The sequence below is a fragment of the Schistocerca serialis genome, chromosome 2 (assembly GCF_023864345.2).
Source record: "Schistocerca serialis cubense isolate TAMUIC-IGC-003099 chromosome 2, iqSchSeri2.2, whole genome shotgun sequence".
NCBI classification, from domain to species: Eukaryota; Metazoa; Arthropoda; class Insecta; order Orthoptera; family Acrididae; genus Schistocerca; species Schistocerca serialis.
The window spans coordinates 1,086,565,949-1,086,710,127 of record NC_064639.1 but is presented as its reverse complement, the minus strand read 5'-3'; the positions used below and the strand labels follow the sequence as shown (position 1 = coordinate 1,086,710,127).

At 42.4% G+C, this 144,179-nt stretch overlaps 1 protein-coding gene across 1 annotated transcript; it reads right to left on the bottom strand.

Annotated features, from left to right (window-relative positions):
• Positions 1-23,989: 23,989 nt before the first annotated feature.
• Positions 23,990-142,178, bottom strand: LOC126456703 (serpin B8-like). The gene is made up of 8 exons (XM_050092439.1): positions 142,077-142,178; positions 108,514-108,603; positions 91,370-91,549; positions 86,448-86,655; positions 55,365-55,579; positions 38,258-38,443; positions 28,485-28,623; positions 23,990-24,550 (listed from the first exon to the last, which is right to left on the bottom strand). The coding sequence occupies exons 2-8, from the start codon at positions 108,589-108,591 to the stop codon at positions 24,405-24,407; spliced, it is 1,152 nt and encodes a 383-aa protein (XP_049948396.1). The 5' UTR covers positions 108,592-108,603; positions 142,077-142,178; the 3' UTR covers positions 23,990-24,404.
• Positions 142,179-144,179: the final 2,001 nt, after the last annotated feature.

The following is a 144,179-nucleotide window of genomic DNA, read 5'->3' as shown; positions in this document are numbered from 1 at the left end:
CTTCTCTTCAAATCACATCAATCATGAAATGGAAACACACAGCAACAGAGCGTACCAGCGTGACTTCAAACACTTTGTTACAGGAAATGTTCAAAATGTCCTCCGTTGGCGAGGATACATGCATCCACCCTCCGTCGCATGGAATCCCTGATGCGCTGATACAGCCCTGGAGAATGGCGTGTTGTATCACAGCCGTCCACAATACGAGCACGAAGAGTCTCTACATTTGGTACAGGGGTTGCGTAGACAAGAGCTTACAAATGCCCCCATAAATGAAAGTCAAGAGGGTTGAGGTCAGGAGAGCGTGGAGGCCATGGAATTGGTCCGCCTCTACCAATCCATCGATCACCGAATCTGAAATGTGCAGGAGCTCCATCGTGCATGAACCACATGTTGTGTCGTACTTGTAAAGGCACATGTTCTAGCAGCACAGGTAGAGTATCCCGTATGAAATCATGGCGGTGAATCGAGGAAGTACAGTACATACTGACGAAACTAAAATGAGCTCTAACATGGAAATTAAGCGTTTCCGCACACACAACATCTTTTCTTTGTTTGTGTGTGAGGAATGTTTCTTGAAAGTTTGGCAGTACCTTTTTGTAACACCCTGTATATTCTTTGGTAACCATGGAAGCTCCGTAATAACGTTTCAGTAATGTAAGACTGTCAGATCCCTATTTCCTCACAAATTCTATTTATTCATCATCAAAGTGCGATGTGTTGATAACCTATACGTTACTGATTGATGTTCTTTAGGTTCAATCGTAAGAATAATAATTCTGTCACAGAGTTGTTCAAAGTAAGTCACTCTTATGCATTCGTTTCTATTCATAAAAATGCCAATACCCATAACACCTTCACTGGTACTGTCGCTATCCCTCAATAAGAAGAGTAATTCGATCACAGAGTTGCTCAAAGTAAGGCAGTCTCATACCATTCATTTCTAATCATAACGATGCCAGTACCTGCAACACAATTCATTGATACTGTCACTATTCCTCATCTGACTAAAAATCTCTACGTTCTTTCCATTTCACTTCATTAATTCCTAACAAGTATAGCTTAAGCCTACTCATCTCAGTGCCTACAGTTTCCTAATAATATTGAGATTTCCGACACACCACGCTGAAACTCGTAGAACGTTAGCCTTCACTAACTCGTGAGTGTCCCGACTTTAGCTGCAGATTCTCACAATAGCAAGAAGATTCTTCTTGCGTATTTCGTTATATTATAGCCCACAAAATGCTGGAAACCAGCGAAAGAGACCGACGTTAGTCATAATAATATGCAGTTTTGTACCTTTATTATTTTACAATGAATGACTGCATTATGTATTCGATCCGGTACCTTACTTTACAAGTAAATGTGCTGTTTTCTTTACTTGGAATTTTTCACTGATTGAGTATTTCCTGATAAATGTGAACAAAGAACAGGCTAACGTCTCGCTGTGATCAGCGAGAAACCTGTAGGAATTCAGTCTGGACCTGGTACGTTGTGCGTTATCGACAGCCTCGTTTACTTCTCATCAGTAGTGTCTGCCTGTTTACCACTTCACGCCAGCTCTTATCGACGGGTGTTATTGTGATGTCATTAAATGGTGAGTAAGACCTTTCCCCGTGTCTGGTACTCTAATGAGCTCCTGACGTTAGAAGTTTGACATGTGGGGCAACTAGAGAATCTGTAGTAATAGAGGAAGCTAAACCGTAATACTAGAAACTGTAGGGGTCCATTTTTTCCTTTTGCGCGATAATATTTGAATGAGAAATTTACTACGAATGCTCTATCTAGGAGTCGATTAAATACTTTTACTTAATCCTCGAAGTGTCAAGACAAAAATCAGAAATTTAACGTTAACTTACATCCGTGCATGACATGAGAAGACAATAAAAACCAAAAACAAAAAACAAGAAAAAGTTTGTAGAAGGGCAAGAAAGTGTGTCTTGAATTTGCTTAATCAAACACTTAGTTTATATCAGTACACATGGCAGCTGAATTAAGGTAACCGATGTTTCTTGCCTTCGGTCTTAATACGAAAGCCCATCTTTTTTTCATCTTTCGGCATTGTAATGAGTTCGAGGCTCTCACCAAGACAGGCTGGATGGAGTTCCATACTTGTTGCACTTTTGTGGTCAATACAGGGTCGATTAATACTGTCTGTCAATGACGCTGGAGTTGTCGTTCGATGGTGTTCCATATGTGATCGAATGGAGACAGATGTGTCGATCGAACAGGCCAAGGCAACATCTCGACACTCTGATGTGCATTTTAGGTTACGACAGCTCATCATTGATTGGTAGGGTTGTTGGATGTCCTCCTGAGGGTTGTAAAATACCCCCTGGAATGCTATTCATGAATGGAATCAGGTCGAATCACCAGAGTGAAACACAAATTCGCAGTCAGGGTGCGTGGTATAACCATAAGAGTGCTCCTTCTATCACACGAAATCGCACCCCAGACCACAGCTCCAGATGTAGGTCCGCTGTGTCCAACACGCAGACAGATTAGCTGCAGATCTTCAACTGGTCTCTTTCCAAGCAACACACGGCCATCACTGGCACCGAGCCAGAACCAGCTTTTATCAGAAAACACAACAGACGTCTATCCGGTCCTCCAATGAGCACTCAAGTCGCAAATGGCGGTGGTTTGGGGTCAGTGGATTGCATGCTACAGGGCTTCTACCTCGGAGCTCATCTTGAAGTAACCAATTCGGAACAGTTGGTTGTGTCACTGTGTAACGTCCTCTTAGAAAATTTATGAATGACTGTGCTGATAAACCCCTTACGTTATTTGATTTTCAAACAGCTGAGCAGAACTTAACGTACTTAGACATTTCGCTCTTTACTTATTCTGATCAACACTACACTGACACACAATATTTTTAGCGCAACGCAATCTGACTTTCAATAATCCCTACAAAAGAATGGCCCTGACTAACAAAAACCTATACCTTTCATGAATCACTTACCTCACAAAAATCTTCGTTACGCGAACTACTGCAATACAGCGAGCGCCAATACTGTCATCTAAATAAAGGATTCTAACTACTGAAGGCACTAACTACTGATAGGCATAGTAAGCAAATGAAAGATTTTGATAGAGAACAAACAATGTATTTACCTTAATAGTGTTCAAAAGTCATCATATATATATCAGTTCATGATATACAGTATTACAAATTTACTCTTTCTGATGGACACACGTCCAGATCGTCCGCTCTCAGACTTCTGCCATCTCTCTATCCCCACATCCACCACTGCTGGCGGCTCACCTCCAACTGAGCAAAGCGGCGCGCTCTTCACATCCAACAGCCCAACACTACAATAGTGAATATTCCAACAATCCAACCAGCAACAGACTGTACACAGCACAGTCAGTGATTTTCATACAGAGCGCTACGTGACGTTACCAACATAAAAACCTAAAAAGCCTACTTACACCTGTGGTGCCAACTGCTATTCAGATTGCTGTTGCAGATGCATTATTGGCTACATTTCTGCCAAGTCTTTCTGCAGTATCACAGAAGGAATATCCAGCTTGTCGTAGCTCTATGATACGATCTCGTTCAAACTCATTACGGGGTTGATAATGGCGACGTCGTCGCCTTAAAAGCATTCTTGACTAACATCATCTCACCACATCCAAACTCAAAGGTAACTAACGCTGACGGCCGTTACAGACTGTATTTAAAGCAAAGGTAAATTGCATATTCGTAGTGGCGCTACTGGCGCCAGTCTTATGCGACTGGCGCGAAATTTGAATAGACATCACCTTTCAGTTGTAGAAACACGCCTACCAACTTCCGTTTATGTTGCATAGCTTCTGTTGTTTCCGCCTGTGTACATTAGTTGTGAACAAGACGCGACACCTCAGTTATATTCTATAACATTTGATATTTAAGCAATCTCTTTTTCACTCTTACCGGTTTCAGGTACAAAGATAAGTATTATATAGTGCTCTTAATACACTCCTGGAAATGGAAAAAAGAACACATTGACACCGGTGTGTCAGACCCACCATACTTGCTCCGGACACTGCGAGAGGGCTGTACAAGCAATGAGCACACGCACGGCGCAGCGGACACACCAGGAACCGCGGTGTTGGCCGTCGAATGGCGCTAGCTGCGCAGCATTTGTGCACCGCCGCCGTCAGTGTCAGCCAGTTTGCCGTGGCATACGGAGCTCCATCGCAGTCTTTAACACTGGTAGCATGCCGCAACAGCGTGGACGTGAACCGTATGTGCAGTTGACGGACTTTGAGCGAGGGCGTATAGTGGGCATGCGGGAGGCCGGGTGGACGTACCGCCGCATTGCTCAACACGTGGGGCGTGAGGTCTCCACAGTACATCGATGTTCTCGCCAGTGGTCGGCGGAAGGTGCACGTGCCCGTCGACCTGGGACTGGACCGCAGCGACGCACGGATGCACGCCAAGACCGTAGGATCCTACGCAGTGCCGTAGGGGACCGCACCGCCACTTCCCAGCAAATTAGGGACACTGTTGCTCCTGGGGTATCGGCGAGGACCATTCACAACCGTCTCCATGAAGCTGGGCTACGGTCCCGCACACCGTTAGGCCGTCTTCCGCTCACGCCCCAACATCGTGCAGCCCGCCTCCAGTGGTGTCGCGACAGGCGTGAATGGAGGGACGAATGGAGACGTGTCGTCTTCAGCGATGAGAGTCGCTTCTGCCTTGGTGCCAATGATGGTCGTATGCGTGTTTGGCGCCGTGCAGGTGAGCGCCACAATCAGGACTGCATACGACCGAGGCACACAGGGCCAACACCCGGCATCATGGTGTGGGGAGCGATCTCTTACACTGGCCGTACACCACTGGTGATCGTCGAGGGGACACTGAATAGTGCACAGTACATCCAAACCGTCATCGAACCCATCGTTCTACCATTCCTAGACCGGCAATGGAACTTTCTGTTCCAACAGCATAATGCACGTCCGCATGTATCCCGTGCCACCCAACGTGCTCTAGAAGGTGTAAGTCAACTATCCTGGCCAGCAAGATCTCCGGATCTGTCCCCCATTGAGCATGTTTGGGACTGGATGAAGCGTCGTCTCACGCGGTCTGCACGTCCAGCACGAACGCTGGTCCAACTGAGGCGCCAGGTGGAAATGGCATGGCAAGCCGTTCCACAGGACTACATCCAGCATCTCTACGATCGTCTCCATGGGAGAATAGCAGCCTGCATTGCTGCGAAAGGTGGATATACACTGTACTAGTGCCGACATTGTGCATGCTCTGTTGCCTGTGTCTATGTGCCTGTGGTTCTGTCAGTGTGATCATGTGATGTATCTGACCCCAGGAATGTGTCAATAAAGTTTCCCCTTCCTGGGACAATGAATTCATGGTGTTCTTATTTCAATTTCCAGGAGTGTATTTGTGTGATCAAATATTTCAAACTACGTGTATCCAGAAAAATCTCTCATTTGAGTGTTGAGGACGGCAGTTATTAAAGATCGATGTAAGACTACAATGAGAAGAATTATTTCGTTGCAAAATTCTTAATGAAATTTAGTTTTATTTCGATCTTAAACAAGTGTCATTTTTGACAATCAACTGAAACACTTTCGATGCACCTACTCTAACTTTTTGAATTCACAAAAAAACTCGGTCACACATATTTATCTCTGTACTTGATATTGGCCTACTAGGTACAAATCGATTAGCTAAATGCCGGCCAGTGTGGCCGGGCGGTTCTAGGCGCTTCAGTCTGGAACCGCGCGACATCTACGGTCGCAGGTTCGAATCCTGCCTCGGGCATGGATGTGTGTGATGCCGTTAGGCTTGTTAGGTTTAAGTATTTCTAAGTTCCAAGTGCCTGATGACCTCAAATGTTAAGTCCCATAGTGCCTAGAGCCATTTGAACCATTTCTTTTTTGATTAGCTAAATAAAAAATGTTGTAAAATTTTACCCAAGTGTCATGTGTTTTCCATCTGAACTGGGTTTTCTCTACTGTTTAGCAGGATATTTCACTCAGTCTGTGAAACAGTACTGACATCATATAGGTCCTCTGAGAAAAATCTATTACAGAAGTTGGAAATCACGCTCAAGATACGATAAGTGGCTACCGAAATTATTCAATAGTTTTGGCAGCGAGAGACATATTTTTGAAAATGGTCCGTTGGGTGACGCATTTATTTCTCCATAGATTCTTCGTAGTGTGAATGTTGTCAGTTACTTCATCAAATTTCAGTAGCTTTCGTTGTATCAAAAGAGATATTTTTTTTAGAATAGACTACTGTTGCATTTTGTTAACCCAGTTATGTTCTAGCACCACTAAGCCATATTCAAATGCTTTCTCCAGACTGAAACACCGTATATGCAGCAGTACTGGCCTGACTAGATCGTTATAGAATTCATATGCTCCTCTCATGACAAGAGTAGATTCTTTTCGATAGTCATTATGTCTCAGAGTACGTTATATCTTTTGAGGTCGTTTGTTGGTACGAACCATAGATCTTTTGTGAAGTAAAGTATGTGAGCAAAACGTCACTACCTTGTGTATGTCTATTTTATGTTTCTTTAGAACACACTGATACTTTCTAAGCGTAGTCAGGAACTAAAGTCCAACATGTCATACTTTTATCTCTTATTGCTGATGTGTTTCTCTAAGTGTACATCGAGACAAAACGTCAAATGAGTGACTGACAAGCTGTTTGTATCGAGCCGACCAGAGTAACAACACCATCCACTTATGTTGGAGAAAAAAGAAATGAAACTGTAGAAGTGATCTATTAAATGGTAGTTATAATGACTGCCAGCTTGCAACAGCTTACTATGACTTACTTGTTCTCCTCTCCTCAAGACCCTTCGTTGCCCGTATGTATGGAATATTTCTAGCCATGTAACGATCTTTGTCAACTGTGACTTGTGAAATGGTCTCAATAGGCAACTGAAATCGATACATACAAACCGCCTAATACGTCCATATTTCCAGTTCCATCGTGCATCAATTCATGTGTCATAATTATCCAGTATTCTGAGTTGTTTGCTACGTAGACATATTGGTAAGAAATTAACATACCGGACCCAATGAGTTCTCATGTACAATATACAGGGTGGTCCATTGGTCGTGAGCGGGCAAAATATCTCACGAAATAAGCGTCAAACGAAAAAACTACGAAGAACGAAACTTGTCCAGCTTGAAGGGGGCATTTTGAGCATTTATTGCATTAATTTGGTATTTACAGGTAATCACGCTGTAACAGCATGCGTTCTGAGAAATGGTAAGTTCACAAAGGTACATGTTTCACATTGGAACAACCGAAATAAACTGTTCAAACGTACTTACGTTCTGTATTTTAATTTTAAAAACTTACCTGTTACCAACTGTTTGTCTAAAGTTACGAGCCATATGTTTCTGACTATTACAGCGCCATTTATCACAGAGCGAAAAAGAGTGGTCCAACTAATTCATATTTCTTTACGTACTACACGAATGTGTAATAAAAAATGTGGGTTCCTAATTTAAAAAAAAACGTAGTTGATATCCGTTTGACCTATAGCAGCGCCATCTAGCGGGCCAACCATAGCGCCATCTGGTTTCCCCCTTCAAGCTAGACGAGTTTCGTTTGATGCTTATTTCGTGAGATATTTGGTCCGGTCACTATCAGTGGACCACCCTGTATCGATTAGTTGGTTGGTTGGTTTGGGGGAGGGGACCAAACAGTGAGGTCATCCGTCCCATCGGACTCGGGAAGGATGTGGAAGGAAGTCGGCCATGCCCTTTGAAAGGAACTATCCCGGCATTTTCCTGAAGCGGTCTAGGGAAATCACTGAAAATCTAAATCAGGATGACCGGACGCGGGTTTGAACCGTCGTCCTCCTGTATAAGACAAATGTTATCTGGCCGCTTGCAAAAACGTATAGTGGTTGCACAGGAGAAGGCACTTTTGTTTGTCGGTATAATTGCGTACTGACTCTTTGCCAGTACTGATACATAATGTGATGTGTATAATGTAAATCCACATACCCATGAAGGTTTCTTAGTATGATGACTGTCACGAGGGCACCAGTGGCTGCATTAGAGTTTCACGCCTGAGGGCCGTTTTCCGCTATGGGCTGCCGCAGGTAAAAGTTATCGACAATGGCTGGATTGCAATGCAGTAACTCTGTGCAGCGCCTCGCGGCAAGCCCCGCTTCGCTGTTTGTACACGTCGAATCGCTGCAGCCGCTGTGTGCAGCACCAGAGTTTTGTGCAGTCAGTCACAGAATACCCTGACTGTGATGTCAGCTGTACCCACAGGAGCAGTGCATATTCATGCCAGAAAGCTGTAGTAGGTGTGCAATAAGACATCCGATTTTGTGAAAAGTATTCAGTGAAATAATTTGATTCTTTGCATCTTACAAAAAATTTTCAAATGTGTGTGAATTCCTAAGGAACCAAATTGCTGAGGTCATCGGTCCCTAGACTTCCACACTACTTAAACTAACTTACGCTAAGAACAACACACACACCCATGCCCGAAGGAGGACTCGAACCCCCGGCGGGTGGGGCCTCGCAATCCGTCACATAGCGCCTCAAATCGCGAGGCCACTCCGCGCGGCAAACATCTTACAGCGTGATATCTTCACTCAATACAGTACTGAATATCTTTTTGTCATTTGTCATAATTACTTCGCTGCATCATATTAAGTAACCTACTGCACAAAAATTTAAGAGTTTACTGTGGTAAAACACACTGGGTAGACTCTGTGTTTGCTTCACTTTAGGTCACACATTGCTGGTATCAAATGTACACAACATATCGAAATTGTACTTAACATTGTGAGCAGAACGATATCTTTTTTCCATTCTCGACATATTGAGTTGTATGTCTGGAACTTAGGTCACAAACAGTACATCGTTGTGCATCAGGAATCAGACTAATCGTCGTATTTAATAAATAGTTTAAGATATCGAAACGAGATTTTTTGCTAGTGGTAGTATGCAAAGAGGCATGTATTTCTTTATATGATTAATACTGAATACTCTTTATGCAGCATGATGTGGAACAAACTATAATTTTTTTTTTCATGGAACGATTTACTTTTCTTAACAGATTTTAATATCTCATCAAAGAAGAGTGCAGTAGCATGATACATTGTTGTTGTTGTGGTCTTCAGTCCTGAGACTGGTTTGATGCAGCTCTCCATGCTACTCTATCCTGTGCAAGCTTCTTCATCTCCCAGTACCTACTGCAACCTACATCCTTCTGAATCTGCTTAGTGTATTGATCTCTTGGTCTCCCTCTACGATTTTTACCCTCCACGCTGATCTCCAATGCTAAATTTGTGATCCCTTGATGCCTCAAAACATGTCCTACCAACCGATCCCTTCTTCTAGTCAAGTTGTGCCACAAACTTCTCTTCTCCCCAATCCTATTCAATACCTCCTCATTAGTTACGTGATCTACCCACCTTATCTTCAGCATTCTTCTGTAGCACCACATTTCGAAAGCTTCTATTCTCTTCTTGTCCAAACTGGTTATCGTCCATGTTTCACTTCCATACATGGCTACACTCCATACAAATACTTTCAGAAACGACTTCCTGACACTTAAATCTATACTCGATGTTAACAAATTTCTCTTCTTCAGAAACGATTTCCTTGCCATTGCCAGTCTACATTTTATATCCTCTCTGCTTCGACCATCATCAGTTATTTTACTCCCTAAATAGCAAAACTCCTTTACTACTTTAAGTGTCTCATTTACTAATCTAATACCCTCAGCATCACCCGATTTAATTTGACTACATTCCATTATCCTCGTTTTGCTTTTGTTGATGTTCAACTTATATCCTCCTTTCAAGACACTGTCCATTCCGTTCAATTGCTCTTCCAAGTCCTTTGCTGTCTCTGACAGAATTACAATGTCATCGGCGAACCTCAAAGTTTTTACTTCTTCTCCATGAATTTTAATACCTACTACACATTACTATTTACGATATTCTATGTGGGCTGCTGGGCTATAATTAAAACCTTTTTGTTGTAGTCTCACAAGAGTTTACGGCTCTTTAACCACATAGTTGTCATAATATGATCAGCGTGACGGACTGCCGTCCTCAGGAGCCCGGGTTCGATTCCGGGCTGGGTCAGGGATATTCTCCGCTCAGGGAGTGGGTCTTGTGTTGTCTTCATCATCATTTCATCCCCATCCGGCGCTCAGGTTCCCCAGTGTGGCTTCGAATGTAACAAGACCTGCACCAAGGCGGTCGGGCCTGCCCCGTAAGGTTCCTCTCGTCCAATGACGCCAAACGCTCATTTCCATTATAATTAGATTTACTGTTTCCATTCCAAATGTAATGTTACGACAGTAGATTTGTTGGTTGATTGCCAAAATGGCGAATGTGCTTTTGATTAAGCTACATGCCCAAAACAGATAATGTGGCGTCGACAGTTACGATTCCACAACGTAGGTGCACGCTCTCGTAAGTTGGCACTACGAGAGAAGACTAACTACGCCGACCACAGAGCCCTCTGGCCGACGCTGCGGAGCTCAGCGAGTGCCGTCTTGAATTCTGCCCATTTCATCAAAAGCGGACGGCCTGGAAACATCGCTTCGACTACGGAGTGGGCTAGCTTGCTATTGAGACTTTGATTAGACACGGACTACAGCTTCACACCTACGTGCTCAACCTAGCCAAAGTTATGTATGCATCTATTTACTTGTGTTTGTAACTCTAGTAAAAAGTGTTCGTTACATGCGGTACAGAAGTCCTTCACCTCACCTGCTCCTACTCGCTTCCTTCACTCTCGGCCTATATTACAGAAGCAGTTCACAGGAGCAGATCCACATGCTGCCTATCCAGGAGGGGTACAAAAGATAATAATTAAAATAGTTTCATATGGCGCCTTTAGGTCAGCCTGTGTTTGGCTGCCTGATATTTGTAATCAGCAGGAAAAGCCCGCCTGCACGAAATACAGATGACAGAATATGGTTCAAATGGCTCTGAGCACTATGGGACTTAACTTCTCAAGTCATCAGTCCCCTAGAACTTAGAACCATTTAAACCTAACTAACCTAAGGACATCACACACATCCATGCCCGAGGCAGGATTCGAACCTGCGACCGCAGCGGTCGCGAGGCTCCAGACTGTAGCGCCTAGAACCGCTCGGCCACTCCGGCCGGCATGACAGAATACTATTCAGATATTCTGCCATCGCTGAACCCTACACAGTTTGAGAACTGCCATTCTAAAGTCACCAGCAAAACGTAATTAGTCATTTGTTGATTCAGAAAGGAACCGCAGAGTTTAATGTTTCCTATGGATAATGCTACAGAGCGTAGAGTGGCCAACTCAATCATTTGGTGACAATAAGTAGACTACATTACAAGCCGACAATAGCAACCTTCGTACACTATCTAGTCATATATCTATGTAAAAAAGCTGATAAAAATGCTCTTAACGTGTCTTTAAGAGACAGTCTTCACTCCTTCCGATCTGATCATGTAAGCGTAGACAAGTTGTGCGATGATTTCAGAGAGATAGTATCGACAGCAATTGAGCGATATATACCACACAAATTAATAAGTGATTATACTGATCCCCGATGGTACACAAAACGGGTCAGGTCGCTGTTGCAGAAGCATCGAAAAAAGCATGCCAAATTTAAAAGAACGCAAAGTCCCAAAGACTGGCAAAGTTTTGCAGAAGTTCGAAATACATCGCATACTTCAATGCGAGATGCTTTTAATAATATCCACAGCGAAGTTCTGTCTCGAAATCTGGCAGAAAACCCAAAGAGATTTTGGTCATACACAAAGCACACCAGTGGCAAGACGCAATCGATACCTTGACTGTGCGATAACAACGGTGAAATCACTGATGACAGTGCCACTAAAGCAGAGTTATTAAACATGGTTTTCCGAAACTTCTTCACCAAAGAAGACGAAGTAAATATTCCTGAATTCTACTCAAGAACAACTGCCAAGATGAGAAACATAGTAGATATCCTCGCAGTAACAAAGCAGCTTAAATCACTTAATAAAGGCAGGGCCTCCGGTCCTGATTGTATACCAGTAAGACTCCTCTCAGAGTATGCTGATAACAATAGCTCCATACTTGGTAATTACATACAACCGCTCGCTTACAGAAAGATCCGAACGTAAAGACTGGAAAATTGCTCAACTCACACCAATACCCAAAAAGGGAAGTAGGAGAAACCAACTGAATTATAGGCCCATATCACTAACGTCGATTTCAGTAGGGTTTTGGAACATATAAGGCGTTCGAACATTATTAAGTAACTCGAAGAAAACGATTTATTGACACATAGTCAACACGGATTCAGAAAATATCGTTCTTGCGAGACACAACTAACTCTTTATACTCACGAAGCAATGAGTGCTAACAACAGGGGATGTCATTTGATTCCATATTTTTAGATTTCCAGAAGGCTTTCGACGCCGTTCCTCACAAGCGCCTTCTAAGCAAACTGTGTGCCTACGGAGTATCGCCTCAGTTGTGCGGCTGGATTCGTGATTTCATGTCAGAAAGGTTACAGTTCGTGGTAATAGACGGAAAGTCATCGAGTAAAACAGAAATAATATCCGGCGTTCCCCAAGGAAGTGTTGTAGGCCCTCTATTGTTCCTGATCTATATTAACGACATAGGAGACAATCTGAGTAGCCGTCCTAGATTGTTTGCAGACGATGCTGTCGTTTACTGTCTTGTAGAGTCATCAGATGAGCAAAACGAATTGCAAAATGATTTAGATAAGACATCTGTATCGTGCGAAAAATGGCATTTGGACCTGGATAAAGAAAAGTGTGAAGTTATTCACATGAGTACTAAAAGAAATCCACTAAATTTCGATTACGCGATAAGTCACACAAATCTGAAGGCTGTAAATTCAACTAAATACTTAGGGATTACAATTACAAATAACCTAAATCGGTACGATCACATAGATAATGTTGAGGTTAGAGCAAACCAAAGACTGCGATTCATTGGCAGAACACTTAGAAGGTGCAACAGGTCTACTGAAGAGACTGCTTACACCACACTTGTCCGCCCTATTCTGGAGTACTGGTGTGCGCTGTGGGATCGGCATCAGGGGGGACTGACGAATGACATCTAAAAAGTACAAAGAAGGGCAGCTCGTTCTGCACTATTGTGAAAGAGGGAAGATAGTGCCACAGACATGATACGTGAATTGGAGTGGCAATAATTAAAACAAAGGCGTTTTTCGTTGCGACGGGATCTTCTCACGAAATTTCAATCACCATTTTTCTCCACCGATTGCAAAGACATTCTGTTGGCACCCGACTACATTGTGAGAAATGATCATCACGATAAAATAAGAGAAATCAGGGCTCCCAAGGAAAAATTTAAGTGCTTGTTTTTCCCGCGTACGTTTCGAGAGTGGAACGGTAGAGAGACAGCTTGAAGGTGGTTCATTGAACCCTGTGTCAGGCACTTCATTGTGAAGAGCAGAGTAATTATGTAGATGCAGATTTGTAACTCCAACTCAAATTGCTATTAACATTGTCATAGCCAAGACAGGCATGAAACGAACACCCACCCATTGCGGTGGTAGAAGTTTATGTGCCTACTAAGACCACAGGTGATAAACAGATTGAAAAAATGTACGATGAGGTATAAGAAATTATTCAGGTGTAAAAATTTAAAATGCAATAAGAGAGAGAGAGAGAGGAATTCGGTAGCAGGAAAGGGAAGAAAAATAATAGTGGAATCTGGGCTCAGAGGACGGATTGAAAGTGTAAGCCACCTGGCAGACTTTTGCACAGATCAGAAGAATCGTCACTAACACTTCAAGAATCAAGAAAAAAGTATTCTAACCAGACTTCAAATTGTAAGACATTTTCAGGCGCAGATGCAGACTGAAGATAATTAATTGATTATGAACTGCAGATTACAGCTTAAGAGATAGCAAAAGCAGGACATGGAACCTGGGAATATTAAGATGATGATGTCGTCGATAACCTCAAAAGGCTCATTAGGCAACTATTGACAGAAGCAAAGAAAAGAATAAACTACAACACGAATGGGTGCCTTTGAGAGAAGAAGTAGTGAACGTAGTAGAGGATGAAAATGAGAAAAAGGTGCACTAGAAATCCTTGGATAAAACATAAGATACTGAGTTTAACTGATAACAGTGAATAACATAGAACTGCAGTAAATGAAGTAGGCAATAAGGAATACATATTTCTAAAAAATGGCATGACGGAAAGTTACAAATGGCAAAGCAAGAATGACTATGAGGAAATCTCAAGGCTGATGAAGCATGCATGGAAAAGATAGATTCTCCATATAGGAAAATTAAATTAAAAAATCTTTGGAACAAAGAGAAGCAACTGTGTGAATAACAAGAGCTCAGATGACAAGGCAGAACTAAGTAAAAAAGACAAGGCTGGAAGGTGACAAGAATATGTATAAAGGCTGGAGGGATATACAAACGAACTTGAGCACAATGTTAGATTACTGTGAAATGACTGAACACCTGAGGCACTACTGCTCTTACCACTTATCTTAGAAGATAGACTGAAGAAAGACAAACCTATGTTCATAGCATTTATAGATTTACAGAAAGCTTTTGACAATCTCAACTGGAATACATTCTGTGAAACTCTGAAGGTAGCGGGATTAAACACAGGTTATCTACAACTTGTGCAGAAACCAGACCGCGTTGTAGGAGTTCAAAGACTTGAAAAGGAGGCAGCGGTTCAGAAGGCAGAAGTTGAGACGATATAAAATGTAGGCACACAGCAGCAAGAAAAATATTTCTGAAAAACAGTAATTTGTTGATATCGAATATAAATTTAAATGTTGAGAAGTATTTCATGAAGGTTTTTGTGCGAAGTGTAACACTGTATGTAAGTGAAACGTAGATAATAAATAGTTTTGCCAAAAAGAAAATGAAATATTTTGAAATTTGATGCTAAAGAAGAATGCCGAAAATCAGACATGTAGACCGTATTACTAATGAAGAGATACTCAACCAAACTGGGAAGAAAAAGGAAATTATATCACAACTTAACTAAAAGAAGGGATTGGTTGTCTGGACATACTCTGCGGCATCTATCAACCGTCAGTTTCGTAACGGAGATAACTTTGTAGAAGGAGACCAAGGCGTGACAACAGCAAGCAGATTCAAATGCATGTAGGATGCATTAGTTATGTACAGACAGGCTAGAATGGAGCGCTGAATCAAACACAGTCTTCTGGCTGAAGACTACCAGCACTAACTAGCAATACCTTTGATTAGCTAGGTCAGTTGCGTATTTCTTGCCGAAATATATGCTTATATAGCCTCTTGTACGTATCACTTGTGATGTATTTGTGTATACATGTCTGTCACACAGTTCAGACAGACTTATTTTAACAAAAAGATAAAAATTGCAATGCAGTTTTCTTATGGCAACCGTTAGCAAATGAAAATGTTGAATTACCATGTTGTCTACTATGGAGTATGTGGCATTTTCCGTAGGGCATCATAAATTCCTTCATGAACTGACAATCAATGACTGGTTAGGTATTATCCACGACTTTCGAAAGCACTAGCAGTTCAAAACATGTTTAAAAGTCATTGCTGGGAAACATATCGAATGCTGTTCTGCAAATGCTGCCATATGTATTTGGTGCATGGGAGGCTTTTCTGCTGACTTTAAAGGTTATGTCGCCATTCTCAGGCCTGTTAAAGGCAACACTAAAATTTTATGAAACTATTTTTAGCTCCGTCGTCTTCGGGAAGCAGGTGAATCAAAAATAAATACGGTATTTTGGTAACCAAATATCGAATCTACCATTGCAGCATAGTAGTTAATTGCAGCGTCATCCCTTGTGAGCCCTTGTTTGCGAGTAATTGATGAAAAAAATATCTGAATTCCACGTGACACCATAGGGCCTTCAAAATAATGGTCTGATTGGTGGCGTAGCGTATTGGTTATGGCGTATTTGTAAAGTGCAGAAGGTTATGGGTTCGAATCTCGTCAAGGGATTCGATATTTCTATTTATAATTCGTTATCGACATGACTTTGATCATTATTTTTTGCAGTTAATATATTTTTTTTTTATTTTCACTTGTTTGTAACGACACGTTAGTGGTCGTAGTAATGTTTCGTTTGTCTTCTTTTCTTTCTTCCTATCACTGTTTTACGTATTGGAAACTTTGTGCAAGTGATTTGGAATATTTTTATTCGCATATCATAATACCGCAACGTTTGAAATTGGCGATCTATCAGTTAAAAATCAAAGTACGAAATAATATATTCATATTGACTGTGCCATGCTATCTAAAATGTGTTTTTCGTTACAAGATGTAAATGTTGTAGATGGTAAATCTGACTCAAACATTTGAAATATGAATTATTGTAGTACCGTGGAAAATATAACCCAGATGAGGTTGTAAGAAAAATAAGGGATTATAAGTAAAACCGAACTTCATAATGAACGTAGTAAGATGGACGAAAACAAAAGACGTTAAGACAGACGAAATGAAATCGTCGTGAATACTTACAAATAATCAAAGTCGGATGAACCAAGATGACAAATGAGAAAAGAATGATAGGAAGTAACAATGAGAGCAAATAAGAAAGTTCATACAATGATTGCAATGACAAGACATAGGAAGAGAAATAAAAAAAATACGTTTACGCCATGTAACCGAATAAACATGATGATCAAAGTAGTTTTGATAAAGATTTAAAAATAAAAAAATGTCAAAGTTCCCAACGAGATTAGAACCCACAACCTTTTAGATGCGAACCATTTGCCTTTACCACTATGTTACGCCACGAATCGATACAGTAATGCTATGTTTACGGCACAAGTGTAGCAAACAAGATTCCGATGGTTTCAAAACCAGAATTCCACCGCTTGAGTCCTCTTCATGTAAGTCAACAGCCGTGAAGGTAACGAAAACAAGGAAAAATAATTATAATGTTGAAGCTATAAACAGGAAGATCTCTCAAGTCGTTCATGTAACAAGAAAACAATCGAGAACGTAAAGAAAGAATCATTATTGACAACAACTGCTTAACATGTCCGCCTCCAATCTGAATGCACGTATTGCAATACTGCGGTTTGGAGTCAGCAAGTTTTCCAAAATCAAAGGTTTCTCTGATTTGATCAAAGGCTAAAACTATTCTCGGAAGAAGCGACGATATCTGCTAGGGCCGCGTAGACAGTTTTCATCACATCAAAATCTCAAGTGGTCACATCTGGCGAACGACCACCTCGGCCAATTCACTCCTGTGAATACAATGCTCCCATACCGCAACAGCGAAATGCTGCAGTGCGGCGGTGCAGCGTCATGTTGGTACCACATTACCTGACGTACCGCCAGAGGAACTTCTTCTGAATACAATGGAAGGACGTTTACATCGAACGCTGCATACGAATATCTTCCAAAGGGACAGGAAGAAGGACGGGATCCAATAAACATTCGCTTAATATACCCGCCAAAATGTCCACGCCAAACTTATGCTTATATGACTTCGCATAAGTGCCTCGCGTATTTTCGTCGTTACAAATGTAACTGTTTCGGGAGCTGAAAGGCCCTTCTTTGGTGAAACATGTCTCTTCTGCCCACAGCACACTTGTTTAGAAATTTGGAAACTGCAAATTTGTGGTAAGGTCTTACGGGATCAACGTACTGTGAGGTCATCGGTCCCTAAGATTAGATTTGATTTACTTTCATTCCAATTGATCCGTAGTGAGCAGGTCCTCCAGGATGTAGAACGTGTCAGAAAAACAATAATACATTACAACCTCTGACAGGGGAAGCCGCGCGGACCTTGACAAGGCGCCTCAGACGGCGCGGCTACCCCGCGAGGCTCGAAATTTGGAATTTCGATGCATTGATTTAAGTACCACAGGGAATAATGATTCCTAGAATGATAGTCCTCTTTCACGAATTCTGTACATTTTGTAGGTGGTATGTCAAATACCACAGCGCGCGAATCTTGCAAACAAACGGATACATTTTCCCATGTTTAGTTTCAGGCATAAATTACTCCCGATGAATTACCACTGCGATTTACTTGAGGACAATATTATGGAAATGGAAGAGGATGTAGATGAAGATGAAATGGGAGATATGATACTGCGTGAAGAGTTTGACAGAGCACTGAGAGACTTGAGTCGAAACAAGGCCCCAGGAGTAGACAACATTCCATTAGAGCTACTGACAGCCTTGGGAGAGCCAGTCCTGACAAAACTCTACCACCTGGTGAGAAAGATGTATGAGACAGGTGAAATACCCTCAGACTTCAAAAAGAATATAATAATTCCAATCCCAAAGAAAGCAGGTGTTGACAGATGTGAAAATTACCGAACTATCAGTTTAATAAGTCACGGCTGCAAAATACTAGCGCGAATTCTTTACAGACGAATGGATAGCTAGTAGAAGCCGACCTCGGGGAATATCAGTTTGGATTCCATAGAAATGTTGGAACACATGAGGCAATACTGACCCTACGACTTATCTTAGAAGCTAGATTAAGGAAAGGCAAACCTACGTTTCTAGCATCTGTAGACTTAGATAAAGCTTTTAACAATCTTGACTGGAATACTCTCTTTCAAATTGTGAAGGTGGCAGGGTTAAAATACAGAAACCAGATGGCAGTTATAAGAGTCGAGGGACATGAAAGGGAAGGAGTGGTTGGGAAGGGAGTGAGACAGGATCGTAGCCTCTCCTAGGCGTTATTCAATCTGTATATTGAGCAAGCAGTGAAGGAAACAAAAGAAAAATTCGGAGTAGGTATGAAAACCCATGGAGAAGATATAAAAACTTTGAGGTTCGCCGATGGTATTGTAGTTCTGTCAGAGACAGCAAAGGACTTGGAAGAGCAGTTGAACGGAATGGATAGTGTCTTGAAAGGAGGATATAAGATGAACATCAACAAAAACAAAACGAGGATAATGGAATGTAGTCGAATTAAGTCGGCTAATGCTGAGGGAATTAGATTAGGAAATGAGACACTTAAAGTAGTAAAGGAGCTTTGCTATTTGGGGAGCAAAATAACTGATGATGATCGAAGTAGAGAGGATATAAAATGTAGACTGGCAACACTTTCAGTGTTTCTGAAGAAGAGAAATTTGTTAACATCGAGTATAGATTTAAGTGTCAGGAAGTCGTTTCTGAAAGTATTTGTATGGAGTGTAGCCATGTATGGAAGTGAAACATGGACGATAAATAGTTTGGACATGAAGACAATAGAAGCTTTCGAAATGTGGTGCTGAAGATTAGATGGGTAGATCACATAACTAATCAGCAGGTATTGAACAGGATTGGGGAGAAGAGAAGTTTGTGGCAACAACTTGACTAGAAGAAGGGATCGGTTGGTAGGACACGTTCTGAGGCATCAAGGGATCACCAGTTTAGTATTGGATGGCAGCGTGGAGGATAAAAATCGTTGAGGGAAACAAAGAGGTAAATACACTAAGCAGATTCAGAAAGATGTAGGCTGCAGTAGGTACTGGGAGGTGAAGAAGCTTGCACATGATAGAGTAGCATGGAGAGCTGCATCAAACCAGTCTCAGGACTGAAGACCACAACAAGAACAACGAACTACCAATGGCGCTTGAGCTGGTAGTAGCATTTGCAACAGAGCGTTTACTTCAAACTAAACGATCCTCATGTAGCGTTGTAGTCCAGTGTCGTCTTAGTTCACAACAAAACTTCCGGGCTCCCTTAATCGTCTGTCAAGCGCGACAAACGTATTCGCACACGGAGTAGCACAGTTCGAAAATGTTGCGTTTGAAAATTATGCGGGCCTCCGGAGCATTTTGACCCCTATCACCGTATCCTAAATGCTTATCGTCATATTCGTCGAGGGAATACCGATTTCTCGCCTTGGTACCCCTACTTTCACTGTTGTGGAATTATGAGTCACACCTACCTCCATCGTCGTCCCATCGCACCTCTTTTCGTGTGTATTCACAGCCAGACGAACGCTTCCGACAACTATTGACTGGGTCAATACAACTTCCGAAGATTATCGAATGACTAGCAGATAAAAGTCTGCTACGCTAGCTGATACAAATAATGCCAGTTGTTCTCGTAACATAGGCGGTAGAGCACAAGATTCCTGAGCTGTTGGTGCAGGTTCGGTCCCCACCCCCTATCGAAAATTGTTTAATTTTTGTATTGCTCTGTTGTTCAGTTCGAAGAAACCAAACAAAGAACAAGTTTGGCAACACCACCTCCATCAGGCTGCTTGCATTTGTGCGCATGACAACCTTATTGGTTAACTTCAATGATAAATGACTCGGAAACAGCACAGCAAATCGAATTTTTTATTTAGCAATTAATTCTCATCACAGCCTTACTTGCAACACCCTTAGAAGTTTCTCACTCTTCGTCTGACCACCCTGTATGTAACAATACGTATATGACACCTGATAATGCTCATGGGCCGTGCGCTTTATCGGTTCCTCATCGATAGCGTGCGGCTACGTCTTTGGTGGTCGCTGAGCAACCTCCTTGATGAAACCTCGCGATAGCGAGCACACGTGACTGGCCACTGTCACGTAACACTGACAAGGGGAGGCCGCCAATTGTGAAATTCAGATTCGATTCATACTGCGCATAATAAAAGCTCATGGCCAGAGGTGTAATGTGGCAAAGCACCAAGATGCACTTCTCAGCCGTTGTCGAGAAAATCGACAGTTAAAAGAAACCGTTGCGGTGAAATACTCTCGACGATTAGTAATTTTCTACATCGTCGTGGCGCAGCGGTAAGCGCTCTGGTTCGTTATCCGAAGGTCGCCGGATGGAATCTCGCGCCATGCAACTTTTTTCGAATCTCGCGCCATGCAATTTTTTTCGAATCTCGCGCCATGCAATTTTTTTTATTATTAGTTTTTTGTAATTCATATATATATATATATATATATATATATATATATATATATATATATATAAAGTATTAATGAATTGCTTATGCATGTTGGTGAAGGCGGATCGCTCTCCAATTGTACCGCCTCCATTTTTCCGTTTTTTTTTAACAGGGTGTACCAAAGCTCTCCCGTCCGCACTGATTTTCGACAATGTTATAAGTTGCGCTAGGGACCGCATCTACCTTCTTTCGAAGTTAGATGGCAACTACGCTGTTATGCGGCGGCTCGTTTCGGCCCATTCAACATCTGTCATACAAGTGTAACGAGCGAGTAACGGAGTTTATATTTCATACCTGCCACAGGGAATTTGTGTTCGTGGGGTCTCTATTCTAATTCGAACGTTTGACTTACGCTATACGTATTCGTTTCGGAATATCGTTTCTACGTCTTCCGTTAACTATGCGTGGTTAACATTATGCAGACAATTAATAACATTTGTGAAATACAACTTTGTTTGCGGAAAACATAATGATGTTCGAAGTCGCCAGTTTTTCCACGACAAACGACTTTCAACAACTTATTATATGCATAATTGTTGCAACTCATTGCCGGGAAGTTATATATATATATATATATATATATATATATATATATGAATTATAAAAAGAAATACTAAAAAAAAGTTGCATAGCGCGAGATTCGATCCGGCGACCTTCGGATTACGAACCAGAGCGCTTACCGCTGCGCCACGACGCTGAAGAGAATTATTTATCGTAGAGAGTATTTCACCGCAACGGTTTCTTTTAACTGTCGATTTTCTCGACAACGGCTGAGAAGTGCATCTTGGTGCTTTGCCACATTACACCTCTGGCCATGAGCTTTTATTATGCGCAGTATGAATCGAATCTGAATTTCGCAATTGGCGGCCTCCCCTTGTGAGATGCTTTGGCTCTAGGTCAATTCCTTCCCCTAGCTGGAGGAGGAGGTTCCGGAGCACCAGCAAGTGCTCGTTCCCCGGGTCTGTAAACCGACGAGCGTTTCTCGGCGCTGTTCTTGGAGCTTGGATTGCTAAGCTCACTTGTCTGAGAAACACGACGCCTGAGTTCCAACACAGCCTTTGTTTGCCTTTGCTGTTTGTCCTGTGGGTATACAGACATAGTTGAGCAGCGTACACGTGTAGATTTGTTTGACGGGCGTCTTGCTTGGTGCCGTGGCGTGCTGCGCTCAGTGGTTAAGCGTATCCACTTACACGGAATGTGCAGCGGTAAGAGTGTTATTGGCGACGTGCAACTGCAGCACTTACCTTTTGGTGGGTATGTTTTTAACAAGTGTCTGCCACATGTGTGTAGTACACGGGCAAGTTCAGGTTTCGTAGTGTTGTGTTTTTGAGCCCACTGAACTAGTCTGCGTTGGCCATATTTAAGTGTGCTCGGCGAGGTGAAGAGGTTTTCTTAAGTATGAGCCAGCTGAATCTTTCCAGCTTTACATCACTGCTACCTCGTTTTTTAAATCTCTTGTTCATTTTTTTTAGGTATTGTTTAAACTGAAAATTCATTTTTGAGGGAATTTTACTTGCACAATATTATTACTGAAAAGATATTCTTGTATGTGTAGTGCGGGCTTTGTTGAAAGTTCAGTATTTTGAGCACACTTGTTCGTACAATACCTGGGGCCTCTTTTTCTTAATCGTACTTCCCACTTGTTCTTATAGTCATCGCTTATAATGCCTCACTGGTTGATCTGGGTTAATTTGTAAACCTTCTTGAATGCTGCTTTTCATCGATATGCATAACGTAAGTGTTTTCTATGGTTCAGTATTGTTTGTATGATACAGACTGAACCAGGGACAGCGCAGACAACAACTAACTAAAAAAAATGGCTTGAGCACTATGGGACTTAACATCTGAGGTCATCAGTCCCCTACAACTTAGAACCACTTAAACCTAACTAACCTAAGGACATCACACACATCCACGGCCGAGGCAGGATTCGAGCCTACGACAGTAGCAGCCGCGCGGTTCCCGACTGAAGCGCCTAGAACCGCTAGGCCACTCCGACCGGCACAACTAACATAAATTTCACCGTTATGTATCTCCTTTGATAAGGTAAGTAATATAGCAATGTTTTTACATTGTTACTCATTTGCTTCAATACTGTTTTAACAGCGAAGTCTTTTACTAAATTGTTATACTCACTGACTTACATTCTCAGTCTTTCAATTTTTTCTAAATTCTTTGAGCACTAAGAGCCATTCATTCAGCTGCCACAAGCAAACGTTTTGTAATAAAGAACAAAAGTGAATATCTGAATTTTTATGGTAATTAATGTTAACTAAGGTTTTCAGATAAATATCTTTTCTGGCGCAAATATTAATTTTTACTTCCCGCACCTTACCACTCCCAGCTCCCCGCTAGCTACCCCATTTCATTTCATGTGATCGACTTTAAGCTTTTTATTCAAATAAGTCAGCCTGGGTAGAACCATGACGTCTTTTAATCTATTACAGCCTTTACGGTGATAAATCCTGTATTTTCTTTCGTATTCAGCAAGCACCACGGTATAAGTGATGAGTAACCCAGATCCTTCCCAGTTGAAGTAAATTGTTGAAGTTGACTTAAAAGTAAAAGTGAAATCCGTCTGGCGCAACAAAAAGGGTTCAAATGGCTCTGAGCACTATGGGACTTAACATCCGATGTCATCAGTTCCCTAGAACTTAGAACCACTTAAACCGAACTAACCTAAAGACGTCACACGCATCCATGCCCGAGGCAGGATTCGAACCGGCGACCGTAACGGTCGCGCGGTTCCAGACTGAAGCGCTTAGAACCGCTCGGCCACACCGGCCGGCTGTGGCGCAACAGAACACGATTTTTCTACTTGGTATGAGAATGTACCCTTCCTGGGAGAATATTTTGTGGACGTTACGACTGTAAACTGGGCGGCATGTTATTCATACATATAAGAAATGGGCAACATAACTCTGCTGGAAATATTAGAAATTGAGGCGCAAATGTTACAAAATTCGTTTTTCTTGTAAGTTCCTCAGGAAACGTGTACGTATGTTGAAAAGGAGACAGTTCCTACTGTAGAATCATCTTTGCCGTTCTTTAAGTTAATCAATTTCTGTCTGAATAAGATCACTTTTCAAGATAAGCTTTATGTTTGGAAATACCTGTTATAACTCTGAAATACCTTTCTGTACTACATTTATTTCATCTCTGGTTGCGACAGTCAGTTAACTGCTGATGGCATAAGAAACCGCACATTCCTGTATAAACGAATCAAAAACTGTTTCAGTACATCGAGAATCAGCTTCCCTTCTACGGTCATACGTTTTTTCTTTAGTAAACATAGAAAAAGAAGGTACATAGTGCTTCAGTTAGCATAAAGAAAACAAATGAAATGTACTTCGTAACAGACTGTTATAGATAACCAGAGGCCTTCTCCTTTCTGTAACAGTTCGACACAGAGCCACACACAAAATCGGCACTGTGGGCAGCTGTTTTCTGGTCACTTTGGAGGAACCCTTCTCATCGCTCCTGAAGAAACAGATGACGCGTTTGCCTGCAAAGAAGCAACCAGAGAACAGGGCCACGATCCCTGTTTACGCTGGGGGAGTCTGCAGGCGGCCAGCGAAGAGCACGTCTCCTGAAACTTGGTCCACCAGGAAGAACGCGAACGGGTGATCGGCCTTGAAAGTCACCGGCCGATGAAAGCGTATTCCGCCAGACCTTGTAGATGTTACCACAGCTGCAACAAGATAAATAATGCATTTCCTACACAGTTCTCGTAAACATATACCACAAAATCGTACTAAATAAAATACTAATAAAAGGCCAGCTTTGCGTTTCTATTAACGACGGGATTTTCAGATAACCAGCTGTCTAAAACCAGTAACGCACTGGGAGATTCTTACACAAGTGATATGACAAAGTTTTAAATTAGCGTTAACGTGAAGATTGTGACTGACAACGCTGACAGTAAAATTACACAAATATTCACGAAGGCTACCTTTTGTAACATGACAAATGTCCCCTCTGGGTGCCTTTCTTTTTCTGTTTTTCGGGCTGTGTACATGAAAGCAACTGTCACGGTGCACACTGAGTTTAGCATAACAAATGGAGCATTAATTTAAAGCTAAAGACCAATGGATGACTTCATGTGTTTCTGCTGAAGTGTGTCAGGCATTTAGTGGTGCTATTCTCAGGCCAAATCTACTGACTGGAATGCCAAGGTCTTGAAATGAACTCATGGTTGAAATTCCTGGCAGATCAAAACTTTTTGGCTGACCGGAACTCCAACCCGGGACTTCGCCTTTAGCGTGCATTACTCTCATTGACACATATATTCTGGGACTAAATATTTCAAGTCTGATTGTATGTCCCCTATCATGTAATAGTGGCTGCAGTAGCCTGATTGTCGAGATCATATTTTTTAAATTTACTTTTTCTAGATGTTCTTATACACTAACAAAGGAAAACTCTTGAAATAAATCACAAACGTACGAAGTCTCTGTAGAATGCATCGCTGCCTCGTGGTGTTAATAAACAAAGAAAGCTTAGTATCAAAACAAAAGCTTTATTTCTGTGTTATGGATGATTTCATTGCTTGTCAGTTACTCTGTCTGCAGTGCGAATAATTGTTAAATTTATTTAATGAAACTATGTGGTTCCAGAGGCCTTTGCAAGTCTCAAAGACCTAAGATGTACACATACAGCCTAAAGCGACGAAAGAAAACTTGTACGAAGACTGGCATTCGAAACTGGGCCTGCTGCTCACTAGGCAGATGCACTAATCACTACGCCGTCCTGGCACACTGGCTTTGCATAACTGCATGGACTACCCTACCATGCCTCCCTACTGAGTCTAAATTATCATTCACGCCTCAGCCAACAAGGTATTCCCCCTAAACTCGAGTAGCATTGCAGAGGCTCTCCAACTGTATTGGAAGAGCTTTTCAGCATCAAACGAACACCATGCGGGTTGAGGCATGATTGGGAATTTGGATTGAGGAAGGAGGCTTGCTAGGGTAAACAATATAGTCGTGGGAAACTACTGTCCCACGATGGCGTAGTGGTTAGCGTACCTGCCTCGCGAGCCTGAGACCTGGGTTCAAATTTCATTCGTCGCTTCAGTCAATATGTCATCATCATCATCATCATCATTTAAGACTGATTATGCCTTTCAGCGTTCAGTCTGGAGCATAGCCCCCTTATACAGTTCCTCCATGATCCCCTATTCAGTGCTAACATTGGTGCCTCTTCTGATGTTAAACCTATTACTTCAAAATCATTCTTAACCGAATCCAGGTACCTTCTCCTCGGTCTGCCCCGACTCCTCTTACCCTCTACTGCTGAATCCGTGAGTCTCTTGGGTAGCCTTGCTTCTCCCATGCGTGTAACATGACCCCACCATGTAAGCCTGTTCGCCCTGACTGCTACATCTATACAGTTAATTCCCAGTTTTTCTTTGATTTCCTCATTGTGGACACCCTCCTGCCATTGTTCCCATCTACTAGTACCTGCAATCATCCTAGCTACTTTCATATCCGTAACCTCAACCTTGTTGATAAGGTAACCTGAATCCACCCAGCTTTCGCTCCCATACAACAAAGTTGGTCGAAAGATTGAACGGTGCACAGATAACTTAGTCTTGGTACTGACTTCCTTCTTGCAGAAGACCCCAGTTTTCCTATGATTTCCTCATTGTGGACACCCTCCTGCCATTGTTCCCATCTACTAGTACCTGCAATCATCCTAGCTACTTTCATATCCGTAACCTCAACCTTGTTGATAAGGTAACCTGAATCCACCCAGCTTTCGCTCCCATACAACAAAGTTGGTCGAAAGATTGAACGGTGCACAGATAACTTAGTCTTGGTACTGACTTCCTTCTTGCAGAAGATCCCAGTTTTTCTTTGATTTCCTCATTGTGGACACCCTCCTGCCATTGTTCCCATCTACTAGTACCTGCAATCATCCTAGCTACTTTCATATCCGTAACCTCAACCTTGTTGATAAGGTAACCTGAATCCACCCAGCTTTCGCTCCCATACAACAAAGTTGGTCGAAAGATTGAACGGTGCACAGATAACTTAGTCTTGGTACTGACTTCCTTCTTGCAGAAGAGAGTAGATCGTAGCTGAGCACTCACTGCATTAGCTTTGCTACACCTCGCTTCCAGTTCTTTCACTATGTTGCCATCCTGTGAGAATATGCATCCTAAGTACTTGAAACTGTACACCTGTTCTAACTTTGTTCCTCCTATTTGGCACTCAATCCGATTTCTTTCCCACTGACATTACTTTCGTTTTGGAGATGCTAATCTTCATACCATAGTCCTTACATTTCTGATCTAGCTCTGAAATATTACTTTGCAAACTTTCAATCGAATCTGCCATCACAACTAAGTCATCCGCATAGGCAAGACTGCTTATTTTGTGTTCACATATCTTAATCTCACCCAGCCAGTCTATTGTTTTCAACATATGATCCATAAATAATATGAACAACAGTGGAGACAGGTTGCAGCCTTGTCTTACCCCTGAAACTACTCTGAACCATGAACTCAATTTACCGTCAACTCTAACTGCTGCCTGACTATCCATGTAAAGACCTTTAATTGCTTGCAAAAGTTTGCCTCCTATTCCATAATCTTGTAGAAAAGACAATAACTTCCTCCTAGGAACCCGGTCATTCGCCTTTTCTAGATCTATAAAGCATAGATACAATTCCCTGTTCCACTCATAACACTTCTCCATTATTTGCCGTAAGCTAACGATCTGGTCCTGACAACCTCTAAGAGGCCTAAACCCACACTGATTTTCATCCAATTGGTCCTCAACTAATACTCGCACTTTCCTTTCAACAATACCTGAGAAGATTTTACCCACAACGCTGATTAAAGAGATACCTCTATAGTTGTTACAATCTTTTCTGTTTCCATGTTTAAAGATTGGTGTGATTACTGCTTTTGTCCAGTCTGATGGAACCTGTCCCGACTCCCAGGCCATTTCAATTATCCTGTGTAGCCATTTAAGACCTGACATTCCACTGTATTTGATGAGTTCCGACTTAATTTCATCCACCCCAGCCGCTTTATTGCACTGCAATCTATTGACCATTTTTTCCACTTCCTCAAATGTGATCCTATTTCCATCATCATTCCTATCCCATTCTACCTCGAAATCTGAAACATTACTGATCGCATTTTCACCTACATTGAGCAACTCTTCAAAATATTCCCTCCGTCTGCCCAAGGCATCCACAGGATTCACCAGCAGTTTTCCTGACCTGTCCAAAATACTTGTCATTTCCTTCTTACCTCCCTTTCGAAGACTGCTAATTACACTCCAGAATGGTTTTCCAGCAGCTTGACCCAAAGTCTCCAACCTGTTTCCAAAGTCTTCCCACGATTTCTTCTTGGATGCTGCAATTATCTGTTTGGCTTTGTTTCTTTCTCCAACATAACTTTCTCTGTCTACCTGGGTTCTGGTTTGTAGCCATTTTTGATACGCCTTCTTTTTCCAATATGTATACATATTAAATTTATTTTGAGAAAAACTGTAGTAACTGAAACTTTTGCGACATTTTTATAATTGTTACGTAAACAAAGGAAAAGTTAAAAGATTAGATGAGCCAGCTGAGTCGACATTCTATGAGAGCAGGAATTTACTTCCCCATACCTGTCGCTGCGGCTGCCTCCGTTCCCTCCTCGTTAACCTCTATGAAAGCCTTGTGCAGAACATGGGTCACTGTAAGTGACTCGTCACTGATGGCACTCAAGTTGGCCGATTTTTCATCAAACATGGATTTCATGCCGAGCTGAAATTTAAAACAGTAGAGCATTAAAAGCAAATATCTGAACTATTGATTATTCCTTTCTAACATCATACCTAACTTTATTCATTGAACACAGTTACAGGTAACTGACTTGCAACTGGAGGATACGCGCTAGCTGATGACCACAAAATCATTTAACACACAGAAAGCATCTCTAAAGTATGAGAAAAACAAATAATAAAGTGTAGTTCAGGGATAGAAACATTATGGTAACGATACAGGCAACGTGCCTCACCTTTATGTTCAACGGTCGTTTTCTAGAACAAAGTAAGTCCAAGGAAGTCTAGTAACGCACGGCAGTTTATCCCAGAATAATGGCGCAATGTCTCATTGCATTACGGACACACAACACCGTGATTCCAATACAACATTAATTTATTTCTCTCCAAGGAACGTACATCATGGAATATAAAACATTAATTCAAGGATAATCAATATTTCCAGAGTGTCTATAATTACAAATATCAACCCGCAACACCCTGGTCAACTTCTAGAGGAATGACCAGTTGAACGGGACGTGAGACTATGGATCCTTCTGAAGTTCATAAGGTTACAGTTCGTATTTTCCCATCTCTTCCTTCATGAAGATCTATCCGCGCCTTCCTCCACATGTGTCGTGGACCAACATCCTCTTGTAGAAGAACGACATCACCCAGCTGGAGTCTTCCTGAACCTGGCCTTGGTTGATGAGTTTCATGGAAGTTTTGAGCAGGAGCAGATATTCTTTCTTCCACCTGTTCCAGAAGTGTTCTACCATCTCCTCCAGCCGTTGAAATTCCTTGGACAAGTCCTTTCTAACTGGTGATTCTGGACCAGTAGGTAGTGTTGTGAGTCGATCACCTACAAGGAAATGTGCGGGAGTCAGTGACTCAGATTCCTCTCCCCCTTGTGTAATTTGTCTAGAGTTTAGTGCTGCTTCTATGCTGACCAGGATTGTGTTGAGACCTTCTTCGTCCAACTGTGACTGTCCTAAAACTTTTCTCAGGCAGCATTTGACAGATCCCACCATCCGTTCCCAGAACCCTCCCCACCAAGGCGCGTGTGGGGCGATGAATTTCCAAGTGATGGCTTGCTGGGCAAGGTACTTGTGCGTCTTGCTTGCCATGAGAACCTGCCAGAGCTCCTTCAGCTCTAAGTGCGTGGCATGGAAGGTAGTAGCATTATCAGTGTAAATTGTGGTGGGCACTCCTCGTCTTCCGACAAACCTTTGTAGGGCTTGAAGAAATCTGTCAGTTGACATCTCTGAGCGTATTTCCAGGCGTATGGTTCGTGTTGTTGCACATGTGAATAGAGCAATATACGCTTTCTTCGTAATATGTCCTTGTCTGACATATAATGGACGAGCAAAGTCAATACCTGTTACTGTAAATGGTTTCAGTGGTGAGACTCATTCAGCTGGTAATGGAGCCTCAGTTTGTTAAACAACGCGAGCTTTCACCATCTTACAAGGTAGGCAACGGTGTAGAACATGTTTAATTGCCTGTCGAGCTATAAGGATCCAGAATTCTGTTCTCAGTTCAGATAACACTATGTTTACTCCAAGGTGATGCAAACGAATGTGAGTCTGCTGGATCAGTAAACGTGTGAAATGATGACGAATAAGACCATTACCCAAGAATGGGTTGTAGCGAGCTACCTGAGAATTACATGGTAGAGGAATGTTGTTGTATAGTGCATGCAGCTCGAGCGCAAAATGTTGCTGTTGAACAACTTGAATCCAGTAAGTGCATGCGTCGCCCAAATCTGATGCTGTTAGTTCTCCAGATGTTCTGTTTTCTTTCAATAAGTGCCATTTAAAGCGAAGTACCCATCCTGTAACTCTTAACAGCTTGAAGTAGCTATTGTACCCTGTAGCTGTTAAAATAGGAATCGTTGTTTGTACCATAAAGACTTGGTCTGTTAATTTCTTCTTTTCTGGCAAGGAGTGCTCTTCCGTCTGTATAATTTGAGGCCACTGTGTTCTGTTCTTTGTTAACCAAGCAGGTCTGATGAGCTGGATTTTCGTCACCAGGGCAGTGCTTCCACTGTGACGGATTCGTTAGTCGTTGTATTTCCATACCACGGTTTGACACAAAGGTTTTCCATCGATTAGGGTCATGTTGTATCCATCCTAAGGCTACAGTTAAGTCAGTCCACAATGTTGCACGACTTCCATTATAGCTCGTGGCCTTACAGAAATAATGAAGTAGTCTTGATCCAAGAAGTGTCTCTAGAAGGTCCAGCCGTGGAAGAGTTATTTTTTTGATGGGAGCTAGTCGGGTTTTACTGCAAACTAAATGGACTGATACCATATTTGTTGTGGTGCACGGTACATAAAGGACTGCTCCGTAGGCCTTTTCTGATGCGCCGCAAAAGACATGGATTTTTGGCTCAGTGTTTTCAGATACACCAACCCATCGGGGCATTTTTATGTGTGAACATGATGGCAATGTTGATACCCACATTCGCCAGCTTTTGCTAAGATCAAGGGGTAAAAGCTCATCCCATTCTATTCCTCTTGAGCAAATTTCTTGAAAAATTATTTTTGCAATGAGGGACACAGGCGACAACAAACCCGGTTGGTCATAGAATCTAGCAGTGTTTCGTAGTACTTCTCGCTTTAGTGGCAGGACGATTTATAACATTGTCGGTAACATTGTTGTGAACAACACTGAGCGTATCAGTCTGTGTGTTCCAGTGGACTCCCAGTACCTCCGGATCTGTAGTGTTTATACGACACCTTCTGATTTCCATATTCCAATCAGTTGGCTTGAATTTGTGGCCCACTTTGCCACTGGTAGACTGATCTGTCCCATGAGTGATGTAAGCTCATAATATAAGTTAATTACGGCATTGTCATCTTTAGCACCTGCTACAAAATCATCCATGTACATATTATCTTCAACAAGTAAAGCAGCTTGCGGAAAATTCGTTTTGTGCATTACAGCAAGTTCTTTCCGCGTGGCTGCAAGAAGAAACGGACTGCAGGTAAGTCCGAAAGGTAGCCGGGTGAAGCGGTATGTAATCCTTTCGTCAGTTGTAATATAGTTTCCTTGTTGATCTAAGATTACTTTGTACCAAAAAAACCTTGTGAGATCTCTATGTTTCCTGTGAAGAACTAACTGTATAAATGCTTGTTTGATATCGGCAATTAAGGCTACTTGATGTAGACGATATCTCAGTAATATTGAAAGAGTGTCACGAAGTAAATTAGGACCTATTTCTAAAGAGTCATTCAATGAACGTGCATTCTGGTCGTGCAACGAACCATCAAATAAAATCCTCCATTTGATGACAACTAACTTTTCTTTCTTTACTGCATGATGTGGCAGATAAAATGTGTCACGCAATTTCTGTCCAGAAGGGGTGACTTCCACATGTTTCTTCTTGATGTGTTCTATCATTTGCGCCTCGTAAATTTGTTTCAGTTTCTTGTCCTTCGTAAATTTTTTCTCCAGTGATGCAAATCTCTTCTCTGCTTGCTGAAGATTATTAGATAACATAACGTTGGGTTTTCTGGGGAAAGACACCACTCTTCTTTTGTCTTCGATGCAGTAGGATTTTGAGAAATCTTGCAATAACGCCAATTCCTTCTGATTCAGAGTAGTTGTGTGGTGTCACCGCCAGAACTTCATGCGCCGTTTCCATGCATGCATTGAGACTGGCGGTTGTGACTTTGAACAATTATGAGCTACGATGTTATGTGGTGGATGTCCATAACTCAATAAATATGCATCCCCGACCATTGGCTCCCTATCTTAGTATACGTAATAGCTTGTGGACCCAATATCACCCGTTCCATTTGACCCAAAAGTTTTGTGCCCTACTGTATAGAGCCGTGATGAGTGCAATAAGCAAACAGATTAAAAACTAACGTAGGGCTTGTCAGTGCTTTGTGCGAGGCATTGTGAGACGAAAGAGAAACAGAAGTGGCCTTAATGACTATGACGCTGATCATGAGAAACCAATGAAGGGCTTCAGAGGCGTTTGCAGGCCATATAGAGACAGCACATCTAGCCCTCCACCCAGCCTCTGAAAACTTCTGAACGAGTGGGCATAACCAATGAAGTGATGAGAAGCCCTTTGAGATCATGTGATCCAACCTCAGGGACAGACGCAGGTGAGGGTAGAGCCCAACAAACGACAGGAGGCAAGGCCCTCACGAGCAGTGCAGTGGCTCAGGCAGTGAATCTCGGAGATATGCTATCAGTTAGCCTCGGGTAGGGTGGCAGACAGTAACCGTGTGCCGATCACACTTAGGCAGTGCATCGTTCCTGATTAGAAGCCTAGGGGTCGAGGCTAGGCAAGCTGAAGTGGGAGCAATTGGATTCTTGCTACTGCATTCCATACTAAGTGCTTAGGGTGGAGATTGTGATTCGGCGGGCCGACGAATCGGAAGAGAATGTCACTGTCTGCTGTGATCTGGCAGCTTTGCGGAAGTGACAGTCCGTGAAGGCAGATAATCACTTAATAATCTAGTGGATAATGCCGTAAGTTTTGTGATGCTGCTCACAGTTGTTGCGGTTGTCTATGGCCGGTATTACACTATCAAATTTCTTTATCAAAGATTTGATCAAAGATGTGATCCAATATTCCGTCCAATATATTTGGCAAAGATCTTTGACGTAGCGCTACAAGGGGTATTACATTGTCATCAAATTTTTCGTCAAAGTTCAAGATGGCTGACAACAACTTGTTAGTAACCGCAGCAGTTCTACGTACATTAATTGCATTGTGTGCACATGCGGAAAAGAAGTGGGGGGAGAAAATGGAACCATACATACGAGGTTGACAGCCTTAAAAGTCCTGGGATTACAACTTGATAATAAATTCAGTTGGGAGGAGCACACCACAGAACTGCAGAAAGGCCTTAACAAATCTGTATTTGCAAATCGAGTGTTAGCAGACATAGTCAACGTAAAAATAAAAAAGCTTGCATACTTTCATTCCATAATGTCATATGGGATAATATTTTGGGGTAAATCTTGAAGTCAAACAAAAGTTTTCAAGGTCCAAAAGCGTGTAATACGTATTATTTGTGGAGTAAATTCACGGACCTCCTGCAGAAACCTCTTCAAAGAACTGGGTATACTAACTACTGCCTCTCAGTATATTTAAATCTTAATGAAATTTGTCGTAAATAATATATCTTTTTTTCCAACAAACAACTCAGTTCATACATACAATACCAGGAACAAAAATGATCTGCACAAGGACTTAAAAGCACTTACTTTAGTTCAAAAAGGGGTCCACTACTAAGGAACACTCATCTTCAATAATTTGCCAGGAAACATAAAAAATTTAGTTAGAAATAAAGATCAGTTTAAAAGGAGCCTGAAAGACTTACTACTGGCCAACTCCTTCTACTCCATTGGCGAAATTTTTAATAGAAACAAATGATGTATTGTATTTATTCATACTATTAGTATTGTTATTTCAGCTTAAAAAAAATCGACATGTTCCACATCCACGAGGATCTCCTCAGCACGGATATATGGAACGAAAAACTATTCTAATCTGGGTGAAGCCGTGGGTTTTACGACGACACGATAAAAGCATTCAACAAAACTTGTTACTTGAGCTTACGGTGGAAGACGTCAAGTCGTACATAAATTACTTAAGAATGGATGAGCATACATTTCTGTATGTGCTCAATGAAGTGTATCCTCATATCACAAAGCACAATATTCACTTAAGAACTGCTACATCTTCAGAAGACAGGCTCACTATAACACTCCGATTCCTTGCTACAGGAGAGGGATATGTTAGGTTAGGTCAGGTTAGGTCTCCAATCTTCTTAATCTATTTTTGTATTCAGGGTGCCTCACGTTGTAAAGCGCCTCATCAGCTTCAGACATCTCTATTAATTTTGTAGTTGTCGGCACACACCAATTGTATTTGCCGGCAATGGTTATAAAAACACTACAGACGACAGAACGCTGCAGCGATGCTAGCGCTCGATGTGGTAACATGTCACATTGCAGTGAACAGAAGACAAGCGGTTTCTTTGATCAAATATACAGCGAGGCCCTAGATTTGATCAAATATTGGACGACATTTGACAAAGTCCCTATTACACTATCAAATATCTTTGACAAAGATATTGGACAAAGAAATTTGATAGTGTAATACCGGCCTATAGCAATGTAGCAACGCCAGAAGACTGGCGAAGGGCAGGATGACGTGCAGAGGGATGAAGATTGCTGCAGCGACTGACAGTTGACCTCAACCTAAATATACTGCGCAACAAAATTAAAGAGTCACTTTTTCGAAACGTGGTCATTTTCTTCCATTGCGACGCAGAAGGTCTAAATATGGCTGGAAGGTGCCTACAACCTTCCCCCTTTAATGGTGCAGAAGCGTGCCGCTCTGCGGAGTCACGCACGGACTCAGTGACACTTTAACAAGCAATATGTCGATTTGAGCATAAAAAGGCTGGAAGACCGAAGTTAATGTGAGGCGTTAAGATGGATTAACGTTGTTACATTGGCACTACGTTTCTCCACAATTCTGCCCAACGCCACAGTGAACATTTCACCCCATGGGAAGGTTGCCCAATGTCCCATTACCCACGTCTCAACCCTTCTCTTGACGCCTCGGCGACAGAGGCAGAACCGCTGCATCCAGCGGTGAAATCACGCGGATTTCTTATAAGTGGTCGAAGAACACATTTTGGACACACTGCTACTCAGAATTGACGCTGGATGCCCTCATGATGTGTCACAAACGCCGTGAATGTAACCATACCTTTCCTTAGGGCGTTCATTTAGACACATTTCGCTGTCGAAAACGACAGTTTGCAATTCACTGTGCAACAGGAAGGCTTCCTTGACAACTTCTGATACTGCTGACACCCTGTAAGTAGGCTGTTTAAGTTTTTATGTTTGTAACGCCACGTAGCGCTCTGTATGAAAATCACTGACTGTGCTGTGTTCAGTCTGTGGCTGGTTGGACTCACTGTTGGAATATTCGCTTGTGTACTGTTGGGTAGTTGGATGTGAACAGCGCGTAGTGTTGTGCAGTTGGAGGTGAGCCGCCAGCAGTGGAGGATGTGGAGAGAGAGATGCCAGAGTTTTGAGCCGACGGTCTGGACGTGTGTGCGTCAGAAAAAGGAAATTTGTTTAATTAGATGTCACAACATTTGCTAACTATATGCCTATCAATAGTTAGTGCCTTGAGTAGTTAGAATCTTTTATTTAGTTGGCAGTATTGGCGCTCGCTGTATTCCAGTAGTTCGAGTAACGAAGACTTTTGTGAGGTAAGTAATTTATGAAAGGTATAGGTTATTGTTAGTCAGGGCCATTCTTTTGTACGGATTATTTAAAGTTAGATTGCGTTGCGATAAAAATATTGTATGTGAGTTTAGTGATGATCAGAATAAGTAAAGAGGTAACTGTCTGAGTACGTTCAATTTTGCTCAGCTGTTTGAAAATCAAATAACGTAACAGCTTTACCAGCACAGTAATTCATAATTTTTCTAAGGGGACGTTTCAACCCTTGCCAGCTCCGCCTTCCCCCCTCCCCAAGCGGGTGATTCATCTCCTCTTTGTGGACGTCATGGGGCTGCAACCCTATTGAACGTGATCTCACAAACGTACTGTGACCGCAGTTTTCCCTCTGATACAATATGTGAAATCACTTGGGACCATTCAAAAGAGTTCGACGAGATCTCTAAACGTTATTTGAAACGTCTTTGGCACGCCCTCTTGTGGGGTCTGCAAAGGCGTGCAGTATTGGCAAGGGTCTTATAATGCTAATTACTTCATGAAGAAAGTATAAAATGTATAAGCTTGACGTTAGAATTAAACTCCACCTAACGCTGCGTTAAGCATACAACACGATAATTCACTTCAATACACTTTAAGAAAAAAAAACGATGTGTTACGAAGGAACTATCCGAATTGGACGGAAATCGGTAGATGTGACGAACATGTACAGACAAACAAATAATTAAAATTTCAGAAAAATTGGATGATTTAAACAGGCGAAAGAGCTTCACAAAATTAAACAAGTCAGTAACGCGTTGCTCCATTTCTGGCTTTATACAGGCGGTTATTCCAGTTGATATTGACTGACAGAGTTATTGGAAGTTCTCCTGACGGATATAGAAGCATGTTCTGCCTCACTGACAGGTTAGATCGTCAAAATCCCTAGCTGATTGGAGGGCCCTGCCCAAAATGCTCTAAACGTTCTCATCTAGGGACAGATCTGGCTACCTTTCTGGCCAAGGAATAGTTTGGGAAACACGAAAACAAGCAGTGGAAAGTATCCCCGTAAGCGAATGGGCATTATCTTGTTGAAATATAAAGCCACGTTGGCTCGCCAGGAACGGCAAAAAAGCGCGGTGTACAATAATCTCGACGTACCACAGTGCTGTAAGGGTACCGCGGATCAGAACCAGAGGGGTCTTGCTATGAAAAGAAATGGACCAGGTTGTCAGCCGTAATGGCGGGCGACAGTGAGGTTGGTATACCGCCACTGTCTGGGGGGGGGGGGGGGGGGTCTTCTGACACATCAGTGCTACTCATCGGAGCTCAGTTCGAAGTGGGACTCATCACTGAAGACAATTCTACTCCACTCAGTGAGATTCTAGGCTGAAGATGAGTCTGGAGACACCCCAGACAGCGGTGGAGTACCAATCTGGCTGTCACCTGCCATGTGGCCCGACAACCATGAGGGTTGGGTTGGGTTGTTTGGGGGAGGAGACCAGACAGCGAGGTATTTGGTCTCATAGGATTAGGGAAGGAAGCGGACGGAAGTCGGCCGTGCCCTTTCAAAGGAAGCATCCCGGCATTTGCCTGGAGCGATTTAGGGAAATCACGGAAAACCTAAATCGGGATCGCCGGACGCGGGATTGAACCGTTCAGTGTGCTAGCCACTGTGCCATCTCGCTCGGTGACAACCTGGAGTGATGGTCTGTGATGCAGTTTCTTCTCTTAGCAGGACCCCGTTGGTAGTCATCCGCGGCCCGCTCGCAGCCCAGTGATATGTCGACGATATTCTACGCCCCGCTTTGTTGCTCTTCATGGCAAGCCTTCCTCGGCTTACATTTCAGCGAGATAATGCCCGTCCGCATACGGCGACTGTTCTTGCCAAATACTACTATGGCCGGCGAGGTCACCGGATCTCGGCTCAACTGAGAACGTTTGGACCGTTATGGACAGGGCCTCCAACCATTTCGGGATTTTTGCCATCCAACCGGCTAATTGGACATCATGTGGCACGATATCCCTCAAGAAGACATCCAGCAAATCTGTCAATCAATGCCACGCCGAATAACTGCTTGCATAAGAGCCAGAAATGGAGCAATGCGTTATTGGCTTGTTTAATTTTGTGAAGCTCTTTCGCCTGTTCAAATCACCCAATTTTTCTGGAGCTGTAATCATTTGTTCGTCTGAATATGAACGTAACATCTACCGATTTCCATCCCATTCGGATAATTTCTTCGTCGTGCGTCTTTTTTTTGTCCGAGACTGTAACTTTACATTTAAGAATTAATATTTACGGTAATTGTATACATTTAAATTATAGCAGTAATGGAGAACGCTCAATAATGGGCCAATTATGTATACATTAACATGCAACAACTTCCTTTATGATCTAGAAATATATGGTTATAATTATTCGGTATACTCACTGTTTTTAGAATTTTAACTAGGCTCTTTTCGTAATCCATTTTGAATTTTGGTAGGTATACATCCACTTCTTCTTCGCCCATTCTGTACTGGATATCCTGAAGAGTTACATTGCCAAGTTTCTTCTCGACGTCTGTCAGTCCGTTTAATTCCTTAGGTAGTATCACTAACATACTAATTCGTGACCCCTATTAAAATTGTAAGAAAAGCACATTAATATTCTCAAAATCAGTTCACATGCCAGAGATCAGTCCTGGCTCATTATTAGGTTATAAAATCTCCATTTTTCAAACTTCAGACCTTGCATCCCTCAGTACTTCATTTCCGTATCCAAAATTCTTTTAAAAAATACAGTTATGTTTAATATGGCTAATTTATCTATTTATTAACATTACAGAGCGACCCACAGCCTTGGTAACTGTGGTGGGTAGTTTGCTATCAAAAACTAGTAACAGACTGAAGAGACAGACTCTTCGCCTTTTTCTACGGCTTCACTCAGTGCTGTTATTTTTCTTGTTTTGACCTAATTACATTGCTAATTAAAATAACATGTGATACATAAAAGTACATTTTGGAAAAGGAAAATAAATTTCACTTAATAAGAAAATAATAGACGAAAGGAAAGATTTAGACAATAAAAGCGGTCCCTTTACCTGGCTATTTCCAGTGAGAGGCTTCGGCAAACACTTCGAACCTGTCTTACCTTAATTAGCATGTTTTCTTCTACTATGGTTACTGCTATATGTGTGTATCAGATGAGATTAGCCCTACGATGTCTGTGTGTGGTGTGTGACAGCACTACTTGTTACTACAATTACTTCCTCCATTTGCCCGCGTCATGAGCGGTAGAGGAGTCTCGGAAGGGGCCTCAACTCTTGTCTCCCCGAAGGTCACTCCTTATTTAAGTTGTACGTTCGTAATTGTGTAGTTGAGTATTAATATACTTCATGCGTATTTTTTGTACAGTGTTATAAGGTTGACGTGTTTTACAGTTTGCATCTTGTACAGTTTAAATGTTACACGGTTTCATGTTAGAAAACAATGATCCAAAGAACTAAAGAATTACTTCTTTCATGTTGTACAAACAAAATCAATTTTTATTTTTTATTGCTAACTTATTTCTAAATTCCATATATACAGGGTGATTCAAAAAGAATACCACAACTTTAGGAATTTAAAACTCTGCAACGACAAAAGGCAGAGCTAAGCACTATCTGTCGGCGAATTAAGGGAGCTATAAAGTTTCATTTAGTTGTACATTTGTTCGCTTGAGGCGCTGTTGACTAGGCGTCAGCGTCAGTTGATGCTAAGATGGCGACCGCTCAACAGAAAGCTTTTTGTGTTATTGAGTACGGCAGAAGTGAATCGACGACAGTTGTTCAGCGTGCATTTCGAACGAAGTATGGTGTTAAACCTCCTGATAGGTGGTGTATTAAACGTTGGTATAAACAGTTTACAGAGAATGGGTGTTTGTGCAAAGGGAAAAGTTCTGGACGGCCGAGAACGAGTGATGAAAATGTAGCACGCATCCAGCAAGCATTTGTTCGCAGCCCAGGAAAATCGACTCGCAGAGCTAGCAGAGAGCTGCAAATTCCACAATCAACTGTATGGAGTGTCCTACGAAAAAGGTTAGTTATGAAACCTTATCGTCTGAAATTGGTTCAAGCACTGTCTGCAGCTGATAAGATTAAAAGAATCGATTCCTGTGATTTTATCCTTGCTCAAATGGAAACAGATGAATCTTTCGTTTCAAAGATTGTGTTTAGTGATGAAGCAACTTTCCACACTAACGGGAAAGTCAACCGTCACAATGTCTGTATATGGGGCACTGAGAATCCGCGGGAAACAACTCAGTATGAACGTGTGGTGTAGTGTGTGTCTGGTCCTGATCTTTTATATGGTCGTTGCTGCTTGTAAGTCTTGTGCAGCGCTCTCGGTATGTCAACAACGATGCGGTTAAGCATGCTCCATTTATCTGGGTCTCTTAATGCTTGTCCTACATGTTCGATTTCTGTCATCGGTCTTATATGTGTGTTTCGCATTGTAGTGTTATGCGTTCAGGGGATCCATGTCCCCTCATTCAGATGTATCACTTTGTGTAAGGCTAAAGCGGTGCAGGTGTGTAGATTAAGGGCCATGACCACGACTTGGGTCAACGTGTCCGAGCGCCAATCGTCCCTGAATGTTTGGGAAGAAGGAAACACCCGACGGCGCTTGTGAGATGTTTCCCATTCTTTTTGTTATGTCTCAAACTTCTGAAGAGTTAATTGACATTTTTCTGTCATATGCCCCCCTATTATCTTATGTACCTTGTCCGGTCTCCTCCTGTTGAGTCAGTATGCTGTTGCTCTATGTCAAATGGTTATGTGAATGGGGTATGTTAGAAGTACAACGCATAGCGATCCCACGGACTTGGTGCCAAATGTTCCTGACTTTCTGAGCAATACATCTCTTTGTCCACACGCCTTACAATAGTTTTGTGGCTCGCGAAAGACTCTGATGTACCCAGGCACTTCTTGCGAAGCACATAATACACTGAAAGACGTTGTATGTTACACTCATACTGTCTGCAGTGGTAGTCTGTAGTGAGATCAGCGTGGCTAATACCATCAGTGAGCTGGAGACAAGTATTGTCATGGAATCAACAAGACATCGAAATTATTGAGGAGCCATCTTGATCCTTGACTGATCATCCGGGGCCCAGAACTCGCGGAGAATGGTCGGAGCTGCATCTGCGGTGCGGCGCGCACATCTCGCTTGATGGTGTCCCTGACGTTCCCAACAGCATTTGAATCAGGCGGCCTGAGGGGACACGCAACAAATCTCGTGTCTGTGGAGTGAATCTCACTTAACTCTGACATTTCAGAAGCTATACAGAGATGCAGTATCTTTGTGGAGATGCAGTGGTGTACATGCTGCAGGCAGAAACGCATGGTCAATCAGCAGATAACTGTATCGTTCGTTTGTGAGCGATAATAGCAGACTGAGAGGTTAAGGAATGAACACTTGCGTCTGTTTTGAGTGGACCCGAAAATTACCAATAGTAATTTCAACATGGGAAACGATTCCGGAGAGGAAAGCTAATTAAAGTTACAAACAATCCTGTTCGCAGAACATCTTCAACTGAGCATTATAGCAGAGACTGAAAATACCGCTTCAGTTGTAAATTAATTTATTTTCACACGACCTGTTTCGGACTGTTATAAGCCCATCCTCAGGTGTCCACTTGGAAATGGCAAAAGATGGGAGATAATTTTCACACGCCGCAACACACACACATAAAAAACAAAATAACAAGTTTTTTTCTAAAAACTTTTTAAAAAAATTTCGAAACCGCCGGTCGGTCTAGGTACTATGAAACCTATGTCAATGCGCGAGTGGCACCGGACAGTACTACGGACGAGTGCCTGGGTAGGGAACATATACAAATGATATCACGACACACGCTGTGCCGTGGTCCCCGAGCGCCGCGTGAACCAGGCGCGGTGTGTTGCCTATGTGCGCAGAACAGGGAGCAGCGGTTGCGAACGAGGAGGCAAATTGGTAGACCAGAGTGGCAAAAGTGGTGCCATCTATTGACGGAGAGAAGAAGCGGTGCGACTAGCCCGGCCGTTCACAATTTGAATTTAGTGGTTTGTATTTACAATGAAGAAAAAACAAAAAAAATACATAAAATATACACGATATAAGTAAAAAGTGCATTATGCGTAGTAAAGGAGCGTATTGAAAAGATCGGTACAGAACTTGGCTAAAAGAGAGTGGAAGGTGCGATATAAAATTATTACACTACTGGCCGTTAAAATTGCTACACCAAGAAGAAATGCAGATGACAAACGGGTATTCATTGGACAAATATACTAGAACTGACATGTGATTAAATTTTCACGCAGTTTGGGTGCATATATCCTGAGAAAACCGTACCCAGAACAACCACCCCTGGCCGTAATAACGGCCTTGATACGCCTGCGCATTGAGTCAAACAGGGCTTGGATGGCGTGTACAGGTACAGCTAGTTGCCCATGCAGCTTCAACACGATGCCACAGTTCATCAAGAGTAGTGACTGGCGTATTGTGACGAGCCAGTTGCTCGGCCACCATTGACCAGACCTTTTCAGTTGGTGAGAGATCTGGAGAACGTGCTGGCCAGGGCAGCAGTCGAACATTTTCTGTGTCCAGAAAGGCCCGTACAGGACCTGCAACATGCGGTCGTGCATTATCCTGCTGAAATCTAGTGTTTTGCAGCGATCGATTCAAGGGCAGAGCCACGGGTCGTAACACATCTGAAATGTAACGTCCACTGTTCAAAGTGCCGTCAATGTGAGCAAGAGGTGACCGAGACGTGTGACCAATGGCACCCCCTACCATCATGCCGGGTGATATGCCAGTATGGCGATGACGAATACACGCTTCCAATGTGCGTTCACCGCAATGTCTCCAAACACGGATGCGACCATCATGATATTGTAAACAGAACCTGGATTCATCCGAAAAAAAAAAAAGACGTTTTGCCATTCGTGCACCCAGGTTCGTCGTTGAGTACACCATCGCAGGCGCTCCTGTCTGTAACGCAGCGTCAAGGGTAACCGCAGCCATGGTCTCCGAGCTGATAGTCCATGCTGCTGCAAACGTCGTCGATCTGTTCGTGCAGATTGTTGTTGTCTTGCAAACGTCCTCATCTGTTGACTCAGGGATCGAGACGTGGCTGCACGATCCGTTACAGCCATGCGGAAAAGATGCCTGTCATCTCGACTGCTAGTGGTACGAGGCCGTTGAGATCCAGCACGGCGTTCCGTATTACCCTCCTGAACCTGCCGATTCCATATTCTGCTAACAGTCATTGGATCTCGACCAACGCGAGCAGCAATGTCGCGATACGATAAACCGCAATCGCGATAAGCTTCAATCCGGCCTTTATCAAAGTCGGAAACGTGACGGTACGCATTTCTCCTCCTTACACGAGGCATCACAACAACGTTTCACCACGCAACGGCGGTCAACTGTTTTTTGTGTATGAGAAATCGGTTGGAAACTTTCCTCATGTCAGCACGTTGTACATGTCACCACAGGCGCCAACCTTGTGTGAATGCTCTGAAAAGCTAATCGTTTGCATATCACGGCATCTTCTTCCTGTCCGTTAAATTTCGCGTCTGTAGCACGTCATCTTCGTAGTGTAGCAATTTTAATGGCCAGTGGTGTACATAAACCGTAAAGCGCAATGAAACTTTCCTTTTACATGAGTGGCAAACAAGTTTTAAATTTAATGGGGATATATAAGTGGCAACGTGGAAAAGCGCGCCGCAATCATCAGTTAAAAGAATATGCACATGTGCCGCTCCTGTTTACAAGCTCTCTTTACTAACCAACAAGGAAAGTAGCGAATCCTTACAGTCTATTCTGTCTGAAAGTAATATGCCAATTAATAGCTAGCAGCAATAGCATTAAAAGAACTGATTACGAATGGGGTCAATTTAAAACTGCTAACCAACCGTCGACAACTAATCGAGGCTTACATTAGATAAGACCTGAGACTCACTGTACATCATGAAAGACAGATAAATTTTTAATTAGTGAGGGCACAGATAATGCCACAGTACTATAACGCGCCATAGTCGTCAGATGAAATGAAAACATGTAACTTTTATTAAGAGAGGACAATTTTACAGCTATGTAAAATGAATTGGGTGGACCTTGCGGATCTCACTCTAGGAAACAGGCATATGCCGTACATTCGTTAAGCCTACTGAAGGCCACAAAAAACACTGACACGATAAAAAATAGCATACATTGTAAGCGTATTGTCATACCGCTGGCTTTGTTGTGGAGTATCTTTGCGGGCAACCGCGTCTGTAGTGAGTGGAGCACGGGACACGAAACTGTTATATTTTGTAGTGTGTAGCTCTGCATGTAGAAGCAATGTTAGTATTCAGGTTGAAGTGTTGCTACAAGTGCTATTACAATAAAGTGATTAAATATGGAAGTAATTCAGAGGAAAGCGCGTCAAGATGTAATTAAAAATGAGCTTTGCCGCCGATAACGTATTTGTGTATCCTCTCGTTGCGTGTCGCACAGTATCAATCATCCTCGCCGTGTTCGGTCTCCCAGAATGAACTGATGTGAATCAGTAAAAATTAGTTACCATAAGAGAGTGCAGTCAAGTGCCAGCGTCTTGTAGCGAGCGTGAGGACGTGCATTCGATCATCGCGTTTCCGCCTTATCAACAATCACTCGCGCCGCGACGGTTACGCGCACGCTCGTACAAGTGAGAGCTGAGAACTGGAATATTAACTTTACGAACAGTGTTATATCATCACTAGTGACAAGGAGGACTATTAACAGGTATCTTTGTGTGACGAGCTTAAGAACTTTCGTTCGATCATTTGGTTTCCCCTATCATCAACAATCACACACGTCGTGTCGGTTACGCGTACGCTCGTCCGAATGATATTTTGGACTGTTAATCATCAAGATTGTTATTTGGGATAAACATTTACGATTTAGAGTGTAAACAGTGCAACCTGTGGTTTCCATATCGTCTCAGAATATAGATGTTCATACCAGACATAGGACAGTGTTGTGTTTTAACATTGATTGGCTCCCCTAAACCCCCTTGCATATTTCGATAGATAATTTCAGGCAAGCTAACAGCAGTATGGAGCAGAACAGTACGACTGCCGCCGGATTTCCAGGAACGTGGTGCGGATAGGGCGCACGGTCAAGAAAAGCAGAAGCGACAAGCAGTCAAAAAAAAAGTACCCCACAAGTACGTACTCCCGGGCGTGTTACAACATGTATAGCATACAGTAATGAGGGATCAGAAAGAGAAGGAAATGAGGCTGGACGCTGCTTCAGAAAAGAAAAGGTATTCATCAGTACTGCGTGCTTAAGCGCAGTTTGCTCGTTCAAACTGCCAGACGGATCAGGGCAAATGCTCTGACTGTGGGGCAGTAACTATGCTTAAAACGACTCCCCAAAATTCTCTGCTTTCTCAGCAACTTTCTAATAAGTTTGTTGTACCAAGGTGCATCCCTTCGCTCCCCTATATTTTTGCTAGGCACATACTTCTCTAGCACATGGTGGACAATACCTTTAAATTCCGACCAAAGATGCTCAATATCTTTGTGAATGCTTGTAGGTGACTATGAAGATATTCATTGTTGACACTTTTATTTGCTTTCCCAAACAAGAAAACTCTACGCTGTTTCTTTGGCTTTTTCTGCAACTTCCACTGACATAGAAGCCACAACTACATTATGGTCGCTAATACCTTCTTCTAGGTTAACTTCCTCAAAAAGATAAGGTCTGTTTGTGGCCAAGGTATCTAATATGTTCCCATATCGAGTTGGTTTTCTAACCAATTGCTCAAGGTTGTATGTTATGTGAGAGCGCTCCTAGAATAACTTCACACCAATCTTTGCTTCTGTCCCCTGTGATAAACGTGTAATTTTCCCAGTCAGTGGATGCCAGATTAAAGTCTCCACCTATAACTGATGGACAATTTGGATATTTATTTCCTATGTACTCAAGACTTTCCCTGAAACGTTCTGCGACGTTTGTTGCGAATGCTGGTGGTCTATAAAAACATCCTAATACAATGGTCATTCCTTGTCTGATTGACAGTTTTATCCAGACTATTTCACAGTCCGACCCAAGATCGATCTCAACTGCGTTTAAACAGCTTTTAACTGCAATGAACACACCACCTCTCATAGCATCAGTCCTATCCTTCCTAAACATTGTCCAATCCGAGTTCAATATTTCACTGCTTTTTATGTCTGGCTTCAACCAGCTTTCGGTACCTAATACAATATGGGCATTGCTGCTATGTATTTCCCTGGCCGCCGAACTCTCCGGATTTAAAGCCAATCGGGAATCTTTGGGACCATCTCGATCGGCCTGTTCGCGCCATCAGTCCTCAACGGAGAAAACCAGAGCAGCCGGCCACGACAACGAGTTAACATGGCTCCACATCCTTATCGGTGTCTTCCAGAGCCTCACTGGCGCAGTGTTACGCGCTGCAAAAGATTGTTATTCAGGGTTTTGACAGGTGGTCACATTAAAATGGCTGGAGTGTGTATAATTTACCAGATCTGGCAACAATACTAAACATCAAAAACACGTGCACTATGGTGGGCGTTCTACTTGTCAAGAAGAACTGCAACTGTAATCGTAAACACACCCGCCGATGACGTGTACGCTAAACACAGTAGTCGTTTGCAGCAGTTTGCGATCGGTCTCTAAACAACCGATGGGCCAAAACCAATTCAAGTAAATTAGATTACGCATTTATGTTCCCCTCGCAAGATATGTTTATTAAAACACGATGGTAACTGGCAAGACGTATCTTGAGCTCCATTCAGTCACCTACACGAGAATTCGTCCACCATGTACCTGAGTTAATGTAGTCCCCCATGCGGATCTCTGGGCGAGGACTACTCAGGAGGATGTCTTCATCAGGAACGACGAAACTGGCGTTCTGCAGATAGGAGCATGGAATGTTAGGTCCCTTCATCGCGTAGGTGGTTAGAAAATTTGAAAAAGGAAATTGACAGGTTGAAGTTAGATGTACTGAAAATTAGTGAAGTTTGGTGGCAGGAGGAACTGGACCTCTGGTCAGGAGAATACAAGGTTATAAATAGAAAGTTAAATAGGGGTAATGCAGAAGTAGGTTCAATAATCAATAAAAAAATAGGAACGTGGATAAACTACTATAAACAGGATAGTGAACGCATTTTCTTACCCAAGATAGACACGAAGCTCACACCCACCACGGAAGTACAATGTTATATGCCAACTAGCTCCACAGATTTTGAAGAGATTGAAAAAATACACTCCTGGAAATTGAAATAAGAACACCGTGAATTCATTGTCCCAGGAAGGGGAAACTTTATTGACACATTCCTGGGGTCAGATACATCACATGATCACACTGACAGAACCACAGGCACATAGACACAGGCAACAGAGCATGCACAATGTCGGCACTAGTACAGTGTATATCCACCTTTCGCAGCAATGCAGGCTGCTATTCTCCCATGGAGACGATCGTAGAGATGCTCGATGTAGTCCTGTGGAACGGCTTGCCATGCCATTTCCACCTGGCGCCTCAGTTGGACCAGCGTTCGTGCTGGACGTGCAGACCGCGTGAGACGACGTTTCATCCAGTCCCAAACATGCTCAATGGGGGACAGATCCGGAGATCTTGCTGGCCAGGGTAGTTGACGTACACCTTCTAGAGCACGTTGGGTGGCACGGGATACATGCGGACGTGTATTGTCCTGTTGGAACAGCAAGTTCCCTTGCCGGTCTAGGAATGGTAGAACGATGGGTTCGATGACGGTTTGGATGTACCGTGCACTATTCAGTGTCCCCTCGACGATCACCAGTGGTGTAAGGCCAGTGTAGGAGATCGCTCCCCACACCATGATGCCGGGTGTTGGCCCTGTGTGCCTCGGTCGTATGCAGTCCTGATTGTGGCGCTCACCTGCACGGCGCCAAACACGCATACGACCATCATTGGCACCAAGGCAGAAGCGACTCTCATCGCTGAAGACGACACGTCTCCATTCGTCCCTCCATTCACGCCTGTCGCGACACCACTGGAGGCGGGCTGCACGATGTTGGGGCGTGAGCGGAAGACGGCCTAACGGTGTGCGGGACCGTAGCCCAGCTTCATGGAGACGATTGCGAATGGTCCTCGCCGATACCCCAGGAGCAACAGTGTCCCTAATTTGCTGGGAAGTGGCGGTGCGGTCCCCTACGGCACTGCGTAGGATCCTACGGTCTTGGCGTGCATCCGTGCGTCGCTGCGGTCCGGTCCCAGGTCGACGGGCACGTGCACCTTCCGCCGACCACTGGCGACAACATCGATGTACTGTGGAGACCTCACGCCCCACGTGTTGAGCAATTCGGCGGTACGTCCACCCGGCCTCCCGCATGCCCACTATACGCCCTCGCTCAAAGTCCGTCAACTGCACATACGGTTCACGTCCACGCTGTCGCGGCATGCTACCAGTGTTAAAGACTGCGATGGAGCTCCGTATGCCACGGCAAACTGGCTGACACTGACGGCGGCGGTGCACAAATGCTGCGCAGCTAGCGCCATTCGACGGCCAACACCGCGGTTCCTGGTGTGTCCGCTGTGCCGTGCGTGTGATCATTGCTTGTACAGCCCTCTCCCAGTGTCCGGAGCAACTATGGTAGGTCTGACACACCGGTGTCAATGTGTTCTTTTTTCCATTTCCAGGAGTGTATATGATGAAATAAAAGAAATTATTCGGATAGTTAAGGAAGACAAAAATTTAATAGTCCTGCGGGACTGGAATTCGACAGTAGGAACAGTAACAGAAGGAAAAGTTGTAGGTGAAAATGGACTGGGGGTAAGGAATGAAAGAGGAAGCCGCCTGCTAGAATTTTGCACAGAGCATAACTTAATCATAACATACACCTGGTTCAAGAATCATGGAAGAATGTTGTATACGTGGAAGGGGCCTAGCGACACCTGAAGTTTTCAGATTGATTATATAAAGGTAAGACATAGATTTCGGAACCAGATTTTAAGTTGTAAGACATTTTCAGGCGAAGATGTGGACTCTTACAACACTTTGTTGGTTATGAACTGTAGATTAAAACTGAGAAATTACAAAACGGTAGGAAAGTAAGGAGACAGGACATGGATAAGTTGGAAGCACCAGAGGTTGCTGAAGGTTTCAGAGGGAGTATTAGGCAACGGTTGACTAGAACAGGGGAAAGGAATACAGTACAAGAAGAAAGGGAGCTTTAAGAGACGAATCGTGAAGGCAGTAGAGGATCAACTGGGTGCGAAAGACAAGGCCTAGAAGAAATCTACGTCTATATACTCCGCAAGCCTCCTGACGGTGTGTGGTAGAGGGTACCTTGAGTACCTCTATCGGTTCTCCCTTCTATTCCAGTCTCGTATTGTTCATGGAAAGAAAGATAGCAGGTATGCCTCTGTGTGGGCTCTAATCTTTCTGATTTTATCCTCATGGTCTCTTCGCGAGATATACGTAGGAGGGAGCAATATACTGCTTGACTCCTCGGTGAAGGTATGTTCTCGAAACTTCAACAAAAGCTCGTACCGAGCTACTGAGCGTCTCTCCTGCAGAGTCTTCCACTATGGTGGAAGCGCGCTGCTCTTCGTTGGATCTTCTCAATCTCTTCTATCAACCCTCTCTGGTACGGATGCCACACTGGTGAGCAATTTTCAAGCAGTGGGCGAACAAGTGTACTGCAACCTACTTCCTTGGTTTCGGATTGCATTTCCTTAGGATTCCTCCTATGAATCTCAGTCTGTCATCTGCTTTACCGACGACCAATTTTATATGATCATTCCAATTTAAATTACTCCTAATACCTAATCCCAGATAATTTATGGAATTAACTGCTTCCATTTGCTGACCTGCTATATTGTAGCTACATGATAAGGGATCTTTCTTTCTATGTATTCGCAGCACATTACACTTGTCTACATTGAGATTCAACTGCCATTCCCTGCACCATGCGTCAATTCGTTGCAGATCCTCCTGCATTTCAGTACAATTTTCCATTGTTACAACCTCTCGATATACCACAGCATCATCCGCAAAAAGCCTCAGTGAACTTCCGATGTTATCCACAAGGTCGTTTATATATATTGTGAATAGCAACGGTCCTACGGCACTCCCCTGCGGCACGCCTGAAATCACTCTTACTTCGGAAGACTTCTCTCCATTGAGAATGACATGCTGCGTTCTGTTATCTAGGAACTCTTCAATCCAATCACACATTTGGTCTGATAGTCCATATGCTCTTACTGTCTTCATTAATCGACTGTGGGGAAGTGTATCGAACGCCTTGTGGAAATCAAGAAACACGGCATGTACCTGGGAACCCGTGTCTATGGCCGTCTGAGTTTCGTGGACGAATAGCGCGAGCAGGGTTTCACACGATCGTCTTTTTCGAAGCCCATGCTGATTCCTACAGAGTAGATTTCTAGTCTTCGGAAAAGTCATTATACTCGAACATAATACGTGTTCCAAAATTCTACCACTGATCGACGTTAGAGATATAGGTCTATAGTTCTGCACATCTGTACGACGTTCCTTCTTGAAAACGGGGATGACCTGAGCCCTTTTCCAATCCTTTGGAACGCTACGCTCTTCAAGAGACCTACGGTACACCGCTGCAAGAAGAGGGGCAAGTTTCATCGTGTACTCTGTGTAAAATGGAACTGGTATCCCATCAGGTCGAGTGGCCTTTCCTCTTTTGAGCGATTTTAATTGTTTCTCTATCCCTCTTTCGTCTGTTTCGATATCTACTATTTTGTCATCTGTGCGACAATCTAGAGAAGGAACTACAGTGCAGTCTTCCTCTGTGAAACAGCTTTGGAAAAAGACATTTAGTATTTCGGCCTTTAGTCTGTCATCCACTGTTTCAGTACCATTTTGGTCACAGAGTGTCTGGAGATTCTGTTTTGATCCACCTACCGCTTTGACATAAGACCAAAATTTCTAAGGATTTTCTGCCAAGGCAGTACATAGAACTTTACTTTTGAATTCACTGAACGCCGGGACTGATGACCGTAGCAGTTAAGTCCCATAGTGCTCAGAGCCATTTTGAGCCATTGAACGCCTCTCGTGTAGCCCTCCCCACACTACATTTCGCTTCGTGTAATTTTTGTTTGTCTGCAAGGCTTTGGCTATGTTTATTTTTGCTGTGTAGTTCCCTTTGCTTCCGCAGCAGTTTTCTAACTCGGTTGTTGTACCACGGTGGCTCTTTTCCATCTCTTACGATCTTGCTTGGCACATACCTAATGCATATTGTACGATTGTTTTGAACTTTGTCCACTATCCTCAACGCTATTTGTACTTGAGATAAAACTTTTGTGTTGAGCCGTCAAGTACTCCGAAATCTGCTTTTGGTCACTTTTGCTAAACAGAAAAATTTTCCTACCTTTTTTAATATCTCTATTCACGGCTGAAATCATCGATGCAGTAACCGCTTTTTGATCGCTCATTCCCTGTTCTGCGTTAACTGTTTCAAATAGTTCGGGTCTGTTTGTCACCAGGTCTAATATGTTATCGCCACGAGTCGGTACTCTGTTTAACTGTTCAAGGTAGTTCTCAGATAATGCACTTAAATAAATTTCACTGGATTCTTTGTCCCTGCCACCCGTTATAAACGTTTCAGTCTCCCAGTCTACATCCGGCAAATTAAAATCTCCCCCCAGAACTGTGGGGAAATCCATTCGAAATATTCTCCAAATTTTCCTTCAGGTGCTCTGCCACAACAGCTGCTGAGCCAGGGGGCCTATAGAGACATCCAATTACCATGTCTGAGCCTGCTTTAACCGTGATCATCACCCAAATTATTTCACATTTCGGATCTCTGTCAATTTCCTTCGATACTACTGCACCTTTTGTCGCTATAAAAACACCTCCCCCTTCACTGTCCAGCCTGTCTCTGCGGTATACATTCCAATCTGAGTTTAGAATTTCATTACTGTTTACATGTGGTTTCAGCCAACTTTCCGTCCCTAGTACTATGAGAGCAGTTTTGGGACCTTTCTATAGACACTCCTGCAGTTTACTATTACCACATTAATATTGTTATTTCCTGTTGCGTTTTGCCTACTCCTACCTTGTCGCGCCTCAGAAGGCGTCTTGTCGGGCCTAGGGAGGGAATTCTCTAGCCTAAAAAACCCGCATGTGCACTCCACACGTACTCCGCTACCCTTGTAGCCGCTTCCTGCGTGTAGTGCACGGCCTGACTTATTCAGGGGGACCCTCCATTTCTCCACCCGATAGTGGAGATCGAGAAATTTGCACCCCAGATCTCCGCAGAATCGTCTGAGCCTCTGGTTTAAGCCTTCCACTCGGCTCCAAACCAGAGGTCCGTGATCGGTTCTGGGAACGACACTACAAATAGTTAGTTCAGATTCCACCCCACGAGCGAGCCAACTCCACCAACCGCCTGTACGAACTGCGGATGATTCCTGAACCAGACGGCAGGAGTCATTGGTGCCGACATGAGCAACAATTTGCAGTCGGGTGCACCCAGTGCTCTCTATCGGCGCCGGCAGGGCCTCCTCCACCCCCCGGCAAGCAGACAGAGTGAACACTGGCCTTCTTCCCCAACCTTTCCGTTATTTCCCTAAGGGGCTCCATCACTGGCCCCAATCGCTAATAAACCCCGCCCCCCGTGTGCCTGCTCGGACCTTGCTGAAGGAGCGGCCACATGTCCACTCACAGGCAGAGCGGGCGATGCCACACGGCCAGCCTCCACATTGACCCTCCGCCTCGTGCGCCGCGAACGCCGCTGAACCCGCCACTCCCCTTGAGGAGAGGATGGCCCAACCGCGCCCGGTACCCGCGAAGATGTCTCGACAGCAGGGACTGTAGGTGAAGAATGTAACATGCGACGCACCAGACTCCCCACTGCCGCTACACTCCGAGGCAGCAGCCTGAAGACGGCTGACCGCGGCCATCAACACGTTCAGCCGTTCGCGAACAGTGGCCAGCTCCTCCTGCGTCCGTACACAGCAATCACACATCCTATCCATCCAAAGAAATAAATTTACTGTAGAGAGTTAATCAACTTTTAACTAGACTGCTAATTCACTAAAGGCGGCTGATAGCTGACTAAACTGTGGTTACTAGACACTTCTTGTTGAAAACAATGGAAATAAGCACTAACTGTCTCTGGACTGTATTCAAAACAAACACTAGCACTACGGCACTACAGCTGACTAAAGGGACTCTCTCTGACTGTATTCAAAACAAATACGAAATCTATGGAACACTATTACTAGAACTCGAAAATTAAAGCTTCCTAAAAGCAAAAACACACGGAAGAAGAAATGACAAGTACGAAAAATACAGTTAATACCTTAATTAACGTAACTCGCTGCACAGCAGATGTGAAACAGACGGCAGTATATCCGTGGATATACAGGAGATATTGAATTTAACTTAAGAATGAAAAATATAAAAATGCAGCAAATGAAAAAGGCGAAATTGAATCTTAAAATAAGTTTGATAGGAAGTGCAAAATGGCTATGCAGGAATGGCTAGAAGACAAATGTAAAGATTTAGAAGCATGTTTCACAAGGGGGAAAATAGGTACAATCTACAGGAAAAATAACAAAACTTTTGGAGAAAAGAGATGGAAAACTAGACCTAAGCAAAGAAGGAAAGGTTAAAAGTGAAAGCAGTATATAGGCGGTCTATATTAGGGTGATGTGGTTGAAAGCTAAATCGTAGAAATAAGAGAGGATACAGATGAAGATGAGATGAGAGATACGTACTGTAAGGAGAATTTGAGAGAACACTGAGATCCCTAAGTTAAAACAATGCCCCGGGAGTAGATGATTGTCTTTCAGAACTACTGATATCCTTGGGAGAGACAGCCATGACAAAATTCTTCCATGTGATGTGTAAGATGTGTCAGACAGGCGAAACACCCTCAGACTTCAAGAACGTGTAATAATTCCAATTCCAAGGAAATCAGTTGCTGATAGGTGTAAAAACTGCCGAACTATCAGTTTGATAAGTCAAGGTTGCAAAATATTGACACGAACTCTTTACAGAAGAATGGAAAAACTTGCAGCAGCTGATCTCGGGGAGGACCAGTTTGGCTTTTAGAGAAATGTGGGAACTCACGAGGCAATACTGACCCAACGACTTGTCTTAGAAGATAGGTTACGGAAATGCAAACCCACATTTGTAGAATTTGTGTACTTTGGGAAAGCTTTTGAAAATATTGACTGGTACACTATCTTTGAAATTCTAAAAGTATCAGGGGTAAAATACAGGAAGCGAAGGGCTACTCACAAACCGGAATGTACTTCATGGACATCTAACTATCTGAACAGCATTACCAGCAATTACCTTAATCTTTATTGCACTCCCATAAGGTAACCAATGGTTAAGAAGGGATAAGGTTGTAGCCTATCCCCGATGTTATTCCATCCGTACACTGAGCAAGTAGTAATGAAAACCGTAGGAATAGGAATTCAAGTTCAGAGAGAAAAATAAAAACCTTGGGGTTTGCCGGTGACGTAATTCTGTCAGAGGCAGCAAAATACTTGGAAGAGCAGTTGAACAGGATACACAGCGCCTTGAAAAATATAATTGTTAAAAAAATTGGATAAGTTGCGCAGTTTCCGAGTTAATTAGCACTGAGGTTAGCCAATCAGCCGTTGCGCGCGCAGTTCACGCAACCCACCGGAGACCGTTTCGCCAAAAGGGTGCTTGGTTTGGTTCCCTAAAGCCGAACAAGAGAGGGATATAAAAATTGGACATGTGACGGTAGTAAGGATCGAACCCGAGCCAAAGACTAAACATCTCGCACGCTGTCATCCACGCTATGAGAACAGCTGACTAATTTATTTTTTATCTGGCAGGCTGCTTGAATTTTCGCGCTCAACGGGCTAATTGGCTAACTTCAAAGCTAACTAACTCGGAAACAGGGCAACCTATCGAATTTTTTTCTTAAGAATTATTTTTCAGCATAACCTACCCTGCGTCACCCTTACAAGCTTTCCAGACTGTTCCTGGCCATCTTTTATACAGTATAATACAATACAAAACTCGAAACAGTTACAAGCACAATAACAAGGATAATGCATTGAAAGTATTTTATTAATATACAATCGGCATTTAAAATGGGTTTCTTGGTGGAAATATATGCAGTCTGTTTGTCTTTGTGTGTGTGTGTGTGTGTTTGTGTGTTTGGTTCTTGTCGCAGATTCATTTGCATTGTGAATGATACACATGGACGCCTTATAATACAAGAAAGGATTTCCTGTATTTGTTCTGGTTTGTAGACACAGTTTTTCTCTGTACATGAATCACAAACCTGCTGTTTTACCACATCATATAATTTATCAGATTTTCCACAAAACTTTAGATCGTGAGAAATGTTTTAAAATTCAATGCTACATCGCATGAGGAAGAAGCTGGGTTCGAGTTGCCGGAAACCATGCGTACGAAGTTGACCTCCTACTCATAAGCTTCGGTAAGAAAACAATAAAATGGCTAAATATCACATAACTAATTTTGAAAGCTTTAGGATTATGAACAATTAAGTAAATATATTTTTCCAGTTCAATACCTTGTATGGAAGAAGGATAGCTTGGGTCTTCAGAGGTTCCACTTCAACGTACTGGAATTTACCTTTAATGTGCATCATATCAACAGACTTCACGTCTGTTGATGTTGAGTGGAAAGGCATAGGTTTAGTATCATTTTTGTTGAATGGTTTCATCCAGTCGCCTTTGAAATAAATAGCATTCACTAGCACCAAGCGAGTTAGACCGTTCAGAACGCCTGGAAAGCAATTAATACACAAACCCAAAATATATTTTTATGAATATTGTGGTTACATCTTATAGACAAATATGGTTAGTGACACAAAGACAGCTACAAGTTGTGTCGTAATTTTAAACAGTTGATAAATCACTTCAGTTACAATTACACAAGAGTTACCACTGCTTCTGTTGTTGGTGAAAATATGAGGGTTATGTTTCTATGAAATAATCACAAGTAATTTAGCAGCTGTAAAAACATTCTAAAAAATGGTAGGTAACAAAGAACACTTAATATCTGTTAAGACGGTAAATAACAGAACTGAACCTCGAAGTTCGTAAATGATGGTGAGTGTACTTTTACATCAGATGCACAGAGATATTGACAATTGCACTACTGAATGCTTTTTTTCACGAGTCATAAGCTGCTTTTGGACGCAAAAAGTGAAAGCCTGCCGCAATGAATATACAAATCTAGCGAATTATTGAAATTTGGGTCTGAGGATAAAATGCCACTGTTTTCTAAATGAACAGGGACCACATCTTTTACAACACTTATTAACTAACAAAGATATTGGTCGAATCAGTGGAACGTTGAAATTTTTGTGTCCTCCAAATAAAGCAAATTTTCATTTTCGATACAACATACTTCTTACAAAAATGTCGACAATGTACTCAGTTGAGTGAATTGCAAGACGCGTCGAGTGCACGGCGCAGTTCAATTCCAAAAGTCAAACATTATCAAGAAATAGAGAATTTCCGAATAGGGTGACGGAGTATTTACTGAAAAAAACCAAGGAAGAAAGGAAAGAAACAGAGATGAAGTATGAATTTTTCCGTAGCGTTTTCAAAGATACCATCACTATGCTCACAGGAAAGTTCATTTTCGATGGGCGGATCGGAATTTGAGTCCTGTTACAGAAGAAGACAAAAGCTTGGTTCCAAGATGTATGACGTACAGTTATGTTAACACGTAATTAGAATCTTTTGAAAGTAAGGAAACATACTCTTTTTTTATAAAAGTTGGTAATGGAACCTTTTCTCACAGTAACAAAACACTAAATGCAAGAACCATTACACCTAGCTGCCACACGTGATTGTACTGCTAGTTTCTGTAGAGGCGAATGTGCGACGAGAATCATTCTCTTATCTCAAGTGGGTCATCTGTAAGCAGACCAGTCATTGCGTACAGACCAGTTGCTATAAGTTGCCTACACTTACGGACACGGAAAAAGTATCGATACTTTAGAGTCTACTCGATACTTTTCAATCGATTCTTTTATTCAAAGAGTACTTCGTGGTAGGTATCGAGTACTTTTTAGAGCTTAGACTGTTGACAGTGACGCGATGCGACTGCGGCGCCACAGAGATTAGGCTGGCAACACTGTCGCGACGCTACCGGCTATTCGAAACCCAAACGAAATACTGTACGTCCGCACGTGGTGCTTTGTGTTAGAAACGTTAAACGAACAATTTGGCTTTCTTGAAAATAAAAATTGGTTTTTCAGTTGTCAGTAAGTGGTCTGTATGCACGTCTAGGATGGTGCCTGTAAAAAGTGAGCTGTGGAAGTATTACACTCGATTAAACACCAATGAAGTGAAATGCAAAATTTGCTTCAAAACCTTAAAATCATCGGGGAATACGTCGAATAAGAATGAACAGTTGCAAAAGCATCCCACAATCACAATATCAAGGTAAATTTACTAATACGCTTAGAATATTATACTTTTTAGATTTTTACTTTTTCTGGAACCAGTTAACTTTTATTTAGAAAAAAAAAACTAAATCATCGTCTATCTAAGAATACAGGAAAAAGCACATGTCTGAGGCGTTCTACACTGGATGTTTTTATTTCTTGTTTCATAAAAAAATCACTAATTCTGTATTTTTCAGTGAAAAATGAAATCTGGCACAGGGACAAATGACAATCGAGTTACCACCAAAATGGCCGAAGATAAAAGAGCAATAACCATCATCGCCGTCGCCCAGTGACCCTATCGACATAGACGTCACTTCTGGGGTTAAGGTCTTCAACCCTGTGCAATCATTAGAGAATTCAACGGACGCAGAAACCAGACCGTCTAACAAAAAGAAGCAACTTTCCATTGGAGAAACACTACAGATAAAGCTATGGTATGCGGAGGGAGGGAGAGCGAACTCTCTGTTATGCAAATTGTTGCTTGATTTTATTTATGTGGACAAACGACCATTCGACATTGTTAAAGGTAGTGTACTTCGGAAACTGCTGCGTCAGGTTTGTACATCTTTTAAAATTCCGAGCGTAGACACTCTTAAAGAAAATCTGGACAGTTTCTACAGCGTTATGCAATCGAAAATTGAACTGAACTTCGAAACTTAAAATCATAGCTCGCTAACCTGTGATGTATGGACCGAGATAATGACTACCACTAGTTATTTAGGTGTCACTTCCCGCTATTCCGATAACAATAAACTCACTTCACGCTGCATTGTTACTGTTGCGCTGGATCAACGGCGTACTGGTGACTACATTTCTGAACAGATGCAAGAATTTTGTCGAGGAATGAATATCAAATCTGAGAAAATCACCGCTATTATTACTGATAATGGTGCAAATATGGTAGCCGGTATTACGAAATTCATAGGTAGAGGGAAACATTTATCTTGTTTTGTCCGTACCATTTATCTTATTGCAGAATCGATTATGTCGATCAACGATTTTAATTTATTGTGTAATAAAGTAAGAGATGTTGTTAAATATTTCAAGTGAAGCATGATTCAAAGTGATTTATTAAGGCAAAAACAAACTGGAACTACTTTGAAGTTGATGTTAGATGTAAAGATTCGTTGGAATTCTGTATATTATATGCTTGAGAGGTATATCGAACTGGCTCCTTACGTGCATCAAATTTTGATGCTTAATGCGAAAGCACCGCCTACTCCATCGGCCATAGAAATGCAGAATATTAAAGATCTGTTTCACTTTTTGAAGCCATTGGAATACGTTTCTAAAGAAATATCTGGAGAGCAGTAAGTGACCATCAGTAAAATTATACAGATGATCAACTGTTCAAAAGAACAAACAGATGCTTTGAATCTGTCTAGTGAAAGTGTGGCAGGAGCCCTTAGAAGCGAAGTCATGGAACAGATTCAGGGCAGGTTTGGACAAGTGGAAGTCATTTAGTAGCCATGTCTTGCTTACTCGATCCTAGATTCAAAAACATCCATTTTCAAGACGCCAAAGCTTGCACCCGAGCAATATCTATGATAAGGCGATTGATAGCAACAAATCCTGTCACCACCAACACTAGTTGTTGTTGTTGTTTTGGGGAAGGAGGCCAGACATCGAGGTCATCGGTCTCATCGGATTAGAGAAGGAAGCCGGCCGTGCCCTTTCAGAGGAACCATCCCGGCATTTGCCTGGAGAGATTTGGGGAAATCGCGGGAAACCTAAATCAGGATGGCCGGACGCGGGATTGAATCGTCGTCCTCCCGAATGCGAATCCAGTGTGCTAGCCACTGCCAACACTAGTAGCGAAACAGATAGTGATTCGTCGGCTGGCACATCTTATGACTTTTGGAGCCATCACAAAACGTTGACCCATACAAAACGAAAAAAAAAAAAGCGAAGCCACTTCCTCTTTCATGAACCCGCAATCTTCAGTAAATCTGAAGGATAAAATGACGCTATATTTAGCAACATCCGTGTCGCCACTATCTACGAACCCATTTGAACAGTGGGAAGATATGAAAAGTGTATTTCCACAATTATATAAGCTGGCTTTAGAATACGTGCCAATCTCAGATACGTCTGTGCCTTCAGAAAGATTGTTTTGAAGGCAGGCAGTACAAAGTCTAAAACGCGAAATAGGCTATCACCAAAACGGTTGGACAAACTTCTATTTTTAAGTGATTGTACAGAGGAAGAATGGGAGGTTTGAAATATATAACCATAATTTGTATTTCATATTATGAAATATTTATGCTAAAAAAATGTTTGATTACTTCAAATATTACTTATTATTTTCAATGTTAAAACATTCATAGGGCTTGCAGTGTATCTTCTACGTAGGTATGTATTATGCTATACGGAACAGACTGTACTGTGTCTTGTGCATTAGATTATTGTTTATCAATTGTATCTTACAAGTAGACTGGAAGTTGTAAAGTTCATTTAATTTACTCAAATCTCAAAATATGGATAGATGTTGAATTTGTATGAGATGAAGTACAAATTATACAAAAAACTTCATAGAAAATTTGAAAATATATCCCGAAGTATTGATACTTCCAATTTTTCTACGATGATATTTTGTAAACGTTCGTATTTCGTTCGAAAAATCGATCGATACAAACGTATCGACTCCTTGTGGTATCGATATTTTTATATCGATAATTTTACGAGTACTATACCTTTTCACCAATACTACTCTTGAGTACAGTATCGATACTTTTCATTCGATACCGTGTCCCTACCTACACTCAATTTTCAGGGCTTAGGCAATGCCTGATATAAGTGCAAACTCTCCAGACAATTTTGTTTGTCAGATATGGGTGGTTTGTTTATTTCTTCCCATTTGATCCCCCTATACTGGCCTACGACGAACATTTCCTGTGTGTCACTCAGGCCTTTAAAAGAAAATTTGTGACATTTATCGTTGTTGTGTCTATGGGCTGTTCAAAAATGTCTCTGAGCACTATGGGATTTAACACCTGAGGTCATCAGTTCCCTAGAACTTTGAACTACTTAAACCTAACTAACCTAGGGACATCGCACACATCCATGCCCGAGGCAGGATTCGAACCTGCGACCGTAGCAGTCGCGCGGTTCCAGACTGAAGCACCTAGAACCGCTCGTCCACACTGGCCGGCCCTATGGGCTGTCTGTCTCACTTCAAGGGGTAGTAGAGAGATACTATAGTCAAATTGACGACTGTGGTATTACATTACAAACTTTTCGATGGATCCAAATTTCATGGCATTTTTAATGCTGTGATCGCACAAGTATTTTTCGTAGTTAGATTTCAGTCTTATTTGTAAGGAGAACGTACAAGAACAGTGACTGTTATCTGGGTTCTTATAGCTATAGGAACGTCGCTGAATTGTACTGTGGAGTAGGAAATTTTTTAAGCACCTGGAGTCGTGGGTGAGAGCTCTTGACAGATATTTGTAATACACTGGCTGACAGAACTACTGAAGAATCCAGAAGGAAGGAGGCAACGAAACTTCATAGGTTGAGAGGATATGTGATGTTTGATCAGTGATTACACAATGGAGTCAAATTTATAAAGAACCGTCGTATTTGAGTCCAAGTATCAGTGTGATGTCGCATCCACTTTGGTCGGGATGCATGCATGCATGCACTGATTCAGTAGAGAAGTGTGTCGTAAAGCTGTTGTATCCTTTCCTCAGGCAAGGTAGCCCACAGCTATTGTAATTGATCCTTAATACAGGTATTCTGGAAACCGGCATTCGAAGGAAGTTGGTATCTGAGCTGGTCCAGTGCATGTGCTTCAGGGAAAGACTTGTGGATCTTACTGGCCACCGGATTACCCCAACCTCACGCAGTCAGTTGATAGACGCACATGCCATTTATGAACGACTATTGTTAAAAGATAAAAAGCTGATGTGCTGTTTGATTAAAGTAGTACATAAAGGAGTGAAAGTGATGAATGGATGTAGACTGCCAGGGAGAGGGTTGTCAGCGAATTATAGCATTTAGGATAGTGAGTAGGAGGGGTTCTGTGTGGTGGATGTTTGGAGGAGTGATTTGGGAGAATGAATAGGGATGCAGTTCTGAACCAAGCTGTAGGATGTAAGAGGAGGCTAGTGGTGAGCGAGGAATCCCTGACGCTGGTAGGAGGGGAGGTTCTCTTAGATCTGGTGGGATGGGTATAGATAGGTCAGATTTCAAGGTCAGCTAAAGAGAAGGATTAAATTTTCGTTAGGAGAGGACGTGGAGAGTGTGAATATGTAGTGTTGGGGGATGTGGTGTAGAGATGCAGCAGAGTACCGGGTTCAGAGAGCAGGGGGGGGGGGGGAGGAGGGGGGGAACTAGTGGGTGGTTGGTGTAGAGTTTTCAGGTGGCATAGGATACTCAGAAGTGTTCGAGATGGAAAAGTAGTGTTGGGAATTTTGTAGGTTGATAGAAGTTTTGGGTAGGGGAGGGTAAGCAGATCCGAAAGGCTAGGTGGAATGGTGCCCTTCGAGGATCTGTAGGAGCGGAAATCCCTGCCACATTTGCATTGCAGAGGATGGTTCATATCAGGGATTTGTAGGTTTGGAGGATTGTTGAAGGGTGCAAGCCCATGTTTCATTGGTTAGTAGTTTTATTCTATAGTGAGATTTCCGTTTAATGGTTAGTAGATGGGGCTTCGTTGTTAGTCGGTCATAATGTGTTAGCCCAAGGTATTTTAGTGTGTTAATTAACTGGATAGGATGGTCGTAACTGATAAGGTAATAGTTATGGTGGCAGAAGCTTCAAGCAGTTCAACCTAAATTATTGCCTGGGTTTTGGTAGGGTTTATTTTGAGGAGCCACTGGTTGCACCAGGAGGTTAACTGATTGAGATGGAGCTGGAGGAATTATTGGAATTGGAATTTGTGGAGGGTAGGATAGAGGTCGAGGAATGCAGTGTCATCGGCATACTGGAGGAGATGAATGGAAGGAGGTGGCTTTGACATACCATCAGTATAGAGGACATACAGGACAGGGTAGAGGACAGGTCCTTGTGGCACACCTGCAGTGGGATGGAAGATACAAGAGTTGGTATTGTTGATGGTGATATAAGGTAGGCAGTTAGAAAGGAAGCGATAAGTCGGGTGTAACTGATGGGAAGTGCGATGGTCTGGAGCTTAAGACGAGGTCAGAATGCCGAACATGATCAATGCTTTTTAGAGATCAAAGGAGAGAAAATTGCGGATTTGTGGTTGTTGATTTGCTAGGGCGGGAGATGACTGAGGCATAGGAGTTGGTCATCGGAGGAGAAATTGAGGCAGATAGGGATAGATTTGGAGTAGGTGTTTATGAACGCTTCAGGACATGATGGACTCAGGAACCTTACTAGACCCAGAGGTGAGGCTGATGGCACAGCATAAGGAGGTGTCACTGGCAGGCTTGCTGGTAAGAGTAAGATTCGAGAGGTTTCTGCAGCTCTGGATAGTAACCAGTGTGAAGGATTATACTATTAAGAGTGGCTAGGATTTCCAGAAAGGAGAGGGGGCATTCTTTCAGTTGTCTATAAACGATGCTTTCATGAATGGGATCAGTGTCGCATTTGGTATGGAGTGTTCTTTCGAATGTCTTGCGTTGTTATTGGAGTACTGAATTCTGTCTGTGGATCATTGTCAAGGTACTGGAAGCTATTAGTGAGGGGAAGGAAGGAGATATTGGTACGCTCGTGAACTGTTGATAATATGGAGCAATCGACGTCAGGGTCATCAGGAATGGTGAAGTGTCAGATAGGTAGGATGCAAAGTTGTTTGTCTTTGCTTAGCTTGTCGAGTGGGGTTAAAAGGGGGCAACGTTGCTTGCAGTAAAATGGTGAAAAGCCTTCCAGTACCTGGAAGAGTTCATGGGCAGTGCGGCGTTGAGATTGGTGCATGTTTGGCACCAAACACGTGGTTTCTTTGCGTTTATCAGTTCTCTGATGTATCGTCGTACTTGTCAGTGGTATGTGAGTGTGTCTTGGTTATGGGACTGCAGGAAAGATCGGTATAGATGACGTGATTCAGGGAGAAGGATCACAGCATGTGGAGGGAGAGTGGGACAATGTGGACAGACTTCGTCAGAATGTGGTGAGTTATGGCATTTGACAATGACTGCTGGAGGATGTGGTAGATGTGGTAGATATCAATGGACTGTTGGAGGGTCAAAGGAAGGCATCTGAGTTGGGTAGCAATATTCTCTGTACACATCCAGGTTGGTACATGAGGAGTCCTGGTTATGTTTGGGAAAGACAGAAGGAGGAAGTGCATAAGTAGGTGTGGTTCGTAGGAGATTGCGAGTAGGACAGAGAGTTGGTCACCTCCAGTAGGGTAGAGGACTTCTGCAATAAAACACCCAATGAGGTTAGGAGGTGTGAGGATAACATCAGGAGTGGAATTGCTTTCAGGGGACTATATCACCACAGAGAGAGTCGCCACATTGACACTACCACTAGATTTCAGCATGGGAACTGCTATGGATGTTAAAGTCAGCAGCAGTAATATAGGTCGAGATGGTATGGTCTCTGTGGGTGAGGAAGTCATATGTGACAAAAAGGTATGGCCAAACTTTCAGGAAACATTCCTCACACACAAAGAAAGAAAATACGAGGGTCGGTCAAAAAGTAATGCCTCCCATTTTTTTTCTACTTAAAGAAATTAAGTTAAGTGAAAAATTTGAATTTGACGCCATTCCTCAAACCTTCTTCTGCAATCCACTGCAGTAGTAACTTTCTGTGTCAACAGGTGGCAGCACAGCAGAAGTTTGTAAGATGGCCGACATCGATGTTCGTTTGAGATAGCGTTGTGTGATTGAATTCTTGAATGCAGAAGGTGAAACGCCCATACGCATTCATGAACGACTGAAGAAGGTGTATGGTGTTGTGACAGTGGATGTCAGCACTGTTAGACGATGGGTTCGTCGTTGTAAGGAAGCTGAAGGGCAAACACCGTTGACTGACGAAAAGCGGAGCGGCAGGCCGGTGAGTGCAGTGACTCCACACAACATTCAGCAAGTTGATGACATCATTTGTGGTGACCGTCGGGTGACTGCAGATGAAGTGTGTCGCATTATTTCTCTTAGTAAAGGCAGTGTGATCACGATTATTAAACAATTGGGGTACTCAAAAGTTTGTGCACGGTGGGTTCCAAGAATGTTAACCGATCAGAATAAAGAGGCAAGGAAAACAATAGCCTCCCAACACTTGCAGCGCTTCCGTTTGGAGGGAGATGAGTTTCTGAAAAAAATTGTGACCGGGGACGAAACATGGGTGCATTTTTTTGAACCCGAATCAAAGAGGCAGTCAATGGAGTGGCGTCACACAAGCTCGCCGAGGAAGAAAAAATTCAAAACTGTGCGATCGGCAGGGAAAGTTATGGCAACAGTTTTCTGGGATACAGAGGGTGTGATTCTGGTTGATTTTTTGGAGCAGGGATGCACAATAAATTCTGTTCAATACGTCACAACCCTCAACAAACTTAAAGCACGTCTTCAGCGAGTTCGCCCAACAAAATCAATGGCAGATGTTCTTTTGCATGACAATGCAAGACCACACACCAGTCGTCACACCTCTGACGAGATTGTCAAAATTGGATGGGAAGTTTTGCCTCATCCCCCATACAGCCCTGACCTGGCACCATCAGACTTCCATCTGTTCGGGCCACTAAAAGAAGCTCATCGTGGGATTCATTTTGAAGATGAGGAGGCCGTCAAAACATCCGTGTGTCAATGGCTTAGGAAGCAGAGCTGTGATTTTTACCGTGCTGGGATACATGCCCTTGTTCAAAGATGGACCAAAACTGTAGAGATGGGCGGAGATTACATTGAAAAATGACAAAATGATCCTCAATGTTGTGGTTTTCAACCTATGTAATTGCATTTAAATTTCCTGACAATTAAACGTAGAAAAAAAAATAGGAGGCATTACTTTTTGACTGACCCTCGTATGTTATGTGCACATGTGTCCGGAGACGCTTAATTTCCATGTTAGAGCTCATTTTATTACTTCTCTTCAAATCACATTAATCATGGAATGGAAACACACAGCAACAGAACGTACCAGCGTGACTTCAAACACTTTATTACAGGAAATGTTCAAAAAGTTCTCCGTTAGCGAGAATATATGCATCCACCCTCCGTCGCATGGAATCGCTGATGCGCTGATGCAGCCCTGGAGAATGGTGTATTGTATCACAGCCGTTCACAATTCGAGCACGAAGAGTCTCTACATTTGGTACCGGGGTTGCGTAGACAAGAGCTTTCAAATGCCCCCATAAATGAAACTCAAGAGGGTTGAGGTCAGGAGAGCGTGGTGGCCATGGAATTGGTCCGCCTCTACCAATCCTTCAGTCACCGGATCTGTTGTTGAGAAGCGTACGAACACTTCGACTGAAATGTGCAGGAGCTCCATCGTGCATGAACCACATGTCGTGTCGTACTTGTAAAGGCACATTTTCTAGCAGCACAGGTAGAGTATCCAGTATGAAATCATGATAACGTGCTCCACTGAGCGTAGGTGGAAGAACATACTGACGAAACTAAAATGAGCTCTAACAACGAAATTAAGCGTTTCCGGACCCATGTCCACATAACATCTTTTCTTTATTTGTGTGTGAGGAATGTTTCCTGAAAGTTTGGCCGTATCTTTTTGTAACACCCTGTATAGATAGTGGCATGCACAAGAGTTATGATTTTGAAGAAGAGAGTGACAACAGGGTTCTTATTGTGGCAGCCAATAACAGCTCCACCTCTTGCCAAGGGGAGTGGCGTTTCTGTTTGGTGGAGGTACCGTATGTAGAAGTGAGGAGTTTATGCTTATGTTTGAGGAAGATTTTGTTTAGGATGAATGTGCAAATGTGGTGTTGTGATGGGTGTGCATGGAGATGGGTTTGTTGGCTGGTAAGGAGCAGATACCATGGAATAGGATTTTATACTGCTCTTTTGCCATGATTTAGGGAGAGAAGTGTTGGTGTGGATGGATGGCTGGTGCAGGTTTAAACCATGGTGCCATGTCTGGTGAAAAGCAAGTGGACCTGGTTGTAGGAATAGATGGCCTGTGTGTTGGGGTAGAAGCCAGCGAGGGAAATTTGTTGTAGGGTGTGTGTCCTCTGGAAGGGGTGGTTGTTTTGAAGGGCTATGGTTATAAAATGGATGATGTATTCAGCTGTGGAAGATGAGCAGTAGGAGTTGTTGGGGTGGAGGGGGATGTAAGTAGGTGTGATGGAAACTGTCAGCTCAGGTTTGGAAGGTGAGAGTTGGGTTTTGCACTTTGAAGTATGGGTCAGGTGAGGTAGGTTACAGGTATTACATGTTGGAGGAGAAGTGAGGTTAGGATATCACTTGATAAAATGGTGGGATTTACAATGGGGGAAGAAGAAGGGTTTTTTCAGTCAGCACAGAGGTGGTCATTATACATAAGGAATCTTTGGCAGCATTTGGATTGAGGATGGGAGTTAAAAGGTTCAGCAGTGTGTCTCTGTTGGTAGATCAGGGTCCCAAGGTAGAGAAGGTGGCTGATTGTGGATGTTGATTCTGTAAAGATCTGGACTTGTAAGGTTGGGATGGAGCCATCAAAATGTGGAGTGCTTTTCAAACTTCTAGACCAGGATGGAAGTTCAGTATAGACTCTATCTCCTCCGCTATGGTCTCTTGGTCCACCTGCTTTGATCATGGTGGCAAGGAGATTGTGGTTGCTTGGTCCAGGTGCTTGTGGAAAGTGCTTGCTAATTTCGAGGTGGAAGGTTGTGGACTTCAGGAACTTTTGGTCTGGAAAGGAGAGGGGGAAGGGTATGAAGCTCTGTAGAAGTGATGTTAGATGGGTTGGCCTGACAGTCCATAAAGTCTGGGCTTATTGTTTGCTTTGGAGTTTTTTTTTATTTTTTATTTTTTTTTATATCGGGAGTAGGAGATGTATCATTGCTGAGGCGCTTCGATGTCTTCCTGATGAGTATAGGCAATAAGGTAGCGCTGGGCATTGCTGGGGGTAACAGGTGACAGAGTTGTTTAGCCGGACGTTGTGGCCGAGTGGTTCTAGGCGCTTCAGTCCGGAACCGCGCGACTGCTACGCTCGCAGGTTCGAATCCTGCCTCAGGCATGGATGTGTGTGATGTCCTTAGGTTAGTTAGGTTTAAGTAGTTCTAAGTTCTAGAGGGACTGATTACCTCTGATGTTGAGTCCCATTGTGCTCAGAGCCATTTGAACCATTGTGACAGAGTTGTTTAGAAGTGGATTTGGACAAACAGGTTGCATCTGTCTGGGTTGGTGGAGATGCCCTTGGTTGATCGACATATAGTGGCAGTTCAGCTGTTGGTGCTACTCTCAATGATGCTGGTCCTCATGCAGAAGGCACTGCATCCAAAGGGGGCGCTACTGAGGGTAGTGTGCCTGGAGAGGAGAGGACCGGGGGAGGAGTGTAGTTCTGGTGGAAGGTGGAAGTGCTCCATGTGGCGATTGTAGGGGATTGGAAGGGGCAGATGCAAACAATGGCGGAAGTGGGAGAAGGCAGGGTGGTGTGGTGATATGAAGACATGTGATATGCACAGGGGGGATGCGATAATTGTGGACCTATAAATTGTAAACCAAATTAGAAATAACACATTATTTTGCAATTTCTAGTTGTTTCTAATTTGATTAATGATTTATAAAGCCATAATTTTCACATCTCACTAAATAATTTCGTCCCTGTTCGTGTCACACGATCAATGGCAAGCAGTGAACGTTATATTTATTTTAGTGCGAACCAATAGAGGGAGCCCACGATACGAGTGCAGTATTCAAAATGATTACCCTTTAAATTAGCTAGTCTGGGTCGCATAAATTGTCAATAAGATTCCAGATATACTCAGGCTCACATTAGTTTCGCAATATTATTTTTGTCAATGTATGTCACCAAATACAAATTACTCCCAATTTAGGAAATAACATTGCTCCTATACATATTCCATGTAAAAACAATACATTCGTACCACTTTTAGATGTATATTTCGTTAAGAGACTGAATCTGTACCTCCCTCTCTCTCTTTCTCAGCCACCTCCCCTTCATCACTTCACGATTGTAGCAGGTCATCACACAGGTGTGGTTGGAATAAGCTAAAATGTGGTGGGTACCTAGATCCATTGGTTACCACGTTTTCGTTATTGTCATTTGTTATAACTTGATTATCAGTATCTGGGAACCATCACGAAATTTCAGTGTGCTATAACATTACCTTTTCTGGCTCACTGTCATCTAAATGAAATTCACCTACGATAATTAGTATTAAAGAATGGCGTAGGTATCTGCAATGTATGATATTAATGGTTCCTACAGTACTAATCTTTTCTACTGATTATCGGTCTACTTCGACTTTATTATAATTACATAGCTCCTAAACTATGACAAAGCAGCCAATTGGGCGCAAAATAAGTTTTATCGTATGTTAGTTGCCTCTGCAGTTTTATCGTGTCGGTGGCAATCATGTGAATGTTTTGTGCACTTAGGAATATTCTCCTCGTAAAGGTTCTTCGATTTTGAACGGAAAGCTGGATACCAATATTACATAACGTGCTACATGTAAGGTGAAGAATGCTACTGCGTCAATATTTTCCGATGACTGAGAAAAATCGCACTGTGGGTCAAACAAGACAGTAGTTGCAAAGCTAGTCACTATTACAATTTCCGGATCTGCCACAGGTGAATATTAGCATAAATTCACGTTTCGGATGTAGAGCCTATGGGGCATCATCAGTTATCACTATACCTCAGGGTACCTTTTCAATTAATATTTGCTCATGGTCAGCGTGAAATCTGATGCAATACCATAAATGTTTTTATAATGGGATGATTATATACTCACAAGTTTACTTCACTTGAAAGCTGAGTAATAACCATCCGCAACGACATAAACGTACTAAGACAGAGAGAATTATTGACTTAGTACTGTTATTTGCTATGACTGTGGTGTCACCGCCAGACACCACACTTGCTAGGTGGTAGCTTTTAAATCGGCCGCGGTCCGCTAGTTCGTCGGACCCGCGTGTCGCCACTATCAGTGATTGCAGACCGAGCGCCGCCACACGGCAGGTCTGGAGAGACGTACTAGCACTCGCGCCAGTTGTACAGCCGACGTTGCTAGGAAAGGTTCACTGAGAATTACGCTCTCATTTGCCGAGACGATAGTTAGCATAGCCTTCAGCTAAGTCAGTTGCTACGACCTAGCAAGGCGCCATTTATCCTTTGCTATGTATCTAATGAAGCATGTACAGTAACAAGACCAATGTTCACCAGTTGTGGATTAAAGTTAAGTATTCCAGCAGCTACGTACTTTTCTTTATAGCATTCATTACGTATCCTGTTTCAGACCTCACGCCAGCCTGCGTGAGTTTAAGCGCGTGCCTTTCGGTTACCCGTCACTGTGGATTGGCTGTCTTGCCAGTCGACAACAATGACTATTTATGATTCCTGTTATCTACTCCAAGTTATCTCATGACGTTCCCACCGGAGAATATTACCAAAATTTTACGTTTCGGATGTGTAAACCTATGGTGCATAAGTAGTTACCGTTGCTCTTCAGTGTATATGTGTAGTTAATACGTATTTACTCATGACAGTGTAAAGGCTGTTGTCAACGCTGTGAAGTTTTCTGTATTAGATAGTCATTAATCCCAATACATCTACGTTCACCTCATCTAGAAATTGACTACTATCAATGTGTAATGATGTATACACTTGAAAACAGAAGATTTTATTGAACTAGTAGTGGTACTTGCTACGCAAAATTATAATTCCAATATATTCGGATTTAGCACATATCTCTAGCCTAACTTTAAGACAGGTAAACTAGTTAGCTTACAGTGAAAATGTCAAAAGAAATTATATGTAACGTTGTTTATTGTTTATGGACTAATGTATGTGTAATTTTATTTTTTTTTTTGAGGCAAGCACGTTACCACCCAACTAAGCAGCCGGACAACTGTTAAAGAAATTTCAATTTTTTAAAAATTTTGTGCACTGGTGTATCTGTGTGGAGCGAAGTCTCGAAATTGACCATGCAGTGAAACTTTTAACATCAGAACTGCAGCTGCGGCTATTTTATTTACTGTTAAAAAAGCTTAAAATTTAATGACTGTTTGACCTTAAAAACATGAATTTGGAATACTGGACGGGGTTTGAGGTCCACAGCTCCCATGTGCGAGCACAGTGTATTGATCATTTTGTCACCATACTGCCCCGACCTTAGTTGACTCACAAGGGGACCGTCATCACCGATTTCGTCCAAATTTACGGTACATTTAGGCCTTGGCCAGAAATGAAAGTGGCAAAGTGGGAACTACATATGGCCAAGCACTTAGAAAAAATTGCATTTTTGGCTTGTTCGGGAGAGACATGAGCCATTCATGTTCGTGTGTTTCCAAGTGGCTGTTGACGTAACAGAAAGAGTACAGAACTAATCTGAGTGTCGTAGGATCGAGTCCGTATGCGGAAACTTTTATTTTAAATTTTTACATTACTTACGCTTCAAATACACAGATATGATGCTCAATATAGTATATTAATACTTTAAAAAAATTCATGAAAGGGAAACCCAAAGGAAAATTTTAGATTGCAAATAAATTTTCAGGAAAGAGTTGTAAGGCGTACAGGAGAAATACGTATGCAAGGTTAGATACTTTTATTATTTTACACTGATCAGTTACACGAGTTGGTGTGATATTCATCGTAAAAATAAGGAAGCAGTAAGTTTCTGGAACTGTTGCACTCGTTATAAACTCCGCCTCTTTACAATTACATGCTTGTTTAAAAAGTGTTATAGAAAGACAAACTTGGTTTACGTTCATGAGAGTTCTCTCTCATCACGTAATTCGGCAGCAGACTACGCTTAACGTATCATTTGCCCAAATATTGGCGAGGACAGCTGGTGACATACAGTGAAACGTATTTTGATGCAGTCTTCTCGGGATGAGATTTCTTTATCTCTCTCGTTGATATAAGAGTAGTTTTGAAGTTTTTTGATCAATGTCTTTGCCTGACGACTGAATAAACATCTCTGGGTTGCATCAGTTGCCGAGGGATGCTCGAAGGTCAAAATGAAGCTAATGGAATACGCTGAGATGACAAAAGTCATAGAACAGCGATATGCTCTTAAACAGGTGGCGGTAATATTGTGTACCCAAAGTATGCCATTTGTCCTCAGGTGATTTATTTGAAATGGTTTCCGACGTGATTAAGGCCGCACGGCATTTCGGAAATCATTAGGAAATTGAATATTCTGAAGTCCAAAGCGTCAACAGTGGTTCAAATGGCTCTGAGCACTATGGGACTTAATATCTAAGGTCAGTAGTCCCCTAGAACTTAGAACTACTTAAACCTAACTAACCTAAGGACATCACACACATCCATGCCCGAAGCATGATTCGAACCTGCGACCGTAGCGGTCTCGCGGTTCCAGACTGAAGCGCCTAGAACCGCTCGGCCACACCGGCGACCGTCAAGAGTATGCCGAGAACACCACATTTCAAGCATTGCTTCTCACTACGGACGATGTAGTGGCCGAAAGCTTTCACTTAACAACAGAGAGCAGCGGCGTTTGCTTAGAGTTGTCACTACTAACAATCAACATTGAGTGCAATAATCGCAGAATTCAATGCGGGACGTACGACGAACGTATCCGTTAGGACCATTTGGCGAAATTTGGCATTATTGTGCTTTGGTAACAGAAGACTGACATGAGTGCCTTTGCTAACAGCACGAATCGCCAGCAGCGCCTCTCGTGGGTTGCTGACCCTGTCGGTTGGACCCTAGACGCCTGGAAAACCACGGCCGGATGAGTCCCGATTTCAGTCGGTAACAGCTCATGGTAGTGTTCGAGTGTGGCGCAGACCCCACGAAACCATAGACCCAAGTTGTCAACAAGGCACTATGCAAGCTGGTAGTGGTTTCACAGTAGTTTGGGCTCTGCTATGTGGGATGGACAGTGTCCTGTAGATTTTCCGCTAGTTGGAGACCATTCATGAATTTCATGTTCCCAAACAAGGGCGGAAAATTTATGTATGACAATGCGCCATGTCACAAGACCACAATTGTTCGCGCTTGGTTTGAAGAACATTCTGCACAGTTGCAGCGAATGGTTTGTCCAATCAGATCGTCCGACAAGAATACAGACGAACATTTATAGGATATAATCAGAGGTAAGTTGCAGCACAGAATCCTACACTATCAATACTTCGTAATCATGGACGCCTACAGAGGCAGTATGGCTGAGTATTTCTGTAGGAAGCTTCCAACACTTGTTAAGTCAGTGCCATATCGAGTTTCTGCACTACGCCGGCAAAAAGGAGGTCCCATGACTTCTGCCACCTCAATATATGGAACGAAGACCTTTACGCTTTATTTGCAATCCCTTTTTTGGAGAATTTGCAGTGCACTCGTGGAGGCTGTAAGTGCACTACTTTCTTGGAAATTTATTTACAATCCCCAACTTTTCTTCACCTATCTTTTTTACACCTGTCATGAAAATATTGATAAATACAATACGACATTATTTCGATTTACACTACTGACCATTAAAAATGCCACACCAAGAAGAAATGCAGATGATAAATGGGTATTCATTGGACAAATATACACTCCTGGAAATTGAAATAAGAACACCGTGAATTCATTGTCCCAGGAAGGGGAAACTTTATTGACACATTCCTGGGGTCAGATACATCACATGATCACACTGACAGAACCACAGGCACATAGACACAGGCAACAGAGCATGCAAAATGTCGGCACTAGTACAGTGTACATCCACCTTTCGCAGCAATGCAGGCTGCTATTCTCCCATGGAGACGATCGTAGAGATGCTGGATGTAGTCCTGTGGAACGGCTTGCCATGCCATTTCCACCTGGCGCTTCAGTTGGACCAGCGTTCGTGCTGGACGTGCAGACCGCGTGAGACGACGCTTCATCCAGTCCCAAACATGCTCAATGGGGGACAGATCTGGAGATCTTGCTGGCCAGGGTAGTTGACTTACACCTTCTAGAGCACGTTGGTGGCACGGGATACATGCGGACGTGCATTGTCCTGTTGGAACAGCAAGTTCCCTTGCCGGTCTAGGAATGGTAGAACGATGGGTTCGATGACGGTTTGGATGTACCGTGCACTATTCAGTGTCCCCTCGACGATCACCAGTGGTGTACAGCCAGTGTAGGAGATCGCTCCCCACACCATGATGCCGGGTGTTGGCCCTATGTGCCTCGGTCGTATGCAGTCCTGATTGTGGCGCTCACCTGCACGGCGCCAAACACGCATACGACCATCATTGGCACCAAGGCAGAAGCGACTCTCATCGCTGAAGACGACACGTCTCCATTCGTCCCTCCATTCACGCCTGTCGCGACACCACTGGAGGCGGGCTGCACGATGTTGGGGCGTGAGCGGAAGACGGCCTAACGGTGTGCGGGACTGTAGCCCAGCTTCATGGAGACGGTTGCGAATGGTCTCACCGATACCCCAGGAGCAACAGTGTCCCTAATTTGCTGGGAAGTGGCGGTGCGGTCCCCTACGGCACTGTGTAGGATCCTACGGTCTTGGCGTGCATCCGTGCGTCGCTGCGGTCCGGTCCCAGGTCGACGGGCACGTGCACCTTCCGCCGACCACTGGCGACAACATCGATGTACTGTGGAGACCTCACGCCCCACGTGTTGAGCAATTCGGCGGTACGTCCACCCGGCCTCCCGCATGCCCACTATACGCCCTCGCTCAAAGTCCGTCAACTGCACATACGGTTCACGTCCACGCTGTCGCGGCATGCTACCAGTGTTAAAGACAGCGATGGAGCTCCGTATGCCACGGCAAACTGGCTGACACTGACGGCGGCGGTGCACAAATGCTGCGCAGCTAGCGCCATTCGACGGCCAACACCGCGGTTCCTGGTGTGTCCGCTGTGCCGTGCGTGTGATCATTGCTTGTACAGCCCTCTCGCAGTGTCCGGAGCAAGTATGGTGGGTCTGACACGCCGGTGTCAATGTGTTCTTTTTTCCATTTCCAGGGGTGTATTATACTAGAACTGACATGTGATTACATTTTCACGCAATTTGCGTGCATAGATCCTGAGAAACCAGTATCCAAAACAACCACCTCTGGCCGTAATAACGCCCTTGATACTCCTGGGCATTGATTCAAACAGAGCTTGGATGGCGTGTACAGGTACAGCTGCCCATGCATCTTCAACACGATACCACAGTTCATCAAGCGTAGTGACTGGCGTATTGTGATGAACCAGTTGCTCGCCCACCAATAACCAGACGTTTTCAGTTGGTGAGAGATCTGGAGAATGTGCTGGCCAGGGCAGCAGTCGAACATTTTCTGTATCCAGAAAGGCCAGTACAGGACCTGCAACATGCGGTCGTGCATTACCCTGCTGAAATGTAGGGTATCGAAGGGATCGAATGAAGGGTAGGGCCACGGGTCGTAACACATCTGAAATGTAACGCCCACTGTTCAAAGTGCCGCCAATGCGAACAAGTGGTGACCGAACGTATAACCAATGGCACCCCATACCGTCACGCCGGGTGATACGCCAGTATGGCGATGACGAATACACGCTTATAATGTGCATTTACCGCGACGTCGCCAAACACGCATGCGACCATCATGATGCTGTAAATTGAATCTGGATTCATCCGAAAAAAATGACATTTCGCCATTCGTGCAACCAGGTTCGCCATTGAGTACACCATCGCAGGCGCTCCTGTCTGTGATGCAGCGTCAAGGGTAACCACAGCCATCGTCTCCGAGCTGATAGTCCATGATGCTGCAAACGTCGTCGAACTGTTCGTGCAGATGGTTGTTGTCTTGCAAACGTCCCCAACTGTTGACTCAGGGATCGAGACGAGGCTGCACGATCCGTTATAGCTATGCTGATAAGATGCCTGTCATCTCGACTGCTAATGATACGAGGCTGTTAGGATCCAGCATGGCGTTCCGTATTACCCTCCTTAACCCACCGATTCCATATTCTGCTAACAGTCATTGGATCTCGACCAACGCGAGCAGCAATGTCGCGATACCATAAACCGAAATCGCGATAGGCTACAATCCGACCTTTTAAAAAGTCGGAAACGTGATGGTACGCATTTCCCCTCCTTACACGAGGCATCACATCAACGTTTCACCAGGCAACGTCGGTCAACTGCTGTTTGTGTATGAGAAATCAGTTGGAATCTTTCCTCATGTCAGCACGTTGTAGGCGCCAGCCTTGTGTGAATGCTCTGAAAATCTAATCATTTGCATATCGCAGCATCTTCTTCCTGTAGGTTAAATTTCGTGTCTGTAGCACGTCATCTTAGTGGTGTAGCAGTTTTAATGACCAGTAGTGTATTTGAAGTGTAAAGGACGTAATGATTGAAAATAAAAAATATTTCCCCATGCGGACTCGATTCTACGACCTTCTGATTCCCGTTTGTATTCTTCCCGCTGCACCAACAGTTGCCTGCAAATTACACTGACGTAAATGGTTCATCCCTTATCGCCGGCGCCAAAAATGCCGTTTTTTCTCATGTAGAGCCCTCACATCTGTCACTTTCATTTCTGGCCTAGCCCTGCATACACAACGAGTATGGATGAAATCGGTGAAGACGAGCAGGGGCGATTAGTTAGTTTGTTGATTTGGGAGAGGGGACCAAACAGCGAGGTCATCGGTCCCATCGGATTAGGTAAGGATGGGGAAGGTAGTCGGACGTACTCTTTCTAAGGAACCATCCCGGCATTTGCCTGAAGCGATTTAGGGAAATCAAGGAAAATCTAAATCAGCACGGCCGGACACGGGTTTGAACCGTCGTCCTGCCTAATTCGAGTCCAGTGTGTTAATCACTGCACCACCTCGCCAGGTGTAGGCGCGGTCCCCAGTTAGTTGTAGCTGGGTCGGCCGGCCGGAGTTGCCGAGCGGTTCTAGGCGCTTCAGTCTGGAACCGCGCGACCGCTGCGGTCGCAGGTTCGAATCCTGCCTCGGGCATGAATGTGTGTGATGTCCTTAGGTTAGTTAGGTTTAAGTAGTTCTAAGTTCTAGGGGACTGATGACCTCAGATGTTCAGTCCCATAGTGCTCAGAGCCATTTGAACCATTTGTAGCTGGGTCAATCAGTCTGCGGGGGCACTGCCTGCGAACAAGGGCGCCTGTTATGAGGAGATGGCACTGTAAGGCTGAACGCCAGAATTTCCGTGGGCTCGCATCTTATCGTGACGGGAGAGCATGACGCCCTGCGAGAGCGTTTGTGACTGCTAAGTGGGGCCTGCCGGCTGAGCTAGATTCAACTTACGGGCGAGCCACGCCAGTGTTTTGGCGTTAGCCAGGACATGGCGGCAAGACCCAGAACACGACTACAGTATTCAGACTCAGTGACTGGCGGACGCTGAGAGAGTGAGAAATCCCACAGATGCAGGAGGGCAGCAGGTAAACTCGGGCTTCAGCTCGGTCGCGGGAAAAACTTGGCGCGCTTAGCTGTTGCTGAGCGGCATGGAAGGGGTATCAACCATGGAAGAGCTAAATTAAATCGGAATTATATTAATACCTTCAGCTGCTGACGGGCGTTGATATATATCAACGGGGAGAGGTGAAAGTGTGTGCCCCGACTGGGACACTAACCCGGGATCTCCAGCTTACATGGCAGGCGCTCTATTCATCTGAGCCACCGAGGGCACGGAGGATAGTGCGACTGCAGGGATTTATCTCTGGCACGCCTCCCGCGAGACTCACAATCTCACCTTGTATGTCCACGTACTACACCCATAGTGTCCCTACCCAACACACTCATTACTCGTGGAAGACATTCTTACCGAGTCCCGTAACAGTTCGGGGAATATGTGTGCATCCGCACAGAAGAAGAAGGTCATGGCCGGTATTGCCAGAACTATATACTTAAATGGATATCCATATAAGTATATGGCAGAACTAAGTGAACAGAATACTAACAATTGGCCAGAAATATAATAAAAATCGTTCCGAGACAGTTACAGAAAATTTAATAACACTTTTAAAAAGAAAAACTCGAGACGACTCTATATGTGAAAACATTTCCTCGATCAGGCAGGTACTTTTTAAGTTATTCGATGACAAGGCTTTCACAGTTAAAACAAATTTTAAAAACTGATTATCTCCTCAACGACTTGCCTATTTTTATAAAGCAAGTGCTCAAGGGTAGAATTCGTGGAGTCCTACCACAAAATAACACTAGATTTATTATAACTTTATCTCTTGTAAACTACATGCCAGAATACGCATTCCGTGCACAAAGAAGTGAATTTTTAGCAAAATAATTAATAAAACAATGAATGTAATGGCAGCATATTAAATTAGTCTTAGATATTGATGTATAAACATTTTTGTTTTTATTTGTTCCAGTATATTAACAATGAAACTCCTTATAGTAGTGTTTAAACATACAAAATATTGAAAATTAGACAGACTAAGAAACATAGTGAAAACCAAGGCAAGAAGTTAAAAGCTAGTAAATTTACATGTTATCTGATGCATTGTGCGTGTGTATAGCGTAAAATGAATAATTTTTAAGAATATAAGCAAAAACGGAAGTATGTTAATTTGTTTAATGACAATGCAAAGGCTTAAATAGCTGGTGGCCATCTTGCTCGTGGCCAGGTTGTGACAGCTGTAGCAGCAAAGACGTACATATGAGTTGCGACTAAGTGGCATTCCAGTAGTGTTAGGAAGATTTGCACGATATAAAAAGTAAGACATCTAATTTTTTATGTGAAGACTCTTTTAAGCTTTTTTTAACTAAAACAAACTTTGTTAAGATTCTACGACTGTATTGTTCTACATATTTGCAGCCCTATGCTGCTAGAGAGTTCCGCATTGTAGCATATAACATGGTGGTGTATAACGTAACTATCTCAGTGCGTGAGGATCAGCATAAACGAGTTCCCATTTCGTAGAGTTTGTCTACGCATGGAGCACCCTCTTGCTCAGCATGACTATACAAGACCACACATGAGCGCTGCGACATCTGCAAAAATCAGACGCATTTGATTCACTGTCATCAATCATCCTCGATACAGTCGCGACTTCACCACATCCGATATTCATCTGTTACCAAAACTTAAAGAACACCTTCTGGGACTTCGCTTTGACAGTGATGATGCAGTGCTAGTAGAGATGAAGTTGTGGCTCCTCAATCACAGTCAAACATTCTACAGTGACAGTATCAACAAATTGGTCTTTCAGTGGGAAAAATGTGTTCATCACCAGGGTGACTATGTTGAAAAACAAATATCTTGACATCAGTAGGATAGCAAGAAGAGACCGGAGATAAATAACGATCTTCTTACGTCCAGTCTTACACATCCGGTTACCACCTTGGCCAACTTACATTCAAGACCACTCTCACTCCCTCCCCCACAAGGAACCACGAGAATCGATCAAGGCAACCCATCGGAATCATCATAGACCTTACACAACCGTGTCAAGTGACATAAAATGGCGGTAACTCCCTCCCAGCCAAAGGGAGAACAATCAAATGGCAGGATACCACTCCCCATCCCAAGGACGAATGAGGATCAAGCACCCCCTCAGGAGCTGGGGAGCAAAGAGAGAGGCTCAGACTGTGTGTATTTGTTAATAACGAATTATATCACTCGAAGCATATTTGTTAATAATATTTAAAATATCGTCATTTGAGGTACCAGCAAACACCAAACCCAATCAAATAAGCAAGTACTCTCATTTTTTTCATATTTTCCACAATTTATGCATTTTACCTACTTACGTGAGTTTAGGTCCCAATTCTTTGCTTGTGCCTTTATCCCGCGGTTTCGCAGGGTCGGCATGGTTAGCTACGGATTTGGCAATGTTAAAGTTAAGGGGTGGCCAGATGCCCTTCCAGCCGCCACCCCCTACCCTCCGGAACGGAAAAACTGTACCCCAGCTGTGTGCGTAATCCATGGAAGAGTGGCAACGTATCCAGATGTCTGCGAGTCGTATAACTGAGGCGGGACGTGGGAACCAGTCCGGTATTCACCTATTGGGATGTGGAAAACCACCTAAAAACGACAGCCAGGCTGGACGACACACCGGCCCGCGTCGTTAATCCGCCAGGCATATTCGATCCTGGGCCGGCGCGCCTGCGCAAGTCCAGGTAGCAGCGCATTAGCGTTCTCGGCTAACCTGGCGGTATGAGTTCTGCCCCAATGTCACCTCAAACTCATGTCGCGTCGTGTCACGACGTTGTGACAACATCACGATGTTATATCGCAGACTCATGTCGTGTCAAGACGCATTGTCAACGTCGCGTGTGTGGCATCGACGTCATGATACTCTCAGCCAATCACAGTGTAGCATGGTCACGATATTTATCACTGGTAAGTGACCACTCCATTACTAGTGCTTGTAACGTTATAGTGTATGTGTTAGAAACGAAAACATTGGTAGAAATAATGGCAGCACTTCATGTAAATGATATAATACAAAATTCTATAAGCACTAACAAGTTATACTGAGAGTATAAGAAATACCACGCTGCATTATTAGAGGTGTGCGTCATAGTAAAATTCTTATGACTCCAAACAAAGCTGCTGTGTGTAGCACTGTGCTACGAAAAGTATGCACCTACAGACAGAGCTGGCTAATGCAGTGTAAAGCATGTCACGTGCACAGCAGCCCACCTTCGAACTCGTCATGTTGGGTGTAAGAGCTAACACTGCCGCCAGCCGCGCGGGATTAGCCGAGCGGTCTTAGGCGCTGCAGTCATGGACTGTGCAGTTGGTCCCGTCGGAGGTTCGAGTCCTCCCTCGGGCATGGGCGTGTGTGTTTGTCCTTAGGATAATTTAGGTTAGGTAGTGTGTCAGCTTAACGACTGATGACCTTAGCAGTTAAGTCCCATAAGATTTCACACATATCTGAACACTGCCGCCACCCCCTCCCCCGCCCCTCCCCCAAATATCGCCAATGGCAGATAAAGTTGCATTATGATAGGCGTAATCCTGTCGAGCCCTAGTGGCTGACACAAAACGCACTGTTGCTATATCAGTTCTGACTGATGGATCTCCACCCCACAGTAATAATGGTAATAATGGCAAACAGATCCCAACATGTTGGTGGAAATATCAAAGACTGTTAAGAATACATGTCTAGACCACTAGGAACTGTGCCCAGCATTCGCACGTCAAAGGAGACAAGTGAGAGGCTGGTAATACATCGAACTCCAAGAGCAATCACGGCCTCCACTGAATCCACGGCCATGAACGAGAGACTTCCACATGTCTTTGCGTTAGCCCACCACAGGTGAAACACCATCATTCAGGGAGAGAGCAGACTACCTAAGCAAACTGCTCGTAACTTCCAGATACCTACGTGCCCTCAGTAGAAAACCCATTTTCGTCAAGGCAGCACTCCCAGGCGGAAGGAATACACTTAATTATGATCATATTATGTAAACAAAATAAACCCTGCAATATGCGCACGCAATGAATTCTGAAAAAAAAACTGGCTGCGTACACCTGATAACAATACAAACACCACCATATTTATGACGAGATGCTGCACGTATCAGTCGGTACCACCGAGCAAGGGGCCACAGAACCAACAATGGAAGCTAGCAGCTAGCCTGAGAAAAGTGACCAGACCGCGGCAGTCCATCACCTACACTATGTGATCAAAAGTATCCAGACACCTGGCTGAAAATGACTTACAAATTCGTGGCGCCCTCCATCGGTAATGCTGGAACTCAGTATGGTGTTGGCCTACCCTTAGCCTTGATGACAGCTTCCACTCTCGCAGGCATACGTTCAATCAGGTGCTGGAAGGTTCTTGGGGAACGGCAGCCCATTCTTCACGGAGTGCTGCAATAAGGAGAGGTATCCAAGTCGGTCGGTGAGGCCTGGCACGAAGTCACATACCAAAATATCCCAAAGGTGTTCTATAGGATTCAGGTCAGGACTCTGTGCAGGCCAGCCCATTTCACAGATGTTAATGTTGCGTAACCACTCCGTCACAGGCCGTGCACTATGAACGGGTGCTCTATCGTGTTGAAAGATGCAATCGCCATCCCCGATTTGCACTTCAACACTGGGAAGCAGGAATGCGCTTAAAACAAATTTAGGCCTGTGCTGTGACAGTGAGACGCAAAACAAAAAACACGACCACAGCATAACACCACCGCCTCCGAATTTTACTTTTGGCACTACAAACGCTGGTAGATGACGTTCACTGGGCATTCGCCATACCCACGCCCTGCCATCAGATCGTCACATTGTGTACTGTGATTCGTCACTCCACACAACGTTTTCCCACTGTTCAATTGTCCAATGTTTACGCTCCTTACACCAAGCGAGGCGTCGTTTAGCATTTATCGGCGTGATGTGTGGGTTATGAGTTCGACCACGAAATCCAAGGTTTCTCACCTCCCGCCTGTCATAGTACTTACAGTGTATCCTGATGCAGTTTGGAATTCCCGTGTGATGGTCTGGATAGATGTCAGCCTATTACACATTACGACCCTCTTTCAACTGTCGGTGGTCTGCGTCAGTCCATAGACGAGGTCGACCTGTACGCTTTTGTGCTATACATGTCCCTTCACGTTTCCATTTCACTATCATATCGGAAACAGTGGACCTAGGGATGGTTAGGAGTGTGGACATCTCGCGTACAGACGTATGACACAAGTGACACCCAAACACTTGACCACGTTCGAAGTCCGTGAGTTCCACGGAGCGCCACATTCTGCTCTCTCACGACGTCTAATGACTACTGAGGTCGCTGATTTGGAGTACCTGGCAGTAGGTGGCAGCACAGTGCACCTAATATGAAAAATGTATGTTTTTGGGGGTATCCGGATACTTTTGATCACATAGTGTATCTATACATGTAGTCGCCAGTCCCAGGGAAGAACCGCCTCATTGGCTCCAAGTACCTCTGGGAAAAGTCTACGTAAGCTAATAAATGGAGGGCCTCCCCGATCTGTGTGTGTCGCAAACAGTCATGGTTAGCAACACGTCCAAATGCCTTCACATGACAACTCGCACTGTCTTTCAAGACGGCGGTCTTTCATCCCTACTGTTCAGTCTACACATCAACGAAGCAGTGACGGAAGTAAAAGAAAGGTTCAAGAGTGGAATTAAAATTCATTGTGAAAGGATATCAATGCTAAGATGACGCTTCTATCCTCAGTGAAAGTGAAGAAGAATTACAGGATCTGCTGAATGGAGTGAACAGTCCAACGAGTACAGAATATAGTTTGACAGTAAATGGAAGAAATACGGAAGTAATGAGAAGCAGCAGAAATAAGAACAGCGGGAACTTAACATCAGGATTGATGACCACATAGTAGATGAACTTATGGAATAGTGCTACCTGGGCAGCAAAATAATCCATGACAAACGGAGCATGGTGAACATGAGTAGCACTGGCAAAAAGGGCTGTCGTGGCCAAGTGAAGTCTAGAAGTATAAAAAACTGTCTTTAATTTGAGGAAGAAACTACTGAGAATGTGCGTTTGGAGCACAGCATTCTACGGTAGTGAAATATGGACCGTAAGGAAACCGAGCCGATGAAATTCGAAGCATTTGCGATGTGTTTCTGCAGAAGAATGTTAAAAATTAGGTGGACTGATAACGTGTGCAGTCAAGAGGTTCTTCCCACAATCGGCGAGAAAAGGAGTATGTGGAGAAGGGACAGTATGGTAGAACATCTGTTAAGACATCAGGAAATAACTTCCATGGTACTGTAGAGAGCTGTAGAAGGTAAAAACTGCACAGAAAGACAGAGATTGCAATACATCCAGTAAATAATCGAGGATGTTAGGTTGCAAGTGTCAGATGAAGAGGAAATCCTGGCAGGCCGAATCAGAAGACTGATGACCCCCCCCCCCCCCCCCCAAAAAAAAAAGGACTTATCTTGCTCTTGCATCTAAGAAATTGTAAGTAGGCTGATTAGGTTTTGTTGGTAACGCCACGTAGCGCTCTGTATAAAAATCACTGACTGTGCTGTGTGCAGTCTATTGCTGGTTTGCATTGTTGGAATATTTGCTATTGTAGTGTTGGGCAGTTGGATGTGAACAGCGCGTAGCGTTGCACAGTTGGAGGTGAGCCGCCAGCAGTGGAGGATGTGGGAAGAGAGATGGCAGAGTTTTCAGAGCGGACAATCTGGACGTGTGTCCGTCAGAATAACGAAATTTGTAAGGATTCATTTCAGTGCGCACACTTCTGTTAGTCATAATATATGCACAATATGTGAGAAGTTGGGACTGTTAGTGTTTGCAAGTGTGTTAATAATTCAGCAAGGAACTGGTTAACAGCATTGCTGGTTCTAAGTGCAGTTCCAAAAACTTTGTGAGTGCACAAGTGGTGGTTTATGGACTTGCTATATTGTCCGCAAGACTTTTCGATGGTGATTGGGCACCTCCACAGTCGCAACAGACGGCTGCTGGCCATCTCTACAAGGACTGCAGTGGGTCTGCACCTTTGATGAGCCACCAATACCATTATTTTTACAAGGACTGCAGTGGGTCTGCACCTCTGGTGGCCCACCAATACCATACTCTCTACCAGGACTACAGTGGGTCTCCTCTGTGATGACCTACCTACCAATATTCTTCAAAACTTCGACTGACTCTGCTGTGGGTTTGCTCTGTTGTGGCCGATTACCTGTCTGCATGTCAAGAGTCAGTGCGGTCTTTCCGTTGGAAGGACAACACTACTTCTTCAAGACTGCATGGAAATCCATTACTTCCATGTTCATTTCCTTTTACTAATGAGACTTTGTGAAAAAAACTGTAATTACTATTGTGATAAATGATCAGGACTGTCTTTATGAGAACAATTTTTGTTTTTGACCAACAGTGTATCAATAAGTTTGTGCATTTGATGTCTTTGGTATCGTAATTATAAAATTTTTTTTTTCAAATCTGTATTGGCCACTGCGCAAAACAATTTGTAAAATTTTTTTGGAGGAGCACGGGGGCTATGTAAGTAGGCTGTTTAGGTTTTTATGTTGGTAACGCCACGTAGCGCTCTGTATAAGAATCACTGACTGTGCTGTGTTCAGTCTGTGGTTGGTTTGCATTGTTGGAATATTTGCTATTGTAGTGTTGGGCAGTTGGATATGGACAGTGCGTAGCATTGCACAGTTGAAGGTGAGCCGCCAGCAGTGGAGGTTGTGGGAAGGGAGATGGCAGAGTTTTGAGAGCAGACGATCTGGACGTGTGTCCGTCAGAATAACGTAACTTGTAAGACTGGATGTCATGAACTGACATATATATATATATATATGTATATATTGTGACTTTTGAACACTATTAAGGTAAATATATTGTTTGCTCTCTATCAAAATCTTTCATTTGCTAACTATGCCTATCAGTAGTTAGAATCATTTACTTAGCTGGCAGTATTGGCGCTCACTGTATTGCAGTAGTTCGAGCAACGAAGATTTTTGTGAGGTAAGTGATTCATGAAAGGTATAGGTTTTTGTTAGTCAGGGCCATTCTTTTGTAGGTGTTATTGAAAGTTAGATTGCATTGCGCTAAAAATATTGTGTGTCGGTTTAGTGTTGATCAGAATAAGTAAAGAGAGAAATGTTGAGTACGTTCAGTTCTGCTCAGCTGTTTGAAAATCAAATAACGTAAGAGGTTTACTAGCACTGTAATTCATAAATTTTTCTAAGGGGACGTTTCAAAATCAAAGAATTGTGTTCTTTGCACATCGAACGAATACTTACGAATATTTCGGCGAGTTAGTTAGCATGTGAGCTTAGATAATTTAAATTAGATGAACAGTTTAGAACTCTAAAGTAATTTCCACGATTATTTCGTTTTGACTGGTTAGCTAATGCGGACCTTTAATGTTAAAAATAAACTGCTGAACTTTAAAGTATTTCCAAAATTATGCCAGAATTTAGACGTTTGTTAACATAGTATACTGCTCCACTTTTATTTTATTTTAGAGCTTTTGGCACAGTAGTTACATTAATTCAATATTAAAGAGAGTACAATGAACTCTTTTTTATTTAACCCAAAAACTCCACTGCATCGTGAACAATTTTTAATTTTTATTCACCGAAAATACAATTCCTGCCTGCACAGTTTTGATTATTGATTACTGAGTGACTAATTATCAAAGGTAATTGCAACAAATGCGTATAGTTGGCCCCTAGATATCAGTGTACTGAAATATCAAAAACACCAAACACAAATTCTAGAACCCTCAAGAACAATTAAAACTAGCTTTGTATTCAGCGTTATTTCAGCATTTGAGTACTCGCACTTTTGGGCTCAAGAGCAACAAATAATAAGTGTACAACCTTTCATTTCATTTATATGTACAGACGCAAAGTTGTCATGTCTTTCAGGAACAAGGTTTTTGTCCGCTAAGAGTCACGAAGTCTGCGTGCTATAAAATATGAATGATCTTCCACGGCTATTTATTCCAATTCAGGCTTTCCCGTGCCTTTTCTAAACAGAGTAAGGTATATGTTAACTGAAGTATAATATGGCCATTCCCGTCCTTACAGTTTTCACATCCCATCATGTGAACTGTCTCTAATGACATTGTCATTGATGGGATGTAGAACGTTACTTTTACTTTCCGTGATTACTGTCCTCTTCCGTTTACCCTCTTCTCTCCCCTCCCTCGTCACGCCCCGCTTACCCGCTTAAACCACCTCCGACCCAAATCATTATTTATTATCCAGGAATATGGAGGTTTATCTAAGAGTTACATGTGAATACATCGGTTAGTGGTTTTCCACGTTAATTTCTTCAAATGAATAGTTTTCTTTTCAAAAAACCAACCTTCAAATCATAAAGAATCGATTTGTTTTCTCAGTAATAATCTTCTTCACAGACACAGGAACATATTTCGCTTTTCAACAAGTAGCATTTCTTTCACGCAGAGGTATGTTTTCAACCCACAGAAAGTAATACGCTAGGATAAGGTAACTAATAATATTACTCCAAAATATTTCAGAGTGTCCTGCGTTCTTCACATCTATACGGACCCACTGATCACATATTTTATCTTGTTGCTTCCTAATTAATTTCAAAACAACAGTAATGTTAGGTTTAAGTTGTATCAACCTCATGAGAATTCTGCACTCCTTTTTGAAACAGTTTTTTTGCTTCTTAATTATTCCACCAGACAGATAGTAAGTCACCAAATCATCATACTCAGGATACTGGTAATGTTTGCGATCGTAAATCACTGTGATGAAACAGCAGCATTAGGCTAAATTTCTTACCAGTAGGGATAATACTGTTAATCTTGTGATGCGTTTTTTTGTCTACCCAATCGTTTATTATCTTCCTCGCTATTTCACTCTGTGAAAAATTAACTTCTTCAACGTCTGCAAGAAGCTTTATCACAGAATTCTTATACTCTTCCTTGATCTGAAAATTTTCTTGCAAAAACATCGCGTTCGCCGTTTCAAGTGTGACGTCTGTTGATTCCTGCAACAAAATTACATCCATATTAGAAACAAATATTTCATTTACAGCAACAGTTCTTTCTCTGACAGCTGACACACACCATCCTAGACCAAAAACTAAGTGGAATACTGATAAGATGCCTTGTTGTAGCTAGATCTAACATATTTGTGTTGTTTCTTTAAAATCTGTACTGGAGCTAAGAAATGAAAGATCGAATTTAAATATTACATAGTTTCTTTATCTGAGACCATTCCAATATTTCATTTCATTCGGCTGAGATTACAAGAAACATTTTTCGCAGAAGGATTGAAGGAGGACTTGAGTTTAGTATCTAGTTGCCAATGAAGTCTTTAGAGACAGGGCCCAAGACTGGATTGGCGAAGAACGAGGAAGGAAACAATCCGTTTCCTTTTCAAGGGCATTTTCGTGTAAGAGATTTAGGAAAACAACAGGAAAGCTGTTCCTAGAAAGCCGGACAAGTGTTTGGTCCACCATCCTGCCCAATGCAAGTCAAACAGCTTATCCTTTTTATGGTTCTGGCCTGATAGCCATACAGTGGCAATGCAAATTTGCGATTGACGTCATTGGCCGGGAGGCCCCTTACGGGGCAGGTCCAGCCGCCTTGGTGCAGGTCTTATTACATTCTTCGCCACATTGGGCGACCTGCGCGCCAGATGGGGATGAAATGATGACGAAGACAAAACAACAGCCAGTCCCTGAGCGCAGAAAATCCCCGACCCAGCCCCTTAGGACGGCAGTCCGTCACGCTGACCATTCAGCTATCGGGGCGGACATTAGCTTCCCAATGAAATACATTGCTCGATAATTGTAAAGTTGTAACATATAGCTATTAACTGGGCTTTCGAGGCAAATTTATAAATCCTTCTACTTCAAAATTATAATGTTTTCTTATTGTATGTGGAGGAACTCGTAGAATGTTACACTTTCGTTGGTTACCAAACGCTTTTCTCATGGTCACCTCCACTTTGACAGACCACTCCCAGAGAACCGAATGGGTAACTACTCTGGTATCTTTTTGCCAATGGAGAAATCATTATGACACTTTTTCAATTACAGGCAACATTTTCTGTGGATACACATCATGTGCCTTTAAAGCAGCGGATCCCGATGTCTTCTGCATCCTCACGCCGTTGATCATTGCCGATTCTTCCGCCTTTTGTGGGCAGTTTCCCACCCCAAGCACAACAGAGTGCCCTGAACATCTCCCCCATCCTCTGTCCTCTTTGACAAGGCTCTCGGCAGAATGAGGGTGACTTCTTATGCCGGAAGTTTTCCTCCGCATTTGCTATTGATTTTTATTCACAAATTAAGCTGTTGCGAGGCTCGATACCGGGATCCAGGACGATCTGGTCAGTAGCCAAAGATGCTACCCCACACCGCGGATGAACAGAAGTGTAGCAGGGATAAAATACAGGGAGCAAAAGGCTATTTATAACTAGAACAGAAACCAGACGGCCGTTATACACTACTGGCCATTAAATTTGCTACACCAAGAAGAAATGCAGATGATAAACGGGTATTCATTGGACAAATATATTCTACTAGAACTGACATGTGATTACATTTTCACGCAATTTGGGTGCATAGATCCTGAGAAATCAGTACCTGGAACAACCACCTCTGGCCGTAATAACGCCCTTGATACGCCTGGGCATTGAGTCAAGCAGAGCTTGGATGGCGTGTACACGAACAGCTGCCCATGCAGCTTCAACACGATACCACAGTTCATCAAGAGTAGTGACTGGCGTATTGGGACGAGCCAGTTGATCGGCCACCATTGACCAGACGTTTTCAATTGGTGAGAGATCTGGAGAATGTGCTGGCCAGGGCAGCAGTCGAACGTTTTCTGTATCCAGAAAGGCCCGTACAGGACCTGCAAAATACGGTCGTGCATTTTCCTGCTGAAATATAGGGTTTCGCAAGGATAGAATGAAGGGGTCGTAACACGTCTGAAATGTAACGTCCACTGTTCAAAATGGACGTGTAACCAATGGCACCCCATACCATCACGCCGGGTGATACGCCAGTATGGCGATGACGAATACACGTGTCCAATGTGCGTTCACCGCGATGTCTCCAAACACCGATGCGACCATCATGATGCTGTAAACAGAACCTGGATTCATCCGAAAAAAAGACGTTTTGCCATTCGTGCACCCAGGTTCGTCGTTGAGTGCACCATCGCAGGCGCTCCTGTCATTCAGCGTCAAGGGTAACCGCAGCCATGGTCTCCGAGCTTATAGTGCATGCTGCTGCTAACGTCGTCGAACTGTTCGTGCAGATGGTTGTTGTCTTGCAAACGTCCCCATCTGTTGACTCGGAGATCGAGAGGTGGCTGCACGATCCGTAACAGCTATGCGGATAAGATGCCTGTCATCTCGACTTCTAGTGATACGAGGCCGTTGGGATCCAGCACGGCGTTCCGTATTACCCTCCTGATTCCATATTCTGCTAACAGTCATTGGTTCTCGACCAACGCGAGCAGCAATGTCGCGATACGATAAACCGCAATCGCGATAGGCTACAATCTGACCTTTATTGAAGCCGGAAACGTGATGGTACGCATTTCTCCTCCTTACACGAGGCGTCACAACAACGTTTCACCAGACAACGCCGGTCAACAGCTGTTTGTGTATGACAGATCAGTTGAAAAATTTCCTCATGTCAACACGTTGTAGGTGTCGCCACCGGCGCCAACCTTGTGTGAATGCTCCGAAAAGCTAATCATTTGCATATCACAGGATCTTCTTCCTGTCGGTTAAATTTCGCGTCTGTAACACGTCTTCTTCGTGGTGTAGCAATTTTAATGGCCAGTAGTGTAGATGTCGAGAAGCACGAACATGAAGCAGTGGTTGAGATGGGAGTGAGGCAGGGTTGTAACCTGTCCCTAATTTTATTCAATCTGTACATTGAGCAAGCATTAAAGGTAACCGCAGAGAAATTTGGAGAAGGAATCAACGTTAAGTGCGATGAAATAAAAACTAACGTCGTAATTCTGCAAAGATAGCAAAAGACTTGGAAAAGCAATTGAACAGAATGAACAGTGTCTTGAAACGAGGATATAAGATGAGCATCAACAAAAGCAAAACAAAGATCATGGGATGTATTTGAATGAAATCAAGTTTGAATTAAATCATTTGATGCTGAGGGAATTAGATTAGGAAATGAGACACTTAAATTAGTAGATGAGTTTTGTTATTTGGGCAGCAAAATAACTGATGATGGCCGAAGTACTGAGAATACAAAATATAGGATGACAACGGCAAGAAAATCATTTCTGGAGAAGAGAAACTCGTTAACATCAAAATAGATTTAAGCGTTAGGAAGTCTTTTCTGAATGTGTTTGTCTGAAGTGTAATCTTGTATGAAAGTAAAACGTTGACAGTAAACAGTTCAAACAAAAGGATAATAGAAGTTTTGGTGCTGCAGAAGAATGATGAAGGTTAGACTAGATAGATCACGTAACTAATGATGGTTCAGATGGCTCTAAGCGCTATAGGACTTAATATCTGAGGTCATCAGTTCCCTAGACTTAGAACTACTTGAAACCTAACTAACCTAAGGACATCACACACAGCCGACCGAAGTGGCCGAGCGGTTCTAGGCGCTACGGTCTGGAAGAGTCTGGAACGATCACAGGTTCGAATCCTGCCTCGGGCATGGATGTGTGGTGTCCTTAGGTTAGTTAGGTTTAAGTAGTTCTAAGTTCTAGGGGACTGATGACCTCAGAAGTTAAGTCCCATAGTGCTCAGAGCCATTTGAACCTTTTTTTTTTTTTTTTTTTGACATCACACATATCCATGCCCGAGGCAGGATTCGAACCTGCGACCGCAGGAGCAGCGCGGTTCCCGACTGAAGCGCCTAGAACCGCTCGGCCACAGCGGGCGGCGTGACTAATGAGGAGGTACTGAATAGAAATGGGGAGAAAAGTAATTTGTGGCACAACATGGCTAAAAGAAGGGATCGGTTGATAGGACACATTCTGAGACATCAAGGGATCAAAAATTTGGTACTGGATGGAAGTATGGGTGGCAAAAATTGTAGAGGGAAACCAAGAGATGAATGAAGTAAGGAGGTTCCAAAAGATGTAGGTTGCATCAGTTATTAAGAGATAAAGGGGCTTTCCCAGAATAAAGTATCATGGAGAGCTGCATCACACCAGTCTTCGCATTGAAGACCCAAACACATACTACATCTATATCCAGCGTACTAATAGTGTAATAAGACACTACATTGAACTTTCTAGCTTTTTTCCTCTGGAAATAGTAAATGTGTTACTAAAATATAAATTTTTGACAATTAAAGAACATCTGCGTTAAACTTCCTCTCTCATATCGAGAGCCTTTCCATGGATACGCCTTCCAATGACCTCACTGGAACATCTGCCACCACAAACTTTTGCTGCATCTATGTCCATCCTTATTCAAAATGTATCCAACTTATATTGAAAAAAATATAGAAGCTAAAACTAAAGAGTATGTGTTACATGCAGGAACATATGCCGTAGCGTTAGTTTAGATATTTCTATTAAGTTCAGTTAAACTACGTGAGCATGCTTTTCCTTAATACATCTTACTTTTGAGATGATTCTGACACTCATCAGTCCAGAAGAGTTTTGTATAAGTAGCGTGTCACCTTCTAATAATAGGAAAAAAAAACTCTTCCCAAGCACGTAAAATGTTATGGGTTAATTTTTTGAAAATTCTGTACTTACCACAAGGCTTTTCATCATTGCATATGCTCCTTCCGCAACCAGCTGCTTCTCATCCAGCAAGTGTAAGCCTTTCAAAAGCTCTTTGTAAGTTTCACCGCCTGCTCCAAGGAACACCAAAATGAGAGCTAAATGTATACTTATCGGCGAGAAGAATATATTTCCTAGTTCTTGTCCTATTACCTGAAAGAAAGTGATCAGATCTTCATGAAACCAGAGAAAATATAAATAAATACTGTAAATTAATGTACTAATATCTATAGTCGTGAACATGAAATACACTGCCTGCCTGCGTCTTGGGGTGGCTCATTCAACCGATATGGCCGTAAGTCATGATTATAAATAACTTCGGTAATATTTTTGTGTAACTGTGAATTATTTAAGAATTACCATTTCAATTGAATAACTAGTGTACTAAGAACTTTCAGGAGCACGAGGTTATAATTAAGTCAACTTTTTTTGTGTAAGTCTATAAATAGTCGAGACAATAGTGTCTCTCATTTTGTCTAAGCTCATCTTGTCTCATGTTGTCTGTTTTGTGTTAGCTCGTGTGAGTGCTTATGATTTTTCAGAAAATGTTCAAATGTGTGTGAATTCATAAGGGACCAAACTGCTTAGGTCTTCGTTCCCTAGACTTCCACACAACTTATGCTAAGAACAATACACACACCCATGCCCTAGGGAGGACTCGAACCTCCGGCGGGAGGGGCAGCGCAGTCCGTGACATAATGCCTCAAACCGCGCGGCCACTCCGCGCGGCTTCATGATTTTTAATTCTGAAAATATATAGGGTGATAATCAAAACTTTAATTTCAGAAGTACTTCCCACCTTCTCTGAAAGTAAGTATCTTTGTGAAAGGGAAAAGTTATATTATTAAAAAATGAGAATTAACTTTTCAGTGAATTCAACAAGTGAGATAGGGAGTTTCAGTGGATAGGAATTAACTGAAAGTTGAAACCTTGAGAACTTTAATTATTCTTGATCGCTACATTACGCAACGTAGCGCAGCGATCGTGATTTTTTCATCAAATCGAACGGAAGCTAACATAGGCATAACATCTTTGGCTTCCAGCGTTAATGAACATTGAGTTTATAATAACTTGCAAAAATAACTTGGCGTGAATTTAACTTACGTCAAAGAGTGTAAAATTAATTTGGACAGGGCTTACTTAAAGATGATCGTCTTTATTTATTGATTAATCCATCAATGTTAAAGAGAGAAAGATTCAATTCCGCTACGAACCCTGTTTTACGACGAATTTTAAAGACAATAAATAGTGTCGTCTTCTCGCAAAGAAAATTAACAACTACCAAGCCCTGAGATTGGAAAGAAAGTAATATTAACGTCTAACCACAACCAACTAGTCAATAAATATCAAGATTACGAGAGCAGCCACATATCCTATCATCTTATCGCGTTGGATTCTGAGAATTACGTAAATTACTCATCATGACGTCCGTAACTGTATTGTATTGGCACGGTATACTAACTGCCCGTTTCATCTGGTCTCCAAGCCTTTCCAAATTAGGATTCAGATCTTTTCAATCGCATAATTTCGATTTTTCTTCTTCGATTCACGATGCGCTGGTCTCTGCTCTGTAGACAGCAACTCATAAGATAGAGGAAAGGTACGATTTAAAATTGTAGAAAAAAAATAGGAATTATGATACAGACCTTTTTTTCATAAATTTGTATTTTGTTATTCACCAAAACTGAACATTTTAGTCCAAAGCAGAAAACACAACAATAAAAACATTATGAAACAATGCTCCTGCAAATTTTACTGTCGCAGCAGCACACTCAGGGGAATAACATTCGTCAATCATGTGAGTCATTGAGTACCGCAAATTCTTCACCATAAAGAAAGGTAACGTAGTGTACATCTCTAAGAGCAAAGGCCAGTACCGTTTTACTACACTACTGACGATCGGTGACTGGAAACATTCTCAACCCTTCCGATAACCACGTGAGGTTGGTCCTACAAATGGCAGATGGTAGGCTAAAAATCGTTGAAAATTCAACAGAAACGTAACTCAGCCATGAAAAAGATAGCACTCGAAATCTTCATTCGACTGATTCTTGTACCTGCACTGGGATCTGAGCCTGTTTCCTACCAAAATTCGAGTCCATTTCGTTAACCACGGTAATATCTTGCACAGTGTTACATGCACTAAGTATCACGGAAAACGTTTGTGCTAAAATTCTGAGATCCTACGTTCCAAAACAATTCGATGCACATATTATTCACTCACATGCATCTCATATAAAACAAATCATATTATAACAACAAATTTTCATTTTTAATAGGCATGAAATGGGTACAGGCCGAACTGGTCATTTGTAAAGTGCCAACGAATACACTGTAAATCTCTTCGCGATGAGGGCTAAATAGCATTACAAAAATGACAAAATGATACTGATTTTTATTGCGTTTTGTACCCTCTCCACTTCGATAATCGTCAGTTATTAAACTGCCCAAACAGTAAAACTCTTCGACTACTTCTAATGTCTCATTATCTAATTTAATTCACTCAGCATCGCCTGATTTGGTTCGACTATATTCCGTTATACCTACATGCGTTTGTTGATATTCATCTTACTATCTCCTTTCACAACTATCCTTTCAACTGTTCAACTGTTACTCCAAGTATTTTACCGTCTCTGAATTGCAATGTCGTCGTCAAACCTCAAAGTCTTTATTTCTTTTCACTGAACATCAAGCACTTTTCCAAACTGCTCTTTTGATCCCTTTACTGCTTGTCAGTGCTCAGACTGAATAACAATGTGGATAGGTTGCACCAATTTTCAGCTACTGCTCTCATTTCATGCCCATCAATTCTTAAAGTTACCATTTAGTTTCTGTATAAGTTTTATATAATCTTTCGCTCCTTGTAGTTTCTGGGATTAGGACGTCTCTAACACACCTACGGATCTACATGTACATCTACATCTATACTCCGCAAGCCACATGACGAAGTGTCGTAGAAGGTACCTTGAGTAGCTCTATCGGTCCTCCCTTCTATTCCAGTCTCATATTGTTCGTGGAAAGAAAGATTGTCGGTATGCCTCTGAGTGGGCTCTAATCTCCCTGATTTTATCCTGATGGTCTCTTCGCCAGATATACGTAGGAGGGAGCAACATACCGCTTGATTCCACGATGAAGGTATGTTCTCGGAACTTCATCAAAAGCCCGTACCGTGCTACTGAGCGTTCTCTCTTGCCGAGTCTTCCACTGGAGTTTATCTCTCATCTTCGTAACGCTTTCGCGATTACTAAATGATCCTTTAACGAAGTGCGCAGCTCTCCGTTCGATCTTCTCTATATCTTCTATCAACCCTATCTGGTACGGATCCCACACCGGTGAGCAGCATTCAAGCAGTGCGCGAACAACCGTACTGTAACCTACTTCCTTTGTTTTCGGATTACATTTCCTTAGGATTCTTCCAATGAATCTCAGTCTGGCATCTGCTTTACTGACGATTGATTTTATATGGTCATTCCGTTTTAAATCACTCCTAATTCCTACTCCCAGATAATTTATGGAATTAACTGCTTCCAGTTGCTGACCTGCTATATTGTAGCTAAATGATAAATGATCTTTCTTTCTATGTATTCGCAGCGCATTACACTTGTCTACATTGAGACTCAATTGCCATTCCCTACACCATGCGTCAATTCATGCAGATCCTCCTGCATTTCAGTACAGTTTTCCATTGTTACAACTTCTCGATATACTACAGCATCATTGGCAAAAAGCCTCAGTAGACTTCCGATGTTATCCACAAGGTCATTTATATATATTGTGAATAGCAACGGTCCTACGACACTCCTCTGCGGCACACCTGAAATCACTCTTACTTCGGAAGACTTCTCTCCATTGAGAATGACATGCTGCGTTCTGTTATCTAGGAACTCTTCAATCCAATCACACATTTGGTCTGATAGTCCATATGCTCTTACTGTGTTCATTAATCGACTGTGGGGAACTGTATAAAACACCTTGCGGAAGTCAAGAAACACTACATCTACCTGGGAACCCGTGTCTGTGGCCCTCTGAGTCTCGTGGACGAATAGCGTGAGCTGGGTCTCACACGATCATCTTTTTCGAAACGCATGCTGATTCCTACAGAGTATATTTCTAGTCTCCAGAAACAAAATACGTGTTACAAAATTCTACAACTGATCAACGTTAGAGATATAGGTCTACAGTTCTGCACATCTGTTCGACGTCCCTTCTTGAGAACGGGGATGGCCTGTGCCCTTTTCCAATCTTTTGGAACGCTACGCTCTTCTAGAGACTTGCAGTACACCGCTGCAAGAAGGAGGCAAGTTCCTTCGCGTACTCTGTGTAAAATCGAACTGGTATCCCATCAGGTCTAGCGGCCATTCCTCTTCTGAGCGATTTTAATCGTTTTTCTATCCCTCTGTCAATTTCGATATCTACCATTTTGTCATCTGTGCGACAATCTAGAGAAGGAACTACAGTGCAGTCTTCCTCTGTGAAACAGCTTTCGAAAAAGGCATTTAGTATTTCGGCCTTTGGTTTGTCATCCTCTGTTTCAATACCATTTTGGTCACAGAGTGTCTGGACATCTTGTTTTGATCCACCTACCGCCTTGCCAAAAGACCAAAATTTCTTACGATTTTCTGCCAAGTCAGTACATAGAACTTTACTTTCGAATTCATTGAACGCCTCTCGCATAGCCCTCCTCACACTACATTTCGCTTCGTGTAATTTTTGTTTGTCTGCAAGGCTTCGACTATGTTTATGTTTACTGTGAAGTTTCCTTTGCTTCCGTAGCAGTTTTATAACTCGTTTGTTGTACCACGGTGGCTCTTTTCCAACTCTTACGATCTTGCTTGGCACATACTCATCGAAATCATATTGTACGATGGTTTTGAACTTTGTCCACTGATCCTCAACACTATCTGTACTTGTGATAAAACTTTTTGTTGAGCCGACAAGTACTCTGAAATCTGCGTTTTGTCACTTTTGCTAAACAGAAAAATCTTCCTACTTTTTTTAATATTTCCTTTTATAGTTGAAATCATCGGTGCTGTAACCGCTTTATGATCGCTGATTACCTGTTCTGCGTTAACTCTTTCAAATAGTTCGTGTCTGTTTGTCACCCGAAGGTATAATATCGCCTCGAGTCGGTTCTCTGTTTAACTGCTCAAGGTAGTTTTCAGATAAAGCACTTAAAAAAATTTCACTGGATTCTTTGTCGCTGCCACCAGTTATAAACGTTTGAGTCTCCCTGTCTATATCTGGTAAATTAAAATCTCCACCCAGAACTACAAAATGGTCGGGAAATCTACTCGAAATATTTTCCAAATTTTCCTTCAGGTTCAAATGGTTCAAATAGCTCTGAGCACTATGAAACTTAACTTCTGAGTTCATCAGTCCCCTAGAACTTAGAACTACTTAAACCTAACTAACCCAAGGACATCACACACATCCATGCCCGAGGCAGGATTCGAATCTGCGACCGTAGCGGTCATGCGGTTCCAGACTGTAGCGCCTAGAACCGCTCGGCCACCCTGGCTGGCTTCCATCAGGTGCTCTGCCACAACAGCTCCTGAGCCAGAGGGCCTATAGAGACATCCAATTACCATGTTCGAGCCTGCTTTAACCGTGACCTTCGCCCAAATTATTTCACATTTCGGATCTCCGTCAGTTTCCTTCGATACTATTGCACTTTTTATCGCTATAAAAACGCCTCCCCCTTCACTGTCCAGCCTGCCTCTGCGGTATACATTCCAATCTGAGTTTAGAATTTCATTACTATTTACATCTGGTTTCAGCCAACTTTCCGTCCCTAGTACTATGTGGGCACTGTGACCGTTTATTAATGAGAGCAGTTCTGGGACCCTTCTATAGACGCTCCTGCAGTTTACTTTTAAGAAATTAATATTGTCATTCCCTGTTGTGTTTTGCCTACTGCTAACGGTTCTAGGCGCTACAGTCTGGAACCGCGCGGCCGCTACGGTCCAAGGTTCGAATCCTGCCTCGGGCATGGATGTGTGTGACGTCCTTAGGTTAGTTAGGTTTAAGTAGTCCTAAGTTCTTGGGGCCTGATGACCTCAGAAGTTAAGTCCCATAGTGCTCAGATCCGTTTGAACCATTTTTTTGCCTACTGCGTGTAGTGCACTCCTGAGCTATTCAGGGGGACCCTACATTTCTCCACCCGATAGCAGAGGTCGAGCAATTTGCACCCCAGATCTCCGCAGAATCGTGTGAGCCTCTAGTTTAAGCCTTCCACTCGGCTCCAAACCAGAGGACCGCGATCGGTTCTGGGAACGACACTACAAAGTGAGCGAGGCTTTCCTCCTTCACCAACTCCGCCAACCGCCTATATGAACTGAGTATGATGGAGTCATCTGTAAGCATAACTGTGAACATCGTAGAAAATTCTTGTCAGCATTATTGAACATATGGTGTCAATATACCGTCAGGAATGAAGTCGAGGTGGGGGTAGGTAGTAGCTGGCGTAGAAGAATAATAAGTAATGTTAGTGTCAAAATATAATACTCATGGTTGCTACGAGAACTGGTAACTGATGATAACTGATACTGTCGATATGGGAAAATAAAAAATATGTTCCTATACTACAGGAAATTTCCTTTCTTCCTACAGACCGCAAGACTCGCATAAATAAGTAACAAGACTTAGAAAATGAGACATTAGAAGTAGTCGATGAGTTTTGCTTTTTGGGCTGCATAGTAATTGACAGTTATGGAAGTAGATAGGATACAAAATGCAGTGCAAATCAGTATCATATTGTCGTCGCTTTTTTGATACTATGTAGCCTTCATCGCGAAGAATAGTTCTTTATCTTTTTTTACAAATGGGAGGTAAGGTTGGGTGTTGTCCATAGAAAAGCACGTTATTTGTAAGGAACGTAGCCCTTCCGTTAGGATCCGACGTTACATGTATAACTGGGTAGGGAAAACTGAATAGTAACTCATTTGGATAAGGACGAGGAAATAACCGGCTACGGTCTTACTTAGGCAACCGTTGTATCGTTTACTTGGAAAGATTCAGACAAACAAGGAAATGGAAACGAAACGGAAATGCCTTTAACTGCAGGTAGCTATTGGATAGCTGCTACGCGACTGAAAGGTTAAGTAACAAAGTGAAGAGGTTGTAAGGGGAGTTGGAATGCCCTATACCGACAATGTTGAATTTAGTGACTTGGCTTCCCTGTATTTCTGGAACCACTGTAGCCATTGACATGAAACTTTCACAGGACATTAAAGTGTATGTTCCGAGTCTAATGAATTACAATAATTGCATTTCAGCAACTGCTTTCGGAAATACAATTTTTTAATTACATAGTTAAAATTTTGTGTACTTTCTTGTACGTTATCCTAAATAATTTTATTTATACAGAACATTATGTTCTTCTTTTAGTTCAGTAAACCGAGGATATGTATGTTATTACTCCCTGAAAATTTGAATACTCTACTCGAATTGGTTTCTGATATTTAGGGAAAATGTAAATTTTCAGGAACGGTTTCTAAAGTTCCAAAAGACTGAAACTCACTTAATATATGCTTAATTTTTTATTTTTAATCACTCAGAAGCACCCCGCATCATACTGTATATCATCATCTTGATCTTTTTCCAAGTTTTTTCTTCTTTTTTCTTTCTGGACCCCTTAGTGCCAATTGTGCTGCATACTCTACTTTATCAATGCGAACCTTGTCCATCCGTTCAAGTTCTCTGATGCAATTTGCTCCTGGATTAATTCCCGTATGCTGTAGTATTTTCACACTAACATTGTTCCCATCATTAAAAACAATAACAGCATCACTAACCCCCCACTTCAGTGTCTGCATTCCAACAAATACATTTTTTGGTAAATGAGTCCACATAAGAAAGGCCCCCGGAGTAGACAACATTCCATTAGAACTACTGACAGCCTTGGAAGAGCCAGTCCTGACAAAACTGTACCATCTGTTGAGCAAGATGTATGAGACAGGCGAAGTACCCTCAGACTTCAAGAAGAATATAATAATTCCAATCCCAAAGAACGCAGGTGTTGACAGATGTGAAAATTACCGAACTATCAGTTTAATAAGTCACAGCTGCAAAGTACTAACGCGAAACTTTACAGAGGAATGGAAAAACTGGTAGAAGCCGACCTCGGGGAAGATAAGTTTGGATTCTGTAGAAATGTTGGAACACTTGAGGCAATACTGACCCTACGACTTATCTTAGAAGAAAGATTAAGAAAAGGCAAACCTATGTTCCTAGCATTTCTGGACTTAGAGAAAGCTTTTGACAATGTTGACTGGAATACTCTCTTTCAGATTCTGAAGGTGGCAGGGGTAAAATACAGGGAGTGAAAGGCTATTTACAATTTGTACAGAAAGCAGATGGCAGTTATAAGAGTCGAGGGGTATGAAAGGGAAGCAGTGGTTGGGAAGGGAGTGAGACAGGGTTGTAGCCTATCCCCGATGTTATTCAATTTGTATATTGAGAAAGCAGTAAAGGAAACAAAAGAACATTCGGAGTAGGTGTTAAAATCCATGGAGAAGAAATAAAAACTTTGAGGTTCGCCGATGACATTGTAATTCTGTCAGAGACAGCAAAGGACTTGGAAGAGCAGTTGAATGGAATGGACAGTGTCTTGAAAGGTGGATATAAGATGAACATCAACAAAAGCAAAACGAGGATAATGGAGTGTAGTCGAATTAAGTCAGGTGATGCTGAGGGAATTAGATTAGGATATGAGACACTTAAAGTAGTAAAGTAGTTTTGCTATTTGGGGAGCAAAATAGCTGATGATGGTCGAAGTAGAGAGGATATAAAATGTAGACCGTCAATGGCAAGGAAAGCGTTTCTGAAAAAGAAAAATTTGTTAACATCGAGTACAGATTTAAATGTCAGGAAGTCGTTTCTGAAAGAATTTGTATGGAGTGTAGCCATGTATGGAAGTGAAACGTGGTCGATAAATAGTTTAGACAAGAAGAGAATAGAAGCTTTCGAAATGTGGTGCTACAGAAGAATGCTGAAGATTAGATGGGTAGATCACATAACTAATGAGGAGGTATTGAATAGAATTGGGGAGAAGAGGAGCTTGTGGCACAACTTGACTAGAAGAAGGGATCGGTTGGTAGGACATATTCCGAGGCATCGAGGGATCACCAATTTAGTATTGGAGGGCAGCGTGGAGGGTAAAAATCGTAGGGGGAGACCAAGAGATGAATACACTAAGCAGATTCAGAAGGATGTAGGCTGCAGGAGGTACTTGGAGATGAAGAAGCTTGCACAGGATAGAGTAGCATGGAGAGCTGCATCAAACCAGTCTCAGGACTGAAGACCACATCAACAACAACAAGATTATTGGACGACTCATTGGGATTTTGGGTCTGACCATACAAACACTTCTTCAGTAAATCAGGATTTGCCAGGTCTCAGTAAATAGGTTCTATGATATTCATGACTGCTACTGGGATGGAATGTTTATGGCTGTATGAACTGTACAAGTACTGGGCATTGCGGTAATTGCACCATAAATCAGGTGCAGGAGGGCAAAGGTGGTATACTGGTCTTTCATCAGTTGAAAGTATGAGGAAGAAGGTAGCCCATACTGCCTGCTTCCTTTTCAACAAATCCTCAGTATTATTTCTAATGGCCATCCCATAATACTGTGTAGTCCATCGATCATTTTGTCTGTCAGCCTGCCTCTTATGGTTTTACCATCAGAAAGTTTCTTGTCTCTCAATCTTTGTTTCAACTTCCTCAACCTGGACATGAGCAACATATTCCACTTTTGTGATAATCTCACTGTAAGGCTTAGCGGCTGCTACAGTGTTATATGCTTTTCAGTCTCCATCACTGAAGAACTTAGTGTAACACACTCCCCTTTCGTTCACAGATCAATAGCTGCAGAGGCCTCCATATTACAGTACCATTTGTTCCTTCATAATTTCTATCATAGATATGTCCTTCTTCATTCCCTGATTTACACTTATAACAATGTTTGGTTAAAATCTGGAATCTATTACCTTTCCAGTATCCACACTGGTCACCGTAGAACAGAATTTTTGGAACTGTACCTGCACTTCTGCCAAGTGGCATCAAAAGCTACTGGTATGTCAGTCATACCGTCATTTATTTCAACAGCTTCGTTTGCAGCACCCTTCATTGACTCACATCCAACAGATTTCACAGAAGCTCCAATAAATCCTGCATACTTGTCGATTTTACAAGGTGGGCATGGCATATTCATCATAGCGCACATTGTTTCTGCTGCAGTGTGTCCTTTGCCAATAGCTCTCAATCCATAAAACCACCTAACATTTACTTTAAAATAATTATCTTTACACTTATCAGAATTCCAAAATCAATGAGTATATTTGCAATTAGTACAATTAATGACACGTTTCCTGGCTAGTCCATTTGATACCTCACTGTCTTCATGTAAACTAACTGGCCCTCCACATATTTTGCAACACACACATTCACCTAACACCTCTGTTAGGACGTGTAGATCTAACAGAATATAACCTAACCTACCATTTACATCACTTTAGTTTTGAGAAAACTGTGCATCACAACGTTTTATTTTAATCTTCGAAGCACTAATGAGCCGGCCGCTGTGAACCGAGCGGTTCTAGACGCTTCAGTCCGGAACCTGGCTGCTGCTACAGTCGCAAGTTCGAATCCTGCCTCGGGCATGGATGTGTGTGATGTCCTTAGGTTAGTTAGGTTTAAATAGTTCTAAGTCTAGGGGACTGATGACTTCAGATGTTAAGTTCCATAGTGCTCAGAGCCATTTGAACCATTTTTTAAGCACTAATGGATGTTTCTTCTGGTAAACCTTCCGAGATGTAAGGTCATGGTCCATAAAACTCTTCAGCTCCTAACGTTTCGTCCAGAGCTGCGCTGGACATCTTCAGAGGCCTGTTTCTCCTCCGGTGAGTCTTGCCGACTGACTCACCGGAGGAGAAACACCCCTCTGAAGATGTCCAGCGCAGCTCTGAACAAAACGTTAGGAGCTGAAGAGTTTCATGGACCACGACCTTACATCCCGGAAGGTTTACCAGAAGATATGTCATCCGGTCGTGAAAGCTTTCATACTATGACTAATGGATGTTCCTCTAGATACTGACGTGTTTGCCTGCATTTCATTGTCTGTAACTTCACACGCCACATGTTGAACAAAATGTTTCCCTTTATTCGTGAATCTATTACCATGAAACCCACATTTCTTAAAAAACACTTCGTTTTGGCGTCATACTTTACTTTTTCCGAGATTTACCAATCTATTCGTCACTTTTCCTCGCCAAAACGTTAGCACTTCGACGTACAACGCGTGTATATACTATGAATGGATACTATACTGACAGTACTACCGATACAAACACGTTATTTAACCTTAACGTAATTTAATACAGCAATCCACAGCCTTCTATATCAAAAACTAGCTGACCCGGCGAACTGTACCGCCTAACAGTCAATGAATGTCGTGTTACCTTTTAGCTGAACTAATTTAGGCTTTGATGAACGTAATACAATGATACAAAATAATATTAATATAGATAGAAATATAAAAGTATTCCGTTGCCTAATTGCATTACGGCTCCGCTGGGAAAGATTAGATCTTCTAGGACGCGGCATTTTTATTAATAGTAATACTGAATATGCACTCGCACAAAACCACATAAAACAATCGAGACATAGACAATAGCTTATCAAGAAAAATCATAGACAACCTATGAAAAGACATTTACACTTTTGTTAACCTGTAGAATAAATCTTTAATTAATTTAATAAATAATTTACACAAATTAATGTCTAAAACAAACAAATATAACAGTACCTACCTGAACTTTCGTGACATTTTACACAAAATAAATTTCTGAACGCACACATAAATAGTTGTTACAGTATTTGACAGGATTGGACAACAAATGTTTGACATGTAATAAACAAATGAGCATTTATTGAAATGATTAAGTATTCATTACACATTTCTGAACGCACGCGTAATATTTTTCAATCTTTTTTTAAAAAAAATACACATAATGGTTTATTCATCCATTTTAAATAGTTTATCAAAGCATGCATAAATGTCAATCATTACTTACAGATTTTGACAAAAAAATTTGACAGCTGTGAAACTAAAGAACTTTTAGGGAAAATAACGCATTTTTCAAGTATTCGTCAATTTTTCATTATTTTTAAGATGTATTCTGCTATTCGAGGTGGAGACAAATCCAACAAATCAAAAACCATGAAAATTTTTATTCGTCAATTTTTCATTATTTTTAAGATGTATTCTGCTATTTGGGGCGGAGACAAATCCAACAAATCAAAAACGATGAAAATTGGTCCAGCAGATCTCGAGTTATAAGTGTTGTAACAAACCCGACTTTGTTTTATATATATATATATATATATATATATATATATATATATATAAAATCGGTAATATATATATATATATATATATATATATATATTACCGATTTTATTAGAGCGTGACGTAAGGCATGTACAAATTTTAACATTTTCAACTGGTGTAGATTATATTTAAGAAAGTAAAATAAAATACTTCCCATGTGAGTTTATAAGTGATATATCATTTTATTCGAAAAATTACAAATTTCATAATGAGATAAAAATCCGAAAATGTGAAAACAAGTTTTTTCCGTTCTAACTCCCCTTAAGTCTCGATGGAAATCATGATAGGTGATACAGTACCACCTACGTAAAATGGCTATTTTGTTCAGACCTAGTGTATGTGTGCACTGCTGTGATGGGAGGGAGGAGAGGGGGATGCACTCGTGCTACGTTAAGCAGAATTAGGTCTTCTCCTCACAGGACGTCAATACGCACGTCTACGACGGACTGGTGACGTCCCTTCGTGGAGTTCGACGTTCCACTACAATGCGGACCGTGATGCGGCATCTTTTTCGCGCCTCAGGCAGAACGGAGCCGCCATATTGCACAGAGTTAAGCTACGTGTATGGTAGGTTAACTTCAGCATAGAGTATGTGGTATGTATACATAAGCTGTTTCAAAACATCAGTATAAGGGGATCTCATGAAAACGGGTCATTCTGGCTACGAATTGCTGAAGTAAAATGATAGGAAACTAAATGTCGACAGGTGAAGGCCTCCTGTAGTTGATGTTTGTAGTGTTGTAACTTGAGTGTTGCGATATCGTTTCAATGCTACTGCACATTCGTGTCCACCTCTTTCCATAATTATTTTGCACTTTTTGTTTTCTGAAAGATTTTGGGTCTTTCTTATTCATATTATAGAAGTGCTATCTCAAAATCGATGTAATTTATTATAACTAACGTATTTTCCGCAGTTCTTGTTGCAAAGGCCACCGACTCGAATGTTTCATCAGTGACTAGAAATCTTAACGTGATGTCAGTTTATATAAGAAAGTAAACACAAGTAACACACTGGAAGTATTGCTGTTATGAACTACGTAGGAAAGTTAATCCAACAGCAATAGAGAGTTTTTTGAACCTTGTCAAGGAACAAGAGTGGCAGGATGTTTATAGTGCCGATAACATAGATGATAAATACAATGCTTTCCTTAACATACATCTAATGCTCTTTGAGAGTTGCTTTCCATTAGAACGTTCTAAACGGGTACTAGCAGTAATGGGCAGCCCGGGTGGCTGACTAGTGGGACAAAGATAGCTTGTAGAACAAAGAGGGAATTATATCAGAATGTTAGAAGTAGTCACAATCAAGCTACAGCAGCCCATAACTGACACTATTGTAAGGTGCTTAAAAATGTTATTAGGAAGGCAAAGAGTATGTGGTATGCAAATAGAATAGCTAATTCACAGGATAAAATTAAAGCTATATGGTCATTCGTGAAGGAAGTGTCTGGTCAGCAGCTCAAGGTCGATGATATAAAGTCAGTTTGCAGTAAAAATGTTTCTATTACAGATAAATCAGATATATGTACAGTATTTAACAATCATTTTCTGAGCATTGCTAGTTAATTAAATAAAAATTTAGTTTCTACAGGAAATCATATAATTTTCTTGGCAAATGCTGGAGTCAATAACTAAATCACTAAGATTAAGGACTCTCATGGTTATGATGGAGAGACTAGCAGAATATTAAAGTATTGTGCTGCACATGTTAGCCCTTTATTTAGCCATATTTGTAATTTTTCCTTTGGGAATGATCAGTTTCCTGAGCGATTAAAGTACTCAGTAGTAAACCCGCTTAATAAAAAGGGAGAAAGGGATAACGTAGATAATTTTAGACCCATTTCTTTGCCATCAGTGTTTGCAAAAGTTATTGAAAAGGCTGTGTATGTAAGGATAATTTATCGTTTTATAGCACACGATTTGCTATCAAATGTACGGTTCGGCTTTAGAAGTAGTTTAACAATTGAAAATGCTATATTCTCTTTCCTCTGTGAGGTACTGGTTGGGCTAAACAAAGGTTTCGAACGCTTGGCATTTTTTTTTTATTTAACTAAGGCATTTGATTGTGTTGATCACAAAATATTGCTCCAGAAGTTGGACCATTACAGAATACAAGGAGTAGCTCACAATTTGTTCACCTCTTACTTTAGCAACAGGTAGCAAAAGGTCATTATTCACATCGTTGATAACGGCTCTGATGTGGGGTCTGAGTGGGGTACTGTCAAGTGGGGGGTGCCCCAAGGATCAGTGTCGGGGCCACTCCTATTCCTTATTTATATAAATGATATGCCCTCTAGTATTACAGGTAACTCTAAAATATTTCTGTTTGCTGATGACAATAGTTGGTAGTGAAGGATGTTGTGTGCAACATTGCCTCAGTTTCAAATAGTGCAGTACATTACCTAAGTTCATGGCTTGTAGAAAAGAAACTAACGCTAAATCACAGTAAGATTTAGTTTTTATAGTTTCTAACACACAATTCAACAAAACCTGGCGTTTTAATTTCGCAGAATGGGCATATGATTAGTGAAACTGAACAGTTCAAATTTCTAGGTGCTCAGATAGATAGAAAGCTGTCGTGGAAAGCCCACGTTCCGGATCTTGTTCAGAGACTTAACATTGCCATTTTTACTATTCGGATGGTGTCAGAAGTGAGTGATCGTTCGGCACGAAAATTAGTCTACTTTGCTTGTTTTCATTGGCTTATATCGTATGGTATTGCATTTTGGGGTAATTCTTCACATTCTAAAAGGATACTTTTGGCTCAGATACGGGCGGTTCGGAAAATAAGTGGTGTAAGTTCACGAACCTCTTGTCGACCTCTGTTCACGAATCTGAGTGTTTTGGCATTGGCCTCTAAATATATATATATTCCTTACTGTCATTTCTTGTTTCCAATATTAGCTTATTCCCAAGAATAAGCAGCTTTCACTCGGTTAATACTCGGCAGAAATCAAACCTGCATTTGGATCGGACTTTCTTAACTCTTGTGCAAAGAGGTGCGTAGTATACTGCTGCATCCATTTTCAATAAGCTACCACTCGAATTTAAAAATCATAGCAGTAATCCACGCGCTTTCAAATCGAAACTGAAGAGGTTCCTCATGAGTCACTCCTTCTATTCTGTCGAGGAGTACCTTGAAAAATTAAGCTGATTCTTATTGTATTGTTGACTGCGTTTACTTAAACTTATGGACTAACTTTTTTCGGGTTCATGAACATTTATTTTTATCTGTTATTACTCTTATGTTTTAATTTCATGTACAGACACGTTCCATGACCTTGGAGATTTGCTCCTCAATTTGGTTCTACGAAACTTGACTTGTAAATAAATAAATAAACTTTGTATAAAATATATATACCTATCTCTGGGTTTATGGACAGCCTCACGTTTGTATCTTGCCAGCAAATGTATTTTTCAGTGATTGCGAGCAGCTTCAAAATAATCTCCTCTTCCATAATGAAATTAGGCAACGAAACTCGATTTTGAAACATATGTGATGAAACTTCCTGGCAGATTAAAACTGTGTGCCCGACCGAGACTCGAACTCGGGATCTTTGCCTTTCGCGGGCAAGTGCTCTACCAGGAGCTTGCAGGAGAGCTTCTGTAAAGTTTGGAAGGTAGGAGACGAGATACTGGCAGAAGTAAAGCTGTGAGTACCGGGCGTGAGTCGTGCTTCGGTAGCTCAGATGGTAGAGCACTTGCCCGCGAAAGGCAAAGATCCCGAGTTCGAGTCTCGGTCGGGGACACAGTTTTAATCTGCCAGGAAGTTTCATATCAGCGCACACTCCGCTGCAGAGTGAAAATCTCATTCTGGAAATATGTGATGAAGTTCGTTATTTCAGAGTTAGTAGTCAATGTAACATCGATAGTATGGATATTGTACATGCACAAACTGACATTAGACACAATACCTTAGCCATGTTGTTGTTGTTGTCTTCAGTCCTGACACTGGTTTGATGCAGCTCTCCATGCTACTCTAACCTTAGCCATATTCAATTTAAAACAGGAAATGGGATGAGCATTCAATTGATTTACCGAATAACTTCTACTAGTATATACCTCAGATCGTTGTGTAGCATTACATAGTGTTTCTCTACCAGGAATTCGCTATTGAAGCCATCGACGAGTCCAAAATCGTCTTCGCAATTTTCGCCTCACGTCTTCGACGATCGCCAACAGGGTTAATGCAGCTATATTTTGGTATGTAAACTGTGTACTTTGTCAGCCAAATAAAGCCGAAAACTGCCGCTAGATAGTGCTCAAAGCGCAAATCAATCTAGTTAAACAGCGCGTCCCGTGTGCCAACTGCGCTGTTTCTCGAGAAGTCGCAAGATTTCTCGTCCCTGCCCACGTCACGTAAGCTGCCTCTTCCCGTGTGACGACGGCTTTGCTTGTGGCCCCTCGGAAACTGAAGTTCTTGATTTCAACACGCATTGCTGTCAAGCTGTATTTCTCAAAGATTTACAATTTTGACATGGCAATAAAGTTGAAAAATTTATGGGAAAGACGACGCTCTCTACTGCCTCGGATCCCTAACGCCCGATATTTTCCTCGTCATTTCGTACACCAAACTCACTTCCAAACTGATGTCGCTTATATTATACTTGTCTCTATACCAGACCACAATAATGAGTTAAAACTAGGACAGAAAGTGCGACGATTGTAGGTAAAATCAGAGATAATGTAAGAAAAATAGATTAGGGTTATTTTATGTGAAACTAACCGCATAGAGTTCTGGCGTAAACTCGTTGTTCGCCACGGAAAGCGCCAGCAAAGAGGGTGATGGAAAATCCGCAGCCATGGTAGCACGCACCTGCAACAAAGGAAGTCAAACTCTAAATTTAGTGCAAACTGAGAAGGATTCCGATACAAAGGTATTCTTAAATCTCGAATGATGATCTATGCCGCAGAACAATGTGCAGATACAGTAGGAAAGTTTTCTGTACACTTGCTAGAGTAAACATGTTGGAAAACATTCACAGCTCATCCACACTGATAAAGCTGTCCAGTGATCTCCGCTTATGGGCTCTGATAATACACGTTATAAAATATAGATAAAAGAACTGCCTTGTTGGTTCTTCTAGCGAAAAATCTGCGTGCCAGCTGCACTGATAACAACAATAATATTCAGTCTTCTGACTGCTCTGATGGTGTCCGCCACGAATTCTTCTTCTGTGCCAACCTCTTCATCTCAGGGTAGCAGCTGCGCCCTCAATTATTTTCTGGATATATTCCTATCTTTATCTCTCTCTAGTACCATGGAAGTTATTCCCTGATATCTTAACAGATCTACCATACTGTCTCTTCTTCATATATTTCTGTTCTCACCGATTCTGTGGAGAATCTCCTGATTGCGTACATTATCAATCCATCTAATTTTCAATATCCTTACATCTCAAAAGCTTCTAATTTCATCAGTTCCGTTTCCCTACAGTCCATGTTTCACTACCATACAATGCTATGCTCCAAACGTACATTTTCATACGTATCTTCCTCAAATTAAGGCCAGTGTTTGATACTACTAGACTTCTCTTGGCCAGAAATGCTCTTTTTGCCAGTGCTAGTCTAATCTTGATCTCTCTTTGCTCCATCCGATATGAGTTATTTTGCTGCCGAGGTAACAGAATTTCTTAACTACATCTACTTCGTGACTGTCTATCCTAATGCAAAGTTTCTCGCAGTTCTCATTTCTCCTACTTTTCATTATCTTTCTTCGATTTACTCACAGTCCATATTCTGTACTCATTACTCTGAGATGAAGAGGTTGGGACAGGAGAGGAGTTCGTGGCGGGCCGCATCAAACCAGTCAGAAGACTGATGGACCAAAATAAATAAATAAATAAACAGACTGTTCATTCCATTCAGCAAATCCTGTAATTCTTCTTGAATTTTACTAAGGACAGCAATGTTTTCAGAGAATCTTTTCATTGATATTCTTTCATCTTGAATTTTAATTCCACTCTTGAACCTTTCTTTTATTCCTATCATTGCTTCTTCGATGTATAGGTTGCACAGTAGGGGCGAAAGACTACATCACTGTCTTACTCACTTTTTAATCCGAGCACTTCGTTCTCTGTCTTCCACTCTTTATTATTTCTTCTTGCCTGTCGTACTAGTTGTATAATACCCGTCTTTTCCTATAGCCTACCCCTATTTTTCGCAGAATTTCGAACACCTTGCACCATTTGATATTGTCAAACGCTTTTTCCAGGTCGGCAAATCCTGTGAACGTGCCTTGATTTTTCTTTGTATTGTTTTGTATTGTATGAAACTGGGGACCTGGAAATGACGGAGAGGCTTCGTCCCCACCGTAGCCCGCAATGGTATCCAACCCCACAACGGATTACAGCAGTCCCCTCACCCCACCGCCGCCCCACGCCGAACCCAGGGTTATTGTGCGGTTCGGCCTCCAATGGAGCCCCCCCCCCCGGGAACGCCTTACACCAGTCGAGTGTAACCACAATGTTTGCATGGTAAAGTAATTATGGTGTACGCGTACGTGGAGAAAGTGTTTGCGCAGCAGTCGCCGACATATTGTAACTGAGGCGAAATAATGGGAACCAGCCCGCATTCGCCGAGGCAGATGGAAAACCGCCTTAAAAACCATCTACAGACTGGCCGGCACACCGGACCTCGACACTAATTCGCCGGGTGGCTTCATGCCGAGGACCGGCACGCCTTCCCGCCCGGAAAGATGTGCGTCAGACCGAAAGGCTAACGGGGCGGGCTCGATTTTTCTTCAGTTTTGCTTCCACTATCAATCGCAACGTCAGAACTGTCACTCTGATGCGTTTACCTTTCCTAAAGCTGAACTGATCGTCACCTAACATATACTCAATTTTCTTTTCCATTATTTTGTATACTATCTTGTAAGCAACTTAGATGCAAGAGATGTTAACCTGATTGTACCGTAATTGTCGCACATGTCAGCTCTTGCAGTCTTCGGAACTGTGTGGATGACATTTTTCCGAAAGTCAGATGCTATATCACCAGTTTCATACATTCTACACGTCAACGTAGATATTCGTGTTGTTGTCACTTCCCCTCAATGATTTTAGAAATTGTGATGGAATGTTGACTATCCCTTCCCTCTTATTTGATCTTAAGTCTGCCAAAGATCTTTCAAATTCTGAGACCGGATCATCTACCTCTTCTATATCAACACCCATTTCTTCTTTTACCACATCAGTCGAGTCTTCCCCCACATAGAGGCCTTCAGTGTACTCTTTCCGCGCTCTCCTCTGCATTTAACAGTAGAATTACCATTGCACTCTTAATGTTACTACCCTTGCATTTAATTTCGCCGAAGGTTGTTTTGACTTTTCCATATTCTGAGTTAGTCCTGAAGACAATTATAACTTTTTCGATTTCTTCACACTCTACATGCAGCAAATTTCGCTTTAGCTTCCCTCAACTTTCTATATATTTCATTCCCAAGCTACTTGTCTTTCCGTATTCCTGAATTCCCCTGACCATGTTTGTACTTCCTTCGTTCATCGATCAACTGAAACATTTCTTCTGTTACCCATGGTTTCTTCGCAATTTCCTTGTTTATACCTACGTTTTTCTTTCCAACTTATGTTAGTACCCTTTTTAGATGGGTCGATTCCTCTTCAACTGAACCGCCTACTGAGCTATTCCTTATCGCAGTACCTATAGCCCTAGAGAACTTCAGGGGTATCTCTTCATTCCTTGGTACTTACTTTGCGCATTGATTCTTCCTGACTAGTGTCATAAACTTCAGCTTACTCTTTAACACTAAATTGTGATCTGAGTCTATATCTGTTGCTGGGTACGCCTTAAAATCCAGTATTTGATTTCAGAATCTCTGCCTTAATCATGACGTAATCTGAGTGAAATCTTCCCATATCATCTGGCCTTTTCCGAGTACTCGTATACCATCTCCTCATGTGATTCTTGAACAGAGTATTCGCTATTACTAGCTGAAATTTATTGCAGGACTCAAATAGTCTTTCTCCTCTGTCATTCCTAGTACCAATCCCATATTCTCCTGTAACCCTTTCTTCTGCTCCTTCTCACAGAACCGCATTCACGTCCCCCATGACTTTTAGATTTTCATCTCCCTTTACACAATGAATTACCTGTTCAATAACCTCATATACTTTCTCTATCTTTTCATCTTCAGTTTGCAACGTCGGCATGTATTCCTCAACTATTGTTGTTGGTGCTTGTTTGCTGTCGATTCTGACGAGAACAACACTACCACTCAGATGTTCACAGAAGCATATTAGGACCAATACTGTTCCTGATATGCATCAATGACTTTCCCAGTAGTGTTACTCATGGTGAAAAAATCCCCTTCGCTAATGACAGCAATATTATATTCACTGAGAAAACAAGAGAACTCCTTGCCGAGAAAGCAAATGAAACTCTAAAGGAAGTTTATGATTGGTCAAGAAGTAATAAAGTGACATTGAACATAAAGAAAATTAATGTCATGAATTTCAGTTTGAAGAGGAAAAATGACAATGTAAAAATAAATGTAGATGGCACCTCTATAGACTGTGTAACAAATGCAAAATTTCTAGGAATGAATATTGATTCTCAGTTGAAGTGGTGTGAACACGCAAAGGTACTTGCAAACAGAATGTCATCAGCTGTTCACAGTAGCATATTAGGACCAATACTGTTCCTGATATGCATCAATGACTTTCCCAGTAGTGTTACTCATGGTGAAAAAATCCTCTTCGCTAATGACAGCAATATTATATTCACTGAGAAAACAAGAGAACTCCTTGCCGAGAAAGCAAATGAAACTCTAAAGGAAGTTTATGATTGGTCAAGAAGTAATAAAGTGACATTGAACATAAAGAAAACTAATGTCATGAATTTCAGTTTGAAGAGGGAAAATGACAATGTAAAATTAAATGTAAATGGCACCTCCATAGACTGTGTAACAAATGCAAAATTTCTAGGAATGAATATTGATTCTCAGTTGAAGTGGTGTGAACACGCAAAGGTACTTGCAAACAGAATGTCATCAGCATTTTATGCCCTTAGTATCCTATCATCAGTGTGTAACATGCTGTGTCTTTTAGTTACATACTATTCATATGTACACTCAATTCTTAGCTATCGAATTATTTTTTGGGGAACAAATGCACAAAATATGAACACAATTTTCAAACTCCAGAAAAGAGCCATAAGAATCATAACCAAAAATGGTAGTCGAGCTCATTGTAAAGGCCTGTTCAAAACACTGGGGATTTTAACTGCTGCGTGTGAATAGATTTACTAGGCAGTTGTACACATCAAAAATAACATTGGTAATTACTGCACAAACAGCTCTGTCCATTACCATGCAACAGGAAATAGACTAAACTTACATTCACCAAGAAAAAATAAACATAAAACTCAAAACAGCACTTTCTACCAAGGAACAAAACTGTACAATAAATTACCAAAAGAGATTAAAGAAATTGCCAAAAACCACTTCTTTAAAAAGGCAGCTATGCATAGCACAATACTAACACCTCTTCCTCTTTCTGAGCTCAACATCTCACTCATTACGGGGGATGCTGACTCAGTTTCTCAGGAGAGCAAATGGGAAGTTGTGGTACAGAAAATGGCCCAGAGATCACCAGTGTGTGTGTGTGTGTGTGTGTGTGTGTGTGTGTGTGTGTGTGTGTGTGTGTGTGCGTGCGTGCGTGCGTGTGTGCGTGTGTGTGTGTAGTGAGTGAAGTGTCATGAAACAATGTGTGTATAGTGTGTGCAGTGACTGATAGTGAGATATGAGTGAACAATGTGGCATTACATTATTTAGTAAGTTATTTGTAAAAAAAAGTATTGTATACAAGGAGTAAATCTAATTATTGTCTCTAACTAGAAGTCTGTAAATATATGTGTATACGAAAATAGATCTATAGATGAATAAGACTACTACTACTACTAACTCACTCTCCGCCCTACCTTCCTATTCATAGTGAATCCTACTCCTGTTATACAATTTTCTGCTGCAGTTAATTTTATCCTTTATTCATTTGACCATAAATCCTTCTCTTATGTACATTTCACTTCATTGACCCCCACTATATCTAGACTGAGCCTTTGAATATCCCTTTTCAGATTTTCTAGCTTCTGTACCACATTCATACTTCTGACATTCCACGGCGAGACTCTTAGAACGGTATCCTTTTGTTGGTTATGGAGTTCTTCTCTCATAGTCACCTCTGCCTTGGCAGTCCCCTTCTGAGGATCCAAATGGGGGGGAGGGGGGCTATTCCGGAATCTTTTGCCAATGGAAGGACTGTGTAAATCATGGAATACTTCTAGATAAGCTCAAGTATTGTGGTATGAATGGGACAGTGCTCAAATGGTTTAAATCATACCTAACTGGAAGAGTGCAGAAAGTTGAAATAAACAGTTCACATAATATGCAAAAAACTGGTGATTTCTCAGACTGGGGAAAAATCAAGAATAGGGTGCCGCAAGGTAAGGTCTTGGGTCCTCTGCTGTTCTTAATATATATCAATGACTTGCCATTCTATATTCAAGAAGATGCAAAGCTGGTACTTTTTGCCGATGATACAAGTATAGCTATCACACCCAACAGACAAGAATTAACTGGTGACATTGTAAACGATGTTTTTCAGAAAATCATTAAGTGGTTCTCTGCAAATGGGCTCTCATTAAACTTTGACAAAACACAGTATATACAGTTCTACACAGTAAATGGAATGACCCCATTAATAAATATAGACTTCGATCAGAAATCAGTAGCTAAGGTAGAATATTCAAAATTTCTAGGTGTATGCATTGATGAGGGGTTGAACTGGAAAAAACACACTGAGGATCTGCTGAAACGTTTGAGTTCAGCTACTTATGCTGTTAGGGTCATTGCAAATTTTGGCGATATACATCTGAGTAAATTAGCTTACCACGCCTATTTTCGTTCTCTGCTTTCGTATGGCATCATATTCTGGGGTAACTCATCATTGAGTAAAAGAGTGTTCATTGCACAAAAGCGTGTAATCAGAATAATTGCTGGAGCTCATCCAAGATCATCCTGCAGACACTTAATTAAAGAGCTAGAAATCTTCACTGTAACCTCACAACATATATATTCACTTATGAAATTTGTTATTAACAATCCGAAAGAATTCAAAAGTAATAGCAGTATACATGGCTACAACACTAGGAGAAAGGATGATCTTCACTACTCAAGGTTAAATCTAACTTTGGTTCATAAGGAGGTAAATTATGCTGCCACAAAAGTCTTTGGTCACCTACCTAATAGCATCAAAAGTCTGACAGATAGCAATATATCATTTAAAAGGAAATTAAAAGAATTTCATAATGGCAACTCCTCCTACTCATTAGATGAATTTTTGGATATAGTAACTGAGTGTCATGTTATATTTTGTCTGCTGTAATATCTTGTATAGACACCTTTTATTAACTTGACACGTTCCACATCATTACGAAGTGTCGCATTCATGATCTATGGAACACGTACTAATCTAATCTAATCTGCCTTGGCACTCCCCTTCCGAGGATCCGAATGGGGGGGGGGGGCTATTCCGGAATCATTTGCCAATGGAAGGACCATCATGATACTGTTACAGTTACAGACAACCTGTCCTGTGGGCACACATTATGTGACTTTAATGTTGTGGTTTCCATTGCCTTCTGCATCCTCATGACGTTTATCATTGCTGATTCTTCCGCCTTTAGGGGAAGTTTCCCACCCCAAGGGCAATATAGTGCTCTGATCCTTTCACCTGAGTCCACCGCTCTGCAAGATTATTGCCGGTGTTATCTGTGTGTTTGTAAAACAGTAATTGTGTATTTAAATGGTTTATTTTATCTGATTCATGTCGTGGGAGGGCGCAGTAACACGACGGCGGCGCCATCTTCGACGCAGCCGCCAAGCAAAGAGCTAATCGCTATCGTCGAAGAGGCGAAGGACTTCGCGCGGTAGAAGAGCCTCTTTGAGTGTGTTGGAGTCATGCTCGTTTTATAACGCTTCCCGCAAACGTGATGTCATTTAGACGTCACACGCAGTGTTGACGACCGCATGAACGCCTATGTTAATGTCTCTAGTTTCACTCGCACCATTGTAAACTATCCTCTTAGGTTCCTGCCTAACCACATACTCGAAAGGCGGTACATATTCGGAAATAAAGAGCCAAATATTTGTGAGAGGGAAGAGAATGAATTTTATTGTTGCACGTTTCAGTCGTAGCAATTTAAGCTGTCCTCTTAGATTCCTGCCAACAACATTCTTGGAAATCACTAATTATTTATTTCATCGTTTATTCTCAGATCATACTGAATGTAAATGATATACAGTATTATAGAACACATTTGTATTACATTCATGAGAAAGTAACAGAGCATTTTAACAAAGCTAACATGAAAAAAATTCATGTAACGGGATGCAAAACAACAACACTAGATTCAAAATGGTTCAAATGGCTCTGAGCACTATGGGACTCAACTGCTGAGGTCATGAGTCCCCTAGAACTTAGAACTAGTTAAACCTAACTAACCTAAGAACATCACAAACATCCATGCCCGAGGCAGGATTCGAACCTGCGACCGTAGCGGTCTTGCGGTTCCAGACTGCAGCGCCTTTAACCGCACGGCCACTTCGGCCGGCACACTAGATTCCAGAAACCACGACTTTTTTCATTGCTTGCACTTAACCTCGTGGTGTTTAACTCCGTTTTGGTCATCATATTCTATCTTGATTGGTTGTATGCGTTTCTAAGAGACATTTAATGACAGTGGTGATGTGTCTGTTATAAAATTTCTGTGCTCCATTACATTGAAAAGCATACTGCAAAATACAAAACAAGTTTACTTCATTCTTAATTTTGTAAATTATTGAAGATAATAGCTCACTCTTAAGAGAGCACTCTTACGTGAAGCGTAGCGGTCGATAAATCATTACGTGACATTTTGTAATATCAATTATTGTAATAAATCATTCCAACAAAAAGACGTGTTTTTGTTAATCACCGGTACGTGCGAACGAAATCTTGTGAGTGGCCTGTATCAAATACTAACGCGAAGACTTGGCTGGACAGTTTAATAAACAACAACTGATTGGAGGTCCAAATGTATTTCGTGGGCTGCATTTGAACTTCACATGTGATGTACAAGCAGTGTTTGGAGGGAGTACGTGGCTCACACTTGCTGTTGTATGGGGGAATCATGCAGATTATGGTGGCCTTGAAGCGTTTCCAGATGCAAACATATTGACGTGGAAGACATGGAGTATAGCAGAGACTCGCGTTAGTATTTGATACAGGCCACTCACAAGATTTCGTTCGCACGTACCGGTGATTAACAAAAACACGTCTTTTTGTTGGAATGATTTATTACAATAATTGATATTACAAAATGTCACGTAATGATTTATCGACCGCTACGCTTCACGTAAGAGTGCTCTCTTAAGAGTGAGCTATTATCTGCGGTCGTCGATATTGTGTGTGACCTCGAAATGGCACGTTTGCGGGAATTGTTGTGAAACGAGCGTTACCCAGTGTGTTATCGCCATGGTTATCGCCATCTGATTTAAATGTAATAAATGTACTCGACTGTACGTAACAAATAAAAAAGTGATGATCAGTGTCGTAAATGAAAATTTAATTGCGATTAGTTCAGTTCCTGTCCTGACAGATTATGATCAACATCGATGATACTGTAAAGGCTATGTCCCATTAAAACACATCGTTGAAAGTGAGAAGTGATTTATCTATCTGTCAAGAAAACTGAAGTGAACGTTTGTGTGGAAGAATGTTTCTTGCGTTTGAATCTGACTTTATTATAACAAGATTGGCGTTTTTCATGACTGAGTTTTGTTGAAGTTCGAAGTGAACAAGTAACAGATATTTAAAGACAAGAGCAGAGAGAATACCCCAAATGTCAGCTTTCGAATATCTACAGAACTCTTAAGAAACTGGTTTTACACAAATGATTGAATTTTTGTCCCTCTCTACTTTCAAGCTTGCAGGAAGTTAAGCTAACCAGTTCAGTAAAATAATTTAAATTCGTTGTGGTGCTCGCCGGAAGTCTGAAATGGTCAGGTTGAATTATTATTCGCACCTGATTGAAAGTTTTCATCACCTGGGTGCACGACGTCTGCTAATGCATGTTTAAATCGGGTGGGAGTCAACCTTTTTCATCTGCCACCAACTTTTGTGTATCCGTTAGTGCAAAATTCTCTGACCGCCCACCAGTTCCACAGCAATGGTGATTTACAAAGTAGGGGGGGTAACATTACTTCATAAAATTTAAAATCAAAGAAACAAGTTAAAGCGAATAATAATAATTACTAGCACAAAACGTTATGTCAAACTTTTTTGAAACCTAATGATAACGTTTTTAAAAACCCTTGCGCCTACCGAGCGAGGTGGCGCTGTGGCTAGCACACTGGACTCGCATTCGGGAGGACGACGGTTCAATCCCGCGTCCGGCCATCCTGATTTAGGTTTCCCGTGATTTTCCTAAATCGCTCCAGGGATGGTTCCTTTGAAGGGGCACGCCCGACTTCCTTCCGTGTCCTTCCATAATCCGCTGAGACCGATGACTTCGCTGTCTGGTCTCCTTCCCCAAACAACCCAATCCAACCTTGCACCTACCATCCGCCATGAAAGCTGGAATACCCACTAGTGGGCTGTAGGGATCTGGTAGTTTACCACTGGCTTAGGTAATATCGACCGCATAGGGAGTGGGGCGCCGCAAGGAGGTTTATCATTTCGCTAAAACGTGCACAATTCCCGGTGAGCTTATCTTATGCAGAAAACATAAAAAAAGCACAAAGCCAGACGCTGCATGTTGCAGGCGTGGACATTAGCGTCACTGGTTTTCTGCACAGCCAGCTCTACACGACTCTCTCCTACGTTAGTGAAGCAAGTAAGCTGTGATTACGTAGGCTTTCCCGGCGTAATAAGTCTTGAAAGTCTCTTCGGGTTTGCTGCTGGATCCTAAAATCAACTTCACTCGATATTTCGGCGATCCAGCTGTTCGCCATCTTCAGGAAAATGCTGCTTCTGCTGATGAGTCCCGCTCAGAACTGACGCCAGGCTGCAAATCGACGTCCTATATAGGCCATCGTTCAGCACACGGCGCATGCGCCGCCCATCACGGTTGCTGCCTTCGAGGATACGGCACTGAGGACTTCAGCTTTGCAACCAACGTGCTTCTGGAGATATGTGGATGATACATTTTTCGTCTGGCCGCATGGACGTGATGCTCTTAATAGATTTTTGGACCACTTCAACTGTCTTCATCCCCGCATCAAATTTACTATGGAGGTTGAAAATGATGGGATGCTTCCATTTTTAGACGTTATGGTTTATAAAAAACCAGATGGTGCTTTAGGACAAAGTGTTCACCGAAAGCCGATGCACACAGATTTGTATCTGCATCCTAAGAGTTTTCATCCACTACACCAACGCAGTGGCGTCCTTAGGACTTTGGTACGGAGAGCATATGCCATTTCCGACGCGGACAGCTTAACCCAAGAACTTGCGCATTTGATGGCTGTTTTTAAGGAAAATGGACACTCCGAGAAGCAGATTCGTCGGGATATGGAGTTTGGACCATCCACGGAGGTGTATGAAGAGGAACATAGATCGGTGGCCTTTCTTCCTTATGCTGGAGGCTAATCGTTTAAGATTGGACGAATTTTAAGGAATTTTAACATTAAGAGTGTGTTCCGTCCACCTTCTAAGATTAGGGCACTGCTCGGCTCTGTGAAAGATGATTTGGGGCTTAGGAAACCCGGGGTGTACAAAATTCCGTGTCAATGTGGGAAAACTTACATTGGCCGTTCGATTCGCACAGTGCATGATAGGTGTGTGGAACATCAACGTCATACGAGGCTACAACAGCCGGAAAAATCGACAGTAGCAGAATACTGCTTAAATGAGGGACACAGTATGAAATTTGATGAAACTGTGGTAGTTGCCAACATTTGCGGTTTCTGGAACAGTGTCTATAAAGAGGCGATTGAAATTCGGTTGGCGGATAATTTAATCAACAGAGACAATGAGTTTCCTCTTAGCAAGACGTGGAATCCTGTATTGTCTCGCATCAAAACTGAACGTTCTTCGGTGCGGCCCTCAGTGCGATATATCGTTGCCAGCAGTGTTCCACTAAGGGCGGCGCCACCTCCCTGTCTTGGAGGGCAGCAACCGTGATGGGCGGCGCATGCGCCGTGTACTGAACGGTGGCCTATATAGAATGTCGATTTGCAACCTGGCGTCAGTTCTCAGCGGGACTCATCAGCAGAAGCAGCATTTTCCTGAAGATGGCGAATAGTTGGATCGCAGAAATATCGAGTGAAGTTGATTTTAGGATCCGGCAGCAAACCTGAAGAAACTTTCAAGCAAGTAAGCTATTCGGCCATGTCCCACTCATACTACTTCAACAGTCGAATTCAGACAAGCTTCTTAACTCAAAATGAAATTCCACGAGTAGAAAGCCTCGGGCACAGCTATAAATAAACACGGGAACTGTATTCCCAGTTACGAATATGAACCACCATCGGCGGTATTTTGGAATGTCATCAATGAAAACTTGTGCCGGATCGGGGCTCAACCTGGTCTCCCCGCTTTACGCGAGCAGTCGCCTCAACCGCTTCGGCTGTCCGTGCCCGAATTATAGCCAGACCCAAACTTCCACATGTTGTGGTTATACATCACATCCTGCACTTGTACGTTACATATTCCGTCCGGAAAGGACATTTATTGAGAGTCGCAGGCCTGGTATTGGCGAATAAATGCAGAATTGCAGTGCCTGTGCCTGCAATGTCACACGTGGACAAACGATATATGAAAGTTTGGGTCTGGCCACGATTTGTGCACGGATATCCGATGCGTTTAATGCGACCCCTCGTGCGGAGCCGGAAATCCGGGTTCCAAGCCGATCCCCACAAATTTTCATTGTCATCATTCCAAAATACAGTCGATGGTGGTTCATATTCGCAACTGCGAATACATTTCCTTTACAGCCGTCAGGTTATAGTCACTGCAGTGCCTGCTCTTTTGGACATGGATGCAGGTCCGAAGGGACATGGCATCACATCTCTTAATAACACAGGCACACCAATTTCGTATAAATAAATACCCTGCCAATGTCGAAATTTTCAACTAGCTGTTAATAAAGGAGGTTATGTCTCTGGAAAATTTATTAAGTCTTAATTAAATGTATTTTCTTACCTTCAGGTAATCATTTGGTATTAAAAGAATGACCTTGCAGCCGGCCGCGGTGGTCTAGCGGTTGTAGGCGCGCAGTCCGGAACCGCGCGACTGCTACGGTCGCAGGTTCGAATCCTGCCTCGGGCATGGATGTGTGTGATGTCCTTAGGTTAGTTATGTTTAAGTAGTTCTAAGTTCTAGGGGACTGATGACCACAGATGTTAAGTCCCATAGTGCTCAGAGCCACTTGAACCATTTTTTTAATGACTTTGCACACCTTAAGAACGAATCTCGAGATACACTATTAGGATGCTTTGACTGTACGTTGCGCGTTCAATAAGTAATACAACACATTTACTTCTGAAAGCAGGTTGGTTTTATCTGGGATTCCAGTACACTACATTATGACTCACTCTTTTGGCTAAAAAACCCTGCATTTCAACATAATCTCCGTTTAATGCGACCGCCTAGGCGACCTTATTGGGAGGAACTGTATGCCCGCACGGTACCAGTCTGCTGGTCGACATCGGAGCCAACGTCTTGCTAATGGATACGTTGTAGCGCCGGAAATGCATATCCTCCTATTTCCATCTATTGTACTATAAATTTTTTTCCTTATTTTGTTACCTGAAGATATGACATTTCTGTGTCTTTATATATTGTAATTGTTTTACTATATATATATATATATATATATATATATATATATATATACACACACTCCTGGAAATTGAAATAAGAACACCGTGAATTCATTGTCCCAGGAAGGGGAAACTTTATTGACACATTCCTGGGGTCAGATACATCACATGATCACACTGATAGAACCACAGGCACATAGACACAGGCAACAGAGCATGCACAATGTCGGCACTAGTACAGTGTATATCCACCTTTCGCAGCAATGCAGGCTGCTGTTCTCCCATGGAGACGATCGTAGAGATGCTGGATGTAGTCCTGTGGAACGGCTTGCCATGCCATTTCCACCTGGCGCCTCAGTTGGACCAGCGTTCGTGCTGGACGTGCAGACCGCGTGAGACGACGCTTCATCCAGTCCCAAACATGCTCAATGGGGGACAGATCCGGAGATCTTGCTGGCCAGGGTAGTTGACGTACACCTTCTAGAGCACGTTGGGTGGCACGGGATACATGCGGACGTGCATTGTCCTGTTGGAACAGCAAGTTCCCTTGCCGGTCTATGAATGGTAGAACGATGGGTTCGATGACGGTTTGGATGTACCGTGCACTATTCAGTGTCCCCTCGACGATCACCAGTGGTGTACGGCCAGTGTAGGAGATCGCTCCCCACACCATGATGCCGGGTGTTGGCCCTATGTGCCTCGGTCGTATGCAGTCCTGATTGTGGCGCTCACCTGCACGGCGCCAAACACGCATACGACCATCATTGGCACCAAGGCAGAAGCGACTCTCATCGCTGAAGACGACACGTCTCCATTCGTCCCTCCATTCACGCCTGTCGCGACACCACTGGAGGTGGGCTGCACGATGTTGGGGCGTGAGCGGAAGACGGCCTAACGGTGTGCGGGACCGTAGCCCAGCTTCATGGAGACGGTTGCGAATGGTCCTCGCCGATACCCCAGGAGCAACAGTGTCCCTAATTTGCTGGGAAGTGGCGGTGCGGTCCCCTACGGCTCTGCGTAGGATCCTACGGTCTTGACGTGCATCCATGCGTCGCTGCGGTCCGGTCCCAGGTCGACGGGCACGTGCACCTTCCGCGGACCACTGGCGACAACATCGATGTACTGTGGAGACCTCACGCCCCACGTGTTGAGCAATTCGGCGGTACGTCCACCCGGCCTCCCGCATGCCCACTATACGCCCTCGCTCAAAGTCCGTCAACTGCACATACGGTTCACGTCCACGCTGTCGCGGCATGCTACCAGTGTTAAAGACTGCGATGGAGCTCCGTATGCCACGGCAAACTGGCTGACACTGACGGCGGCGGTGCACAAATGCTGCGCAGCTAGCGCCATTCGACGGCCAACACCGCGGTTCCTGGTGTGTCCGCTGTGCCGTGCGTGTGATCATTGCTTGTACAGCCCTCTCGCAGTGTGCGGAGAAAGTATGGTGGGTCTGACACACCGGTGTCAATGTGTTTTTTTTTTCTATTTCCAGGAGTGTATATATGTTTATGCATTTATGTCGATGTATAATTGGTTTGTTTTGTAAATACTATTTGTATTTTTACGCTGGGTCTTGCCTAGGGAAAACTATGCTATCGAACGAATACATCGATAGGTCGTGTGGAGAACAAAAGTGTTTAGGATCTTTGGTAGTGTTAACTCTGCTGCATGGAGCACGGGAAGAGAGAGTCTGGCTGGAGTAGGGCGGTGGAGCAGGTGTGTTGAGTGACACTCCCGCGAGTTGCCGCGCTTTCGGGGTTGGGCAGCATGGAATTGCGCTCGACTTGCTATGATAGTTTCTGACAGGGTGTCGCGGACGGGAAGCATTAGCTGGCGCACATCAACAGCCCGTTTCGCCTGGTGACAGTGTCGAGAAGAAGGCGCGCCAACATCCAGCTTCTGCAACAGCGACGGCCGACAATGAGTGACTGTCGCCACCTCCTCGACCGACGACTTCAAACGTTGAATCAACCAACAAGGAAGACTGAAAGCACGTAGAGTTTTAGAACTATATGGCACACCTCAGCTATTAAAATTGTTCCATTTGCCTCACAAAATTACAGCAACTTAGCATGAAACTTTGTTGCTCATTGCCCCAATTGCATTACCAAGCAGGGTCCCTACCTTTTCTGGAATGAACCCGAGTGTCGTTGAAATTCAGACGCCATCATTAAAGTAATATCATTCGATTTCACTGCTTTAATTTCAAAGTTCAGTTAAGGTATTCATAGCTGGCTACAATATTTAGATTACACAAGCACAAATTAAGAGTGCGAGTTTTGTTACCATATTTTAGCTTACCTGTGACTGCAATGCTACAATGCTACAATATTTAGATTACACAAGCACAAATTAAGAGTGCGAGTTTTGTTACCATATTTTAGCTTACCTGTGACTGCAGCTCAGCTTGGTACGTACTAAATTTTACTATTGTCAATTGTTCAGAATCATTTAATTCAAGTTCAAAGTTAAATCTCTTATTTTTAAATTGCGTACATTCAAGTAGCTTTTGAAATGATTGTTGAGGTAGCCCAAGACTAACCTTATTTTATTGAATTTCGTAGTGCTTCAGAAACAAAGTTCACTATTAATTTCAGTCACTAAATTAACTTTCAATTTTCTAGTTTTACTCATTATTTTGCTAAATTAAGTCAGAGCATAGCGAAATTTATTACTTCTGACAAACATTCAGTTTTCACACAACACGTGTCAACCTTCAGTTGCCATGCTTTTAGTGCTAATTATATGTGCAATGACCTATCCTTTTCAGTTATTATAGTTGTTGTCCATAGGACTGGCGACCGTAATTTTCCCCAAATCTCAAATTTCTCATTAACGCCAGTTAATCGTTAACGTAACGACCGCACATTTACTTTCTTTACTAACTTTACCCCTTTTCAAAATTAATTTCCACCAGTTTGATTTGCATTTTTCCTTTCAAGCAGGATGTAACCCTTTCCCCCGCTCTTCACCGACAAATTAACGTCGGTGACGATTGCTTTTCCCAAATTTCCATTAGGTGCACGCGATTTAATTTTTCACTGTCATTAAGGTCGATAAGTGAGGGGGAGGTTACAGCGTATGTCGGCACCACCAACAGAGACGTCCAGTTGAGCAGCGAGGCGTTTGATTGTGATCCGTCGATGATCTAGAATGAGCGTCCTCATGTTCCAACATCGCAGGAGTCTGCTGTGTGCGGTTGGGAGGTACGCAGGAGATCTGGCAGGTCTGCGCGACCTTACTGCGACGATGAAAGATGCCTCGCGCACCGTGCTTATTTTCACTGTCAGGCCTCCGTATACATTCTGCAAGCGCCTATGAATGTCTGCGATACTCTGGTTTTCCGCCAAAAAAAAAAACTAAATGGCAGCCTTCTGCTTGGAATGCACCTCTGTTACTGCTGTTTTGAAGCCTACGTATAGCGCATCCGCCTATCGGAACTTCATGGAACTGTAGGAGCTGAAGCGGGAATATTCCACGATACCCCATAACAAATTCCGCATTTTTTCAGGCGAAACTTGCCGAGAAAAGAAAATACGTTGGATTACTTATTTTACACCCCTCGTACATATTACTCTTATTAATAAGAGAGTGTAAAACTGTCAGACGACGTCAGGGGAAACAGTTTTTCTTAACTTAGTGTTCTATTTTGAAATTCATACAGTAAACTGCAAGAGATTTTCAAATTAGTTAAACAAATCTTAAAAAGTTTAGGAAACCCGAGGCGTCTTTCACTTTTAGTAACCGAAGGAGATTTGTCTACATGTTCTCAGCAAGTAGGTTTTTCTTTGTGTGGTGTGTGTACTGTAAGACCTTCGGTACTCACACCATGAGATTATTTGGCTTGTCGCTCTGACAAAGTAGGCGAGTGTCAGCAATATGTCTCGTGGTCTTATCGTGGCGTGTTTATCTTCTGCCGTTAGGTCAGATGATAGAAATGCCACTTGCACGCTCAGAGTAGCAGATTGACGGTGACCAACTTTAAACAGAACTTGATTAATTTTCATACACATTTATTAAAATAATAAGAGGCATAAACATGACTTATCTTGATTCTGGATGCTATTTACAATTGACAATCTGAGGTTCCTTTGGTCTTGGTATGTTAATATTATTCTCACATATCTCTGATACTTGACAAAGTGTCTATACATTTCTCTTCATGGCTATGTACAGGAATATGATAATCTTATTAGGCGCAGACTGAAACTCGACTATACACTGATACAGACTAGTGTAGACAAATCAGACTAACTAATCGGAGATCTGTACACTCGTTATAATACCTCGCGCTTTCAGGTATCAATGCGCGAGTGTGATCCACGAGGAGAAAAGGTTCTACGTTAGCAGCAATCTCATTGCCTGCGTTACATATTAATACGCGTATTGGCAGAAGCAGAATTTGGTCCGTCTCTAAGGCAGCGCCATCTCGTTGTGCGGAGATGGATGAGCGCTGCGCCTGCGCTGTTGTGCTTAGCGGGGCGCGCTCTAGTGGGAAAGTTGTGTACGCGCTGACTACGCGGAACTATGTACACAACACTTGGTAAAATTTTTCTCTTTTTATTTCTGACTATTGAAGAGGAACGCACGAGAAATGCAGCTGCTGGTGCAAATTTGACGTGGAATAATGTATACAAACAAATTCATTTCGAAACGTTAGTAGTTACACCACGACAAAGCGAGCAAGAAGAACTGTAGTCACCCTTTCTTTACAAGACGTATTTCTGTGCTGTTGGAACACATTTAACGTAATAAGACGAGAGAAATTAAGGACACATTCCAGACCAGAAGCGCCCAACTTTTTCTTTGTATAACCCCACGTACCTTCATTAATATCATGAGAAACTTTTAAACTTTGTAAATCATTCTCTCTTTTATGTGTAAGGTGTGCTGGAAGAAACAATGCTTGCGGCTATCGTAATACTACACACACCGCCACTGGACTGTGATATACATCAGTCACAGAGAACTGGTTTTAAACGCATCGTTGTTTCCTATTAGAATGTTTGTCTTCCGCTGTTCTTGGTTCTGTCTGATAACGTCGTGCCGAATGACATAGCTGCTTCTTAAGCTTTGCTGTTTTACAATGTCTTTCATTCCTGTTAATATCTGTGGCTATTGTCCTCCGTAACAAATTACAAGATTGCAGAGCTAACAGTTTCTATCACGATACAATGAGTAACACTCAGCGGCATTATCCGCTCATATCAAAAACCGAGGATTCTTACATACGGCATGGTACTAATAAACTCAAATCAGAACAGCATAGCGCCCTTATATACTTCAATTGCAAAATTATATCGGCACTTCATGAATGTTTGCTTCAGTGGCAGCTTTGAGAAAATGGCTGTTACACTGCACGAATTAGCCAATAAATCGCCACATATAAACAAAGAAAATCAACCTGTAGAAGAATTTGTATAGCAATCGCTAGTAACCTTCTCACGGGTAGGCCATTAAATATAACGCAGGCAGTGTGATTGTATTGATACAAATAAAATGATGCATAACGTATTTCGTAGTAAATCTGTGGTTGTGAGCTTAGAGCATGTATATCAATGGAGAGAGCATAGTCTACTGTGCATGTTCTCAATATCAAACCTGGCTAGTCAAGTTGTAAGATTCTGAGGAGAGAACATCAACTGTGTAAGCTGCAAATATTTTTCGTTTAATGTTGCAATCTTATCACCGAAATACACACATCCACACAGTTTACAATGTAACAATGTTACGACAGTTGTCAAACGAACTCATCTCGTCCTCAGAAAGTGAAATAATCCTAAACACAACAATGGTAAATTTTAACTAGAAGTTTCTTTACAAAATTATTCTTATGACTATGTCATGATGTTGGCCAGTACTACGGTAAATCATCCGATTCCGGTTCAAAGTTCGATACTATGTAGGATGACAATCAAGTCTACGGAGGATGGTTAGTTTTGTGACAAGTTGAGCAGAAGATTACCCAAGGTCGCTCGAGTTTACAGTGAACACAAGCTGGTGAACCAACAAGTTCACGCCTCTGCTCGCAGTATTTACCTTAGCTGTGATGAGCTGTCATGTGCATGGCTGCTATCGTCCTCTGAAATCCCTATAAAAACTAATTGAGCCTTTGCTGATTTTTCCGGCAGAAACTCTCCGTATGTGGCACATTCACGTACTAAGTTTACAGATCTAGTGGCAAGCCGAGTAGATAAAATAGCCTCGTACAGATGCGTTTAGTACTGGAAACCTCAACAAACCGCAACTCACCCAATAGCATACTGGCAAAGTATACTAATCTATTACTTTGTTTTTGGGCTGCTTCAATTCCAGCATTGAAAGCTCAGTATCTAACAGTGATACTGATCACCTGTGGAAACACGATTCACAGTAATACTTAATTTGCTCTTCGCTTCAAACTTTGTTCCACTAAATGGACTTAGCCGCCACCCTCATCACAATCACCATCAAACATTATGGTTAATTACTCAGTGTTCCCTACAGGTTGTTGATTCACTTGAAGCTGAACCAACTTGGCACAAGTTAACACTTCTGCCGCACGCTTTAAGCAGTAGAGTAGGCGTTTTGTATAACAGATTGGCGACAAACGCAGCACTCATCTACCCGACCCCTAAGGCGTATCAAAGCACATAGATCAGAATTTCTCATTGCAGCTATACATGATAGAATAATCAATAATGGATCAATTTAACTTAGTATCTGATGATAACAAGCATACGGCAAATACGGAACATAGTGAGGACAGAAATGTCTGCATAACACAAACCTGACACATCGCTACATTACCTGCCCAGATTTCTTTAGCAATTATTAAAATAGCGTGAATACCTGGCCACAATAAAAATATAGATAACAACAAGCTCATCTTCACAAGAAATGTTCATCTTATAAAATAATTTCGCAGGCAATGTAGACTAAAGCATGGTAAATTGACAAGGAACCCCTTAACAGTGCGAGGTCGCAAAAGGCCAACGATGTTTGCGCTTCTTGACACCCCACATATTGTCTACTATGCAAACACAATATTGGCTGCTAATGACAACAGGAGGCGGGACTGGAGGTATCGAATAATGAGCACGGAATGAGGCTTCGGAGAGTAGTTGAACTGCTTAGTCGACGAGTAAAGTGTTACAGTGCTAGGATGCTGATACAAAGCAGAGCAAACATTGCATCAAATCTACAACAACAGTTGCCGAAATCGACATTTCGTGAGAAAGGTGCCCAAGGAGTGAGAAAGAACTTGCGGAAGAAATATTAGCTTTTCTGCAAGATGAGTTAGTGGTTCAAATGGCTCTGAGCACTATGGGACTTAACATCTGAGGTCATCAGTCCCCTACAACTTAGAACTACTTAAACCTAACTAACCTAAGGACATCACACACATCCATGCCCGAGGCAGGATTCGACCCTGCCACCGTAGGATGAGTTAGTGGACTATGTGGTGTCTTGTATGCTCGACTGTGCGGATAATATACATGAGGAGTACAATAATGACTATACGTGCTTAACAAGTGCACGCGAACAGATTTCGAATAATAGCGGAGCAATATGACCGCGTAAAGGAAAACTACGGATCTTCAAGGGAGGACTATGTGCGCTTGTTACGAAAACTGGTGTTTGCGCTTTCAAGGTTGCTCGACACAATTTACAGAATACGCATAATAATGAACTACTAGCCTACTATGTTATATACATCAAATTAAGTGTGACATAGATTAGAGTGACTTCAAGGGAAAGCGAGGTTGGTTGCTTAACTTCAAACAGTGCTACAGAATTGTAAGACTAAGGTAACGAAATTTCAAACAAAGCATCTACTTGTGGATGCACAGCTAACAGCGGAACGGCCCGAAAATTTGTAGATGAGAATAACAACCTTATCCCATCGTTCAGTAAGAGTTTATTTTCAGCTCAGACCAATCGGAATTTGAAGAAATGCATATGAAAGGAATCACGGAATTTAGAGGTACCAGGAGAGTTTTATCAAGACCAACTAACATCAGTGGCTTAACACATTCGCATACAATTATGCGGACTGTTAATCTGAATGGTAAATTGGCTGGAAAGTTATTTATTGTGCTGCGAGAACTTGGAAATGCTCTGCTCCCTAAGGTTCTTTCTCGTGTGCGTGATCTTGCAAGGGTAGTGGGAAATATTTACGTCATAGCAAGCAAGAATGGGAAAATGAGTGTAAGGGAGCTACAACTATGGTACGGTACTTGCTTTTGCTTGCTTCCTGCTCTGCGTATAAAAATCTTACTCGTTTAGAGTAGACTATGCCTCCTGAAAAGTGTGCGACGTTTCAATTCATGCCATTTGGAACCACTGAACAAATTCTGCCTCTGAATGTTTTTCTTCCGTGCCTGTAAAACGTATTATCACACTATCTGCCTTTAAGAATAGCCGACAGACTTTTTCGTCGAAATGTTTCGCATTCGACTGCATGCCATCACATTCCATCAGTTCTCATCACCTCGTTTCACCAAAATGATTCTACGTGCATTCTTAAGACTGGATAGCTGGCTGAACGTCCTGCGCAATTTGTAACTCCCAAGGAGTTCGCCTTCGATCTTGATGGCGCGAACCCTTTTGATTACTGTGGCCCACCATTTTTCATTCGGTGCTCGTAGTGGAAGTTAATGGTTTGCTTTGAACATTTCTTGAATGTCGACTATGTCTATTTTGTGAACTGTGATACATATATCCTACAGAATGTCGATCTCTGCACCTCCCGTCCGCCACCGTAACGTTGTGGACAGCGCGACGGCTTATCATGTCGGGGGCCCCGGGTTCGATTCCCGACTGGGTTAGAGATTTTCTCCACGCAGCTACTGGGTGTTTGTGTCGTCTTCATTATCCTCATTTCATCCTCATCGACGCTCAAGTCGCCGATGTGGCATCACCTCAAAAGACTTGCACCAGGCGATGCGGTCTACCCACCGGGAGGTCCTCGCCACACATTTCATTTCTCCACCTTCAGGACACTCATTTTCTGTCACCTTCCTGGTGAACACAGTGTGTCATTGGCAGCTAAGATTTTTCCAGTCACAATTGTTAACACAACACTTTCAAATGAGTCTTATTAATGATTGAACTTGCTGCAAAAGATTGACCTTGCTACCTTGCAAGACGCTCCTTGTGAGAATGTAGAACATTTTTCCATGCTGCTAGATCGACAGCAAGTGTTGATGCGTAAAGAAGAATGGAATGGCACGTTTACTGCACCCATGAACAGCAATGAAGCAGCCGAAAACACGGAAATTAGTTTTTTTTTTCCTTTTTCAGGGCGTATCTGCACTACGGCAGATTGATAATTGTTTGCATATATAGTAATGCATCACAAATAGCCGAATATGCTGTTTTGCTTCGCCAAAGATACTGATTGCAGCTGTTTTCTATCTTTTCAGGCTACATCGTAAAATTATACAAGAAATCAGCGTAGCATACGATTCGTAGTTTGTGCAACAACGCTGCTTACGATATTTGCTGGCTAGAGTGAACCGTTGATATTACATACTTAATATGTATTCTAAGCTGATGCGAAGTGTATCAGTCAGGGTAGCCAGAGGGGGATGGCTCCAGCTTTTGCAAGACAGAGCCTGTAAAGGCCAAGGGCAGGAAATGATTACACTTTACGATACGTGGAAGAACGCTGCTGGAGCAGAGTTGCTAATAACTCTAACCTCGAACAGTAACCAGTTACGACGGCATGGTATCGGCAGTATACATACGATATGTAACAAGTCGTGGCCGGCCGGGGTGGCCGAGCGGTTCAAGGCACTACAGTCTTGGACCGCGCGACCGCTACGGTCACAGGGTTGAATCCAGCCTTGGGCATGGATGTGTGTAATGTCCTTAGGTTGGTTAGGTTTAAGTAGTTCTAAGTTCTAGGGGACTGATGACCTCAGAAGTAAAGTCCCATAGTGCTCAGAGCCATTTGAACCATTTTGTAACAAGTCGTGAACAAATGGATTAAGACTGAAATATATCATGTATAGTTGATGAAGTCTTCAGTCCATGCATTCATGGTTCAGTACCAACAGGCTAACCCTTAGTGTGAATAAAATAAATTACGGTAAATTGGGAAAAATTATTCAAAAATAAAATTTCCGACTGGTACTGGTGATAATGAGTTATGAAAAGCACGACGTGCAAAACTATTATACGTTAATCAAGATTTAAATTGAAAAGAGACTATTTCTTTCCCAGAGACTCAGTTCGACACGTCTTGCTCTGAGAATCATCTTAAATGTTTTCTTCCCAGGAGGTGCCAGAGAGGCTCACTTTGGTTCTACCAGCCCCTTGGTATAGTATTTTGGAGTAGAAAGAATAGTCGATTAAATGAAATTTTTACGTTACAGAAAAGGACTATTCGAATCTTTCCACATAACGCTGCGACACACTACATGTTCGTATTTAAAAAGTTACGCGTGCTCGTAGTAACCCTACCTGTCAACATACAAATGAATACTGATAATCAGAAATAAATTTGGAAGGATCTACAAACAGCAGTTATTATAGTTACAACACATCAAACTGTGATTCCCGTCACTCAAAGACATGTGAACCACATTTGTGTCATACTTCATATCACACTACCAAAACACAGAAAGAAGGCGGAGAGTAAGAAACATATCTTCTTGAGAAGCATTTCTACAATGTGTTGGCTTACAGAAATACTAGGAGTCGTTTATTAGTGTGTATTTTTTTTCTTCTGTTTACAGGTGTTTACGTGGTGTGTCTTTGAACAACATAGTTTCTGCTGTTAGTTTCCCTTTTTCCCTGCTTCAGATGCAGTGCAGTGCATCACCTCAGTGAAGGTAATCAGTTACGAGAGTACTTGGGAAACATGCTATGCTGGCAGGTGTTCGTCTGTTTGTACTTTTCAGAAATGTGACATAACAAAGTTTCATATTCTAGTAATGCTATTGTTTATATTTCTTGTGCACCATGTAAGCTGACTGTGGACTAGGAACGTGTGGTTTTATTTACGGTTCTCTCCTCACGTCACATACCGATGTGACACAGTGTTAAGGGAGGAGCGGGGTTCGAGGTCCCGTGCTACCGTTCTGACTTGAGCTCTCCAAGGTTTCCTCAGGCTGCTTAGGCGGATGCTTGGCTGGTTCCACTGAAAAGCCTATGGCCAACAGCCTGTCCTGTCCTTGCCTAATCCGTTACATGTTTGTGTATGGTTTATATATGTTTGTATAACACCCGTACTGCATCTGACATCTCTGATGTATTGAGTGGTCTAAGCACGAATAAATAAACACGTATACGGCGCTTTGAAATTTCCAGTCTTATTAGAACTTCGTGCAGGTTCGGCACTCAAGCGCAAATCCTTGTTTCTCACAGGTAGCGCTGTTAACGACTGAGATGCGACTAACCTTGAATTTTGCCTCTACCACTCGTTCTCTCTCAGAACTACTAGTCCCTCAGTTTACACAATAGAATTTGTGTTGGATGGAGCATATGGGCCAGGGCACGTTATAAGCGACGTATTGGAATGGGTGGTAGCAGTGCCGCATGAATCTTATGCGTCATCTCCTACGCGATGGAAAATATCGCCATACGTCTGAAAAAACCACTCTAGTCGTACTCGTTCTGCAGAAGCAGCCACAAGGCGCTCAAGGACGCGGAATAGTCGTGCTACCGAAAGTCGCAAGACACTGCAGTCCCGTTACGCACAGTGGCTATATTTGAACTCCCACGGCTCTGTCACACAGCACTGACGAAATGGTATGCAGCATCGATCGACATTAAAATCAACATCTCGGGTCAGTTTCTACACCTTCTATTTGTTTATTGTGAGACAGCTCTGTGTAGAAAGTTGCAAGCATGAAGAAGCGGCAGGAAGATTATTGCGTAATGCCGCACAAACGATGAAGTCGTCAAGCTCATATTGTAGAAGGAAAGATAAGGAAATCGGTTATGTTGAGGAGAATCACGAAAAACCTGAGGGGATTTGAAAGCTGCTACTCCCGAACGCGAGTCCAGTGGGCATGAATTTACGTGTAATAAATACGTCCACTAACTCTAAAACACTCCTCTTTTATCAAGATCCCCTTGGGCGATTTATATTGTTAGTGCCATCAAATAATAGTCGACTACAATACTATTGCACTTTGGCATGAGGGCGCATCGGTAAGCTTACCGCGAATCAGCGCACTGTCGCGTTTGTAAAGGGAAGGAAGGACGCTACAACTACAGTTATGCATGAAAACTGCACTAACCTTGGTGATTAGAGCTATGAAGTAGATCGTCCATCGCGAAAAGTATAGGCGCGAAGTCCTTCATCTGCTGTACCAGTTTTTTTGGAATCAGTTCCAGTTTCGTCCGCCTTGTCAATTTCCATATCACTGTCGTCTTCATTTGATGCATATTCATCTCCATTCTCTATCCCAACATTGATTATTATATTCTCTATTGCTTCCTCCAGAAAGCCATCTCTGCCTCAATATTAATTTTCAGTTCCTTTCACACGTTCTAAGGCTTTTAACCAGTCATGTTCGGTAATGTTAGATAAAGACTCCTCGGTTAACGTAGCGGAAGAAACATTTTTCTACTATTTTTTTGTTTAATTGTATTCTAGATTAGCTGTACATGGTTCAAATCAGTGGTATGGTGGGAGACAGAACAGTATATCGCTTACGCCTAACAACAGCATCTGCTTTAAAAACCGGCTTCGATTTATTATATCGCACAATTTTGTAAAAGCTCGTTTCAAAACTGAATTTGTTCTGAATGAACCATTCAGTTATATCATTTTCGAAAGTTTCAGCAGTGAGGGGCTTTATGTCTCTAAACAGTACGATACAGTGCGTTATCAAGTACAAAAGTACTAGCATCTGGGATGTTAGAAATCAGATTCCATTCTAACCATTTGTGATAATTAGCGCTATACATATCGTCGTGCCGTGCGGGGTAGCCGGGCGGTCTGAGGCGTCTTGTCACGGCTCGCGCAGCTCCCCCCGTCGGAGGTTCGAGTCCTCCCTCGGACATGGGTGTGTGTGTTGTCCTTAGGATAAGTTCGTTTAAGTAGTGCGTAAGCCTAGGGACCCATGACCTAAGCAGTTTGGTCCCATAGTCCTTACCACAAATTTCCATATCGCCGTGAAGACCTCGAGATCTACATTTCAAATCATAAACTGACTTTGCTTCCTCTATGAAACTGATTACTCCTAAAGAGTGGAGAACAATAGTTCTTTGGCTTGCTCTTAGTCGTTACGCCAGTAACGTCTTCGTGCTACCAGCACTTTTCGTCGTGTAATGGGTAAGCATCCACGTTTGGTTCGTGAATAAAACTGGTGCATTTGGCTCCTTTTTATTATATCAGTAACGTCTTCATGCTACCAGCACTTTTCGTCGTGCAATGGGTAAGCACCCACGTTTGGTTCGTGAATAAAATGGTGTATTTGGCTCCTTTTTATTATATCATTATTTCTAGAACTCCTTTGTTTTCTGGGAGTTTTAATTTTTTCCCTGGTTTCTTCGGCTTTATTAAAATCTTTCAGAACGTATTTTAACGTTCATTCTGACTTCCCTACCATTTTCCTGCCCGCAAGACTGCTCTGTATATAGGTATCAAAAATACGGGTATCATTACCTCATTCTGCTTTTTTTCCCGCTAAAACTGTACAACTTTTAATGTTAGCTTCTTTTCACTTGAATGCGTCCACTTTCGTGGCATCTTCTTCCTCTGTTTTCTATTAACACGGGTTTCATGATTACGAACGACGCCGTACTGCTCTACGGACTATATTTGACGAGGACACACTGAACCGTTTCGCAACTAACCTAAAAGCATTTCCGGTGTAATGAGTTTTCCTTAGTCACCGCTGTGCTTGGTTAGTCCAACTGCCGCGTGTTTCCGTTAACGACTCTCACTCTCTCCCCCTCTATGTGTGTGTGTGTGTGTGTGTGTGTGTGTGTGTGTGTGTGTGTCGTCGTCGTCAGACAATTGCAAGATGATGTATGCAGGTTATTGGTTTTGACTTGGTACAACTGAATATCTCGAAAAATAAGTGTCAAACAAAAAAAAAGAATATCACAGGTGAAAAGTTAATATTTTCAAAGGGGACATCCACCTATGCTAAAAGTGGCCAACTCCTATACCTTCTTCCTTCCCGCCACTCCCCACCCCCATGGGGAGCTTCGGGTTCCACGCCAAAAGATACCTAAGGTTCATGTGGAACAAGTTTTTCTTTCGTGGTAGTTGGCTCTGTAATCGGCGCGAGAGTTACAGCAGTAGTACTGACGAGCACTCCGAAATCACTGTGACTGTGAGATTCAAGGGGACTATCCTTCAAGCATCACCATTGGTGTCAGGACTCACTGAAATCAAATCCGAAGGGCACAGTAAAAGTACTATCAAATTTGAAACACTACATTAAATTTAAAACAATAATATCAAGTAATTGGAAAAAAAACTGTTTACATTTTTATTTAAAATGTAAATTAGAATCAAATGAGTCGGTTCTTAATTGCAGAAATCGGAAAAACTGAATTTCGTCGATTACAGCGCCTTCTACCACAATGTTTCTGGTAAACCCTGTCCGCTTTTTGCATTAAACCCGAATCTGCAATAAAAGCGAGGTTTTTCGATTTGAAAACGAAACTTTGACTCCTCTGGAGGGTGGGCAGATCAGAGGGTGGCAGGTTTGACGTACAGACGCCTCCTTGAAAAATATTAACTTTCCATTTGCAACTTTTTTTATACAACGCATATTTTTTCGAGATATTTAGTTGTTCCTAGTTAAAAACAAACATCCTTTGCACTGCCACACCATTTATCTGGTTTACATTGGCAGCAATGAGAGGAAAATTGGGGCCCGTATCTGTCACGGGTAGTTCCTCAATTTTCAGATTTACGAGACCAAAGGTAAGGATAAAATCCGTGAGGAACAACCTTCAAGATCCTTCAATACTTTTATTCGTGTTAAAGGTGGCTTCTGTGAGTAGGGGTGAAATAATTGACAAGGCGTCATTGAATTCTTCATTTGTGTCGCCATATTGTCCGTAGTTCCTTTATAATTCTTGCAACGACAGAACGAAAATACCTTCAGCAAAATTGATGTGAGGCGTTCGCATTGGAAACTGTCGTCGAGGCTAGGTAGTGATTCTGCGACAAAAGTAGTTTTGTTTGGATCAACAATGTCTGAGAAACATCGTAACACTGACTAAAGGCATTAACAAAAGTAGTTCTGACATTTGCAATCGAATGAAATCTTCGCAGTCTGATAACACAAATAAGTTGCTTTTCCGGTAAAGGTATAAGCTACATTGTTACTTTGTATTGTGTAGCGGAAAGCGAAATGTGGGAGGCAGAATCAAATCAGTCAACTGCCACATTGTGGATCCTGATTGTACGTGTCTCCTCTAGTAGCAGTTTTCTTTTCTTCCATACGACACAAGTAGCAAGAACCGCCAGTAGAGCTTTTAGACATGATAAATTATGTCACCAGACAGTACTAATTAATTATGTCATCAGAAAGTACTACAACGGTTCACGAAATTTCTGACTGGCATTGTTAACGAAACTGACACTAATGGAGTGCTGTGGGCAGTTGCATCAAGCCCTCATCAAACTGCCAAAGTAGACGAGGAATGAAAATGGCTGCAAATTACTCCAGAATTAGTTAGAAAAAAATGTTGTGACTTGAGACTTGTGATTTCCAATTGCTCCTTACACACGTGTATCGATCTATTCTCTCCCAGAAGATTAATCGTTCGACGTTGCACAAGGAATTTAAGCTACACTTTTTGACCTGCGGGCAATAGTTTGCCCAGTGAAAACGTTTACTGAGACGCTTTACAGCAGCTTCTTTAGTTGAGTGATCGAATTTCCGTCTGAACGGCATTAAGACAGTAAAGTATTGTGGGGAGAAAGAGGATAGGTAATAAAAGTACGAGAGGGGCGAGAGTACACATCAAGTTTTCACGTCCCTTAAGCAGAAGTTCGCCTTTCTCCCACGAGGCAGCGCATACGCCATCATCTCCTTAGTTCTATTCCGGAACCTCGGGGCAGTTACACGTTTACAGCTAGAGAAAATGCGGTCGTCCAATTTTCTAGGTATCGATGTAAAATTCGTGTAGTTTTGATTGCGTATTAGGTGAATCGAAATATACTTAAAAATTAGATAAATTTGGTACAGGAATTGGCGGCTATAAGCTTCCAATGTCGACCTTGATATCCACGACTTTATTTGCGGATGTTATCTATAGATTGTCGAAAATGAAAATAGTGGAATGGGTAACTATTCTGGAACCTCGGAGCAGTTACACGTTTACAGCTAGAGAAAATGCGGTCGTCCAATTTTCTAGGTATCGATGAAAAATTCGTGTAGTTTTGATTGCGTATTAGGTGAATCGAAATATACTTAAAAATTAGATAAATTTGGTACCGGAATTGGCGGCTATAAGCTTCCAATGTCGACCTTGATATCCACGACTTTATTTGCAGATGTTATCTATAGATTGTCGAAAATGAAAATAGTGGAATGGGTAACTATTCTGGAACCTCGGAGCAGTTACACGTTTACAGCTAGAGAAAATGCGGTCGCCCAATTTTCTAGGTATCGATGTAAAATTCGTGTAGTTTTGATTGCGTATTAGGTGAATCGAAATATACTTAAAAATTAGATAAATTTGGTACCGGAATTGGCGGCTATAAGCTTCCAATGTCGACCTTGATATCCACGACTTTATTTGCGGATGTTATCTATAGATTGTCGAAAATGAAAATAGTGGAATGGGTAAAGGCACGGGTGTCTACGGGGGTGGAAGTTTGCAGGAAGTACTCTTACCCAACCAAGAATCTATATGCGAACTTTTACACTATAACCAGTTCATTGACGCTTGCTGACCCTTTTAGCGTAAGAGTATTCAAGCATCTTGTGTTGCGTACTTATCTTAGATTCCTCATTATTCACCTTAGAAAATTTAATTTACTCTTTGTTTTCTGTAGTTTTTCTTTCGTTGGGTAGTGGGTTTTTCAAACACAACAACCTCTCTAACACACTTCGAATATAATCACGGCGTCCATAGTGGCATTTTTTTCAGAAACTGACCGAGAACATCAACTCGACAGCTATTAATCTAGCCTCTCTATCATCAGGTTCTTGACGTTATTGTAAGTGGGAGTATTTATTTGTAATCATTTTTTATTTTTTCAGTTGGGCATAAAAGAACTCACTGTTTGAATAAGAGTACGGAAAATTATTTTTAGGAAAACTTCTCTAATAATAATTAGATGACAAAGCTATTTCTGCAGAATGTTACCAAGCTATCAAAGTAGGTGTTACATATACAGCGATTAAGAACTGCAGCACTCATTTAAGTCGTGTATTCGACTTCACGTTGAAAAATTTGATATGCCGCGTGCAACAAGGTGAAGGTCTTCACTCAGTTTTTTTTTAAATCGTGTGCCCCAATGCCGGTGCAAGACGTACTAGTCGGAAAAAGATAATAAATAATAATTTAAAGGCACTACAGATATGTTTTCGGTTTCCAGTTAAGGAATTTTACTGCATACACAAAACAATAACCCATTCGAAACATTTACTATACGATGAGTAATTCTAGTCTACGCTTGAATCTACTAACCTCTGATATACATAACCCAGAATCAGGAAATCTGGGACTTGTCCGACACAATTCATATTACACTAAGTTCGCATATTCAAGTGCATATTTGTTGGTTTCACTGTATAAAGAATTCTGAGATTATTAATTTAGTAATTCATTAACATCTTGAGATTCTGCATTTTAATTGTGTCTAGCACATGAGGCACCCTTACCCGCGTAGCGAATGCTTAAAACATTTCGATGAACCCACTTACCGTGGAAATATTTATCACAAACTAAATTTGTTTCTTGCCGTATTCACGGCGTATTTGCAAAAGCAAGTTAATCAAGATGTCTCGCAGAATAAATTTACAAATATTAAAGCGCGCAAGAAAGAAACGTTGTGTAGAATAGTGTTCAAAAAATGGTTCAAATGGCTATAAACTCTATGGGACTTAACATCTGAGGTCATCAGTCTCCTAGACTTAGAACTACTTAAACCTAACTAACTTAAGGACATCACACGCATCCATGCCCGAGGCAGGAGTCGAACCTGCGACCGTAGCAGCAGCGCGGTTCCGGACTAAAGCGCCTAGAACCTCTCGGCCAAAGAGATAGGCAATACTGTTCATAAAAAGAGAATGCAGAACGTACTAAACTATAACTACTAACTAAACTACCAAGTTTCTAACCAATACGTTATGAAGTGCTGAGAGTTCAAAACAATTGGTTTTTTTTCTACGTGGGCTAAAAGTTGTAAACGTAAAAAAGACTGGACGGTGCTTTTACTGTTTAGGAAAATTAACATGTCCCATGTGTAGCTACGTCTGTGGTTGCCTGAAGACTGCTTTGAGGTCACTTTAAGCAGTAAAATTAGTTACGTAGTTTGAATGCGGTAAGAGAGGAGGAAGGAGAAGAAAAAGGGGGAACAGCGTTAAGTAAGAATCGTCGAGTTTAAACGCGAGATATTCCTCATAATAAATTAATGAAATAATCTTTTTGGACAGTGTAACACGATCATGCAATAAGCATGTATGAAATACTTCCAGAACAGCAGGTAAGGGGGGAAGAGAGAAAGAGAGAGAGAGAGAGATTACGCCGAAGAACACGAAAGTGCAGCGCAAGTAGTGATAAAACATGAGGTTACTTCTGGCTGGGAGAGACGTCCGTTCCAAGAGAGTGCAGAACTCCTAAACCATGATGATACAACCGGAAGACTATGATTCATTTTTGGGAATACGTGCTCTGCTTGCGCAAATACTGTCACGTCTGTACCAAACAGAAAACTGACATATTTCATCAGCAGACGCTGAAACGAGCTTACCTGGTTACAGCAACCAGACTTGGCCACTGTTTCTATGTTTCGATACAGTGTATCGATACGTGGACCTGTTTCAGTGTTTCGGAACAGCTGTGGTTCACTGTTTCGAAACAGTGGTGTTTCATTCCGCCCCTGTCTCGGATAACCGGACCAGATTCGATCTCGAGCCAGACACCGAAACTGTATCGTTGTTACAAAATAAGGCTGTTTCAGTCCACCTGTGCTTGGAACGGACAAATTGTATCGAAACAGAGATGTTTCATTCCGCTCTGTGTCCGACGAGATTCGGGCTCGGCACAGGTATTGAAACACAACATACCACTTCATGAAACACTTTCAAGAGTGTCGAAATCTTTTTGACAAGCAATAGCGTGAAGCTTAAGATATCCGAAAACAATGCTTCGTTTCTAGCTGACTGTCCTATTCCGAAATAGCGTAACATCTGCTTTATAAACACTAACCAAACAATAAGACAACGCATACTATTCACATTGAAAGTAATAAATATGTGAAAATCATTCAGTTAAATTACACTTCTTTAATACCATACGCTTCTCTGTTCATGTACAGTAGTCATATTAAGAAACGCAAGTAAGCCTACAACAGCCGGACGAAGTGGCCGTGCGGTTCTAGGCGCTACAGTCTGGAAACGCGCGATCGCTGCGGTCGCAGGTTCGAATCCTGCCTCGGGCATGGATGTGCGTGATTTCCTTAGGTTAGTTAGGTTTAATTAGTTCTAAGTTCTAGGCGACTGATGACCGCAGAAGTTAAGTCGCATAGTGGTCAGAGCCATTTTAAGCCTACAACATTTTGAATAGAAAAAGGCGTAGAGTGACAGTTATTAGACATATACATAAATTTGATGTAGGTATAGTTGCAAGCAATCTGTTTGACATATCACTAATAGTGTAGTGGTGAAAGGGAAGAGCTGGGAAGCATGACGAATTTGTAGTAACGGTTCGAAACACCTTGAAAGACAAAATTTTTTCTGTTATATTTTGTTATTTATTCGAATTATTTGGCGTTATTTGTGAGTATATAGTCACTGTGCCTATTATCCACAATGATTCCCTTTGTGTGCATGGAAATTAGCGGGATGGGTATATTACCCATGCTAACGGAATGTGGGAATGCCAGTAGCATATCCGTTGTTTCAGCAGTTTGCTCCCACCTCCAGTTCCGTTCGTGGTGGTTCTTCTGTCTTCAGCTATGGCTGTCCACAGCCAATTGAAAAGTATGAAAGTCACGCGACACGAAAGCAGCGCATTTGCTGGAGTAAATACGAAACTGCCAAGACGCCTAAGAGATAGTTTCATACTTTCTGCGACACGATTAGCGCTCTCGCACCTCATTTGTGTTTATATGGACATACTTATACAGTAGACATTCAAGATGATAAAATGTGTAGGTTTATTAGATTACAAAACACAAACTGTTTCACTGTTTCGAAACAGCGTATCGAAACATTACATTGTACTGTTTAATTTGTTTCGAAACAGTTACGTGTTTCAGTTTGCCCATCTCTATGTAGCAATTACTCCTGCAAGCGCATTCAGCTGGCGGAAACCCCGCCGCGGGTACTTACAAGTTAAGCAGCGGGAAGGTCGACGTGTCATCCAGCTCCGGCAGTTCGCCGAACACTGCGGGCCAGAGCGCTGACGAGCATGTGCCGCGGCCCTGGAGGCTACTCCGCACGCTGGAAGCCTGTGACGTCTTCTCCCCCGTGCTGCCAGCGGCGATTGCACAAGCTACAGCCTGCGGGTACAGCCAGTTGTCATCTTTCGTGGTGTGGCTCGTAGCCGCCGACACCTACATCTCAAAGCACTCCGTCTTCAGGCCACGAGTGGCCTACCGGGACCATCCGATCGCCGTGTCATCCTCAGTGGAGGGTGCAGATAGAAGGGGCGTGGGGTCAGCACACCGCTCTCCCGGTCGTTATGTTGGTATGCTTGACCGAAGCCGCTACTATTCGGTCGAGTAGCTCCTCAATTGGCATCACGAGGCTGAGTGCACCCCGAAAAATGGCAACAGCGCATGGCTGCCTGGATGGCCACTCATCCAAGTGCCGACCACGCCCGACAGCGCTTAACTTCGGTGATCTCACGGGAACCGGTGTATCCACTGCGGCAAGGTCGTTGCCGACACTTACATCTACAGACAGAAAAGTTTCTGTCCACAAATCAGCGCAGATAGAGGAAGCAACGCTCGTACGAAACTCAGCCTGCCCTTTTCTCATACGATATTCTGCGAATCATGGATGAAGGACAACATATAGATTTCACATTCCTAGATTTTCGAAAAGCGTTTGACCCAGTGCCCCAATGCAGACTGTTAACAAAGGTCTGAGATTCGTAATAGTTTCTTAGATTTGTGAGTGACTCGAAAACTTCAAGCTGGCTCTCCTTTTCATTACACAAAGTTAAAGTTATAAATCGTTCTCATTTATGGGTATCGGACCACTTATTTAATGTAGTGAAATGCAGGAGGATGTTGTGGAGGATCGACGCTCGGTGCAGGAAGTGACAACTTACCCTCAACATAAACAAATGTAACGTACTGCTTATACAGACAGAAAGACCCATTCCTGTATGATTTCACGATTGCGGAACAATGTTGGAAGCGATTACTTCCACATAATATCTGCGAGTGTCCGCACGAATATAGCTTAAGGAAAGGCGAACATTCGTTTTTAACATATGTAAACTTGGAAAAAGCCTTTGAAAAAGTTTAATGCAATAGTCTCTCTGAAATTATGAAGGTACCAGGGGTAACATACAGGGAGTGAAAGGCTATTTACAACTTATACAGGAGCCAGACGGTAGTTCTAAGAGTCGAGAGGCATGAAAGGGAAGCAGTGGTTGAGAAGGGAGTGAGAAAGAGTTGCCGCCTACCCCATTGTTATTCGATCTGTACACTGAGCAAGCAATAAAGGAAATCAAAGAAAAATTGGGAAAACGAATTGGAGATGTAATTGGAGTGTGGCTAGGGACTCCCGTCGGGTAGACCGTTCACCTGGCTCAAGTCTTTCGAGCTGACGCCAATTCGGCGACTTGCGTGTCGATGGGGATGAAATGATGATGATAGGGACAACACAACACCCAGCCCCTGTGTGGTGAAAATCTCCGACCCAGCCGGGAATCTAACCCGGGCCGTCAGGCATGACATTCCGTCGCGCTGACCACTCAGCTACCAGGGGCGGACGGATAACGAATTAAATTTCAGATACAAGAAATGAAAACTTTGAGATTTGGAGATGACATAGTAACTGTCACAGAAAGCAATAGACTAGGAAAAGCAGTTGAATTGAATGAACAGTGTCTAGGAAGCAGGATGTAAAATGAACATCAACAAAAGCAAAGTAAAAGATAACGGAATGTAGTCGAATTAAATCAGGTAATGCTGAGGAAATCAGATTAGGAAACGAGACACTTAAAGTAGTAGATAAGTTTTATTATTTGGGCAGTAGAATAACTGGTGATGGCCGAAGTAGAGAGGATATAAAATGTATACTGGGAATGGCAAGAAAAGCATTTCTGAAGAAGAGGAATTTGTTAACGTCGAATATAGATTCAAGTGTTAGGAAATCTTTTCTGAAAGTATTTGTATGGAGTGTAACTATGTATGGAAGTGAAATATGGACGATAAACATTTTAAATAAGAAGAAAATCGAGGCTTTTAAAATTTGATG

Bases quoted from the DNA above. Each gene is read 5' to 3' on its own strand.
- LOC126456703 (XM_050092439.1), bottom strand. From the start codon at position 108,591: ATGGCTGCGGATTTTCCATCACCCTCTTTGCTGGCGCTTTCCGTGGCG. The intron at 86,656-91,369 runs GTAAGTACAGAA...ATTTTGTTGCAG, and splicing joins CAATGATGAAAAGCCTTGTG to GAATCAACAGACGTCACACT. The intron at 28,624-38,257 runs GTGAGTATACCG...TTTAAATTTCAG, and splicing joins TAGTTAAAATTCTAAAAACA to CTCGGCATGAAATCCATGTT.